At 45.2% G+C, this 121,896-nt stretch overlaps 4 protein-coding genes across 4 annotated transcripts; 1 reads left to right on the plus strand and 3 right to left on the minus strand.

Annotated features, from left to right (window-relative positions):
* The first annotated feature begins 4,041 nt into the window (after positions 1-4,041).
* DYNLT3 (dynein light chain Tctex-type 3) lies at positions 4,042-11,697 on the plus strand. The gene is made up of 5 exons (XM_084270743.1): positions 4,042-4,073; positions 5,074-5,115; positions 6,995-7,118; positions 8,101-8,178; positions 9,422-11,697. Exons 1-5 carry the CDS (start codon positions 4,044-4,046, stop codon positions 9,496-9,498), a joined length of 351 nt encoding a protein of 116 aa, XP_084126869.1. The 5' UTR covers positions 4,042-4,043; the 3' UTR covers positions 9,499-11,697.
* A 12,051-nt stretch (positions 11,698-23,748) lies between these two features.
* CYBB (cytochrome b-245 beta chain) lies at positions 23,749-44,613 on the minus strand. The gene is made up of 13 exons (XM_084270446.1): positions 44,540-44,613; positions 41,351-41,446; positions 40,048-40,158; positions 36,377-36,461; positions 35,221-35,366; positions 34,249-34,439; positions 30,674-30,803; positions 29,797-29,889; positions 28,092-28,345; positions 27,642-27,804; positions 26,740-26,886; positions 25,440-25,564; positions 23,749-24,850 (listed from the first exon to the last, which is right to left on the minus strand). The coding sequence occupies exons 1-13, from the start codon at positions 44,582-44,584 to the stop codon at positions 24,724-24,726; spliced, it is 1,713 nt and encodes a 570-aa protein (XP_084126572.1). The 5' UTR covers positions 44,585-44,613; the 3' UTR covers positions 23,749-24,723.
* A 16,844-nt stretch (positions 44,614-61,457) lies between these two features.
* Positions 61,458-76,296, minus strand: XK (X-linked Kx blood group antigen, Kell and VPS13A binding protein; the record flags this gene model as incomplete). The annotated part of the gene is made up of 3 exons (XM_084271122.1): positions 61,458-62,278; positions 67,044-67,306; positions 76,052-76,296. The coding sequence occupies 3 exons, from the start codon at positions 76,294-76,296 to the stop codon at positions 61,458-61,460; spliced, it is 1,329 nt and encodes a 442-aa protein (XP_084127248.1).
* Positions 76,297-84,951: 8,655 nt separating this feature from the next.
* Positions 84,952-117,196, minus strand: LANCL3 (LanC like family member 3; the record flags this gene model as incomplete). Its single annotated transcript, XM_084265408.1, has 5 exons — positions 84,952-85,762; positions 86,917-87,124; positions 89,477-89,674; positions 90,693-90,816; positions 116,651-117,196. 5 exons carry the CDS (start codon positions 117,194-117,196, stop codon positions 85,603-85,605), a joined length of 1,236 nt encoding a protein of 411 aa, XP_084121534.1. The 3' UTR covers positions 84,952-85,602.
* Between the last annotated feature and the right edge of the window lie 4,700 nt (positions 117,197-121,896).

Genomic DNA, 121,896 nt, shown 5'->3' on the forward strand with positions numbered 1-121,896 from the left:
CCTGCACGGGCTCGGTGCTGTGCTGCTCCTGCTGTCACTCGCGACCGCCCTGTGATTTAACAGCACCGAGAGGATTCCAAAAATACAGACTCCGCTTTGGCAGACCATTTGCAGCCATGGAAATGGCGATGTCTGACAGTTCCCTGAGAACTTTTTAAACAATTGCTGAGTGGGCATTCAGCTCTTCAGGGGAGTTGTAGCAAGTCGCTGCAGCTAACGTTACAACACCGCTCCGAAGGAAAAAAGTAATGCAGAAAAGCAAATCATGAAAACCCCTGCTAGAGCCAAGCGTCCCTCACCTGGCCAACACAAAAGCTGCCATACTGGATAGTCCCAGCGTCCACCGAATCCACCGCTCCCTTCCCTGCAGTACTGAGGTGCTCAGTGCATAGGAAGAGAGCAAGAACAAGAGCAGCACAGGCCAATCCTTCCTCCAGCATCCAGCCACACGTAGCTTAGGAACTAAGAGCATGAGCAAGAGCAGCACACGCTGCTCCTTCCTCCAGCATCCAGCCACATGCAGCGTAGGAACTAAGAGCATGAGCAAGAGCAGCACCCACCGATCCTTCCTCCAGCATCCGGCCACATGTAGCTTAGGAACTAAGTCAGAACAATCAAATACATTAAATCTACGAATTTTGTATTCAACAGTTCAAGGCAGATGTGGAGGTTTAAGATGTCTTCAACTTAATGGAAAAATTTAGATAGGAGGCGTACTAGGCTTAGTCACATTTTTCATTGCCTGTGCTCAATCAGCAGAGGTTCTGCACAGCCTGCATAGCCTACCACCTCTCCAGTATGGCAAATCCTTTTCAAATATTTGCTTTTTAATCAACAAGTGATTTGAGCTGCCCTGTTTATTCTTTGTCTTTTTACGAGCTCCTGTTGTGTGTTTGAAAGATGAAAGCCCACAGCTCTTTCAAATTTAGGGTTGTATTTCTGAGCCACCCCTCTCAGCACTCTGCGCATTTCCTATTACAGTTTGCAGAACTAATTATGCTGCCAACTCACTTGCATTTTCCAGCTGTCAATTTGCGGTAGTGTAATAAAGAATTAAGCAATGTTATCAGGTAACTCCCCTTGAAAAGAAGTGTACTGGCTTTTATCCAGTACTAGCATTGTTTTTGTGAAACCAGTAATAGCATTAGTCATTCTCAGGAAAAAAAAAAAGGGAAAATATTGGTGATTTTGGTTATTGAAATTAGGTTAAAAGTGCATCTTTTAGGAAAGAAAGGAAAAACAGCCACTCAGTAGTTGCAAAAGTTGAACACAAATAAGTCTAAACGTATGTCAAAAGGCGATTTGATACCTCCTCCTCTCTAAAGGAGAATCCAGGCTAGCTGGATGCCTGGTAGATATTATCTAATGTGTTATTGATCCAGCAAAGCGGATTCCAAACCCAGGTCTGCTTCCGTGCTTTATTACTCTTATACCTGGGGTTTACTTTTTTTCTCCTAATATTTAACATAAATCTCCCTGAATTCAAATTAAAGCCCCTATTTCTTCTTTTCATCAGAAACTGGCCCATTATTCGTTATACAGTCAAAGACATCTACAAAGAAGATTGGGCAGGGGACATAAAACAAATGCAGCTCCTCTGCAAATTCCATTTTCTAAGCTTCTTTTCGGTCTTGCTGCCTTCAGGGAGAATTACTTTCCTGTCTCTGTCCCACCATCCCACTGGGCTGAGAGTTACATTCGATGCCTGATCAATACCAAGCAGAACAATATATTTGCCTTCTGTGCCCTTCCTGGTATTCTTTGATGTACTTGGTTATTTAGAACATTAGACTTGGGATCCTATTTATTGTAATTCTGGTTTGGTTTTTTCCACAGCACAGCCCCCGTTTTGTATTTGGGCATTTGATGGCCTGGTTTTACAGCTCATGCTTTATATTTTTTATGAAATTTCCTCTTGTTGATTTATCCAACCTATTCAGTGTTTATCATTTTGATCCTGTCAGTCAATGTGCTTGTACCTTCTTTCAACATACTCTCATTAAGGAGCTTTTATAAGCACCATTTTTATTCCATGATTCCAGTTATTGTGACTAATACAGATTAGCTCTTGGGGGAGAAAATAACACAACCCATCTTTTTGCATTCAATACCACTACTCTGATAGCCCTTTATTAGGACTGATTGGTTACTTTTCCCTTAGACAATATATTCTTATGTGGGAGAGCACAGAAAGGCAAATTTACTACAAAATAACCCACCTACTATTTATTTTCTCTTCATCCATTAAATCAGCTGTCCTACCAAATAATAAAATTAGATTGACAGGGCTGTGTTGGCTGTTCACTGCTGATGCTGGGTGTTTATTTGTAAACACTTCTTGGATGAATATCGCTTTTTCATTTTGTTATTTTTCTAATGGCTTTCTGGGTGTTGAATTTCCTCAGACCTCCTGCTCTCCTATCTGCACAAGTTAGTGGGAGAGGAAGGATAGGTAATTTTTTGCATTAGGGCCTCCACAGGTCATTCAGGAATCATATCTGTTTTTCCATGGAATTCACTGAGAATATTGCTGCTAGTATTTTTTTTAATGTGTTTCTTTGAATATTTCCAAACAGAAATGAAAAACAGTCTAGAAGCTACTTACGTTTGTTTACATACTGCGTCCAAAGGTTTAAAGATGTATTGTCTCTGAAAACAGAGAGAAGGAAAAACTCATAGGACCTCAGGGTAAGTCATTATAGCACTGGGAGCTTTGTCTTCAGGATGTCAGTGCATGTACAACACATGCTTCCGCTACATTTTATTTCTTTAAAAATAAACATGCAATTTGATCCCTAGGGTAGCACACAAAAATACTGCCGAGGTCACAACACAAAAACTTTGCATTGAAGGAGATTCTGTTTCATGTGCTTTCCTGTGACTACATCCACCTGCACTTGCTCATAAAGACCTGCTCTTACAGAGATTTAGTCTTCACATTGTCTTCTCCTCCTACTCCAGCCATTAGCAAGCATCAAACCTGAAAGCTATTTTGGAACAAGGCAGTAGAAAAATGTTTAGCTCCGCTTCCCCCTGTGCTTGCGTGTTTTTCAGAGTTTTTCTGATGAGTGTACAATTAACAAGAGTCACTCTCGTAAGGTAAGGGCGTCTGTCCAGCCATGCCACCAAAACTGAAGCCAGAACCGGGGCAGCCTTGGGCCTCTCTCATGTTCAGTCTGGTTTAGAAAGACCAAGTATCACAGGGGGTTAATTTACACCAGGCCTTCCTCTGAAGTAGTAGCGGCAACAATAATGACAACGATAACAACCACCATCACCATCACCACCCCTCAGCAACTGAAAATCCTGCGTTGCTGTGTACCAGGTGTCTTTCTTGTTTCCCAGGCAACTTCAGAAGGCAAAGATCTGATGTATTATATATATATATTTATATGTATGTATGTACTGAGTCAAAACACAGGATCAATTCTTTACATTTAAGGGGAATTAAAAGATCCTGAAGTTGCCATGTGCCGCTACTAAAATCTAATGGCAGCTTTGTGCCGGAGAACTGACAGATTCATCCAGAAATGGGGGGAAAGGGAGGACAGACGAGGGGAGAGGAGCCAAGGGTGTCGCTGCTCCTCTGGAGGAACTTCCCCTTTATGAATCCCATGCCCAGCAAAGAGCACATATTAACCATAACGCTACAGAGAAACCCTTCTCCACCTTGAAGCGGGGCCGCCCCGGCGCTGCGGAGCGCTGGCCGGCCCAAGGCCGCAACGCGCCGGGCGGCCCCGCTCACCCGCAGCAGCGGGCGGCGGAGGAGCGGCCGCCTCGCCTGCCCGGAGCTGGTTGCTGCCAGCCTGGCTGGGACTTAGAGGGTAGGCAGTCGCTCCCTCCGTGCATTTTCGGCTCGGCACGGCGACACCCAGCGCCCACCCCACCAGCCCGGAGCGTAAGACCGTAGAGCCGCCCGGGCGCCCTCCGCTGCCCGCCGGCCGCTGCCGCAGGAGGCCCCGCCCGCCCGGCCGGACCGGCGGAGGCGGAGCCGCGCAGGTCTCGCAGCTGTCGCCGGAACAGCCGCCACCCGCGCTGGGGCCATGGAGGAGTTTCACCCCCACAACGACGAGGTAGGGGTTGTCGCCCTCCGACGGGGTGGGGGATTTGTGCCCGGGCGGGGCGCGGGGCTCTCCGCCAGCCAGCCCCCGGGCTCCGCCCTGCCTCCGCCGCGCCGGAGAGACCCGCCGAGGGGCCGGCAGCGCTGCCGGGGCCCCTGCCCTGGCCGGTCCTGTAGAAGGTCTCAGTAGTTTAGGTGGGCTGTGTTTGGGACGTCCCGTTCCCCGGCGCTTCGGGCACCGCCGGGGCCGGTGCAACACGCGGCGGCCCGCCTCCGGGCGGAAGGGGGTTTCCTGGTGCGGGCCGGGGGCTTGGCCCTGCTCTCGCCCCGCCTGGGTCTTTGCCGGCCTGCTTCAGTTCTGGGAGCTGGAAGTTCCTGCGGGGCAAGGTGGACGTGGTGCTGGGGGCTGCAGCCGCCCGCGGTGGTGCTGCCAGTCCGCGGCCATTTTTCTTGTGTCACCCCTGAACGGAACCCACCGCAGGCGCCGAGCCTGGGCCGGCCTTTCCCTCCCCAGGGCGCCTTGCGTCGGGTCTCTAGCCGTTACTTTTCATTTAAAGCAAAAAACGACCACCTCGTTGCAGTGTTACTGTCCTTGAGGTTTCTGTTTGTGTCCAAGCGTTTGATGGAGGTGGAGAGGCAGATGGCACGGTGGCAGGTGTGGTGTTTTCTTTGGAAGCCGAGCTACGTGCTGATGGGTAGGAATGAGCAGAAAACAGGAGGCATTAAACCTTGAAAGCTTTTTCTGCACTTGAGAAAGTTCCTTGGGTGACCCAATGACTTTGGAAACCACTGATTTTGATACCAGGGGTGCAAAACATCACGTTACTGTGGGTTATTAAGTCCGTGACTCCAATAGAAACCAGGATTAAGACCCAGAGGAAAAGATTTGCCATTTAACTTTTTGTCTTGGAGAATACTCCCATGACAAGCATAGACAGGGGTTGAATTTAATCTTTACAGCATCATTTGTTTACTTTTCTATCAGAAATAATAATAATTCGTTCTTATTACAGATGATCTTCAACGCTGATGAGGCCCACAACATAGTTAAGGAGGTAGGTTTGGGGAAACAGCTGTATCTGAAAGAAATTCTTTACCTTACCTTGCACTATAGTGAAAGCAGTTCTTTTCATTTACCCATCCCAGATAAATTTAATCTTATGTGAAAGTAGTATTTATATCAAATAGAGCTTCATTTGGAGCTTCATCTAACTGCTGTCTTCAACTACCTGAAGAGAAGAAGGTAGGTGAGAGGAGAGCTGTAATTCTTATTACATTTTGAAAGTCAAGGGGTAGGAATCACAGGTTGCAAGGGAAATGCACTCTGATGGTCCTCCTGGGTTTTTTTTTTGTTGGTTTTTTTTCCCCTTTGTCCAGCTAGAGAGTAGTTAATTACTGATGAGGTCACAAGGAGAGCTTGTGGAGTCTCCATCTATTGAGGTTTTTAAAACTTGACTGGATGAGGCCATGAGTGACATGATAAAACTTGGAAGTTATCCTTGGCTTTAGCAGAAGCTGCGCTACGTGAGCTCATTGTTCTAGCAGTGCTTTTTGAAAAACAACTTTTACATAAAAAGAGCAGGCTGAAAGTGAGTAGCCTGATCATCTAAATGAAATACCTAGTAACTGGGAAGTGGTTAATGAAGAGCCTGCAGCATGCAGATACAGTCAGGTTTTGCAGGGAAATAAAATTTTGAGAAAAAAATTCCTAGAGGGTCTCTGCAGGTCCTCTCCCACCTGCCCTGGAAGGGAAAGGGCTGCACTTCTAGAACTGCACCAGTACACAACAGAAGGCTCTTGGGTGTCAGATAAGAGACAATTCAACCCTTTATGTAACTGTCCCTGTCTGGAAAAGCCAAGCACAGTATGGCAGAGTCTCCAGGCACGGGGAGTAAAGCCAAGTGTTTCTGCCTGTGATTGACAGCTTAACCAGGGCTGAGGAGTTCTAGCACTGGGGTATGTTTCTGGAAGGGCCAAAATCCCCGAGGGATCTTGTTGACCCTCTGATGTCTGTTTTGTTTTGTGAGTGTTTGTTTCTGTTGAGTCTATTATCCAGCTTTATACACTGTGATCAGAACTAATTGGGCTTTTTAATATCTGGGGCACGAGTCTCTTGCACACCCTGTGAGTGAGTGGTTAGTTAGTGTGCGGGATTCATCTTAATGAATCGGAGGAGAACGTAGTTTTGTTTTAGTTACCTTTTCCAGGTGTGCATTTCTTAAGTAAATTTCTCAACTTTTAGACATATCCATCAGCACATAATTCTGAATTTCTCAGGAGTAGAGAATGCAGTTTTAGAGTTACAGTTAGAGAGGAGATTTTTTGGTTCAGATTTCCAGCTTCAGCAAGGGTTGGCCAGTCTGTACCTGTGGCAGTTCAGATATTTCTTGTGCTGTAAGATGTGACCCTTGAGTATCTCTCCCTCCCTCATTTTTTAAGCTGGGGTATGCACTTCGCTATTGTTGCTCTAGCTCTGTAGATTTTGGCATATTGCTTGCAGTTTCTAAAAGGTTGGCTAGCCCAAGCTGATGTTATTGGTTTGAATGGTGCCATTTCTGTTACAGTAGCTTCTGAAAGCCAAGCTGGGGTAGGCAGCTGTTAGGAACAGCGGGGCGTGCTAGTATCTTCGCTGGCGCATAGATCCATTCGATTAACTTGGTACTTTAAGCATATGGCTAAGGTCTCTCCTACAAGGAATTTACAGCCAGAGCCTAAATTTTTCTCCATGTAATAATGTGGCAAATCTGTACTGAGACAAATATGTCTGAGAAGGCTCATTTTACTTCCCATTCAGCAACTGGTACCTGCTGAGCTGAAGTGATTTAAAATAATCCAGTTGCCAGAGAAAATGCCAGTGATCATGTGAGACATTTTAAACCTCTAAATTTTGAAGGATGTTTACTGTAACTGATTTTTTTTTCTTCTCTATTTTAGTGCATAGAAAATGTTTTAGGCAAGGCAGATTACAATCACAACAAAGTCAACCAGTGGACTGCTGCTATAGTAGAACAGTCGTTGACACACCTGGTAAAACTCGGAAAAACATACAAGTACATTGGTAAGTACACACAGCCATACTCTTACCATATACAGTCACAATAAGTAATTGCTGAAAGCTTCATTTGAATGCAGGGGTAGATTCAGTGGGGAGTTCAGAACAGTAAAGAAAACAGAGCAGACACCTGAACTCTTAGGTTATACACATTGTTAGTGCTACCTGTGGTAAACCCGTGGCAGTTTCACCTGAGCTAAGCATGGCATGGTAGCACCTTCGTTCAGAAGATGATGTGACACAGCTTTTGCTGACTGTTAAGCAGCCCCAAAACGATGCCAACGTTCTGGTATCAGTTCAGGAAATAATTGCTTATCTTAAATAAAAGGTTCAGTGGGGTTAAGCTTCTTATAAATACAGGCATTGGAAGGCTAGTCCTTTATACCAAGTCATTTCCCATTATATTTGTATGGATACCTGTGGAAGGGAAATGTAAATAAGTAGAAGTTTAGCTCACTTTTTTCCTTTTGTGGAGTGTTGACATAGTAACTAGTATTTGCACTCTGTTCTGTTTTGAAAGCCTTGGATTCAGATTGCCACTGGTTTTATGACCATTGCAGGTCGGTCTAGAAACGCTGCATGTTACTAGAGTGTGGTTTCAGAGAGCAGCAACCAGTGCTTTTGTGCAACAGCCGTCGTTGAGCGTGACTTCTGCTGTACCTGCGAGGACAGCACCTGCAGTCCCCTGCTGAGGTGCACGTGACACAAGCCCTATCTAAGTAGTTTAAAAGATAAAAGCCATAATCTTATTAGGGAGTGTTTTCTTAAAGCTGTTGTCTTTATGTGAGTAAAAATAATCGTGAAATGAATACCAGCTTCTGGAGGAATACTGAGGGCCAGGGGGTCGTCAAAAGTGGATGTTGACTTGGCTGAGCGCTGCCTGCCAGCCGTCTGAAAACGCAATGCAGGCTTGAGTTCACGAGTACTGAATGATTCACCTCTTCTGCTTTCATAATGAGCTCCTTGGATTTATGACTGTGTCTTGCAGTAACCTGTGCAGTGATGCAGAGGAGTGGAGCTGGTCTTCACACAGCAAGCTCGTGCTTCTGGGATACTACAACTGATGGTAAGTTTCCTCACGCAAATTAAGCACTTGTAATAAAAGATATGATGATACTTATTCCTCAGTTATAATAGTCAAGTTGAACATTTTGGAAGAGTGATTCTAGAAGCAGTAGCTTCCAAGGTTAGATAGATGCTTGTTTACAGTCCCAGCAGGAATATCCTGTTAACAGTCAGTGCCTACATTAGGAGTGACTGCTTTGTAAATTATGAGGAGCCAGAGTAAAACTGCCTTCATTCTGAAACAAGTCAAAACATGTAATCCTCATCACTAATCATAGTTCATCTGAAGAGGGAGCAAATACAAGTGGGTAGTCCTAAACATATCTGCCTGTCTGCTTTAAGAGGACAGCGCTGTTTTGGAGGAGGACAGAACTTGGTAAAAAATAGAAATACTTTGATTAACAGTGTGTGTTTCAGTCGCCTGTCAGCCAGGCTTTGGATGCTTTCTATTGCTTCTAAATTAGTTCTAAATGCATTTTTTCCCCAGGGTTACAGTATCATGGGGAAGCAAGATGACTTTAATCTTATGTCTGTCATAGAATAAGAAAGGCCTTTTTAGAAGAGGGCACCAAGATTTAATTTTAAAATAGAGATGATATTAGAAAGTCAACCAAAGTTAAAAAAAAAATAAAAATAATAACAACAGTTTAATCACAGAATCGTAGGTGTTGGAAGGGACCTCGAGAGATCATCGGGTCCAATCCCCCTGCCAAAGCAGCTCCCCAGCTCGTATTGCACAGGGAGGCGTCCAGATGGGTCTTGAATATCTCCAGAGATGGAGACTCCACAACCCCCCTGGGCAGCCTGTCCCAGTGCTCTGTCACCCTTTGTGTTTCTTTGGCTTGCAAGGCATGGATACATTGATACAGTAGAAGAGGAAAAATTACAGAAAGTAAATACAGTAGAATGTATCTGGTCCAGTATTTTTTTTTATTATTTTTTTATTTTTATTTCTTGCCAATTTCCATGTGAGATTTTCCAAGGAATTTTGCAAGCTGAGCTTTTAAAGAGAGATGCTGAAATTGTTTTCCTGGAAACACAAGGCTCGTGTTAGGTAGCAAACAACATACGAGATAATGAAAATGTTTTTGAGGAGTATAGTCTATTAATAGACCAGATGACATAATAGTACTTACTTTAAACCACAGCTGTATTATTCATACTAATCTGACATTCACTTTATTGCAGTATAAATTGGTAAAGACACTGGAATTCTATTTTTCTTTTGTAACAATCTCTTCTAGGAACCTGTACAGTGAGATGGGAAAACCGAACAATGAACTGCATTGTCAATGTGTTTGCTGTTGCCATTATCCTGTAGCCGACTGGAAGAGAAATAGAAGCAACACCGAAGCCTTTAAACAAAAAATAATCATCATCCAAACACATGGCTAAATATTTCAAACCATTATTTGTTTTTGTATGAGGAGCATACAGAAGTTCTCTACAGAGAGGATACAGTCTAAGTCAGTTCTCATAGATCAATTATCTGAAAGCAAAAAAAAATGTAAACTATATATACATATATGTTTCTATCTAAAGAGAAAGTTTTAGTAATTTAAATACTCAGAAGCATGTTAATGAGAAGATTCCACAAAGATCAATACCATTTGTATCAAAGCTAATATCAAAGATACTTTATTCAAGAGGAACAAATCAGATGGAAGGGAAGGTCAGAGGGCAAGCAAGACCTCTCAGGATCATGGTGCATTTGGGAACAAATTCTGAACACAGTTCAGAGTGGATGTACTGTAAACAATACTCATGCTTCGTGTTTGAGTAAACAGAGCTAACTGTCACCTTGAATGCTGGTGCTTGTGAAATTGCCTGAGCATCACATTTCAGTCAAGCATGAGCATATATGTGGAAATTAAATCCAGGTAAGCTTTTCCCCTGGAGGCAGAGGATGACTTCACTGCGACAAAGGTGAAATACACCTAATCCTAGCAGAGTTCTAATTTATCTTCAGAATGAAGAACATAGTGTTTGTTGATTGATTCAGGGAAACCTGCTGGGGATCCGACAACAGCCCTTAATTCATAGCTTACAAATCTGAAAACGTTCTGAAGGTACTTAAATTTTATTTCATTCCACCCTGCATAACTTGTGGCAAGCACTTTATTGATTCCTCATGCAGTAGCCAGGAGTTGGGGCAATAAGACTGGACCCACATTACTCCAAGTAGTACTAAAGTGTTCGGAGAGAAGGCGCATGCAATTCTAGAGGCTCTTGTTAGCTTTGGTAACTTTTATCTGAGAGCAACATACCTGTTCTTTAAAGGAGTGTTTCCTGTGTGTTCCCCAGGTCTAGAATTGGATCCTAGTCTTGTGAAATAATACAGTTAAGCATTAAGCACTAAGAAATTCCCCTCCTGTAAAGATTTATGCAAGTTCCTAACTTTGCTCATCTGATGAGTCTTAACTTGAAATATTCCACGTGGAAGAAAAGCATTTGCACACGCGCAAGGATTTGCTGGATTGGGGCCTACATTTTTATTGATTAATGCACAAATTATATGATAAAGAGATGTATTGATACCAAAAATGCCTAAATGAATGCTGCCACTAAGTGGCAGCTACATTAAGTTGTTTCCTCAGATGCTGCTTAAGTATTGATTTTTATTTTTTTTTTCCTTTATTACCGCATGTCTTTGAAGGAGATTGGTAACTACCCAACAGCTACCATAAGGCTGGTCTGGATTTTGACAAATGAATATTAAAGCTCTATTACAGTTTTTTTTGGGTTTTTTTTTTTTTTTGGTTGGTTTTCTTTTTGAGATAACTGACTTAAGTAGGGCATGTAGCAAGTGTCCTGTACAAAGAGCGAGCTAAAAATCATTTCATTGCTTAAATGGTGTATACATATAGCTAATATGAGATAGAGAAGGAATGCCTGGACGTGTATTTCACAATACCATAAAAATCTCTTGCTTTGCAGACAAATAGAGTTCCGCTTTTACCTAAGTGCAAGTAAAATTAATACTGTAATATTGCATTTGCCTAACAGGCAAGTGTAGTGTGAAGATGTATGTGTATGTTGTACTGACCTTCAGATATATAATAATTTAATGTTATTTGGGTTAGGACAGCAACTTCTCAACTAGTGCCAGGACCCAAGAGTTGAGTTTTGGAGCTGACAAAAATGCAGTAGTAGTTTCACTGATGTTTGGGGTTGTGCAAAGAGGAAAAAAATGTGTTTGGTAGCAACTGGAAAAAAAGATTTTGGTACGATTGATGCAGTTCTAGGAAGTGGGCAGGTAAAATGTCTTGGCTGTTATTCCCTTTCAGTGGACATTTGGGTGCCATAGTCAGAAGAATTATTCTAAATAGCCACTTGTAATCTGATTTAGTATTTTTGCTTTACTTGAAAATCAGGTGCACTAAGACTGTCAGTTTAATGCAGCTTGGTGAAGGTTCTGCTGCAGAAGAAACCTAGAAAACATTGCTTAATTATAAGACTGCTTCATTGTTTTGGTTGTTTCTACCAAAAAACCCACAAATAAAATTTTGCCTTAGTTGTATTTTTGTCTTATGTTGTTCATCAGTATAAATAGGAACTCTTATTTTCTTCACTTTTATGCAATATAATTGGAACTTGGGAAATCTATTGAAGTTGTGCTGAGCGCATTTTAGAGACAAGACTTGCCAAAAGCTACTTCCCAGACTTGGCCTGATTTCTTACACCGCTTGTCCACTTACAGCTCTTACTGCTTCTTCTCTTGGTGGTGGAAGTTAGTTCTGTTACTCCAGAATTTTTATTATGAAACTCTGGGATAAATATTTTCATTCTGCATCGCGTAGTAGTGACTTTAACTTGTTTCCTATCTTTCTTTTCCCCATGCTTTGAGAGTAGAAACAGCTACTTGTATTTAGCAGAACTCTTAGGGAAAAAAAAAGCCAAACACCATTAGGTGGTTTTCCAAGTAGTTTCTTTTCAAGGACAGAGCTATGAATGGCAGAACATGAACACCACCACCAACATTTCGATAGTATTTTCTATCAATTTAATATTTTCTTAGTTGTTGCAATCAGGGGGTGACATTGTTAACAACACGGGGACTTAAGAATGGGACAGAAGTGTTTGCATTAAGGTACAGCCCATGCTCTATATGGAGCTCTGTGTTTCTGCATATGATTTCATGGGAAAAGGCACCTGTTATTCTTCCCATACAGATTTTGTTTGTCTAAACCATGTGAAAGGAAAGAGAGCAGATTTATTGCTTTCCTTCTCAGTGCCTGCCAGCTGTCAGTTCCGGTGACTGTCTTCCCATCGCGCTCGGCTTGATCAATGACACAAGTACAAATCCCAGTGTGTCCAATTCAGATTCATGCAATCTAAAGCACACCGCAGAAGCCACTGAAACCCCAGGTTGTAGGCAGCCTATTTACAGTGTAAATAGAGTGTCAGATCCTGTAATGAACAATTCTTACCTGGTTATTGGGATGTGCCCTGCTGCCTCCTGCACAATCTGACCAGGTTGTTTTCTTCCCCTTAGATTCTGACAGGGATTTTTTAGCGCAGTCACACTGTCACATGAGCACGGAGCCAGACCACACACCTCATTAGACTATCCTGAGCCAGGAGGTTCTTTCAGGTCTGACCCAAAATGACTTGAAAAGGAGAATCAGGGTTACAGAAACACACCTCGCTCATAATTATGGTTTTTGTCAGGCTCTTATGGTTAGTTTCTCATGCGAAGAAGCTACTAAGGTAACATAGCACAAGTACATGAAGGAAAAGAGGCAAATCTTGTAGTGACACTGGCATTCCAAATAGGCAGTTTTACCGTATCTGTAAGTTAATTACAGTTTGGAATCTATACTTCTGTAGCTTCACAGCATAGAGACCACACAAGCTACTAAAATCCCTCGTCCACGGGTGAGGATGGTGAGATGGTTTGGCTGCAAATAAACTCACTTGGTTCTTGTCATTGGGTTTTCCTTTTCATAGGCCTGTATTGAATATAAGTAGAATAATTTCTTAAGAGCACCTCCTGAATCAGAAACATGCTCATACCTGCAACCCCCCTCCATTGTTATCACTTCAGGACAGAATTATTCTCTGCTACCTGTTCTTGTAGAGTGTACTGAAGTTTCTGAGGCAGCCTTTGTTCACAACCACCTGGGTAAAATTAGAGATACGGGGAAGGTGGCAAGAATGAAATTAAGTCCTTGACTGACAAACAGAAAGGTGATCTTTCTACATATAACCTGTCACATGTCCTAGTTTTGGTTAGGATAGTGTTAATTTTCTTTCTAGCAGCTGGTGGAATGCCAGGCAGGAACTCTGAGGGCTTGTTTTCGGTGTGCGCTTCTGTAGTGGCTGTTGAAATTCATCTGATCAAATCCCACAAGAATCCACTGCAGAGTTGTGAGTGATGTCATTTGTTAGTTTGAAATTACTTCAAAAATACATCAGGACCTTGCAGGTCGATGCTGTAGCAGCTATGTTGTCCATGTCATACACAGTGCTCATATCTAAATTGAACATTTTAGGAAATGTTAGGAAATCTCAGCCAAACTGTAACCCATGGTTGTAGCCAGATGATCCTGCTAATTTTCTGAACAAATTTGTTTCCTCTTTCATGGCACATAGGCGCCCTAAAGGATAATTGAAGTGATTGTTTGTAGGGGACGACTTTGCAAAAGCTGCCTTAGGAAGGGAAGAAACGGAGGAGTTTTAATTTTGGGTTTAGATCTGGAGCATCTGGGGCTCATAGACCAGTGCAGAGGTCTTCCAAGCCCACCTCCCTGTACCATTGCTTTGACATCTTAAGCATAAGTACACAGTTGCCGGGGAGGTGTGTGTGTAAAATTTTGGCTTCATTTGAGTAGCCACTGAGTAGCTTTCCCGTTCGGGCTTCATGAATTGCTCCACCTGAAGCGCACACAAACCTCCGGCCATGCAGCCCTGCTGCCGCTGGAGGGGGGTATAGCAAGCGCCGGTGCCGCTTCTCCCTTACCTCGGATGGGCGAAAGAGCCCTGTCAAACCGGGCCCGGGCTGGCCGTGCGGCCCGGGCCGTGGCTGCTTGCCCTAAGCTGCTGCCCCGTACCCGTTTCCCAGTTACGGCGGCGCGGTGGCGGTACGCGCCGAGCGCGCCGGCTGCCCGCACCTCCGGGTTTCCAGGCGGGCTCCGCCGTCCCGGCTGAGGGCATTAGGGGCTTCGAGAGTCCTTGCAAGGGAGACGGGGAGGCGCAGACCCCCTCATGCCTCCGGGCACCCCAGGGCCGGGCCGAAGGCCAAAGCCGTCGGCAGGTGGCGCGGCGGGAGGACGCGGCCGAGCTCCCCGCAGCGCCCCCGCGCCGCTCGGGCTCCTGTGGAAGGGCGCAGCGGCCGGGCCCGAGGAAGATGCCGTGTGTGCGGTGCCTGCAACGCTACGGCGGGTTGGCGGCGGGGCAAACCCACCGGCGGCCGGGGCGCCGCAAGGCGCGGAGGAGGGGGTCAGCCTGGCCCGGCGGTGCCCCAGGCAGGAGACCCGAGCGGGCCAAGACCCCCCTGGCCCTCCCGGTCGGCCGTGGTGGGGGCGAAAGGGCCCGTTGCGGCGGGCAGACACCGCTGCCGGGACGAGCGCGGCCCCGCTCGCCAGCGTTTTGCAGCGCCCGTTACAAAAGGCCGGTGCTTCCCTGCCTGGGGACTGGTCGGCAGCAGCTGCCCAGGGAGCTGGCCGGACGGGTGACCCTGGGGCCCGGGCTCAGCGGGAGCCGCGGGAAAGGGGAGAGGTGGCAGGAGAGCGGTTTTGCCCCTGGCTCGGGGAGCAGCCGAGGTGGCAACGCCCCCACTGCAGCCAGAAAGAAAAAGCGGCAGTCACGACACATAACAGTAACTTTCTTACAAAACAGCGTGGGGTAGTTACGGTTGTGCCGTTCCCCTTGAAACGTGCGCTTTCTGTGAAACGGCCGTAGCCTCCAGGAAACGTGAGGCAGCAACCGGCAGACACCCCGCAGGCCCTCCCCTTACTGCCCCTTACTGTGCAGCTGCCGATATTTTGGTGTTAGCTAATGGGCCTCCTGAAAGCAAGCTCGCTGTGCACATACGTAGCTGTACGTATGCAGCACTTCTAATTTCGGTGTTGCTGCTGCCAAGAATACTTTCTCTTGAGAAGAGACACGGGGCTGTTGTTCACATATTAGACCACAACTGTAGTGGTATCTATTGATACTGAACAGATGCGGGGGGGATTATAAATAGAATTGGTGGTATATATTGCCAACCGCCTTCATTCACCTACTCGAGCTGGTCAATGGGCTGCACAGTCTTCTAAAAATTTGCATGTTTTCTCTTCTGTGAGCCAAAGGTGAGAAACGTGAAGACGACAGGCAGTGTGAAGGGGCAGGGGAAACACCAGCAGCTGAAACAGAAACTTGAGAAATAATACAGATCTCCAGATGTGTTTATATTTTTTCCACATAGGTTGGTGATTTAAATGATAGGAAAACTCCAAATCATAGGACCAACCGTGAAATGCAGCTGAGTTTAAGAAATGTGTTTTCTGTCTCCCGTTTTTGTGCCTTCCTTCCTTCAGCTCCTATCTCATTGCTTTAGGAAAACACATTAAACAAATAAACGTAGCATGGAAAACTAGTTTTAAGAATTGATCAAACAGTAGCAGTGGAATTATGGTAATAGTAGCAATGGTGTTATTTTAATGGTGTTATCACTGGGTCCCATAGAAGCACTAAGTTGGGAACAGTGCCCCGCTATCCTCTATGTCATTCAAACATAAAACAAAAGCCCAGTTACTGCCTGAAAGCTGCTCAGTTTGACTGCAGAGAGGAGACTACAAATGGAAAGAGGCACTCCTAGGAACACAAAGAAGCAATATTAGGATATCTAGGACCACAACTAGTAGTCCTAGAGAGGTATTCCAGTCCAACAGATATCTCAAGATCAGGCTAGAAATTAAGATCTCCCAAGAAGAGTGTGGCTGGGCATGTCAATGCTGACTGATAGGTTAAAGACTGCAACAGCAGAGGATTAGGGATCTGCCTACTGAGAAACTTTTGTCACAGCACTTTGAGTGTTGCACTGAGTTAGAAGGCTTAAGATGAAAAAGGGAGCATCACCTATCATATAAAATACTTTCTCAGTAAGGGAGAAGAATAGCTAGTAGTTATGTTGGCAAGAAATTGTTTTGTTTTGTGTTTGTTTTTTTTTTAAGATGAGAGTATTCTTGAGTTGGGCAGAGAACAAGACAAGGTGAGAGGTTCCCTTTGCAGCTTGTGTGGCATTTAAAAGATACGCAAAGGCCAGTCCTGGGCAGCCCTTCCCACTGACACTCCCCTTGGCAGGAGTATGTACCTACTTGGCACGTAAGGCAGTGGTACACTAGCTCACTCCAGCAATATTTTCTCTGCTGATAGAGCTTCCTTGTGTGATTACAAAAAGCAAAAGCTGTCCCCTTAGCTGGCAATGGACAGTGGGTTTGTCCATTGGTAGGGGAAGAAGGGAAGGCGGGGCACCTTTAACAAGCTAAATGGCTGTGTATGTTAGCTAAATGAGGAGGGAACACCTGTTACTTCTAAAGGGGAAGTGGCCATCTTAATGGGTTACAGCTTAGTCTTTGCAAATGACTCGAAAGTAACGAGCACTTTCATCATCATGATTTGTCACCTCCTTTCTGTTGCATATATAAAAGTGGGTGTGTCTGTTAAATTTTCCTAATAGCAAATTGTCTCTATCTATCACCCTCTGATCAAATGCAGCATAACCCTTGGGGAGAATTCTGGTTTATCTATCCAGCCTCACAAGCCAAGATTCATACAGTGGCTCTCATCATCTCCCTACTGTTCCCTTTTGGTTTGCTTCAAGATTCCCTCCCCGAATGTTGCTACAGAGATCTGACTTTTAATCTACATCACTGATATCTGATATCTGGGGAGGAATAACTGTCAGTATCAGTACAGGCTGGGGGATGACCTGCTGGAGAAGAGCTCAGTGGAGAAGGACCTGGGGGTCCTGGTTGATGACAGGTTGGCCATGAGCCAGCAGTGTGCCCTGGTGGCTAAGAGAGCCAATGGGATCCTGGGGTGCATCAGGAGGAGTGTGGCCAGCAGGTCAAATGAGGTGATCCTCCCCTTCTACTCTGCCCTGGTCAGGCCCCACCTGGGGTACTGTGTCCAGTTCTGGGCTCCCTGGTATTAAAAAAGACAGGGATCTCCTGGAGAGAGTCCGGAGAAGGGCTACGAAGATGATTAAGGGCCTGGAGCATCTCCCCTATGAGGAAAGGCTGAGTTAGCTGGGGCTGTTCAGCCTAGAGAAAAGAAGACTGAGGGGGGACCTTATTAATGTTTATAAATATCATAAGTATGAGAGGCAGGGGGAATCAGCCAGCCCCTTTTCAGTGGTCTGTGGGGACAGGACAAGGGGCAATGGCTGCAAGTTGGAGCACAGGAAGTTCCGCACCAACATGCAAAAGAACTTTTTCACAGTGAGGGTGACAGAGCCCTGGGACAGGCTGCCCAGGGGGGTGTGGAGTCTCCTTCTCTGGAGATATTCAAGACCCATCTGGATGCCTCCCTGTGCAATATGTCCTAGGGAGTTGCTTTGGCAGAGGGGTTGGACCCGATGATCTCTCGAGGTCCCTTCCAACCCCTACGATTCTGTGATTCTGTGATTCTGTATCCTGATAATTTACAGCTAACCAGCCCCCCCCCTCCCCCCCCCCCCCCCCCCCCCGGAAGGATTTAGGGCATACAGGTTCCTTCAGAGAAGGAGTCAGTGCATAAATGGTTTGAATAGGATGTTCTTGCAGATTAGCAACAAGGAGCATGGGAAAATGCTCTAAATATACTGATGTGTCAGCCCTGCTATGCAATGCTCAGACCAGCACTCATAGTGCTGCAGTTACCCTGGAGGAGAGGTTGTTGGGAGAGGTTGGTTGGGGAGTAGCTGTTGGCATGCCCTGGGCAGCCATGTGAGAACACACAGGCATACGAACCTGCAGTCCCCAAGCAGTCACTTTGCTCATTACAATGGCTTTTATAGTGGTGCCAGCTGAACATCTGTCAGATTAATGTAAATAAAGGCATTGGGACATTAATTAAATTGCAAACAACAATGACTAACCCAAGGCAAAATTCCCCAGCTATGTTTGCAACATGGTTTTTGCTGCCTGCCTCAGAGAGTGTGAAATGGCAGGGAAGGGACTTGCTTCCAGCTGCAGCAATAACTGTGGCAGAGACTATCATCTTTAGAGGTTTCCTGTAAAATGAATGCGAAGTAATGTTGAGTAACTGAGCACCAGTTAGTCCTCTGTGAGCAGTACTTCATTGCAACCCATGCTGCTGTCCTTTACACATGGTCTTTATCAATTTTTGGGTTGGCTTGTACTGTTTAGTCTTTTCCTATTGAGTGCTTAATTTATGTGTGTGAAACAGACAATGGTGCTGGGCAATGATCCACATATTGACTTAACCATTTGCTGCCCTGTTACAGTGAGAACATTTCATGAACTGCTAACAGATGAGAGGTACTTTCATAATTTTGAGGCAGAAGATAGCTGCTAATGGTCTACAGGCTCTTCTTCTGCCTCCTCAGGGGAATTGGCTCTGGAAAGTGTTTCTTACAGTCAGTTTGTCAGTCTTTGCTGATCAGTTCCTTGCTGATGTCTGAGTGAGGTTCAGGTTTTGAGAGGGCTTCTGTGAATTTGCCACCTCAAAGTGGGCTTGAGGAAAGGGAAACATGAGAAAAAGGCAGAAGGTGCTAAAACCACAACAGCAACAGTCTTCATTAGCTGTTCTCAGGAGCTTGCCCAGCCTTAGCTTGCCCTGCAGAGAGATTAATCTATGTGCTGGCTGCATGGGATTGTGGGGTAGGCATCTCTTTTGGTCTAGAAGGGTGGAGAGTCCGTGATACGAAACTGGGCTCTTGCTGTGCCAAAACACCCTGCTGTTAACACTGGTATTGACAATGACATTTTGGCCTGTTAACTGCAAAGAGATACTGGCAGTTGCCTTCTCCCAAGACTTTCCCTATGCCATTTCTGCACCCAGGAAAATTCCACCTAAATTTTCTCAGTGCTGCCCATCCTTCACAGAGAAACCTTACGGAGCTGCAGTGCAGAGCCTGGGCTTTTGCATGGTCCGGTCTAAAAAAGACAGAACCAGTTTAAGAAGCATCTGCACTTCACATAAACAGTGACTTGACCAAAGATGTCTCCACAACACATTTGTCCTGAAGTCCATAAAATTCATGGTGAATGATATTTGCTTATTTTCTGGTCTTAACACCACTTGACCTACAAATACGAAACAGAATCAACCAAAGAGTTATTTGCAGGGCACTTTGCTTTGTAAACTGTAGCCAGAATTATAAAGCATCAGTTCCAAGGGAGAGAGATGATCTGACTTGCTCTTGGCTGGCCTTTCCCTCCTTCCCTCCCTCCCTCTCTCCCTCTATGATAATACTCAGCAAGGTGAGTGGGTGGTGGATTTTTTTTGGGAGGGTGGGAGAGCTTTTTGGCGATTTCTCTCATCTCTGATTAATGCAAATGAAACATAGGGTACTTTTTACACAATTAAAGTACATAAGTTGACCCACACATACTGAAATACTAGATCAGATCCACTCATGATTTTCCTTCATTGTAGAATTTAAAATAAAAATCATTAAGTGGAGAGAGAGAACATTACAGGGGGAGTCCAAAGAAGTCTGGGCAGTGCAGAGGTAGCTACAGCCTTGGTCTGTTTGTAGTGATAGGGAGGTGGCAGTTGAATCATGTTATGGGAGATGTGCTCTGCACTGGTTGGAGCTCAGAGTGAAGTCCTCTTGTCTTTCCCTGCCCTTGCAGAGAGCACAAGCACTTGCAAAACTGGCAAAGGGATGGTGGGAGTTGGAGGTTGTTAGGGAACTTGCAGAGCTGAGGTGCAGGAAGGAGTGGGTGAGTGAAGGGGCAAGAGCAGCGGTTGGTAGAAGAGGATGATCAGGGAGAAGTCCATCGTAGCTGAGTGGGCAGAGATACATGAGTTAGCCAGGCAGAAGAATCCCAGTGGAAAGGGACGGAATGGGGTTAGCAGAAAGCATTTGTAAGCTTTCAGCAAGTCTCTCAACACTTTTCCACTCTACTGAAATTAATTTTGCTGTTAGCCTGGGCTGGTTTGTGTGCAGTGAATGTAAATGAGGCCAGCAGGTTGCTAGGGTCTGGCTGAGATGCCAAAATGAACGTGTAGCTCGTGACAAATAACTATGCTGGCTGGTGGCTGTGAAACTGATCCTGGTGTAGGCAGTCAGGCGTGAGGATCTTCATCCTGCCAGTGCTTGTAACCATTAGTATCTTCACGTGTGCTCCTGGCTTCCTTTGAGCATGGACACCTTTGTGCCTGAGGTGTCAGCACCCACACTGGGCTGTGCATTTTACAAACAACTCATCAAAAGATGAAAAACCAAAACAAATCAGCATTATTTTGCTAAGAACACTGAAAAGTGGAGCAGGATCTTGAGGAAAATTGTCATCATGACATTCTAACATTAGTTCTTGCTTGTTCAAAATACTTTGTGTTTCACAGGCATCTTTTTTTTTTCCTGTTTCTAATTTGGTTTAATTTACCATTTGAGGACTGAGAATCAGAAAGTCCCCACCCAGCAGAGAAAGTCTTACAAGACCGAAAAGAGGAAGACCTATTTTGTAACCACGGTGGTTTCCCCGGCACATAAATAATGGTGAACAGGCAGAGTAGCATTTTTGTTGTAGGTTAAAACATATGAAAACTTATATTTCATTTGCCCACGTGCTCGCTTTGTAGGTGTGTGCTGGGGAAGGAAAGAGGAATAGATGAGATACATAATAAGGTCTTACTCGAATATCTCGTCTGGATATGAGCAGATGCCATTTCTCCTCCAGACCTTCCCCACCCCTTCCAGTTTCTGAAGCCAAGATGAGGCCAATGGAAACTGAAACTGCCCAACACCCCTGAGGATCAGAGTCCTGGAAATCAAGGCTGTTGATGAATTAATTAGCTGCTTAGTTCAGATGGCTACAGATGGGAAGGTAGAGAAAATATTATATAAGAAGGGAAGAAAATCATGCTAAGCTGATGCCATATGTGAGACCCAACTTATCTCTTCAGTGTCTTTAAACTGAACTACTAATCATTTCCATTAGTTGAAACAGTTGATTTTGTCATTGAACAAGTGGCTTTTTAATCATCAGCAGAGCATTTTTCATTTGAATAGGAAATTTGTGGATCTGGATGGAAGGACAGGTCAGACATCAGTCCAATTTGTAACCTCAGGTACAACATGAGTTGGGTAGTGCATGTCACACAGACTGGGCTCCTGTCACTACTGATGATGTCTTGAGTGTTAAGAGGTTCTTTTCTCTTTTAGAGTCATCTCTACAGATGAGGCAGAGCTAGGACCAAAGGTTACTGTTAAAGAACAGCCTTAGTGGGAGAGCTGCTTGTGGCGTTCAGATCCCACTGGAAGTGGGAAAGGCTTTGGAGGGTGCCTGGAGACTCCAGTGAGCGTGGGCAGTGGCTGAACACAATAGCTCATTTACTTTGGCACCCAGCAAATTGCAAGCTTAGTGAAGACAGGAGGAAGAGTTTTGTGGCAGTGAAACATGGGGCTCCCTCAAGCCCTGCCTTCAGCCATTCATTGACACCTTCCTCATGCTGCTTCCCCTGCTACCCGCAGAAGCAACCTTGAGACGTTCCTGCCTTTCAGAAAACCTCTCTGGTGTTACTGTGGCAGGGTCATGGTGCCAGATAGCATCCCCTAAGCTGCTGAATACCATGTGCAGTTCCTCAAAGTTGAGAAATCCCCCTTTGTTTCCAGGGCAGACAATTTGGAGACAGCAAATTGACAGCAAAAGAATGAGTTTATTGTGAAAGTGATCCCTTCCCTTGCCCCAAGAGAGAAAATCTCCAAACACATGGAAGGAAGGAGGGAATTTTCAGTGAGAGGCCCAGCTGATAGCAGTGGTCTGATTGCAAGCCGTGGCATCTGGCTGTGAAACAGGCACTGTCCTTTAAGCTCATCTGCCACCTGCTGCCCCAGCGTTCTCCTCTGGGTGAATGAGAAACACCACATGTCCTGCCAGAGGAGGTGTGGTGCTGTCACGGGCACCATTGGCTAACCATTTAACGCAGGCGTGGGGTTTAGAGCTCATGTCAGTGTTGTAGAAGATGTTTTGTTAAGAAAAGGTCTGTGTCTAAGGTGGCTTAATCCACTGACTGGAGGTACTTCTGTAGAACAGGCAAGCGTTTGGACGAAAGGCTTTACTCCCTTACCACCCAAAAGAAGACAGTGATGTTGACTTAAAACTATACCACTGATATCCCTCTGTGCTTTGCTGAAGAGTAGGGATGATTCAAAGTAGTTTGCTGCTTATGTTTGTATTTCAGGGCTGTCTGATTTCACTCATGAATGCTGGATTTTCAAAAAACCTTCATATTCAAGACCATGACTGGTAATGCACAGCTTGCTATTCTATCTGGATTTAAAACAACAAACCTTTGAAGGAAACTGAAAAGCTCTCACCTGCTTACTCTTTTACGTGCTTTAGGAAGATGGTGGTTTAGTAACAGGCACAGAATTCCTTTTTCTGTGTTCAAGGTGACAAACAACCCCTGGTACAAGCGTGCAGTGGGCCAGGGAGTGTCATTACAAATGGCTCAGTAAGGAAAGATCCCTACAGTTTTAAGAACAAACATGGCAACGTTTAGAAAAATAATGGGTGAGTTAAAATGAGCAGCCTCCAAGGCTCTTCACATGATAAATATGCTGTCTCCATTGGATCCCTTGCAGTTTCTCTCTGCCTGCCTTCTTACAGCATAGAAGTTTGATTGTCTGTCCATTAAAAGAATTTCAGCGCTCTCTGCACAGGATGAGAGCCTGGTTATATTTCAGTAACATTTTTTTTATCCCACAGAGAAAAAGTCCCTTTAGTTGTGCTTAAGCTCTATTCTAAGTTAATAGGCGTGTTTCCTACAGAATTATGTGGATTTAAAGGTGGCCCTTCTGAGGGAAAGAACTGAAAAATTCCCCACCGAGAGCTGATCTTTGCTAGCTTTTGCCAGCTCCCTCACCTTCAGATGTTGACATGAGCCATTGTGTCATTTAGCAGAAGCCAATACAAATCAGTATGAACTGGCAAGCTGTCCTCCTGAAGTTGCGTGGAGCCCTTAGATAACATTTAAAAATCACATAAAGGGAGCACACATCCTGTGTGGCAAGTTGAGGTGTAAAAATAGGCTACATGCAAGCAGATGGCTGCACAGACATGTAAGAAATTGCAGGAGGCGGCCACCACTTTCTTCTTGGCTACAAGAACCTGTCAACAAGGTCTCGTACAGTGTGGGAGCTCTCACAGGGCCTGTCTGCAGAGTTTAAAAGGCAGTTAGCTGGTTACTGGGCTGAACAGGAGACCCATGTTATAGTAGCCTGGCTTTTTCAAGCCTTTTTCAAATTGTGTTTTCTTCCTTTTTTGCTAAGCTGCTGGGTTTAATGATTTATTCATTTTTCCCCTCTGCTGTTGACATTACAAGTTTTGATTCCTTTTTAAAAATCTTTTAAAAGAACCTGTTACCTGTAATGTACATACAGAAGTACTGTGCTGTGTATTGGTGTCTTGCACACATCAGAAACTTTATTCACAGCTATTCCAGATGCTGCCCACATGATCTTTGCTTTCTCAAGCCTGTTTCACCACCAAAAGGGAAGAGCTGAACAATAGGACCAAAAGCACTGCATGCCTTTAAGAATGCCTCAGAAAATAACCATTAAACCATTTAGCAGCAAGGGGTTTCTTTTCAGCCTTGAAAATCAGAACTGGCAGTCTTGAAAACACAAACCCTCTTCTTGTCTGGGTCCCTGCACCGTGAATTTGAAGATGTGAAACCGAGAGAATTAGAGGCAGCGGAGCGATGGCTCCTGGGCCAGGTGCGGGATGTGGCTGGACTGTGTCCTCCTTGGCCCCCCCACAGCTGGGGTAGGGGTGGCGCTCAGAAATCCAGGTGGTTCCTTTCCAGTTCTCTGCTTTCCTAAAGACCAACGGCTGCCCCTGCTACCTCTTGCACAAGACGTTCATGCTTGTATTCGGAAGGCTGAAAGATGCTGGTGCTCAAAGGAGGTTCCCTCTTGTAAGGAACAGTCTTTCCCAGTCACCCTTGCCCAACCCCTCCTGGTTCTGGGGACTGGCTGTAGCCGGGATAAGCTGTCTCCTAATAGCCAGCATTATGCTAGAAGGCTTTATTGTTTAATAGCATTAAGCTTCATCAGTGTGAATTGGCTCCCAAAGGCTGCCTAGACCCTTTAGCAGTCATTACGAATATCAGGAGGATAAAAGCAGTTAATTCAGGGGAAATCCCCTCACACAGACAAAGAAGACAGATTTCTGCTATAGTGCCAGCATGCGATGGGCAGCGCCCGCTTCCCTAAGGTAAAACTCGACTCTTTACCACAGGGCCAAAATCATTCCCAAGAAGCAAAGGGATTTGCGTTAGTGTAGCTGGGATTAGGAGCTGGGCAGTCCTTCCCAGGCTCCAAATAGAAAAAAGAGACACAGTCTCGAGACTTTGTATGGAATGACTCCCACGTTTTGGGGAGTTAGAAATTTTCCTTGTTAAAAATGAAGTGTACTCCTCGTGGGTCAGCTTCTGAGTTGCTGATGCTCTGCTTGTTGAGTGTGTCAGCTAGGCCTTCAGGTCCACAGAGAAAAACACCTATTCTGGAGCTGTTAAGAAAAAGGAAAATAGGGTCAGAAATGAAGTATGGAGCAGCTGGATGTTCTTCATGTAAATCAGTTCTGTAGGTGCAAGGGTTTTCTCTCAGTTACAGGTACGAAAGTAAAGCTGGATATCAGTCCCTTAAAATTTACAGTCTCTTGAAATCTGCACTTGCTGCTGCTTCTAAAACAAATGGTGGGCTAAATCTCAGTTCAGAATAAATCACATTCAGGTTTTGGTTTTTGAGGTAGGAAGTATTTTGGGGGGCATTTAGATGCCGCCTGATATTCTTTTCTTCAGCTGGCATGATAGGATGTGTTTTTTCTAAAACTCCTGCTAGTAATTAGATACTCCATGAAGTACCTCACCAAAAAGGGATGGGTTTTTTGGGTTTGTTTTTCTTTTAATTGTAGATTAAAAGAATTTGGTCAAGACCAAACATCATGTCCGTGGCTGAAACAGGAATAGAAAATACCTGGAGATTGTTAGAGGGGAAAAAAAGTTCCTCAGATTTTATCAGGCAGTGGAACAAGGTTGTTTTGTTACAGCATTTAGATGGAGGAAGCCCATAGACAGTAGAAATTTGTATAAGTTTACCCAGGATGCCGCCCTGCAATAGTTTTGAACTCATTTTCCCAGTTGGGTCTTCCATACAGGGTTTTCTGTTTAAGGCCTGTAATCACATCTTTCTCTTCTTCATGATGCACTACAAAGTGAGTAGCCTGTAGGAAACAAAGCACAAAGCACAGCAGAAAGACAGAGTTAGATACAGGAGCATTACATCCTATTAAATAACGAGGATGTAATTGTAAACTGGCTTATTTCCAGACTGAGAACATGGAATTTATGGTGTTTGGCAACATTGGTAAAGCCCTGATTGCCAGTGTCTGTCCTCCCCTTTTCCCCAGACTGGGCGGTCTCAGAGCTAAAGCTGTGAAGCACTGGAAACAGCAATTAATTACCTTTCTTTTGCAAAGAACTGGTTTAGCCTAAGAACTGTAAAATAAAGCTGCGAATTAAAACACAACTTTCCCTTCAGGTACAATTATACAGCTCCCCTGACCTCAGTGAAGTCCTGCCAGTTTGATCTCTGGAAGGTCCAATCCATATGAAGAAGTCTTGCTCACCCTCTCTGTGCAACTTTCACCTGGACCAGCTAAGCTGAGTAAAGCCAGGAAGAGAAGATGTACAGAAGGGAGTAAGTTCAGGCCTTGCTGAGCTCTGCAGCACTTCTGTATACCAAAGAAGCTACTTTTTCCCTAGCAAAAATTGTCTGGCTTTTCTTCTTTCCTTCCTGTTTTTCTCCACTGCTTGTGTGATAACTTCCTACCCTGCCCCACCTCCTCCCTGTCTGTGTAGCTGAGCTACAGGAACAGGGAAATCTGCAATGGTGAGGTGCAAGAAAATAAAATGCCATTAGGAGTGAGCACCTTCCCTGGCTCAATCACGTGCTCCCAGGTGGCTCACAGAACTGGCCCTTCATATCCCCACAGCAACCTACATGCATGGGACCAGAGAGAGAACTCTTGAGAATCCTGGTACAAATACGTTGCTCAGTCCTTGTGCATTAGCTTCTCCAGTCCCAAATGCCGTTAATCACACGTTAAGCAGTATTAGCTGTCTTAGAGATCCTTGTGTGGTCAGCTGAGGCTGCTGCTGGGAGGAAATCCTGCTTCCCAGAGCGCATGGCCGGAGCACGCCAGGAAGGAACCCTGAGCGCACCTTAGCAGCTGATCCCGTGTGACTTCTGATGGACAGTTCCTGTCTGTATTTAAGGCCTCTGAGGGCTGGGAGGAGGCCCAGAATAAACACCATTTGAACGTTTATCAAAACATAGCATGCAGACATCAACCTCAGTGCATATGGGAACAGTGTTTTCAGACAGCGATGCTGTTACCTGAGATTCATCCCAGCCTGTGAGGTAGATGTTATAGCTGAGAAAATCTGCGTTATTCCTCTCCTGCATTTGAGCCTCCAGAGATTGCAAGAGGTCAGCAAACCATTCAAAGGCATGAGTGTCCCTGCAAAGCCAGTAAAAATAGATCTGGAAGAAAGAAGAGCGAGCTGTCAGGGGACATGGGCGCTTTTGTTCTCTGATTTTACACCTGCTGACAGAAATTGCCCTGACTGCCTTAGTAGGTGGGTAGGTTGGTATCAAAGCTTTTCAGGAGTCTTGACGTTGGGAACAAGGAAATAGCTTTCTATTTCTCTCCCACCAGCAGGTTACATTTTTAGTTCATGATGTTTCCCCACTTGCATCCTTGTAAAACCATTTGTAAGGACATAAATTAGTGACTGAGAGATAGATTTCATCTCCCTGTCTGCTGGCAAGCAAGGTAGGTTAAAGCAGGTAACAATACCAGTTCTGCTCTCTGCATATGACCGTTATTGTGACCCTGCACCTTGCACAGGGAGTTTCCAGGGGCAGGAGGCAAGAAAGAGGAGGTAGCAGTGTTCTTAGACCAGCTCTCTCTGTGCTTAGGGAAGAGCCACAATATTTGCATGGGCTGTATTGCTGCCTTGGACTTCGTGTTTCTCATGCAGACTGAACAGCATCTCCACTACTGGTGGAAATCCCCAGGGCCACAGTCAGGATTCACTGTGTCATTCTGCTCGTGGGCTGTTTCTCCTTTCATTATGTTCTTGCTTTTGATCCTTCTGTTTCCCTGCCTGCTTGTCTTGTGAGGCAACTGGGCTCTTAGGTCTCACGCAAGCCTGGAGCCTGACCACCTTTGCTGCTTTGATTTGGGCTGTTGGCCCTTGAACAATTATGTGGGTTCTGGGAAAGGGGACACGCACCTTTTTGAGCTTGAGGTTGGTTGCATCATGGCAGTATTTGTACCAAACAGACTTAAGGACAGATGCAAAGGGGGTGACCCCTATTCCAGCTCCAACGAGCATAACAGTTTCATAACTGAAGACGTCTTCACTGGCTGTTCCAAAGGGGCCATCCACAGCTATCCTGCAAGTGAAAGTACACTTTGTAAGTGAGTAGTGAGTATTTATTAGCACCATTTACAGTAACAATAAAAGCAACAGCAACAAAAATGCCCGCTGCAGTGCACATTTGGGTTGAATACTAGTCAGCAAAAGAAGGAGTGTGGGGTTGATAGGAGGGAACTGTAAAGAGCCCACATCCACAATGGAGGCAGCGAGGGGTCATATCACAGGTGCCACCAAGCTGGTTGAGCAAAACTTAAACTGTCATAGGCTTTGGTTGACTTTACCGTGGAGACTCTGTGTACATACTTGGGCAACTTCCATGCCTCCTGGAATTCTTGCTTATCGCATCCGCAGGCATTGAACAAGCCCTCTGTCCAGTCCCCTACAATGCGGACGTGAATGCTGAAGTAATCCTCTTCTGGAGCAGAGGTTAAGGTGAATGGATGCCATTCCAGCTTAGACACTGCCGGGCATTTGACAAAAATGTATTGCCCGACCTCCATCTTGAAGCCCTTCTTCATCATCTGGAGCTCGATTGTCTTGAAGGGATGAATGACCACCTACAGTAAGAGGGACAAGGGGAAAAAAGTGAAAAGAAAAGGTCTGGCTTCACGGTTTGCTGGATGTATCTACACCCTTCATCACTGGCATCGGCCTTTTGCTACGTGAGAAGGAGAGCAGGTGACACTTTGCTCCCAGCAGGACTGGGAGTGAGAAATAGCCCCTGACAGCCAGATGAAAGACTGCAGAAGATGCTGAACTTTTGAAGTATTTTTTCACACCATGCTTGCAGTAACTCCAATTGGAGCAGGTCAGACTGGCACATCTTGTACCACATCACCAGATGTATGTGGGTACATTGTTAATTTCAAATGCACCTTACACAATGGCACAGAGCACAGGGTTAATGAACTTTGGGAAAACTGTAGGGCTGTCACACACATAAGGAATTGGAGAGACAGTACTACTGGAAACTGATGTTTTCATGTTGTAGCCGCATGGGACCTATAATGTGAGCATTTGAATTCTGCCTATCTTTAGCCAAGAATAAATAGCAGCAGTATTAGAGAAGCCATGCTAATATTTCCATCAGTATGTTTGGGGTCTTTTTAAATTCTGAAGTTGTCTGTCAAGGTCGTTTTCAATTTTCAGAAGAGGTTTGCAAGAGGGAGAATCAAGTCTCTCTAACTGTTAATGTAAGTATTAATAACACCTGGGATTGTGGAAAAAAATTCCTGCCATCAGGGATCTAAACAGATGCCACAGACTTAGCGTGTAGAAATGGCTCAGAGGTATTTTGGTAGAATTACCAAAAAGCACAGTAGTATACAGGAGCCTTCCAACATGTCAGTGGTGTGCCAGGGCACAGTGGAGACATCTAATCATAGAATCATAGGGGTTGGAAGGGACCTTGAGAGATCATCGGGTCCAACCCCCCTGCCAAAGCAGCCCCCTAGCTCATATTGCACAGATAGGCGTTAATGTCATTTTCCAAACCCTCCCACGATGTGGACAGGACACGTCCACAAGATGCAGCACAGTGCCATGTGAGGAAGTTGCACTGAGAAAGTTCAGTGTAGTTTTTGTACCTTTGACTTAGTGATTTTCTGAACCAGCATTAGTATCTCTGCAGCACACCGTGGGGAGTGGGAACTCAACATTAACTTTGGCTGCTGTTTTGAAAACAAAGATCTGATATTTTAAATACTCTTCAGGCTGTGGAATTTCTACATTGGGGAGTTTTTTCACTTGATACGAAGAGAATTAACTACACTTTCCTAAGATTTAGTGCTGTGCTTTAGCTATCTTCCTCCTCTCACTCTCTTTTAGACACAGGCTACATTTAGGTGTTCAAAGTTGGCATTATTTGTACACGGTAGCAGCCAGAACATTCCTGAGAGGCCTTGTGTGGATGTCTGTGCCTGGCAGGTAGGAGCCAATGCCTTTGCTGTACCATTTGGGGGAAAATGGCAGTGTTTTGCCCAGTGTTAAGCATAGCATCAACACCTACCTTTGTGATGACAACCTTCTGCTGTGACCTCCAGAACCGCACCAACCTCTCACACAGGTACAAAAACATGGGGCCTACTACCCACTTCCAGGTCTGCAAACAGAGTGAGGTGAGAAGTCAGATGGATGAAGATGGCAATTACATTGCATCAAGTCCTGGAAATGCTGTGAGCAGACATGAAATTTAAGTAACATAGGTTCTTAGTCAACCAGAGTAGGGAACCCTTAAGAGATATGACATTCAAAATTACTTCTGTTCAGAGAGGGCATTTATCTGGTGAGAGCTGCAGCTGGATTTTTAGTTGCTGCTAGAGTTGCAAGGTATTTTTCTATGAGTGATTTTGTCCCTGTTTAAAAATTAAGGTAAGTGAAATGTGGAGTAATGCTCTGAATGTATTACTGGCTCGGGTCTGTGCTACTGCAAGAAAGGATGTGGCTTCAGGCTGGTTAGTCAATAAAAGCTGAAGCTTCAGTGTCACCTTTCCAGCGGCATTAATTTTCCATTAATGACCGTTAGTCCATTAATAAGATGAAGCTATTTATTATGTGGATTAGTGCACTTTCTAGAAATCCCCACAAGCCACAAAATGCACTTTGGGTATACACTTCGCAGATAGGATGTGCTCTTTTCCTTTCCCTGTAGGTTGTGCTTATTTTTATGGCACATTGGAAATGGGTGGTCTGTCTGTCTGTAGTCTCCATTCCTACTTATGATTCACTGTGTCAGTGTCTGTTGCTTTATGCAAAGAAAGTTGCCCCTGCAGGGTGCTGGGGGATGCGTAGCTGCTTTTCTACAGCAAGTGCATACGTTATTTAACAAAAAAGGGTAAACTGCAAACATCCTACATTGGATTTACACTCAAGACAACTGTTCTTACCATAGGAGGATTCCCAGAAAACTGGGGAATTGGGCAAGCTCCCTTCTTTCCCCAGTCAGAGACGTTCTTGTAGCAAATCTCTGGGTTATGCTCAGCCAGGCTCTCAGCTGTCTGCCCCCGCACAATGCGCCTGGAGAAACGTAAAGATCATTCAGGTGGTGAAATGAAAATGAAGGCACCTGCCCATTGTTATTACTCTATTTACCTACTACTCTGTTTATGTGGAGTTGTGGTCTTCTGCAGGGCTACAGCTTTGATACAGCTTTACTACTCTAATAAACCCACAGGAGTGCTACTAAGGTGGTAAAAGTGGTGAGGAAATTTTGTAGGGGAAAATATGGTCTACAAGATTGGGGAGGAACTGAGAGGTGTCCATTGCCATCTCCAGGAGGTGATCACAGTAGGAAAGGGACATTCTTTTTCAGCATTATCCTATCTTTTTTATTCAATAAAAAACGTAACCTGATGTGGACAAGGTAATCAATTTCCTAGTGCCCAATGCAGAAATTATTTCTGTTCTTTATCTTAGCTATCTGGAGAGCTCTTTCCAACATACATTCTTCCTTTGACCTTTCCTCTCTCTTTGAAGCTGTGGAGTGGCTGTTCAGTTGGTGTGAAGGAACACAGATGCTTCTGACGCTATGACAGCTGTAACAATGTATGTTAGTTGGTGATCTGGCCTCTATATTCTTGCTTGGTTGGGGTTTTGTTGTTGTTTTTGTTGTTGTTGTTGCTGCTGCCACTGTTTGTTTTATTAAAGAGAGGTGTGACTGCTCCAGGTCACCTCTATTTCCAGCTGCAGAGACAGCGCTGAAATGTATTCTGGTCTCGTTCACTATTTCCTGCCTCCAACTGGAGTTCTGGCAACCCTGGGGCTATCCAAAAATGATGGTGGTTAAAAAGATGAGGGTCATAGTAGAGAAATTCAGATTAAGATCTGCCGATTTTCCTTAGAAATGATCTGATTCTAAGTCTGTTCAGTTCCATGCCACTGTGATTCTGTTGGCATCTTCTTCCCATGACTTCTCTTTCTGCTTTTCTAGCTTAGTTTCTGTGATTTCTATGTTTCTGATTTTTCAAAAAAACCCTGTGGTATCTAAATCATATGTGTACATATGATAAGTGACAGATTTACTGGAGGAACACTAGAAAGCCTGGCACAGTGTTGAAAGTTGAGATTGCACTGCTCATAAATATTACTAATAAACCTCTTCCTCATTAAAGGTTTGAAAAATAAAGGGAAGGAAGGACGCTATCCCGGGCCCCATCACGAGTTGCAGTTTGCAGGAACATCACCAGTTGCAGTTGACTTCCCACAAGGCGTTCAGCTGAGCCGCCCTCTGGGATGAGTTACGGGAACAGGAGGAGCCCATTTCCTGCCAGTCCTCACCCCATTGCTCAAGGGAAAGCACGCCTGAGGAGTTTTGCCTTGCCCACGCTCCACTCAAGGTTTAATAATGTCAGTACAACGTATGTACAAGAGAAAGAAAAGACTTTTTTTCCCATATTACTCAGTGTAGATGCATTTCCAGTACTGTGATTAAGCTCTCAGTAGTATAAGCGTTCCAACTGCTGCTTCTTCAGCTCACAGTTTTACTTTAGCTTCCAAAGCAGGGTGATCTATATCTCTGTACTCTCTCCTGTTTGTCTACTGCAATGGGAAGTTAGGGACATTTGTCTGCTCATGCACAAAACCCATCAGTGCTGCAAAAGCTTGTAAGGGGCAAGAATCTGCCCCTTTGATTCAATTAATTACCTTTGGTTCAATTTTCTCTGTATACAAATATGTAAGTATATGTACATATGTATGAGACACAGCCTTCTGTCTCCTGAGATGAACTGACATCTATGCCTCTCTTCAACATGTTACTTTGGAGCTGCCAGAAGACAGTTACTCCACAGCATCTATCTTTGCACACCTCAGATGCCTTCCTCCAATGTAAAAAGCCTTTGCAATATTTAGAGTATTGCCATATGATTCAAAATGTCATTCTTGCCTTAAAGGCCAAGTAAGTGAGGCCACTGAGTTCACAGCTAGAAAGCATCCTTCCTTCTACAGATGATATTTCTCTGTTTATCTCCTTCCAAAGGATAGCTGAACTTCTCTGACAACCACGTTCAACCCCGCTGCTGTCCAAACTCTTATCTTCTCAGTGGTAAGATGGTGGAGGCATACTGAGCATCCAAGTAATATGACAAGTCAACTTTTATGAGATGTATGCTCCTTGCTGACCTCCAGAAAGAGGAATGCTTGCTTTCTGGTAGCACTGTGTAGTAACTGCTAGCAAGTTTGGATGTTTTGTCATTAACTGTACAGTATTTGCTGCAGGAAACATGAAACACTTGCTCCTTTCCTTCAACAGGTTTTGCTCAAGCCTTCTTGTTTGGAAGTTGGAATGGACAAATAGCTGGTGGAGATTCTCATCTGCCTTCTATTTTTGTTCTTCCTGTTGTAGTCTCATTTCTGTCTTTCTCTGGCACTACTGGACTGAGAGGAAGTGGTTTTGAATAGTCATTTTTGATGGGCATTTTTGAAGCAAACTTTCTAGTGCACCTAGAATTTCCTTTAAAATGAACAATATTGTATAATTATGAACTATGAAATGTGGCTGGGACACTTTTGTCTTTATGCACTGGCTCCCTGGTTTTACAAAACGGAACTAAAGTTCATTTTTCTAAGTCCTAAAATCACACGTTGCGGAGTGCTAAAATGGTTTCATTAGTTTTATTCAGCTCTTTCAGAAGAAGGTATGGAATGAGCTGACAGTAGAAAAAGATGTATGGATTTTGGAAGTTACAAGAACTTACAGTTGCCTATATTTGAGCTGTAATAGCTAATACCCGTTCTGAATTACTGCTAATACTAGAAGTTCATTAAAGCCTGAAAGATAAATCTGTGTTATTACAGGTTTCATTTACAATACAAGATCCCGGGCTTTATATCTCTTTTATCTCCTGTGTGTGATGCAATTTCTTTATAGAAGAATTAGAAACAGGCACCCATTAAAATATCAGAAAAAGTTGAGTGAGGCTGAGTATGTCAGAGTTCCACAGAGGCTCATGTGAATACGTATAAATACTTGAAGGGTGGGTGTCAGGAGGATGGGGTCAGTCTTTTTTCAGTGGTGCCCAGACACAGGACAAGAGGCAATGGGCACAAACTCGAATATAGGAAGTTCCACCTAAACATGAGGAGGAACTCCTTTGCTGTGAGGGTGACAGAGCACTGGGACAGGCTGCCCAAAGAGGCTGTGGAGTCTCCATCTCTGGACACATTCAAAACCCACCTGGATGGTCTCCTGTGCCACCTGCTCTATGGGGGTCCTGCTCTGGCAGGGTGCTGGACTGGATGATCTCCAGAGTTCCCTCCCAACCCCTGCCCTTCTGTGATTATGTGAATAGCTTATTGCATGATCAGTAAGAGCCTCTTGGCTCTCTATGCCTCTACTGGCCCATCACGAGCATAAAATATAACTGCTGCTCAGTGACTTAAGTCCCTGTACTCATGTGTGTAGAGGGCTTTACTTTAAGATACAGTAGTTATTATGTGTTATGTGGTAAGTGTGAATACTCACCCAGCACCATGGATGACGAGGCCAATAAAGAAGATGACAAAGAGATGGTGGGTGTACCAAAATACCTCGAAATAGGACCTTCGGATGGTTTTGGTGGATGATGTGATGATTAATATGAGGGCCAGGGTGATGATAACGCCGGTGAGACCAGCCAAGTACGTGAAAGCCACATATAGGCCCCCCACGGGATTCTGTGGAATAATCACACACGCTGGTCTGAGGAGGGGGTTGCATCAAAGCCGAGCCAACCGATCTGTCAGTCTGTCCCACTCACCACATCCTTTACCTTGCTGTAAGCCTCTAAGTCACCATCTATGAATTTGCATGACAAGCCCCCCAAAATCCCACTCTGGTTTTGTTGGACTGTAGATTTACTTGTACTAAAGTAAGTGGACATAGAGCGAAAGGGGTTTCCACCGATTCACACACTGAACGTTGTTTCTTACTCTGCCGCTGCTCAGCTGCACGGGCCTGGGTAAGTGAACACTTCTGCCCAGCTCCCTTGTTACAGCCATATGTAGGGAGCTAAATAAAAATTCTCTTTTAAGGGGTGTTGTGCAGCTGTGGGCCTCATAACTCATACAGAGATCGGATGCTTGGTGCTTCCGAGGAATGGGGAAGTTTGTTGTTTTTTAAAAAACAGAATTAAGGAGCCCAAATTCAAAATTTGTGCCTTGATTTCTGAGTGCCTTTCTGTATGCTACATCGACCTTAGCCAGAAGACTTATTCACAGGGTATTTGGGTTTATGTAATGTTTGAAAAGAACTTTGAAATTCCAAGAAGAAAAAGTTCACGCTACCAAAATTCAGCAACAATATTATTGGCAAATGTAGAAGAAAGAACTGTGCAAAGTTCTGCTGCAAGATGGTCTAAACATTGTGCACAGCAGAAATAGGCACTCTGCTCACGTTGTCTTATATAGCCTTCCGAACAAATGTCATACCGATTCTTCACAGCTTGATGTCACTTACCCCCATAGTGTTTCTAAAAAAGTTGACATAGCTTTCATGTGGCTTATCACCAAGTTTAGAAAGCTCAGCTGCCAGTGTCCCTTTCTCTTCAACGCGGGCTTGCACACTCCACTCTACGTTGAATAAGTGTGCAACAGTGTGAATTGCTAGGAGTGACAGGAAAGAAATAATCAGGGTTAAGCACAAGAAAAGCCCTGGGTGGCTTTGGGTACCATTTTAAACTTTGTAATGCTTGTCAACTGCAGTTTGAGGCCTTCGCCACTCTCGTCCTCTTCATCACAACTTCAGATCACCGACATGTTCTGCTGTTAAAGCTTTCCCATCTGAAGTTTACGTCTTTTTTGGATTGGGGAAATAAAGAAGTGAAGAGAAGCACATCTTTGTTCAACAAAGGCTTTCAGTACCTCAGGTGAAAGAGCAGTACCCCAATTTTATACCAGGGAAACTGAAGCATGGGATGGCTTAAATTATTTGTCAGGATTATCTGGGAATTCTGTACAAGAGCCAAGAAAATCTGGATCTCTTTGGTGTCACATTTGCTAGCACTGTTTTGCTCTGCTGTATTGCTGATAATCACTAATAATGGTCCTGCTGAGCCAGGCATGTCCCATAAACCTACTACAGCTGAGGTGCTTCACACAGTTTCCACTAGACGTTATTGCAGGGGTAAGCTCTACAACACTCCTCAAAATTTTCCCCCTTTTGTATTGCCAGATACTTACTTATTTTCACAACAGGGGCTGATGGGTACAGAACTCACACCCCTGAACAAGGTAACCTCCGCTGCCGACCTCCTCTGTGGTCTTAGGTTAGCAGCATCACCCTGCTCCTTTTCTACAAAGTGGTGGTGAGATTTCAGCCACAGCTGGGGAAGAGATCCTGCTCAGCTCAAGTAATCTACACTCTTCTAGGATACGTGATTTGTAAGGTGTTCACATTGAGAAGGGAAAAATTTGATGGGAAAGAGGAAGACAGAAAATGGGAGTCAAAGTATGGAAACATTTCCATGGCCTGTCCAAGCTTTTTAGGCCCTGTTCTTTCATCATTTCTATTATTTGTTTCGGACATGCCAGCTAACAAATAAGCCTGTCTTGCACACTGAGGCCTTTAGGTTAATGAAATAAAGCAGTAAGTGAAGAAACATCTGAGTACCAACCAGTATGAAGGGCAATCATCCATGCCACCATTTTGTGAAAGGTGAGGTTCCTGTCCAGCTGTCGTCTGACACGGGTAGAGCAGCACTTTGGGTGTGAAGAAAAAAAGTGTTTAAAGTATATTTGTGATGTCTATGCATGCTCATTTAAATGCAGGGAAGAGAAACAGAGGCCCCGAGCACGACAATCAGTCATGTTGCTGGTAAAGATTTAGAATTGCTAAATATAGACAAAAATATTTCCCCACAAGGTTTAGAATATGGTAATGAGAAAAAAGCATAACGTACAGTATGGCAAAACCCTGTGTCTTATCTGTGACAGATTTAAATTGTATGTAATAAACAGGAGGGATCTCACTCTGCCATGGCAGGGTGACTCTTTTGATAGAGGCTTCAGTTGCCACCCAACATCAGGATCCTGTTGTGGTTCACACTCTAGAAATTGACTGTAAAGCTTGGGTTAAACAGCCTCAGGGAGCTTCTGCTCTGAACACCCCAGTCACTTATGATTGGTAATATGAAGTGATTCCTTCTCTTGCCTGGCATTCACCTACAAGTTGTTGCTGGAATAGCTCAAACAGAAATAAAAAATCTCTGCTGATACAAACTGCAGAACTTGGTTGTTAAGGAAAACAGAATTTCATTAAGAATTACGACAGGTGCCTAAGAGGACCCATATAAATTTTGCTCTGGTCAGTGGGAGTTTTCCTCTAACTTCAAGTTCCTCTAAAACCAGCATTTGCTGTCTCCACACAGTAGAAAGCATAAGTATCCTGTATTGTATCTATCACTTTTGCTGACCAGCAAAGGGAAGAAAACACTGTGCAAGCTGACACAAACATTTTGTCACACGAACCATGTAGAAGTTTCTCACACAAAATTAAGACAGACCAAAATATCCTCCCAAGTGTTTCCCAGACATTAGCTTTGCAGATGACAGAGCAAGGTAAAATATCTTACCCATGAGATACTTAGAAATGGACTGGTATAGAAGAGTAAGGGCACCAATGAATTCCTAAGTATCTCATTAGTATGACAATGACAGGTAAATAGATGAGCAGGAACCAGTTCTAACCTTCAGTTATTTCCCAGTTCTGACATTAATTAAACAGCAAACTCTAATGCGCTGGGGCTATCGCAGTGACTTCAACAGACTGCCAGGAGAAATTCACCCTTCTCTGTATCACGCATCTTCAGACATAATTAGATTGTAAAATAAACTGTATCACAGCGAGGAAGTGCCAACTCTGCTTGAACTGCCTTGATCCCTAGTTGAAGAAGCAGAAGAAGCCAAGCAATGGCAAAATGCTGTAGCTAGGATCAGTGGCGAGGTTTGTTAACAGCAGCAATGAATACAGCAACAAAGGGCACATAAAGACAATGCAGCTGTTCCTTCTGTTAATAACAGCTTGGTAGCATAGGGTTTCTGGGTGGCAGAACGTGGAGGGCAGGAGTACATTCCTATCAAACAGTGGGTTTGAACAGTTCTCCCCTCTCCTTAACCAGTGATGCCACTGCTCCTGGAAAGACCACCACCCTTTTGGTAAGTTATGTGACATTTTAAATTCCTGGTTTTTCATAAGAGGTCCTTGCAGGTGTTACTTGGAGAGCACAGCTGATCAGAGATGGCAGCAGCAGAAGCACGAGCAGCTGCCCCCCTGTGCTAAGGCCACTGCCTGCCTGACACCACCACCCCCCTCCACACTGGGCTGCCCACACTTTGCTTAGGATACAAAAACTACCCCCTTCCTAACGTATAGCTTCATTGCGAAAAGCAACTGAAGTCAAACAGACTCCAGCTGTGTAACGGTCCCTTTGAGCCCGCTGCCTCTCCTCAGCGCCCTTGGCTTCCTCATGCAGCCCAGCATGATCGGCACGATAAGGAGCTGCAGGCAGCAGAAACGGAGCTGCAGCTCCCCGCAGGGTTCCTGCTTGCAAAGCGGGTGCAGCCTGGGTGTGACCGAATCGCAGTGCCCAAGGCAGAAGGGTTTACCCCATCGCTTGAAAGCCAGGACAGGAGGCCAAGCTTTACTGGAATCCAGGTTAGAAGAGTCAAGCTCTAGCTGACAGGAGGTGAGCCAGTGCGCTGGAATACAGTTCTCTGATGCCCTGGAATCAGTGTTTAGCTTTCCAGTGCTGCCTCTGAAAGTGTCTTGGACTCTTGCACTGCTTCGACCTCGGAAGATTTCTGCCCAACCTGCTTCCAGCTCAACTCCCATGGAGTCTGTTTCAGACCTCATGGAAGCCTTGTGTGATCATCGATATTTTCTAGTTGCATTCATCCAATAGCAACATTAATTCTTACTAAATTTATATTTATTACTAACTCCTGCAGCTGGGGGAGTCAGCTCTGAATTTCAGCTGACACTAGTTGATCTTTCTCAGGGCAGGGGAAGATCAGCTGTAACCCTGCAGTTTTACTTACTATTCTTTTTCTTTTAGCATACATGGGGGTATGGCAGTCTGCTTTTGTAGCATCCCAGAATCTGCAGGGCTATAGTACAAGGCAGAAAGCCTGATCTGTGTAGTTCCAAATTTATATTCCTAAGCCAGGACAGTGGCCTTAACTCATAAATGTAATATAGGGGCTTAACATGGCAGGCACTTCTCATTTATTCAGCCACACTAATTGTGAGGATATATGTACTAGATGGAGGTACATGTAGGATTGTCTCTGATTATTTTCTTATTATTATTTCTTATTCTACACTCTTCTCCTGTGAAGGACCCTTGAAACACTGCATCTATTTTATTGCTTCCTCTTCTGCTCTGTTTTTTCAGACCCGTCAGCCTGTCTCATTTTTGTGAAAAGTTTTATAGTAGATTTGCAGATGAAAACCAACTTCTGTCACCTGTTTTAGTTCACTGCATATACTAAAGAGGCAGGAAGTAAAGGAGGAATCATTGTATACATAGAAGAACATTTAATGAGCTTGAGAAGAAATTTGCTGCACCACAGCATGCGGTGCCTGCATTATTTCTATTTGCAATAGCCAGGTATCTGGATTTCAGCAGTGTGATGCAGTCACTGCAATCACAGGATGGCTCTCCAGCTGTCATTTAGAATTGGTTGTCCTTTTCTTAGCGGTGGTTCCTCAGTGCTGTCAGTAACATTTGCATTTGGGGGCTAGAAATGGTCAAAAGGCCCACAAACTCTTTCATCTTGAGATGGAAACGCAGCTCAGGCAAGAAAGAATCTAATTTATGAACCAGTTAAAAAAAAGTCCCATTCTGAAAGTCAGTGAAAGACTAAGTTGACTTTAAGAACTGAACACGCAAAGGCAAAAGACGTGGGCTAGTATCTCCTGCTATAAATGGGTGCTGTCTTGGTGGCAAACAAGGCAAAAATGCGTAAGCACCACCAACACCTGCTGCCAGCTGGAAGAAGGTCCTTGCACCCTGGGCAGCACGATGCCCAGGAGGCAGGAAAAAGGGAAGACTTGAAGGAGGCTAATTCAAGGCTAAGCCTCTCAACAGAGCCCTAGATACACCACTGGCAGGCATATAGACCTCAGCTTTCCTCATAGCAAAACCCCAGGCTTATTTACTTCCTAAAAGTGGACATCCCCAAAGTACGGTATGTTTGGGGAACTTGGATGAAGTTGCTTGGTATATTTGCAAGGCTGCCTGGGCTATTATCTTTCATGATTTCTGAAATTCTTTCTTCATCTTACCGCACTTGATCCTCTGAGGAAGGAGAGCAAGTTTCGACATACTGGCAGCAGAATCAGCATGCAGTTGAAATTCAGACAAGCTGCAGGGGCCCTTGCCAGAGCCAGAGCACGCTGTAATTGGAGAGATACCGTTATTAAATGCACTACCTAAGACATTATCCAGGACATGGATAGACACAGATTTCACTTATGTATTATATTGTAACTTTCCCTAAGTCTGAGGTGTAGAGTTAATGAACAACGTTCACATTTCAGAGCAGTCATGCTTTGACCAAGTCAAAGACACAGGCAGAACACATTCCACCAGGGAGACACCTTCTATTCCCATTTTTGAAGTAAGACAGTTGTGTGAAAATCTCCCTGTCATGCCTGACAGTAAGTGCTCAGATGTGAGTCCAAGCCAGTGGTAGAGCTTTCTGTCCCAACGCTGTAAAGAAATTCTCACTGTTGTGGTTTCAGTTGGCTGGGGGGTTATGGTAGACAGGACAGCTTATGGGGGAAGTGGTTTTATGCTCTCTCTTGTTAGGAAAGGGAGGCTCGGAAAATTTGTTGCCTCATCGTTTGGGAATATGTTCACTTAATGTTGCTCTGCACACTCTGAATGATTTCAGATTTTTGAGCAAAGGCTGTTTGAAGGAGGGAATAATGACCATATTAATCCAAACACAATGAAGGGAAGGAGAAGATAATATTTTCTCTGCTTGCATTGATTGGGGCCCTTTCAGATAGCAAATCATGGTTACTTTCTTGGGTTTACACTGAGCTCTAGTTATCCAAGCACACGTCTCTGTGACTTCAAAGGCAGCTGCACCAAGACTGCAAAGGGCAGAATTTGATCCACAGATCTAAAGGCGAATGCAGAAGGCAATTTCATGCTTTGTTAAATTACACTGTGGCTTTGCAAACCTTTTACTAAACACTGTGCTCTGTGATTAGAAGCTTAGACTGATTTTTGTGTCTGTGATCAGGCTTTTAAAATCTATCAATGAATGTATTTTATCTGTCAATCAGTCATGACCCATGGTAGCTTCGGAAGCAGGTTTGTAGCGGGACACGTGATGGGGCATTAACCACTGGGCTGTATTGAATAGCCCAGGGTCCGGGATCGCTTGACAACTTGACTACTGTTCACACACTGGATGAATGTGTGAATGATAATTGCTTTTCAGAGCTAATAGCTTTGTAAACTATTCATGCTATGCAAAGTAATTGCATGGGGAAATGGTTGCACAATAGTCCAACAGAAATATTTTACTCATCTGTTGCTCAGTCTATGCCAAGATAATGCATGTGGTGTACTTACGCCGAGGAGTACTCTGGTGTAGAAGAATTTTGGTGGGACGTCGTATACAAGATAGTACCACCAAAAGAGGAAGACGTTTAAGCCCAGCCACACAAGCTGAAAGAGAAATGAACAGGAAACTTTACAGTTTGTTATTAGAGGTCAAACATTTGAAGTTACACAGTTCAGATAATAGTTAGTTCACTGTGCTCCTGTTTGCAGAGAGAGGTGGACTGCAGGGTATGAAGGGTTCAGCAAGGGCAATAGAAGTTCTGCTGGTGGAAGTGGGCTCTGATGTACGCACACAGGAGTACGGGAGTGGCTTGAAACCAAAACACAACGATGGATAACTGAAGTCTTTGCATAGCTCAAAGGGTTTAGACATGATTTTATAAGGACCATCATATTACAGGTCTTTAGCTGAGTCTAGGTCAATCTCTAAACATCATTAAAGGTTAGAGGCTCTTCCAAATGACAGTTCCTCAGACACATCAGCCTATGTAGAGGAAGAGTTAGGAGCCCAGCCAAAGGACAAAGAAGCTTGAGATCTAAATATGGCCTAAATTACACTTAAGGCCTTTTTTTCTTTTTTTTCCCTATTGATTAGGAGGCTATGAAGGTCTGAAACAGCCCTCAGGAAATATTCAGTGCAGGCATTTTGGTAGTGCTTAGGCTACCCTAAGCTTCTGGGGCTGTTCAGCCTTGAGAAAAGACTGAGAGGGGATCTTATTAATGTTTATAAATATCTCAAGTGTGGGGCACAGGGAAAATGGCCAGGCTCTTTTCAATGGTCTGTGGAGACAGGACAAGGGGCAAGTTGGAGCACAGGAAGTTCTGGACCAATGGAAGAACTTTTTCACAGTGAGGGTGACAGAGCCCTGGGACAGGCTGCCCAGAGGGGTTATGGAGTCTCCTTCTCTGGAGATATTCAAGACCCATCTGGATGCCTACTTGTGCGACCTGTCCTAGGGAACCTGCTTTGGCAGGGGAGATTGGACTCGATGATCTCAGGAGGTCCCTTCCCACCCCTACAGTTCTGTGATTTTGTGATAGACAAAATGGGGCTGCTAAGTAGTTGTACTGCAGTATTGTCTTGCACTTGCACATCCTACTCTACAGGTTTCTTTAGGAAAAGAAAAGCCCTTCTCAAAGCTATCTAAGGTGGCTACATGCCTGTGTGGCCACAGAGTTTGTAGCAAATAGGTCCGCTTGCCCTTCTCGAGATGGTTGGCTGATTTCACATCCCACAGTGAAACCAACCTGTATCAGTGCACCTTCAGTCTGAGCAGATGGACTCAGTGGTGCATGAAAACAGAGGAGACAAAGTCTGAGATGTTGGAGGAAAAAAGTCTCTGATTATAAGTTAAGAATGCCAGAAACTGCAACCTTACAGTTCCTCACCCCTCCTAACCCACACTCCTTGCTACTTTCCAGCTGACACTGTAAAAAAACTTGGGATTAGTTTAGATCTTCAAAAAGTTTTACCCTTGTGGCATAAATACAGGGAAATTAAGGGATTTCCATCAGGGTAAGGCAGTATATGGGAAATCCCCAAATCTTCATTAAAAAACAAAGCTCATCTCAAGATGAAATGCTCAGGATATGTGTATAAAGTGAGAGTGTGCCACTCCTGTGTGTGCTAGCCTGACAGCATGCCCAGAAGAACAAGATGTTTGGCGTGACTCTTGAAGGTCACTCATGGGTCTTCTTGGTGTTGACCCGTAGGGGACGTAGACTCACTGAAAAACACTGCGGCACCCTCTGGCAACCCGGGTTGAGCTGCAGAGTTAGAAGCCATCCGTGCTCCTTAGCGAGGGCCAGTGAAGGCAGCACTTGCCGGGGTTTGGGCTGCCACATTTCTCTTTTGTTGGGGTAAATCAGTCAAAATTCCATCTGTCCCGTTTCTATCAAGCACCAGACAAGCCTGCACCCAGTCAGCACGCAGTAAAGGTGCAGCAGACAATGCAGAACACTTTGATAAGGCTTCCTGGGAAATGACCTCTTAGCTGGTTTCTCTATGGGCAACTGCATTCATTTCCTTCCCTATTAGATGACCTTGTTATAGCTTTGAGACTCTAAAGCTAAATTCCTTATTTGAACAAAATAAGGGCCTTTTACTTAATTCTTTTAACATTTTGGTTCTGGTGGAAATAATATTCTGCCAGATTTCACCTCGTAGCAGTTTCAACTTCCTCGAATTACCGAAGGGGACAGCACACACAGTTACTCCTTTTCAGATCACTAAAGTGCCAGGGTTCCATTCCCAAACTAGAGCTACACACCTACAGCATAAAGAGAATCCATTATCAGTTGTTCATAGCAGCAGAAAATACCCTTTTGAATACAGATGTTCACATTCCATGCGCCACAAATATCAAAGTTGCATGTATTCTTTTTCTTCTTCTCTGCATTTGCATCTACTAACTGCACTTGGTAACAATACCTTAACTGGTATTACATTTTGGTGTTGTGTATGGTTTTTATATGCATATAAATATTTAAATATATACATATTGTATACCTATAGCTTTTGTAGCACACAGTGAAGTGAAAAAAAAAAAAGAAAACATTGAAATACTAACCTCTGCCTAAGTTTTCTCTACGAAGGACTGCCCTGCCCTACTCTGTAGCACTTTTAAACATGACTGGGATTTTCAGTACTTTTAAATCTTGCCCAGAATGAACTTCCACAGCTATTCAGTGCAAACTGGTGACAAACTTCGTTCAAATATTAGTTGTCTTAATGAAGGATCCATGAGTGTCTGCTCTGAATTCTGGAGTCTGACAGGAATTTTACACCACTGAGACACCGTGCTTTCAGTTGCAATCAGTTGTGTTTATCAAAGTGCAAGGGAGGTTGCTGTTGTGATTGCTTTCTCTGCTGAATCACACAAAGTTAAGCGAGATGAAACGTTATCTGTGTTCTCTAAGTCACTGTTGCATCCAAAACCCCAAGATACTCACAGACTTCTAACAAAGCAAACGGAAGTTAACATACGAGCATTTCTCAGTTGGCAGCGGAGCCTACAGCAACTGAGATACCAGACACAGCTCCTTAAAAATGATTCTCCTGAAGCATTTCACTGCACTTGCTGCCCTAGTTTCAGCATAATCAGAGGCACAGTCAGATCTCGCATGGTGAGCTCTGCTTGGTACAGCTTTCTGTAGAACTTTTTGTTAGACAGAAATGACAATTAAAATTGTACTTACAACGACGAAGATGGACAGTCCTTCATTCTCCACCCAGTTACCCATGATTGCTTGAGATGAGCCTGCACAACGGCCCCAGTCTTTCTGGGACAGTGTCTATGTCTTATCTCATAAGGAAGTGAGAGCAGAAGCTTGCAGCAACCTGTTTCCTTTCTCATTTACTTAGGAAATAAGTTAACCATTGAAACATGTCCATAGCTGTTTCAACCGTGTTTCTACCATCTTTACATGTAACATACATGCATATAACTTTACATATAACTCAACCCTATATAAACCATTGAAATAGACTATATTTTCCTTGCCATACTGAAGATTAAATAACAGAATTGACCTGGATTTCTGCTAAAAAAGGTATCACTGCTTTATACAGCTTTCAATACCAGAACCTAATACCGAACGCTCAGAAGAGTTTTCTCTTCCCAGCCTTGTATTTTTTTATCACCTCAGGCCTGTGTTGCTGTTTCTGCTGAAATTCTTCGGTAAGAAATCACTAGAATTGTTTCCCTCACGATAATTCAACATCCACAAAACCTACCAAACGTAACCCAGCACTCCTCTGCTACACACAGGCCTTGCCAGTCCCTCTCGACTTGTGCTGAAACTGAGGACACGTGTCGCCAGGTGGCTGTTCATTACATTTTGCTCTCTCACAGAGCCCCCAGCCCCAGAAACCATGTGGTTGGATAAGAGACAAAAAAAAATAAATCAGGCAATTTGTGAGGAAAACATAGAAAATAACCTAAATGTATTTTAGAGCTTACAAGCCACAGGATGTTTATCTTAAGGGTATTTGTTTAAAAACAAATAAATAATCCTGAATGTTCTGCCTCTGTGCTATCACAATTCCCAAGCCTGCTATAAAGAGTGCAAATGGATAGTTTGGAGGGAACTTTGGAATTCAGAGGGATCATCCTGGGGTGTATTAGGAGTATGGTTAGGAGATTGAGAGAGGGTCTCTTCCCCCTCTAGTCTGCCCTGGTGAGACAACACTTGGAATATTTTGTCCAGTTTTGGGCCCCTCAGTTCAAGAAGGACAGGGGACTACTTGAAAGAGTCCAGTGCAGGGCCACCAAGATAATTAAGGGAGTGGAACATCTTCTTTATGAGGAAAGGCTGAGGGAGCTGGGCCTCTTCAGCTTGGAGGAGACTGAGCGGTGACCTCATCAATGTCTATAAATACATAAAGGGCGAGAGTCAGGAGGACAGAGCCAGGCTCTTCTCAGTGATGGCCAGTGATAAGACGAGGGTACAAGCTGGAGCATAGGAAGTTCCATGTGAACATAAGGAGGAACTTTTTCACACTGAGGGTGAGGGAGCACTGGAACAGGCTGCCCAGAGAGGCTGTGGAGTCTCCTTCTCTGAGGACATTCAAAACCCACCTAGACATGTTCTTGTGTGAACTAATCTAGGTGATCCTGCTCTGGCAAGGATGGACTAGATGCCCTTTCAAGGTCCCTTCCAACCTCTAATGTTCTGTGATTCTGTGATCCTTCAGCAAGGTCCATGTCCTAGGTAGGAGCAAGGTGTCCGGACATGCCTCTTGCTGGCTCATTCTCCTGTGTATTCCACCCACTGTGCCACAGAAATTAAGATCTCCTCCCAAAGTGTACCAACACAAGCCTGTCTCCTTCCCAAAGAGGTGAAGTGTATGTACATATGGTGCTCTTTAAGATCTTTTTAGGCTTTAGAGAGTAGCAGAAGGGCAGTTTGAGGGGTGCTGTCTCTTTAAACAGAGCTGTGACTCCCTGTTGGACCTTGCAGGATTTCATGACTCTGAAGTGGCTGGCCCAACACGGCCTACAGCGGGCTAACAGCGGTAGAGCACAGGGACACTTTGACAGGCCTGATCCTGCCCCTACTGGAACCAACAGTGAGCTCCTTAGTGCTTTTGCACGACTGAAGTTTGCTCTCCAGAGTAAGTGTTGACTTGATCCACAACTGAAAGCAAGGCCTTGAACAGGGCAAGAGCTGGAGAGGTGTGATAAAACCTGTGGCCATCCAAGGAGAGACTCAGCACGGCCTACCTTCCCTTGAAAGTGGTTTTCGTAGGGCTTGATTCCGGCAATGATGAGACCTTTGGTCACAGTGTAAAAATGAGAAATGATGAACAAAGATCCATTGCAGAAACAAACTTACACATTTCTACATTTTTCTGAAAAGAAACAGACCAACTCAGCTATCTGAGTGATACAGGTGACTTCTGCATTATTATTCCTTCTAGAGACGTACAGAAGTAACAGCTGAAATGTAGCCCAGGGATGAACAGTTCTTCAGCTCCTCACGCAGGCAGGACTGGCAGTTTTTGAACCATCTTCCTCCACAGAAGCCTCCCAAGCTTCAGCAAGTGAGAACCTAAGTGAAGTCTTCAAAACCTGTTGATGGGGGCTTCTGCAACCTCCTTTGGCAGGCTCTGTGATGGGCCAGGCTCTCATGTGGTACCCCAGTGGCTTTGATGGCGATCCCAAATGAATCACAGAATCACAAGGTTGGAAAAGACCTTTAAGATCATTGAGTCCAACCATTCCTGTCCTATGCTAAACCACATCAAATGTCAGCAGAGGGTCTGGTTCCCCATATTTTTGTTTACGGAGCTATTCTTTGGCAGCTAAACAGCCAGAGTGGCTGGGGAAGGAAAGGAGGGGGCCAGTTCTGCTTTATGGATGTCCTTTCCTGATGAGAAGACTAGCCCATTCTCCCTGCCCAGAAATGGCTGTATTCTTTCTGCCTTTTTCTTCCTCTTAGTTCAGGTTGAGTTAATTATGGCTTCTCTGGAGTAAGCAAGTGCCAGGATCCGGGATACTCTGAGTTTTGGAAGCCCTGCCTTGTCTGGCAGCTCCTCAGGGATCAGAGCCACTAAAACATGGATTTAGGAAATTTAAGGAATGAATGCAGGGCAGGGCTAATCATAGATCAGTCACAGCAGTTGCAAAACTTGAGGTCCTTTTAGCAGCTTCAATACAGACCATGACACAGAATATGTTTCCAGCTGCTCCCAGCCTAGTGGGAGCACACAATGGGAGTTACCAAATGCACATAGCTAATCCCAGAAGCACAGAATTACAGAAGGGCAGGAGTTGGAGGTGACCTCTGGAGATCATCCAGTCCAGCCAGCTGCCAAAGCAGGATCACCTGTGACAACACACAGCAAACCTGGCCTGGTTGCTGCAAACGACAGGCATGAGTACAGCTGGTATCAAGACCACCCACACATCACCCCTGATTTAGTTCTGGTGCTTGCACCTTAGTGAAACGTTTTTGCCAAAATACTGCAACAACTGTTTTGTACTTTAATCTGAAAAACACATCCTGTACAAGGAAAGGCAACACCACCAGCTCTGTATAATTAGCCCAGAGTGTGTAAAACTGGAATATGGGGAAAAAAATAATGCAATCTCATTCAGTTTCTAAATATCTTTCAAGCTAGCTGGTTATGCATCTGTTACTCTTCTTTGCACTGAACAGTTCAGAGAACAGTGATCCTTCTGCAGCACGACAGCTCTGCAAAAGTATGCAGGTCTCAGGGCTTTTCATTTCCTTGCAGAAATTGTTCCCCCTTGCTCAGGAATTAGTTTAGTTCCTCCCAGGCTCTGGGAAATAGTGTTCTGTGTGCTCCTGCCCATATTTAACACCAGGCAGCTGCAGTAGGCCTCCTTGGTGTTTCACACCTGCCTCCCAAAAGGGCCAGTGTAAATGTAGGAAAGGGCAACTGTGCTTGTGGGAACCCCCAAAGAGAAAGGGACATGACGAACAGAGTGGAAGTGACCCAGCTCCTGCAGTGCTGAGGATGTTGGTGACCTGAAGCTGCTGAGCTCTTCCCATGCAGCAGGAGCTAAGACAAGGACAGACCTCGATTAGCCTCTTTTGTTTTGTAAGATGAAATCTCTATTTTGAATGTCGTGCGATCCTTGTTTACCAACCCTCCCAAAGAGGAAGAAACGGATGAGAGACTTGTAAGGCTGTCTTTCCTGAAGGGAGTGCCTTCACACACAGCCTGAAGCTGTCACTGTATGCAGTTGCCTTCACTCAAGGGAATGACATAGTCTGAAACATCTGCTCCTTTGGTTTTGTCTACAAAATAAAGGATTCCATGACAAGACAAGGGCAGAAGAGCAGACAGATGTGAGACAAGGAAAAAAAATGTCAGTGAGACTCCAGTGTCTCTCCAATGACTGTCAGATCATTCTATGTCATTGCTTTACACTGTAACAGTGTAGTTCTCTTCTCTACTAGTTCCTCATACTGCCTTTTGCAATGATCACAAGAGACCCATGTGCTGTAACCAGAAATCCCAAGTCCGATCCAGATCCTGTTTGCCATTTGCCTTGTCCCAAGGTCAAACAGCATGATCACAAACCAGGCCGGAGCGGCTGTGCTGCTGCGTGGATGGAAGAGCCACCAGCAGCAATGTACCCTGCCTAAGCGTGCATAGAAATGTTACTACAGGAAGCTGGATGTAGCTTCCAAGTAGAGCTGGGGTAAAGTTAGAATAGCGTAAACTCCCGTGAATAGAGGCAGAGGCCCAAATAAGCTGGCTCCATGTCGGACCAGGGGAGAGACAGCCCAGCTTGCAGCCTTTCGGCAGGGTACGACCTGCAGGTCTGGCTCTGGGACTGGAACACAACTACCATCTATTTACTTCTCCCCATGTAGCTAAACTTCTTGTCCCATGGCTTCAGATCCAGTACCTGCCACACGCCCGTGATAACCGAGGGGATGGGGGGGGGAACAACTCTTCTCCGCCCGGAGAGAGGGACTTCACCAGAGGCTGCTGTTAACCAGCAATTTCCCACTCAAGAAATCGCCTCGGAAGGTAGGAGCGGGCAGGCACTTTTCTCCTGTGCTCTGTCCGTCCGCTGGGAAGAAGACTCCCGGCCCAGACCCAGCCAGCTGGACTGCCCTGGGGCGAGCTGCAGGCGGGCAGCCGGCGGTACCCGGGGCGGCGCGGCTCGGCAGTGCCGCCCGCTGGGCAGCGCGGCCCGGAGCCGGGCGCACCCCGGCACCAGGCCGCTGGAGGAGACGTGCCCGCTCCGGCCCAGACCTTCCCGCAGCCTGCGCCTGCCACTCGCGTCCCCTTTCCCTCTACCCCCCCCCTCCTACTTCTCCCCCCGCCTGTGGTGTCTCTTTCAGTGCTGGGATGTCAGATCCTGCTTCTAATGAGTATCTCGTGATCACCGTCTGGTGAAGGGCCTCCCGAGATCAATTATCCCACCTCTGTGCTTCCATTGGAACGGCATCAGGGGTCTGGAGCACCTCTCCTATGAAGACAGGCTGAGAGAGTTGGGCTTGTTCAGCCTGGAGAAGAGAAGGCTCCAGGGAGATCTTATATCAGCTTTCCAGTACCTAATGTGAGGGCTACAGGAAAGCTGGAGAGGGGCTGTTTGCAAGGGTAGGGAGTGATAGGTCAAGGCATAAAGAACTTACGCTGAAGGAGGGGAGATTTAGATTAGATATAAGGAAGAAATCCTTCGCTTTGGGAGCAGTGAGGCCCTGGCACAGACTGCCCAGAGAAGCTGTGGCTGCCCCCTCCCTGGCAGTGTCCAAGGCCAGGCTGGATGGGGCTTTGGGCAACCTGGTGTAGCGGAGTTTGGAACTAGATGGGCTTTGAGGTCCCCTCCAACCCAAACCAGTCTGTGGTTCTGTGATCTGTGTGGGACTGTGTGTATTGCCTTTTGGTACAGTCCCTGGACTGATCCTGGCAATAAATCTTTTGTTTGGTAAGACACCTAGTTGTTCTGTTCCCCAAAGGATCCTCCCATAGTGTGAAGAGGTAAGGTTTTCCTTAGGGGTCTGTTGGGACACATTTTCATTCTTTAGGCTATATGCAGTACTTCTAAAGACTCTGGGGAATCTGTGAAATTTTTCTAGAAGACCTGTAAAAACTGAGGAAGAAAAGAATCCCACTGACAATAATGTAAGTTTACATTTTTTATTAAATGTTCAGGTGCCATTCAGGTATCAGAACTTCCACTGGGAAATATTTTAGGTGATAGTAAGTCAGAAACAGGAATGAAAGTAATTGGTATATAATATCAGCACAGCATCTATTCACTGGCCACCATGACCAACAATCTCCCAACAACAGCTTTTTTTTTTTTTAATCTTTTAACTAGAAATTTCACTTCCTCACTCAGGATCCCAGCTCCCACTTCCATGCCCCACTGCTGACTTTGCAGCTCTGTGCCCTCAGATGGATCTGAAAACGTAGCAGACTTGTCTCACCATGAGCCTTCTGGTGCTAGAAAGAGGCAGGCTGCTTTGTGCTGCGATTTCCTCATTGTGCCACATCTTTGACATGGTTTCTCACAGCATTCTGCTTAAGAAACTGGCTGCTACTGGCCTGGACAGGCACACCCTCAGCTGGGTTAAAAACTGTCTGGATGGACAGGTGGTGGTGAATGGAACCAAATCCAGCTGGAGGCGGGTCACAAGTGGTGTCCCTCAGGGCTCAGTCCTGGGTCCAGTTTTGTTCAACATCTTTATCAATGGCTTAAATGAAAGGATTGAATGTTCCCTCAGTAAGTTTGCAGGTTGACACTAAGCTGGGAGGAAGTGTTGATCTGCCTGAGGGTAGGGAGGCTCTTCAGAGGGATCTGAACAGACTGGACCGATGGGCTGAGGCCAATGGGATGAAGTTCAACAAGGCCAAGTGCAGAGACCTGCACATGGGACATAACAACCCCATGCAGCGCTACAGGCTTGGGGGAGACTGGCTGGAGAGCTGTCTGGAACCTGGGGGTGTTGGTTGACTGCAGGCTGAATATGAGCCAGCAGTGTACCCAGGTGGCCAAGAAGGCTAATGACATCTTGGCTTGTATCAGAAACAGTGTGGCCAGCAGGCCCAGGGAAGTGGTTGTCCCCTGTACTCCGCATTGGTGAGGCCGCACCTCAAGTGCTGCTTTCAGTTTTGGGCCCCTCACTACAAGAAAGACACTGAGGTCCTGGGGTGTGTACAGAGAAGGACAGTGAAGCTGGTGAAGGGGCTGGAGAGCAAGCCTTATGAGGAGCATCTGAGGGAACTGGGGTTGTTTACCTGGAGAAGAGGAGGCTGGGGGGAGATGTTATCACCGCTTACAATCACCTGAAAGGAGGTTGTAGAGAGGTAGGTGTTGATCTCTCCACCCAAGTGACAGGTGATAGGATGAGGGGGAATGGCCTCAAACAGCACCCGGGCAGGTTCAGATTAGACACTAGGAAAAAATTCTTCACCAAAAGGGTTGTCAGGCATTGGAACAGGCTGCCCAGGGAGGTGGTGAATCTCCGCCCCTGGATGTGTTTAAAAGATGTGTAGATGAGGTGCTCAGAGATATGATTCAGTAGACAGGTATGGTTGGACTTGATGATCTCAAAGGTCTCTTCCAACCTTGTGATTCTGTGCTTCTGCTTCTCAACTTCAGAAAAGAGCTTTTGAAAATGAGGCTGTCTTTGTACTGCACTTGCACAGTGGCCAGAGCTGGATGTGTGACTTGACTGCCTGCATGCTATGACACTATGCAGGGAGGCAGCCTGGGACCGCACACATGCACACAAAAGCCGTCACTGGGTCTGTACTCCCAGGTCTAAGCTAAACCTGCACTGTGCCCTGATACAGCTTTACCCGCTGGCTGGCTGGGTGTGAGCCCACAGTGTTAAAGCAGAGGAGGAAATGGGACTGGCGTAAGGACACAGCCATAGAAGCATTCCAGTACCCTCCTTCATGCTCAGGAACAGCTCCTACCCCCTAACTACACAGGTCTGTATTGCTTCACTTTGCTGTAGTTTGTCTTACAAAATACAAATGAGCGGTGTGACAGCTTTATGCTGATTCTTCTCTCTCCCAGACCTCAGCATGGGGGTGAGAGGGTGCCCAGTTCAGTTAGCAGATGCTTGGTCATGACCAGACACCTGATAGATACAGGTTCTGGCTCAGTCCTGCTTGTACCAAGGATTTTTAGTTAACATCAGTAGAGGAAACATGGATGAGTGATGTCATGATAACTTGGACACTTGTCTGAGAGTGGCTTGCAAAGCCCTACCTGGCTTAAGTTGCACTCAGCAGCTTGGAGGCATCTGTCCATCTGTCTGTCATCTATCTGTCCATCTGTCTGTCCATCCATCTATCCATCCATCCATCCATCCATCCATCCATCCATCTCTTTAGAAGACTGCATGAAGACACAAATGACACATGGCCTGGTCTTTGAATTGGGATGGATTTCTTCCAGCCTGAATTGCCATTTGAATTGAGAGCTACCTGTTGCAAACTGTTCAGAGCACTTTATACATACATACATACCTTCCTCCTGTATTACACTTTTAGCACTTCCAGAGAAAACACTAATAAATATGAAATTATAATGAGTGGATTAGATTGGGGAATACAATTTCCACAGTATTATTTATTCATCCTCTTTCTTGCTTTGATGTTCTTTTAGTATAAGGTTTGATGGTTCAATGATATTCTGCTTTATTCATTGCTGAGGCTTTCCTAGGGGTAGCAATAGTCTGGGGATACCTCTGTTCTTTCTCATCTGGGTGTAGAGATCGTTCTCCAAGATAGTTTTCTGCCAAAGCTAAGGGATCTCTGTCTACCTTGAATCAATATCAGAGCTTTTGGCTGCTAATTTCACTAACCTGTGACACTTTCTTTTATGTGCTGGGATACAACCCCACCTTACTGAGACTTCTGCTACCTGGCAGAGAGGACTGCTAAATTGTACTCCAGTCCTTTCCAAGTACTTTTTCCATGCAGATACTCTCTTATACATGCTAAAACTGCACTGAAGCTTTCTAGTGCACCTTGAGCATGAGGGATATGCTTAAGACCATAGTTTCTGCTTCTTAGTGGTACATCTCTCATCAGTAAATCTTGCCCTTTTTCCCTCCTATTCTTTTCTTGCTTGAAGAGGCACCTGCTCATTTGCTGTTATACCCTGGGAAGAACAGTGATGCATGGTTTATTAAGATAGCAGCTCAAACACATAAGCCCTTGATTGTTTTAAGATGAATGATTTATAGGGGTTCACTAATGGGTTCCTGCTTGGGGCCCTTGGGGGCTCCCATTTCATTTTGGTACCAATGGCAAATTATGCTGAAGAGTCAGGGGTAATTGGCAGTTGAGTCGTTCGATAAGTTAATGGCACTGTGCTCTTTAGCCTGCCTTGAATTCACCTTCCCATCAATCTTCAGAGCACAACATCAACGTCGTTACCAAGGTTCATATTTCACGGTGAGGCAGAAGTAATTTTTCACTTATTACATTCCTTGCCTGTTCCCACCTGATAACCTGTCTCCTCTGCAATGTGTTCTCTTTCCTCTCACTCTGAAGTAGTTTGCTTCATTTCTGATGTACGCAGCCAAATCACCATGACTTAGCACGTGCAATGCCTTTGGCTTCTCCAGTCGATTATGTTTTATCTCTCTGTAAAGAACAGACACTGATTTTTCAGGGCATCACATCTTGTCAGCTGATGAAGGAAAACGTGACCAACGCAGGAACCATCCAGCTACCACACAGCATTACCACCTCTCAGGTATATGGCACAGGTCGTTGTTTTTCTTTACATGCCTAAGGAAGGTAGAACCAGCTAAACAAACTGCATGTATGACATCAGTGGTAATATTTCTGTTCTGGCCATTAGTGTGGAAGTTACCTATTAGTGCTGAGATGCAGGATCAAAACTGATGTGTGCACTGCAGCCCAACATGTATAACTAAGACTATGCTGATATTAGAACAGGAAAAAAAACAAAGGAAAAATTAGGCTGTGTGTAGATCAGGGAAACCCTCCTGTTTCTGAGGTGGGGTACGCTGACTGGCTCTATGTGGACTCCTTGCTGGGGCTTGCACCATGCACCCAAGAAAACACTGGGGATAAATTTCGGTGCACATGTTTCTGACTTGCCCTGTTTCTGTAGGTTTGCACAAACATTTCATTATTTTCAGAGTGTTTCTTTTTCTCAGGTTTACTCTTTTTTCTCCTTGTTGATTAAAAAATCAGAAGATGGGGGTGGGGGTGAGAAGCCCCCCAATAATCCACAAGTAAAAATTGTTTTAAGAAACACCAAATTACTCCGTGGTCCTAAGGCTCCTTGTAGGTCTGAAGTTGATGCTACCCCGTATGGAAAATCTCCTTTCCATTATATTCTTTTTTTTTTTTTAAATGACACCTGCATGCTGTCAAGTTACTGTGCTGCCTGCTACTACTGAAAAGTGCAACGTTGGAATGAAGAGCTGATGCACTCCTGGAGTTCTGCCCTTTCCAGGGCCATGCAACTTTCCCTTTACAGAGCAGCCCTGCTGGCAAATGCAGCCAAGTGCATCACTGTGCCTCCTTTCTCTGTTCCTACGTGGAAAGACTGCCACGAAGTAGCAGAGAGGAAGGGAGGAGTAGCTAGGACACATATTCTGCTTGTAACTCGTGTCAGGAGGGCCGCCAACTGCCCAACTGAAGCAGTGCCAAGCGCCTCTCTCCTGCCAGCTGCTGTGCTCAGCGCACACCTTACCACAACGCAGGCCTACAGGAACCGCAAGGCCGCACGCACGGTACGATGTGACAGCGGCACCTCATCTGTAAGGTGCGGCGCTGCCATTTAGGTATTTGGTTCCCTCTCCACGAGTCAAATGTGAATTGATGTTCACCTTGACTACTCCTGGCATTGCTTTCCATCTGAATCCATCCCTGATCACTTTCCTGCCAGTACCCATGGCTGATTAAAGCCCTGTACTGACAGGGCCCAGCGGCCGGGTGGAAAGAGTACCTGATGGAGGAACGTTCAGAAGTTAGTATCTGTAATGCTTATTCCCTGTCACTTTGTTTACTCTGTTGAAATACAAAGTTAAACGCTTATGAACATGATGGCACGGATCATGTGTTTGCGAGGCTGTTTCTCATTCATCAAAAAGGTTACAGTTGAGTTTATTTCAGACTAATTTCGGTAAGCGACATCTGACTAATCAGCATCTGTCCCCTGCTTAGATGTGTTGGTCCATTAACACCAGTCTCTGTGGTTCGATGCCCTTCCACACAGCAGCCTTCACATTGGAATTTCACATCAGACAGGTGAAATTTCCACACCTGAATACGAACATTTATTTCTGCAAAACCTAATTTCAGTGCAAGAGATTTTTCCTTATGACTGTAAGAAACCCAGAAAAGGATAAAAACTGTTCTTCCTTTCCAGGATACAAAGTTGTTTGTTCAAGACAGAGATTCAGAAAACTTGCACATTGCAATTTTGAAGCACTTGCTTTCATTTTATACTTTAGTTTTGGGGTGAAACTGAGAGACTGAACAGGTTTATTACAATCACTGTCTTACTGGGTCAGTAAGAATTACACAATCCTTAACATCTTTTATTTTTCAAGTCTTCTGTCTCCAGCGACTCAAATTTACAATCTCTGCCAGATTACTATATATTCGTGTTTCTGTGATGATTCCTGAGTGAGCAGAGGCAGTCACCTCAACCACATTTTAAAATACAGGATTAAAAATATCCACTGTGATCTTTGGCTCGCAAATAGCTGAGTTCAAAGTATACAAGCCCTTCGACTAGGTGGGAAGTAACAGAAAACACTTCACTGTTGCACACTAGATACTGTCAGCTGCTATTGGAAAAAATATAGGAACTACTGGGCAATTAAAAAAATCCCCCAGTCTTGGGGCTTTGTTTAAATTAGATTACAGTTTACCAACCCCACGTGTTCACCAGTTCTGAGCCAGACTGCAAATGTCACTGGACTGGCTTGCAAACAATCTATTTTAAAAAGCATTCATTTTAGTTGCCACGCTTTTTTCAAGCCTAACAGAACCTTTTTTTACAATGGTTGGAAACTTACTTTAAATAATCTGTTCTGCAATCAGTGAGACAATATAGAAAGCATAAAGGCCTGTAGAGTCAATGCTGCAGCCTTGAAACTGAAGTGACTTCCATTACCTCCCGTGACAGTATGATGTCCTCCTGCTCTTTCCCTCTGTATCTCTTCATGCCCACAACTCGTAGTCCTTTCACGTAAAGGGCAAGAGGCAAGTGGACCACTGAGTGTTTGTAACACCTAAAGTGTGCTGATCACTTGGCTTGCTGAGCAGTCAGCAAGAAGGTCAAAGTAGATAGCCCTTGCTGAATCCCTTCGTATCTTTTTATCCATTCCCATTTTTTTCCTCCTGGAAGCTGAGAGTATCCACAAAGCTTGTATAAACCCGTTTAGTTTTAATGTGCCCAATGAGTTTGATATATACTGGGGAGAACAAGACTGAGAGTATGGTCACACAGACTTCAGAAGGAGGAGAAATTATCAATAGCCTGCCTAAATCTGAGATTTTTCATTGAGGTTTTAATCCACATTTAATAGGAAAAAACATACTGGATATTCATTTAAAAACCATCCATTCAGACTAAAAATAATGTCTGTAAGAAAGGATTAATTTAGGGAGCACAGCTCTTACTAGCAGATAGTAAGATAGTCCATCACCACCACCAGGCCTTCTAAAATCTCTTTTCACTGCTCCTCATTTAAGTGACGTGCATACACTGCAAGTTATTACAATGTATCTATTTGCACCTGTATTTACAAAATACACGTATATTATATAAATATATTTTTAAAAATTACAAACACTTAAGCATTACACAGTTTTTATGCATTCATGTGCCTCCACAGTAGTCCTCAGCATGGATTTGGCTGCTTGCTCCAAGATCAGAGAATACTGGCACATGGTAAATCCAGATGAGCATGAAACAAGTGTGCAGAAAAAAGACCCTTTATTAGGTGGTGGTTTCTTTCTGATTCCTGATGTAAACCAACTAAATAGTCTCATTGTGATGGTTTGACCTGGAGCCCAGACACCTACCAAAGCTGGTCTATTACTCCCCTTTTCAGCTGCACAGAGGCTCAGGAGTCAAGATAAGGACAGGGAGAGATCTTTCCGCAATCAGCATCATGGGCAAAACAGACTCAGCACAGAATAAAGGAAAGATTATTACCCCACACTACACACCCAGTGAAAGCAGAGTTGGATAATAAGGAGTGCCACCAGATCTTAAAGCACCTACCCCTACCCTTCCCTTCTTAGCAGACTTCACTTTAATCATGAATTTTCTCCCTTCTTCCCCCCACTGTGGCACACAGGGGGGCAGGGACTGGAGAAATGGGGGTTTCAGTCAGTTCCTCACAAGTTGGTTTCCTTCTTAGCTGGGGGGGGGGGGGCATTCCTCACACCCTTCTCCTGCTCCAGCGTGGGGTCTCACCCACAGGAGACAGTCCTCCACAAACTTCTCCAACATGAGTCCTTTCCCACGGGGCTTCAGCTCTTCACCAGCTGCCCCAGCGTGGGTCACTGCTGTGGGGCGCAGTCATAAACCACAGAATGTGTCTCAGTCTCTCAGGCCCAGACTGGTCCAGCCTGGTCCCCCACGGAGTCACCAGTCTCGCCCCACCCCAGCAAGCCTGCCCCAGTGTGGGCCTTGCTCTCTCCACAGGCTGCAGGTCCTGCCAGGAGCTTGCTCCAATGTGAGTCACAGCATCTTCCATATGTCTCCATAAACAACCTATACTGATTTTGTTCCATATAACACTGGTCTCTAACTGCTTGCCTCCTACAAAATGTCCTGCCTACACCCAAACCAGCTAAACAGCACTGGAGGCACCACTGGATGGAGGTAAGGTGCTCCCAAATCAATCGCAGGTTCTTCTTCTGTCAGGTCTGCTAGAAAATTTCCTCTTCTGTGTGGTAACTGATGACAGTGTCCTATATAAACTTTACCTTGGATTTCTGAAAGCAGGGCAATAAGAACTGACACCAACACAAGTTAAAGGAGTGTTTCAACATTTTAATTTGTGTTTTTTTTACAAGTATAAAAGACAACCTATGTATCACATCTCCCACAGTCTCATACACATGATTAATGCTTACAGAACAGTCCCTTTGTGTGACTCAGGACCACTCAAGCAAGAACAGCTTTTAACAGTAGCCCAGTACCCCACCATCCAATGCAAACCCCTCACATTCAGAGGAGAGAGAGTAAAACTACAGCAAACATGTGGCAAGAGAGCAGCCATTCATACACATACATCCTTTGTAGTGATTACTATCCTCTGAGTGCAGCCACTGGGTGTAGTGATAGCAAGACATTACCCTGAGAAAAAACACCTCTTCTAGCATTGTAACACACCTTCAGAGAGACAAACCTGTCCTTGTAAACACTGGTCTCAACAGAATGAATCTCTTTGTGACTTCCTGTCGTACCTTCTTGCTACCGGCAGTGGCAGCACAGCTGGACTGAAACATTCACAGAGCAGCAGTACTGCTTGTGGTTAATCTGTGCTCTGTGCTGTGGCGACCAGCACAAAAAGCTATAGCAAAAACTACAGGACAGTAACAAAACCCCCACAAAGGTATCTTTTTCCTGTCTTCTTCCTTTCACCCCTTGTTTTTTGTTTGTTTGGGTTTTTAACCTCTCTAACAGTGATTTAAGTGTTCAGTTCCCTGTGCAGGCGCTTCGAGAGATGGGTATAAACCCAGGCAGTAACACAGCACGCTCTCTAAAGAGATGCATATACAGTAGTCCTCATCACTGGCATGTGAAGTTAAAAGGTGCTCGCTATGTATAGGTACTGGAGTCCTTGTGGTGCGACTCTCACTGCAGCACGAGCATTTCTCTGGCTGAGGTTTGTGAAGCTTTCACTGTTCCCGAATGGCAACATCACAGCTGCACCATTGCTCAGAGTGTACAAAGTCACTTTAAGGATTTGGGAGCTCTCTCTTTACGTATGAAGTACTTCTACGTATGAAACCACCTTCTCTCTTCCCCCTTCCCCCACTCACATTGCAGACTTAGGTACATCTGTAGATAGGCAGCAACCGTAATTCCCTGATTAGTGATGAGTATCTAACTGTGAAGTCAGACCCTTGGTTTGAGCTAAGAACACCTGAAGATTGGGCCCTGTGTGCTCAACTGCAGGTTTGGAAGCAAAGGTTACAATCTCACTTGTTCCTTTAACACATTCCTGAAAAAACATAAGCCTGAAATACTCCTCTACATCTAGAGAAGTGCAGAGAAGTACTATACTGTATTTCTACATCATAAAGAATAAATACTGCAGTGTCTTCAAGGAGTCACTTCACTGTTCTATGCTCCTCAGAGACAGAAATTAAAACTGAAGACATTTGGTGTCCTCTCCAGATATGTGAGGTACAGTCCTACAGCAAGTTCAGGCCAAAGATTCCAATTACCACCCACCAAAAATGTAATGAGATCTCTGTACATATGCTGCACACTGGCACATATAAAACCCCAGTAACTCAGTTAGGAAACTGAAGTATGAGGACATTCATTTACAGCGCAGGAAAGAAAAAAGAATGACAAGAGCTTAGCTCTTTGCAGCATTGCATGTGACATATTTCACTATAAATTACCTCAGATCCCAGCTTGAGGCACTTCTAATGCAGTGATGCTGATACCATCCCTCCTGAAGAACTTCACATGCTCCATGACCATAGGGTGGAGGTTAAGCTGAGGGCACTAGCGGGTGCTCAGGGCCATGAATTTTTTGTTCCCACTAGTGGCCATAACGTGTAACACTCAAATGAAATGCAAGGTGCTAAGCAAACAAAGTGCAAAAAGCTTTCACTTAATTTTTGAAATTATAGCTGGTTTTGTGTATTTCCACCAAGTTCCTGGGTGATCATCTCCTAAAGCTTTCTCAGTGACTTGCAAAGTGCAGAAATACTTTTATTTGTGGTGATTCAGTGCATAGAAGAAAGAGACCAGATTTCCGTTTCCTCTTTCAGACTTCAAGCCTGTGGTACTTCTGAGGTCAAGTTAGAGAATTTCAAACTCCTGATATTAAAGTAGCCATAACGTATCACAGCCTCAAAAAGGACTCAGTGTGTTCTATCCCCACACAAGTCCCTGAGTTGCCTGCTTGGTGTACTACCAAGTCCCTGACAAACGTGGTAGTGCTCATGTCTCAACCTCAGCCCTGTAAAAGGGAGGCAGGGAGTCAAAACTAGCTGTCCAGGCATCTGGTTAACAGACTTAGGTCTCCAGGAATGATTCATACCACCTGCCTCAGAGGAAATTTTAAGATGGGTTGAATTACTCCCTGGAGATATGCTCTGGAGAGCACCTATGTGACCAGTTCATGCTATCTGCCCAACTTTTAGATATTTAAAGTTATATAAAGTGAATACCACCTTAACACCAGAACATGACAAAGTACTTGATAATGCCAGAAAAGTGAGCTGTTCTAGAACACTGCAATTAACATACAGAATGTAATTCTCTTACTAACAAGCAGCAAATAGAAAGTGTAAAACAGTGCAAAGCCAATAACCCCTCTGTCTTTCTCAGTAACAGTCACATTTCAGTATCAGTGGCGGCTAATTGGCTGTTTCTTGGCAACCTAGGCTACAGTGCATTGCAGATGTCCAACTCTTATACCACAGAGGGAAGTATTATCTTAGCACACTGATTAGAGTGTAAAAACATCTGCAATTTGGTCAAAGCAGACCACAGCTACAGGCAGTATATAGTCAAGGGCTATGCTCTGTTTCCATGCTAGGGTGGCATGCCATAACGACATCCTATCCAACGCGCTTCCTTCCATCCTCAGGTTTCCTGAGTGACGGGAGCATCAGGCCAGTTTCTGAAGGATGTTGCCTACAGTGATGTCCAAGTAACATGTGATAATAAAACCATGTGCAAAGCCCTCTGAAACAGAAGTCTACACACGACGACTGCTCCCTGTACACAGACACAGACAGACACACAGACTCGCACACCAAGTATTCCACAAAGACAGGCTCGCCAGCTGCCATGCAGTGCTACACCTGCAAGAAGGGAATCCCGCCCGCAAGACACGACGCCCAAGATGACAGACAACGTACCCAGCGGGTGACCTGCCACCTTCCAAAGGCACCTACTTGCTCCCAGTTGTTCTAGGCATTGGAAGACACACTTTGATAGGAATTCCCCTTTTGAGAATCTATAGTCTTGCTACTGCTCCGCGCTTCATCGGTATTTTCAGGAGCTTTCACCTTGTCTGTCAGCATGGAGGATTTGGGAGGCTTGCAAACAAAGCAGAGGAACTTGAAACAGGACAGCAAACCTTCAGAAATGCTGGAGGAGAACAGCTTTTTGCACGGGTGGCAGAACTGGTAGAACACCAACATGAAGAGCACAGCCATGCAGTAGCCTATCAGGAGCTGGAGGACCAAGAGCGGGGCGCAGACATAGAGGTAGATGTCGGTTTTATAGACGTACCACATGAGCAGGAGGAAGGCGTTCTCGATGAAGCGCAGCATGTAGTACACAGTCAGCCGGTACCAGTTCTGGGACTTGTTGATGAGGTCGGGGTCGTTGAGCTTCACCTGCACCGCCGACCAGCAGAACATGTTAATGCCAGCGTACAGGAAGGTGAGAAGGCACAAGACGATGGTGGTGCCCACCCTGCTCAAGGCCTTCTCTATGTTCTCGGGGAACGGGGACTTGCTTTGCCAGAAGAGGATCCAGGGGTAGAAGAAAAACCCGAAGAAGTTCACGAGGACAACGGGGAGAACCCAGATTTGAAGGACTGAGCTGAACAGGACCAACACCGTAACTCGCGTCGCGATCTCAAAGCTCCTCCACAGGAATATGCAGAGGTAGGCAGCCGGTTTCACGCTGACATCGTAATCATCATACTTAATCTTAATGGCCAGGATGTTGCAGCGTAGGGCGCCATATACAATCGACAGGAGAGAGAGGACCATAAAAATACCTAACAAAGAGAGGACACAAATCAGGACCTTCAGCATGACATTGCATCACAACAGGGCAGATGTAGTTGCCTTCATGGCACTTCTGGGGATTCCCAGCAGGGTGTGATGCCAAAGAAGCCATTCCTTGCACACACTTCCGGGTTTTTACTCTGACCCTGATTCCTATTTTGATCTCCATTTGTTACTTTTCCAAGTAGCTAGAAAGAAAGGGGAAAAAAAAGGCACTTAACAGTCTCTCCCTCCTTCCTCCCCCCACCCAGGGCTGTTTCATACAGGTACTGTGCTTGGTAATGATACAGCTCAGCCATAAAGGGATCTGAGCTGCTCTCAGGCTCTCTCAGCATTGCACAAGGCGCCGGGGTGCTGCTACTCCTCTGCATGGATGAAGAACTGAGAAGCTGAAGCTGAAGCACTGAAGTTACCTGGGCATGCTGCCACCTTGGTGCTTGTGAAGTTCTCTGTCGAAGCAAACAGTCTAGGCTCACAGAAGAGCTCTGCTGTGGAGCTCAAAATGGAAAGCCAAGGCAATTCAGACACAGAACCACCTGTGTTTTTATCTGCCTGTGCAGACAGAGGTCCGCCCACCTGCCTGCACTGTTTTCCTTAAACATATAGTTCCTTAAACATATCTGTTTTCCTTAAACACATATTTATATCATGCATTTAAAAACAACATGCCTTTAAAAACAAGTCTTTAAATTCAAACCAACTTTCTGTATCTCTCATCTGCCCAGAATCCCTCAGGTGAAGGCTTTGCAGCGATTACATTCTGCAGAAGGCAGAGGCCAGCCGTTACCTGGCCTCCCCTCCAGGGAGCACAGGTTTTGGGCACTGCAGGGGGAACTCTTGCTCTATTAAGCAGGTACAGACGTATAAGAGCCCTGGATGCACAGAACAAGCATTCACAAAGAAGTTCCCTGATGTTCAGAAGTGCTAAATGCACAGAGTTTTGCTAGTATTTGCATCCTTTCCTCAAGGTCTTTACCAACACACCCAATAGCTGATTTAAGGAGCTGATTTTAGGCACCCTAAATCGATACTTCACTTCAAATGCAAATGAGTTATGCACAGCAAAAGTGATTTAGTTGTTTCTTTCAGAACTTCAGTGGAACTAGCCAAGCTAACTGGTCATGCTACAGGACATTACACTGCATCAGCCAAAATAAAATAACCAGATCTGGGAATTCTTGATTATGCCAATTAGTTTTGCAATGCTTAGCAACCAGTGCTTTCTGCAGCCTTCAATTAGTTTATGACTCAATATCCTACAAATGAACTGGATCCTCTGCTTTGCTACAGCTATTTAGCTGTGACTGCAAGGTGAGTTGTTTGGGGGTGTTTTAATGTTATTAATTTGTTATTCATTTCTGAGCATGATTTTGAAAGAAACAGGTTTATTTTAGGATCTCTACAAACTTTCTAACAGGATCTTGTCTATCATTTTAACTAACCTCTCTCCCATCCCAATCCTCAAACACCTCTGAATTACTCTGGAGAAGAACTAATTAATCCTTTACGTCTAAATTTCCAGTAGCACTCAGCTAAAAAACATTTGCCACCTTTTGTACATGTTGCTGTATGTCAGTTTGGTGGTGCACATATTCTCTGAAAATGGCTACATATTTTCTTGTTTGCACCTAAATTTTTAATGTGTGTTTTTAAACACATTTCTGAAGGCACTGTACTTGATCTGAGCCTTCTTAAACATTGTGTCTTAAAAAAACGTTGCCAGAAAGCAGAAGAGCAAGTGCAGTCAAGAGTATCACTTGATATCCTGCAGACCTTTACAAAATCTCTCTATATCTGTAAGAGAATGATGTCTGCTAATGAAAGAAAATAATATTCTCAGAGTTAAAGAAACAAAAACCCAACCCACTGGGAACAGGGTGCTGTCATTCTGGAACTCTGCTTGCTTTCTGCTTGTTTTTTTCCAGACAAATTAATGAATGCCACAAGAAAGATGCAGCATGGCTCTGGTTGACTAAGGGCTAGGCAAGGATGCACAGTCTTTTCAGAACCACTCAACTCAATACTGGAAACAGTAATGAGTTTCAAACAGATCTGAAAGGAACAAGCCATGCTACGTGGTAAACAGCTGTGTCAGAGGCAAGTTGAAGACATCTCAAGTATGGAAGAAGAGCTGGACTGGCTGTTAAATGACTTTGAGGATGCTGCAAGATCAAAAGGTTGAAGTCATATTCCTATACAATGTTCTTAAATCACTTAAAGAGTTTTGGGTTTGTTTTTTTTTTTTTTCATTTCTGTATTTTAGAATTGTAGAAGAATTTAGAATGTGGCTTCTGGGAGACACAAGATAACTACTGCAGTTGCTGGTGGGTTCGCTGAGCTCCCTGATGAGCCAGCTTATCTCTGGTTGTTTAACTTCACCCACAGAAAGCCACTTACCAGTCTGTGATTCAGAATTATCGCAGCGGTAACTGATAAAAGTCAGAAGCAAGAGAGGAGTCACAAATCATTGTTAAATATGCAATCTCCTAATCACCTGGAGCACAGTGCTTCTCCTTGGCAATCATCACCAGTATGGACAACACCAGTAATAAAAGAACTCCAATAAAAAGGTGACCTTTCTCAAGCAAATGCCATCTGCAGCAAAGCAACTGGAAACTTTGCCAACTGTACCACTCAGCAAAGGACTGACTCAGCTGCTTGGTTTGCATCCCATGTCACAGCAGCCATGGTCATTTGAAGACCTTACCTTAGCTGTGAAGTACTCTGTCAGGAGCAACATATTTCAGATAACTACTGCTATGACCTTAACTTTAGCAGGCTAAACGTCTTCCCTGAGTTGAGGGGAGCACATTGACATTATAGAAAACCCCTCCAAAATTCTTGGTTCTCTACCTTGGTACACTGCCAACCAAGGCACCAGGACTAAAGAAACCATTCAGATTTTTAACATGTCACACTAGCCTCAGCCTCCCTAGCTGTAAGCTGGTAGAGATCCTGGGCTTCTCAGGGTCTCAGAGATAGAAAAAGAGCTATTTTGTATTTTGGTGGAAACGCACTTCCAGGTCACACAGGTGCCACGGTCCTTTCTTACATCAAAAAGCTGGCTGTCCTATGACCAGCTGGAGTAGGTTCTTTTTTTAGCAGCCAGAAAAAACAGGCTTTTTTTCTATTCTTTTTTTTTCCCCCACAATGAGCTGGAGCAGATCACCAAGCAAGATGCAAAATCCCATGCTAAGAGATGTGTCCTTCTAAGTTCATCTGATGCATCACTACTTGGTGAAGCCTTAGCAATTTGGGTCCATAGATGAGATGGCCACATTTGCACACCAGCTTATTGAGTCCTGCCTTCCAATTCCAAATTCAGAGTCTGGCAAAGCCAGAACCGTAAAGACGTTTCACATCCTCAGTCCTTACTCGAAACCCCATTCCTGGAACATCTCCCCTATGAGGAGAGGCTGAGTGAGCTGGGACTGTTCAGTCTTGAAAAGAGAAGACTGAGGGGGGAACTAATTAATGTTTATAAATATCTTAAGCATTGGATGCGGGGGAATTGGCCATCCCCTTTTCAGTGGTCTGTGGGGACAAGACAAGGGGCAATGGCTGCAAGTTGGAGCACAGGAAGTTCTGCACCAACACGCGGAAGAACTTTTTCCCAGTGAGGGTGTCAGAGCCCTGGGACAGGCTGCCCAGGGGGTGTGGAGTCTCCTTCTCTGGAAATATTCAAGACCCGTCTGGATGCCTCCCTGTGCAATATGAGCTGGGGAGCTGCTTGGGCAGGGGGGTTGGACCCAATGATCTCTGGAGGTCCCTTCCAACCCCTGTGATTCCATGATTCTGTGATTCTATGAAAGTACACCTTCCTTACGGCAGCATGGCTGTCCTGGTTTCAGCAGGGACAGACTTAATTCTCTTCCTAACAGCTGGCATAGTGCTGTGCTTTGGATTTGGGATGAGAATAATGCTGATAACACACTGATGTTTTAGTTGTTGCCAAGCAGTCAGGGACTTTTCAGCTTCTCGTGCCAGCCTGCTAATGATAAGATGGGGGGCGCCCCAGAAATGGGACGGGGACACAGCCAGGACAGCTGACCCAAAATGGCCAAAGGGATATTCCATTCAATATGATGCCATGCTCTGTATGTAACTGGGAAATGGGTTGGGAGGCAAGCCAGCTCAGGAAATAGCTGAGCATTGGTGAGCACCTGTGCTGTGCATCAGTTTTTTTGTGTATTCTCTTACTGTTATTACCATAATCTTATTTTTCTGACCAATTAAACTGTCCTTATCTCAACCCATGGGTCTGTCACTTGGTTTGGTTATTTATTCTTTTTTCCCTTTTCTGTTCTTTTCCCCCAGCCCACTGTGGGGGGCACACTGAGCAAGTGGCTGTGTGGTTGTTTTAGCTACTGTCCAGGTTAAACCATGACAATGGCAACACATCCTCTGCACTGTTCCCCCCAGGAATTTTCCAGTAAATTTGCCCAAAACCCAAAATGGAAAAGAGGTAATTATTTTTTTCCTCTTCATGAGGACAGCTCAGCCCCTTCCTCTCATGCCATAATGGCCACTTATCAAATTAATGTTTTTATAGCAACTCAAGTATGCTACAGAAAGCATCAGAGTCTCAACCATGATGGTACAGATAAACTTGAGAGCAGCATAACCACCAAAAACTGTCAGGGAGATGAAACCCACTGCAGCATGTTTGGTTCTTGCCCAGGGGAGTTACACCACACTGCTGACCCTCCCCCCCCCTCCCCAACAAAAGATGGAGGTGACAACAACTCTACCTACTTCTGGCAGCCGTGATCTCCTGCTGCAGGACACAGATGTAGAGCTGGAGCGTGAGCTGGGGCGCGGAGCCGAGGAAGGCCTGGATCACTGACGCCCGGCTGAAGGCAGACCTGTGCGTGCACAGCTTGCCTTCGGCCTGGCCCACTTCCTTCTCAACCTCTTCCGAGTACCCGTCCTTGGGCATCTGTCTCTTCTTCGTGATGCTGACATAGGGCTCCTCAACTCTGCCAGCGTGGAAGTAAATGTAAAAGACTTCCACACACCTACAAGCAAATCGGCAAATAGAGTAACAGGGGGGAAAAAAGAGAAAGAAAAGCATGGGTTGTCCCACTCCTTAGCATTTTAAGCCTTCACACACCAAGTCATCTGCTGAGAGAGCAAGGCCTGTAAATTTTATCCCCTTGGTAACTTTGGAATAGGACAGATTTCACTCTTTAAAACATGAACTACACGCCAGGGCAAGAATCTGGCAGTGCCCTCTGGGCTGCTTGTAGTACTCAGACACAGGATGTGGTGTAGTTGTTTCTGATGAGCTGCCCTTGCTCTCTGCTGTTCAAGTCCTTGAATTACTCATCGACTACAACGTTCGTAGGCTCCCAACCCAGGGCCCAAGGTGGGGTCCTGGAGTTTCTGAAGTTTTTCTTCAGATTCTCATGTCTTTCTCTTCATGTTGCCTGTACATCTGTGACATGGAAATAAACCCACTTTTCCTACCTTCTCCACCTTAAAAACAATCTGAAGACATTTAGTAGAGGACTCAATGATCTCAGAGGTCTTTTCCAACCTAGTGATTATGTGACACTGGGGAGAAACTCAGGGTACAAGTGGGTGCACACACTTCCAACAGCTGGACTCCAGTCCTTGCTTTACTAAGCCATGGCTCCACAGCACAAGTAAGAAGCCATAGCAGCAATAATGAGCACAAGCAGTTTAACACTGGATATTAACATTTTTTTGTAAAATCACAGAAATAAGAGCTTTGCTCCTTACATTTGCTTACATTTATTGCACTGTTTAAGGAATATTAGGTGCAATCTTGCAAAACTATTCTAAGAAAGGAGATGCAGTGCTCCCAGTTACTGTAGCCCTTCGTACGTTAAACACAGATGAACCACATCTTCTTGTTTATGGAGGTCTGACTTGTCAGTCTAACTTCCAAAGAAAAAAGCGGTGCCAGCACATAGGTTTCCATCCATGAATTACATACAGACACTGCTTCTACCCATGCACGGAGAATAACCCATACATTGGGGAGGGAACAGAAGAGGAATGAAGCAAATGCTGTCGCAACAAGGACAGTCTGGCTCCTTGAATACTGAAGAAGATAACACAGCCTCAGACTGATTTCCAAATTAAAGTTTCTGAAAATTCCTTCCAATGAGTATTTTTAGATTGAAAAACATTAGAAAAACATTTATGAAAGAGTTGCTTGGGTAGGAAGGTGTCAAGGGTGGGCTTGGACATCAGGCAGGACCCAAAACACACAAGGGAATGTCAGCCTTGCATCTGGGATGGAGTAACAAGTAAAGATCTACTGAGGGCCTCTCACAATTACAAAACATGGAGCTGTGCTTGTCTGAGACTCTGAACTCCCGTTTCCTTCTCAGCTTGACTCTTTTCAACAATGGCCAAGTCAGAGCCTAGCACAGGCTTTAGGGGAAAGCTTATAGGCCAAACTGTAAAGCAGCACTGATAAAAATTAAAATGAAAGCATACTGATTTTTACTTTAATAGACTTGATGCCATTCTTTTCCATAACTGGACCACTAGCAAGTTCCAACTGCTCTCGATGGAGAGCAGTTTTAGGATCCTGTAGTACTAGGCTTGATTCACGAGGCTTCAGCTGCCATTATCACTAAAGCTATTTGAAGCACCTGGTGTGCTGGAGGCTCCATTCACACTGGTGACTTTCTATTTTCCCCTTATTAATCTTTCCAGTCCCTGCCAGTCTTGTTCCGTGTGAAAGAATCCCCATGGCCAAAAACAAAGCATGAAAAATTAATAAAGCATAACAGCTTATGAAGCCAACAGAGATCCTGAAACCAACAAATTGATTTTATTCCAAGAGAAGGATCCCAGAACATTTTTGTCTCGCTTAGTATTCACAGCCATCTATTCACCCTGAGCTGAGGGCAAGTCTGAAGCTGTTACGGCAAATGAGGTCTCAGCATCAGCCTCTGGACTCTTGCTGTGCGTGATCAGAAGCAGGTAGAGCCTAGGGACCCATCTAACTAACATGCAGTGATCCCATAAAGGAGATGGTAAGGTTCCTAAGGCTACTGACTACAGCAAATACTATAATTAGTAGTATAATCAACAAAATGTGGGGGTTGGTTCGATTTGCCGTTATCATCAGCTAGGTGTTACGTGGCAGTACGCTGTTCGTGACCCACAATCTCATGTCCGTATAGAAAAGCAAGCAGAGTGTGAAATGAATGCTCCCATCAGCAAGCCTTATGGCCAAAGGGGACTTGTACCAGTACAACTGAGTAATAAAAGTGATCCATGCAAGGACTCAGACAACATCTGTAATGATGCCCATCTTCTCCCAAGCCCTGCCTACCCCCTGCAACAGCACCTCTGGAGGTCGTGCCTTCTGGGGCCAACAGCAGAGGTACTTAAGCCTCTGGCTGGTGCCACTGCCCGAACAACTGCTTCAAACAGGAGCAGACTGGCAGCTGATAAACTAGAAAGAGTCTAACTGTTCAAGTAACAAAGTCTGAGAGGGACACAGGCATTTGAAGAGAAGGGTTCAGAACTGTGGTGAAGAACCAATTCAGACCACGTACCCATGCCATATTATGACTTAGTCTATGAACCACATTCAGAAAGGTTGTCTTGAAACCCACTAGATTGTTCTTTTTTTAATATGAAACACAACTTAAAGAAAGCAAGAAGGCAATTAGTCCAAGCCAGTTTTCCTCTGGAAACTCCAGGACAGAACAGGGAATTCCCCAGAAGCCTCATTTGCCCACTGCTCATTGCTGCTCTGCTCTGGAGGAACAGGAGTGGGAGATCCTGACTTCTGCCCAATCCCTTTCCTGCAGTGCAGTGATGTTTAGGGCCTCACATGGCATCACCAGCTGAAGGCATGCAGCTGGCCGGTCTCACTGCATGTGAAGTGGTGACAGTCACAGTATGGGCTCTGAAGGCACTAAAACTACTCTGAAGGAAAAAACTGTCAGCTCAACTCTCTACAGGGAAAGTTAAAAGGTAAAAAAAAAAAAAAAAGGTGCTGCTTTCTCCCCTGCTGCCAAATCTTTGCAGGGAGAAGAGCTGTACTTTTCAAGGATCCTGATGGTGCCTACAAAGAGTGATTCAGCAGCGACACACACTTGTCTTCTCCACGGTCAGGAGGAGGAATAATCCCATCCTTACATGCCTGCTGAGAGCAAGCACCTCATTCCCTCTTTTAATCATAGATGTGTGGGATTTCAATGCAGGCAAAATACCGGTGGTGTGAAGAGGGAGCAGGCAATGAAAACAGGGAAATTCCCACTGCCAACAAGCGCTCCAAGAGCAAATGTCTATTCAAGAGACCTATCCACACAGGCTCACTGCCAGTGTACAAGCAGATTTCTCTACTGACTCTATTTTTAGTCATTCCTTTTCTTTAGAGAAGTGTGCACAAGACTTATCAGTCCTGCAGATTTACTTACCCATGCCAGAAAGATTGTTCTTCACTCATTGTTCTACCTTCCATCTGCACTGACTTTCTGTTCATTGCACCTTGAACACCTAACACAGCTGCTCAAGGATAAAGGGGAAAAAAAAGCAAAAAAGAAAAAAAAAAAAGCCTGCAGAGGACCTAGGCATATTCTTCCTGTCTGGGAAAGAGGGAGATTCATCAACACTTGTGAAGTTTACAGCTAGCAGAATCACCCACGGTAAGGTCTGCCAGTGGAAGCCATACCAGCAGGAAAGGGTTTGAGACCTGTGCTATTCTGAACTGTAAAGCAGGTCATTAGGAACGAGGGACTCCCCATGAGAGACAAGGCTTCTGCACAACGTAACTGAAGCATTGTCAGCTTATTAGATTTCAAACTGCAGAATTAGGTGCCCAAAACATTAATGACTCTGATAATTTTAGCCTACAGACATTTCATTTGGGTTGTTTTGGGGTTTTGCCTTGTTGCTGTTTCAGTGGTTTGTTTTGTTCAGTTTTTTACTTCCTGCAGCTCGCAGGTTCCAACTTTGACCGTGACAACAGCTCCTTGGGCAGTTTGATGAAAACTTCCTACTGTATCTGTTTTGCTGCTGTACACCATGCACAGACACATGTAATTGTTTCTCCTTATGCCTTGAGAAACAAAGACTGTTAAAAAAAAAAAACCAACAGCCTATTGTTTATATCTTTATCCCACTGAAAATCTGAGGAAAACAGTCATTAGTGTTCTATAAAGCTGACTGTTATATTGGCTTTCAAGGGTTTTTTTGCAACAAAGTTCATCATCCTGCAGACTGAGCCACCTCAGTCACCAGAGCTGAGTGGGAGAAGTGGGCTCAGGTAAACCTCATGAGGTTCAACAAAGCCAACTGCCAGGTCTTGCACCTCGGTCAGGACAGTCCCCATTATCCACATTGGGTCAGGAAATGATGTGCTGGAGAGCAGTCCTGAGGACAAGGACTTGGGAGTACTCATGGATGAGAAGCTGGACATGAGTCACCAATGTGCATCTGCAGCCCAGAAGGCCAACCACATCCTGGGCTGCATCAAAAGAAGTGTGGCCAGCAGATCGAGAGAGGTGATTCTGTCCCTCTGCTCTGCTCTGATGAGACCTCACCAGGAGTACTGTGTCCAGCTTTGGAGCCCTCAACACAAAAAGGACAAAGATCTGTTGGATTGCATCCAGAGACAGGGCTTTGAGCATCATAACCTACTGAAGCTGTCCCTGCTTACTGCAGGGGACTAGATGGCTGTAACCATGTGAGTTGTTTTGTGACAGCAGCTACAAAATTTAATCATAACAGCAGAGCAGCCTTGCAGATGAAGTTAAGATAGGGAAGTCATAAATAATGAGACCAACAACAATTAAGAGACAGAGTATATCTTACTTTCAGCTAGAAAGGGTTACTAACTAGTTTGTGCAGGAATGTGTTTTAGAAATTATGGAGAAAACCACAAAAAGCATGTGCTGGGAGGAAGACGTCCAGCCTTCATCCCTGAAGACCACCAGAAGACCCCCTGAATGTCACGGAGCATGCTCTATCTGGGAGGAGTTAATGTAAATGACTTAGTGGAAATAATTTGCATAACCCTGCTTTTTCTTACAAATGGTAATGAATATGTATAGTTAATCTGTGTCAATATGAGAAATTTGGCTTTAATGGGGTCACCCATTTGGAGGAGCGATCCCCTGTGTGCCCAGCGCTGCGATAAAGGATACCTGCTTAACAGTCACCAAGGCTGTGGAGTTGTGATTCCAGCTTTTTGAGGCTTCAGTACCACCCTCAGTGAATGAGATAGTAAGGAACCACCACATCCAGCAGACGTAAGGCATGATACCACCAACACCACCTGCTTGTGAGTGAAAGCCCCAGTCAGTTTGCTGGAAATCTGGGCTCCTCGGTTCAGCTCCTGGGCTACTTATTGCTTGCGGAGTAGAGAAGGGCAACAGTGGCACCCTCCACAAGGAGCTATTTGCATTTTGAACAAGCCCCTGAGTGCTGAGCAGTACACAGGCAAAAATACATCTGGTTATTATTTATTGGAATTGTAGCAGCAACTAAAACCTCAAGACATGGTTGGTGATACAGGTACTATCCAAATGAACAGGGAACAAAGAGACAGCCCTTGGCTAAGAAGCAGTCGATAATGAACCAAAAAGCTTATCATGGTCTTCTCTAAAGGGAAGAAAAATGTATTAAATCCTCCCAAGGACATTGGCTATTGCTCAAAGTAATTTTTTTATGTAATAATTTACTGCATGTGGTAAAAGAATCTTCTTTCACACAAAAAAATTGTCTATTTTCTTAGCATCCAGGCAAATTAGCGGGCTCACAATGAGTGACACTGACCTGAAACACTGCAGGAATCCCCCAAAACCTGCAGTTGCTTTGCTCCAGCCAAGACTCTGCAGAGTCTTCTCCAAGAGAGGGATGCTTCCTAATTTTAGCGCTTGCAGTGGCAGCAGCAGGACAGCAAGTGCCTCCCGAACAGGTGGAGCGTGGGTGTTTGGGGAAGGTGGTGGTATGCAAGAAGGTTTTATAAGACAGTGTACTTCTTTTCCCCCTCGTCACACAGAAGATTCAAAATAGGCTGAATCATGTGGTCTGTAAAGCTAAACACCCGCCTTCCTTGCCAAGATATTTCCATACCATTCCCCAAAAATCAAAATTAACTTTTTTTAGGGAAAAAGGAAAGGGAGAAAAACCTCTGGCCTTTAAGATGATGAAGAAAACTCACACAACATACATCATCTGTCTGCAAACCAGTACTGTGGCTCTCTGAATGTCTCCCTGAGTGGCTATTTGAGTATCTCAGTGATCAAACACTAACTAGGCAAACACCAACTATTCTGTATCATGTCACAAACCAAACAGAGATGGTTAAAAAGCTGATGCTAGCTTCGTGACAGCAGGCCTCCCTCTGATGAGGCATGCCATCTCACATGGCCCAAAGGCTCTTCAACACTTCCTTCTGATGCCGCAAGCGGCCAGAGCCTGGAGTGGCTCTACTGTCTGTGTGTCCTAACTGATCTAAATTGAGCCAGCACTCCCCAAAGGGCCCTCAGCAGTGCTGGTGAGATACAAGAGAGACCGAACGCAGGAGAAGGAGTGAGGCTTCATACTGGGGAAGCAGGTGATAACAGCAGCAGGACTCTCCGGTGCAAAGGAGCAGAGGTTTCCCTAAAAGGATGGGACAAAATGGCTCCAGGGTGAGAGTACAGCTGAAAAATGTTTTGCCATCTAGCTATCCCCTTAGACTTGTGTGTATTCCAGTCCACAGAAGACAGGAAGCTTCCTGTCCCAAGCAGGGAAAAGTAAGGCATTCCTGTGCTGAAAACACTTCAACTTTTATAGTGCCAATCTCTGCCTGATGAAAAGCCACCAGTTTCCTCCTCTGACATGTACAACCATGTTTAGTGGCAGTGGATAGGGAGGCAAGGAAGAGGGGGGAAGAAAATAGATCTTTAATGTCTGTCTCAGATCAATCACTTCCCACACTTTGTACTGTATGCTACAGACAGACACATATTTCCCTGCATCTGAAGGGAGGTTGTTTTCGACAAAACTTTCCCTCTTAATTTGCAGACTTTTTCCAACCTTTAGCAGGAAATCAGTTTTTCAGGTGGTACTACCTTCTTTTTATTAGTAAGTGTAATTCCAGGTACCCGGGTCAATGCGCGTGACTTCGCACTGCCTGCATGGTGCCACGGGGGCTGTGGCACAGGCAGAGTGCAGTGGATCCAAAGCAGAACTACGCCTGTAAATCTCTGAGAAAGGCAGAAGCGCAGAGCTGGAGACGCAGTGTCAAGGAGAGGGCCTCCGTGTGCCCACCAGCTGTACAGCAGCTGGGAGCCCATCAGCACAGCAGAAGGTTTGTTCTGCAGAAGATAAGGCTCCTGTTGCAAACAGATAAACTTGACGTTGAGAAAGAAAGAGAAAGTAAAATCACGCTTGATGGTTAAGCTCAAAGCGGAAGTCTATGTCTCTTCCAGCTAATTAGAAAGAAAAGCCTCTAATTAGCTGTTATCACTTACATTCCTGGTTTGCTTCTTTCCATCCTGGAGCTTGACATGACATTCTTTCCCTACCTAACCTCAAGAAATTGATTTAGAATGACAAAAGTCATTAACACAATTTTAATTTGACAGCTGCTTTCTCTTTGGTTCTTATTTTCCAAAGAATGTGGGAGGTGTTCAAGGCCAGGTTGGATGGGCCCTGGGCAACCTTGTGTAGATCCAGGCCTGGAGGTTGGTGGCCCTGCCAGTGGCAGGGGGGTTGGAGCTCTATAATCTTAGGGGTCCCTTCCAACCCAGACCATTCTGTGATTCTATATTTTGTTCCTAGCTCTCAGAAAATCAGACTTCTTAAAGAACTTAACTATTAAACCATAACTTAAATCTCTTTAAAATAATAGCGGGCAAGCAAGCTGAGCTGCACCTCATGGTTACAGAGGAATTCAGTGGGTTTTAAATGAGAAGTTTTGCAACATCCAAACTGTTCATCCTTATTAATGTGAACAAATCTTCCTTTTCCACACTGTCCAGGAATTTTTAAAAGTTGGGGATACCCTGTTAGAGATACTGTATTTCACACACACCCCTCCCCTTTTTTTCTTTTCTTTAAAGAAAAGATTTGAACATGAATTTAAAACAGCAGTCCCTGGCAAACATTTGGTCGTGGGGCCGCGCCGCCTCGGTGCCTTTTCATCGCCCTGGGCTTTTCCCAAGGCCGCCGGCAGTCAGAAACTGAACTCAAGGTGAAAAGAAAATCTCCAAAGCGACTCTGGGCACGAAGCTCTCTTTCGGGAGGCCGGGGCAGGTTTTAAGTCGCTCCTGGGCTCTCCCGGGATGGGTGGGTGGGTGGGTGCTACCGCCGCTCCAAACCCGCGACCTACTCAAGCCTTTCCCCGTCTCTCTTGCAAGCGCCCTCCGAGTACCCGGCGCTACGGGTAACCCGGCAGCGAGCGGGCTCTGCCCTTCGCAAACAGCCAGGGAGCGGAGAGAGGGAGCGGGGCTCTGCCAGCCGCCCCGCCGGCCCGACACCTGCCTCTCCGGAGGGGCTGAGCCCACGACTGGCTGCGGGCCTGACCAAGGGCGCTTAAAGATGAAAAAAAGGGGAAGTATTCCCCCCACCCCCCCACCCCTCCAGAAATAAGAAGGGAAATAAGGCTTCAGAAATAAGAGCGGGGAGGCTCCGACCGCGGCTAACACCGGTGCGGGGCGGCAGAAGCCGCCCGGCAGCGGGCACGCCCGCACGGCACAAAGGCCGGGGCGGCTGCGGACGAGACCCCGCTGCCAGGGGAATGGGTGGCGGGGCGGAGCGGAGCGGGACTCACCGACCTGACGAGGGGCCCCAGCTGCAGGAGGTGCAGCAGCAGCACCAGCGGGCGGTCGCGGCTGACGTCGCGGTGGATGAAGACCAGGCTGAGCTGCACCAGCGCGCAGGGCAGGAGGGCGAAGAGCAGCGTCAGCCACTGCCACATGCGGTCCCCCGCCGCGCGGTACGCCCCGCTCAGGCACAGCGCGGCCGCCGTCTCGGCCACGAAGAGGACGAGGGAGACCAGGACGGAGCCCGGGAATTTCATCGCAGCCCACCCGGCACCGCCACCACCTGCCCCCCCCCTCCCCCCGGCTGCGTTTTCGCTTCGCCGCAGCCGCCCCACGCCCCGGCCCGGCCCGGTCCGCCCAACGGCCGCTGAGGTGAGGTGCGGCGCGGTGAGGCGCGGCGCCCGCCAGGGGGAGCCGCAGGCGCAGCCGCTGCCACCGCCGCGCTCACCGGCGCCCCGCGGCCTCCGCCCAAGAGTAGCCGGGGAAGGTGCGGGGGGCGGCGGTGCTCTTCCAGCGGCGGGGCTCCGAGCTGCTGGGGCTTGGGCCTGGCAGCAGCGGACCTGGGGCGCACGGGGAGGAGCGCCGCTCGGTGGGGCGCAGGGAGCGCCCGCGCATCGCGTCCCCTTTGGCTGTGAGGGGCATGGCTGGATCAGGGGGGGGATCGGAGGGGGGAAAGGTGGGGCTGCGCTTCAGGGAGACCGCGGCAGGCCGGAGAAGTGCCCTGAAAGAAGCAGGCAAGGGCAGAGTCCCGCACCGGGGAGAAAGCGGCCCCGTGCTAATTAAAGCCGCAGGAAAGGAGCCCTGAGTGCTGCTGACGGCCCCCTTGTTGCACCTCGTTCAGAGAGCTCCTCACCACACCGGTCAGCCCGCTGGCAGAGGAGTTCCCTTGATACTGTGTCAGGTGGATCTTCTCCTTGCTCGTCGGGCCTTTTCCCCCCGAGGTTTGTAGGCTCACAGATGCCAAAGCCCGGCTACACCTACAGCTGCTGGCCGGCTCCGTTTGCCAGCTGTCCCCGAGCCTTTACCCTTAGCCAGCAGGAGCCAGGCCAGCACCCCATGCCTTTCTCCCTTGCCACCAGAGCTCGGGAGTCACTCTGGATATCACAGAATCACAGAATCATAGGGGTTGGAAGGGACCTCAAGAGATCATCAGGTCCAACCCCCTGCCAAAGCAGCTCCCCAGCTCATATTGCACAGATGGGCATCCAGATGGGTCTTGAATATCTCCAGAGAAGGAGACTCCACACCCCCCTGGGCAGCCTGTCCCAGGGCTCTGTCACCCTCACTGTGAAAAAGTTCTTCCGCATGTTGGTGCGGAACTTCCTGTGCTCCAACTTGAGGCCATTGCCCCTTGTCCTGTCTCCACAGACCACTGAAAAGGAACTGGCCATTTCCCCCTGCCTCCCATACTTAAGATATTTACAAACATTAATCCCCTCTTAGTCTTCTTTTCTCCAGGCTGAACAGCCCCAGATCACTCAGCCTTTCCTCATAGGGGAGATGCTCCAGGCCGTTAATCATCTTTGTAGCCCTCCTCTAGACTCTCTCCAGGAGATCCTTGCCTTTTTTTTATCCCAGGGAGCCCAGAACTGGACAAAATACCCCAGGTGGTGCCTGACCAGGGCAGAGTAGAAGAGGAAGATCACCGGGCATAAGGTCACCCTGGCAGTAGAAAGGTAATAGCCTGAGGGCAAAACAAGCTTTTACAGCCTCTCCACATCCTGAAGTCTGATCACTTGGCAAGAAAGAAAATTCCTCAGGTACCAGGTCAGGTTGGCAGATGGTGCCTTTATCCTGCAGGTAAGGGGAGGTGGGATGAAAGTCTCTAATCACTGCTCCTCTCCTCCTGTTCCAATAACTTGGTTCCTGCTCACCTGGCCCTCCTGCCTCCCCCTGGTATATCTTTGTTTTTGCCTGTTCCCAGGTAATTGCAGATCTGCTTGTGGAGATTAGCTACAGACCTGAGACCTCCCAGGAGCACCACAGGAAAGCAAGTTTTGAGTTTGAGATGCTACTAGCCCGTTAACAGGGTAACACTAATGGCTGCTTCTGCATGTCTGCTACTGTTTTTTAATGCAACTTAAGCTGTCATCATGTTTATGCCAGAAATGCTGGTAATGCTACTTTGGGCCATTTCTTGGACTGTTGCACAGGAAAATCTGGAGTCCCATTGGTCACCTGGAGCTGAGCTCAGCTCATGATGGCAAAGATGGAAACCTTGCTATGAGCAGGCCTAGCTGAACTTCATGCTCTTCACAGGGAATGGAGAGGTCTTTCCAGAGAGAGGAGGCCACGTGTACTGAGATTTAAACAGGCTGAAAATAAACACCTGAGCAGGTAACTTTAACCTACAGGCCAAAAGCAACTTGTCTTTTGTGTCATGGGAAACTACTGTGAGGTAGTGTTACCTCACCGCTATGTGAGGCCTGGATGCTCTGTGTAATTCTCAGCTGAGTAACTTTACCTGTGGTGGCATGGTACCACTGAAAAGCTTTTGGAGCCCCGAGTCAGGAGTGTTGCAGAAGGAAAAGTTGCCAGCACCATGACAGGTACACACAGACAGAAGCAATCCAATGCAAAATCATACTGCTCAGGGTTGGGCTTTTATTTAAGGCAAAATATAATCACAGCTTTAATATTCATACTACAGATATACACGGAGTTTGTTCTGCCACTATGAAGCTCAGTATTTTCACTGCTTTTAAAAAGCTATAAAATCTAGTTTCTATTGTAATCTACAATACAAAACTAATACAATAAACACGCTCTGAAAGATCACAGTGTTTAAAACATTAGAAGAGCAGGGGTCCTGCTTTTAAACGATAAGGTGCATTTCTAAAGAATCAAATCAGTCTTGATTCTATAGGGCCTGTACCATATTATGGCTGTAAATGGCTATTAACACTGAGAAACCAGTCTAGGGTGAGGCGTCATGTACTCAAGAAACAAACACCATATGTTGGAATATACTGAATGAGTGTCACCAGCACACACTAGACATGGGATAATGCCACTGAGGTTCCCTGTACTTTTGATTGGTATTGGCGGTTGTGTATCCTGCAGCTGTACTGTGGGAAAATGGGAACAAACACTGCTATCAAAAAAGGTCCCTGTGCTTTCCTCTCGCTATCCAAACAAGCCTTACTAGTTCCATGTAGAGGGAAGTTTGCAGGCTTGGGGCCCAGAATGATGCAGTTTTACCCCCATTTTACACCTGTGGAAGGACCTAACCTCACATGCCCGACATCAAGTGGAGATTTGCCACAGACATCAGCGGGTGGCATATCAGGCCCAGAAAATGAGCACAGGAGGCCAATTTGGTGGCAAAATCAGACCACTGTTAAGAGGAAGTCTTTCCTCTCTCGTGTGTGGTCATGGTAAAGAAGACAGAAGCAGTGTTCATTTCTGGTGAGAAAGCCTCTCCTATATCAAGCAGAAATAAATGTTTAATTAGGATTCGTTTTCCATTCATTATGGGATACAATTGACTTCAGGACTTCCACATAAAAAATTCTGGGGAGTGTGCATGTATAATCATGCAGTGCTGTTGCTGAATACCACTGCATTATAAAGTAGCTTTTATTCAAATATCATTATACTACTAGGCAAAATGAGCTTTTAATTAATTTTCTGCCATTCTAGTTGGTATTCCTATAACTTGACCTAAATGCCTCCGCCCTCTCTATGAGTCACGCAATAAGCAAAGTCAAGGGGCTCCCTCATAAGTATTAAAAATAAATATAGCCTTATGCATTTTCAAGCAGATTTGCTACTTACAAACTGACTTTTTTTCAGAGCGTGAAGTAAAACTTTAAATATACAGGGTACAGGATCAACAGTGACGTCAGTGTCAGTACAGATTAGTCAGGAGGTTTAGTAACTCAAAGGCAGCGAAAAGTTGGGGCATGTTGCCTTCTTGGATCTATGTTTCTGAACCTCCTAAGCATCGACAGCTTACATCCCTTCTGTTCCATTAAATGACAGGAGTAGGCAGGGGGTTCAGCTGCAGGCAACTCCTTCACAGGCAGACTTTTTTCAGCACATGATGACTTTGCTAAGAGGGCGACGAGGCGCCCTTCAGGGCGGCTAAACCCGTGCAGTGCACGCAGTACTGTTACCTGTGCAATGATGCAAACTGTGCTGTTCTCTTGGAAAATGCCTATCCACATCCCTAAATTGCTGTATTGTTTTGTTGGCCCTGAGCACTTCTGGCTTATGGCTTTAAAGTATGTTGTTCCCTCAGTAATGTATTTTTTTGGTAATTAGTTGTCTTCAATTTAGCTTTCTGCTGCTTACTGCTTAGTCTGGGACGTATTTATATAAACTCAGATGCCTTCTCTGAGCAATCTAGACTGTGCTGATAGCCAGTGATTGTTGATCAGTGTAGCAATTCACAGGGAGATTACTCTCCAAAACCTACAGGGCAGTTCTTACTCCTGCTACACTCATCTTCCCACAGGTAATAATAGGCACTCACACCAGTGAATATACAGCCCATGCAGGAGATCACCACACCTGAGATTTACCTGTCAAACCTCTCCATGGATCTTGCAGGTGCAGGTAATGAGTGTATAGTCTCAACATGCCATGCATATGCTAAACCAGGTCACTGTTTGCATAAAACGTGCAATATGCTGGCAGGAGCTGTAACTGTATATGCAGGGAACGATGCAAGTACAAAACGTTGCTTGCTTATGACAATTTCCATTTGCACATATTGCACCTGTATGTTTCTGAGTGCATCTGATAGCTGCAGTTCAGTTTTTCCATGGTATTTAAAAAACTAATCAGTAGCCTTACCATATTCTCTGCAAGTCCCTATAATTATTGTGAGAACATCAAAGTGGCATTACTTAACTTTACAGGGTAGCAGAAAGGGTGACTGCTTTACTTGCATTCATTTGTGCATATTTCCCAGAACTCCTTAAATGTGTATTTTGGGATGCTTAGCCATTTCGCTCAGTTTTGATTGTCTTAACAGCACTGAGATACTAGAGAAGTGAACATGCTCCCCAGAAAGTCTCTCTTTGTTTTACTGAATGATGTAAAACATCAGTGACAGTCGTTACACAGTTTAATGCTATTTCCTTAGCAGGTGGGACATGGCAGAGCCAGTGACAAGAGACCAACTGGGAGCGTACAATAACAGTGCAAGTAAGTGGAACATCCCTCTTTAACCAAAATTAATCCACCTTAATTTCAGGAATGAAAGACCTGGGTTGCTTTTTGAAGTTATGTGCAAGTTGGGAGACAAAGGCAGGGAAATCGAAGGGAACAGATTTGCAGACAGCAGATACTGAAAGCAGTGGCACAAGACAAGCATGCTGGGAAGCTGGGAGTAGCAGAAAAAAAATGAAGATATACTAGTTTGAACTGTACTGTTGATGGTATGTATTGCATCTGGCTCTGTGAATCCTGAGATCACTAAATCTGGGCATTGCAGATGTAGTTTCCCTCAAAATATTCTGTGACAGTAATCTATGGATGACCAACCAAAAGACATGAGTAGTTATATAGCTCCTTAAATTGATTTGTCGTCTACAGCTTAACTCACAAACAGCACCACACAAACACGGGTACATCACAAATAAGCACCAATACCCACACAATGCATCCTCTTTGCTTTAACAGCATAACCAGAAATACTATTATATCACTTAAAATTCCTACTGCCTACACTTTAAGAAACTAAACACAGTCAAGAAACGAATGTGCAAACGTGACGTAGTAACTTGTGTTTTACACTTCGAAAGAGGCTTCTCAGGTTTCTGGTAGCAGAGTCTTTTGTCACAGCAGGGTGGCAGGATCTGTTTAGGAACAGACCTTTTGCAGTCTGTTAGGGCCCGATTCGGGGGCAGGAGGAGACAGCATCCAGCTGACAAAGCCTAGCAAAGGTTGTGTGATCGATTTCTTGAAGCAGTGAGGAAGGAGCACGAAGGACCTTACTTTTCTACTACACTGAGAAGTGCTGACAGCTCTGCCCAGGTTGCTTTACTGTCACTGTCCTAGAAGCAACAAACCAAGGTTGCAACAGGACGTGTGTAACAGCATATACAGAAAGAAAAGTGGGGAGACGGAAGCGGAGAGACAGTTAAGAGGAGGGAAAAGATGGAAAAAATGCCCCCCTCACTTAATGACTGGCATTTTCAGAAAAGCCCTGGGGTGTATTTACACTGTGTTCAGAAGCTGTGACTGTGGCACACCTTGTAGCCGCCTCAACCCAGCTAGGTCAGGTAAGAAAAGCCACAAAGCTCCAAGAGTAAGCTCAGACTGCTGCATCTGTCGGAGCAGATGAGTAATTATGTTGCCAGATTTTACAAGGTGTATCCCATGAGGCTGGGTGTTGATGTTACCGCTTCTGATCTTAAGTGTCGGTAAACAAAGCCCGATTGCTGCCCTTGCCCTAGTCAGTGCTGAGCTCACCTAACTTGCAAAGATGTTCAGGGCCTAGACTTTGAAAACTGTGTGGTTGCATGGGTTTTCCCATCATCTAATGGACTCTTACTCAGGGAGCTGTTTTCTTCCTCATGGGATCAGTATCCCATGAAGCCAAACAGATGGCTTCGTATATGGAGGGTGGTTGCAGAGACTGAGGATCTGTTTTGCGGGTGCTGACAAACATGACACGGAGCAGATCCGAGTCTCCCCTGAGTGTAAATCAGAAGGAATTCATTCTACAAAGAGACACAGAGTGGAAGCAACTAGAACACTGATTGACAGAGTTCTTAATTATATTTCCTGCCAGTTATGAAAAATTACATTAAAAGAGAAATGCAAACATGACCGTTGGAAGTTAAGCATGATAAAATGGGGTGATTTTATCTACTGCTATGACATTAAATTTTAACATATATATATATATGTATGTGGTATATGTTCCAATATCAGCATTCAGGACTTGGCCAAGGTTTATTGTGCTCTAGATCTATTGAGGTTTGGCAAAAGTTTTCTTCTTCAAGCATCTCCTGAGAAATAACTAATTGAAAACAATTAAATGTTGTGGCTCACTGATAATTAAAAAGTAGGCACTGGGGACAAAGTCAAAAGGTCGTCTTTATTATTCTGATACACGTGGATTCTGTTAAGGCTGAAGTTTGGAGTTGTTGGGGGTTTTATTGAAGGTGCAGTTATCAAAACACGAAGTGTTTTTATGTTTGCACCTCTAAATAAAAGGATAAAATTTAGCATAGGATGGGAATGGTTGGACTTGACGATCTTCAAAGGTCTCTTCCAACCTTGTGATTCTGTGATTGGCAATAAATGCAGGATTGCAACTGCTCGAGTCCAGATGATGACACAGAGTATTTGGTTGTGTTACACTAGGACAGAATGCTGCTACAGTAGCTACCTAAAGGGTAGGCACAAATGTTGTTACATGTTTTAGCTGAGTGACATTCCCCTACACTGAAAATTGAGACTGAAAAGCTGTTGACCAGAGGGAAAAGCAGATAGGCCAAGTTTTACCTTCCTTAAGCATTTGTTTAACAAGGTTCCAGTTATGAACATGCACTACAAGGAAGGAAATGGATAAAGATCCTAACAGACTCAGGATCTTCTTCACTGCTGACAACTGACTTTGCTGTGATCTAACAGGAGCATTTCCACGTGTCTGGGCAAAGCACACTCACATCTCCATTGACTCTGTGATGTAACTTCACATGTATCCCCCACCCCATTACCCAACAGCTCCTCCTGTGTGTACACATCTAACTGCTCACAGTAACATCCTAAGTGACGTCAATGGCTTTCTTAACAGACCACTTATCCCACAGGTAATAAATATGTAACAGCCACATTTTAACATTTCCATTCAATAAAAATAATAATAATAATCCCTAAATTCTTGACAAACTGATACTGAGCTGCATTGCTTTATTCACCAATGAAATAGGGTTACTTCCTTGATTAAGTAATTAATTAGAGCTGCACAGTGCAAGCCAAAATCGCAGAAGCCCTAATCTGTGGCTCTTAATAGTGCAAGCCATCTCATTAAAATAACAGTGGCAAGAGTAAGAATGGGATTACCACATGAAAATGCAGAAGGATTGCAAGAGGGCTCCAACCTATCGCCTGATCAAGGCCCATGGAAATTAAATGGGAACTTTAATCCATTAGGCATCAAAAATAAAGAAACTGTAATCTCTCCCAGCTGAGAATGCAGGAAGAGAGGCTGCATTGTTTGGCAGTGCATGTAGGTCAGCTTCTTCACCCCCAACTGCAATTTTTGACATACTGGCCTTCCCAATCTGTCTTTAAAGGTAATTGCATTATATTACTCTCACATAAATAAAAATAAATATATTTTAAATACATATGTTGATTTTATAGGTTTTTAGTACAAATCTATGTTAGCATTTTCTTTAGCTTTCAAGTACTATGTCATATATATATATAACACATAGATTGCAACCTTAAGTGCTAGTGCAACTAGTGTTGAGCAACCCATTCATTCCTATAGCTACAAATCATTTGGGCACATACATTATTTTGTTAACCAGGAAAAGAAGCAGCTTCGAGTTTTGTTTCAGGTTTTCCTTGACATAAGTATGCCATCCAAGGTTTGCATTCAGTTTGCAGGGTTTGTAGTGAACGATTTGTCAACGAAAACAGATTTTTTCATCCTCTGAAATGTATATATCTCTGTTCAGAAATGCTGCTATAGGTAATCGATTTTTAAAGGAAGCTTTTGTATTGCTGAACAATACTCTTGTCTTGAAAAAAGCATCTGCCTGCTTTATCTTTGATTTTTTGATCCAAGTCTTCTCCATGGCTCCACTCATCTTCCCTGTGACAGGAAAAGTATTGACAAGAAGTGGTCCGGTTACAGTAAATGAGTGAGGAGACCAGCTCCTTGCCACAGAGTGAGCTCTGAAAGGAAGGGTCAAATTCACTTCTCCTTTATACACGTGAAACCCCACCAGCTGAAATGAACCTGTGAAACTGCAGGCTGAATATACAGCTATCTACACAACTATCATTATACACATATGAAGATGAAAGAGCTCCAAGATATGGGTATTTCTAACACGTGTTACTACAACTAGTGGTTTAGATAAAAAAGTCCCAGATTTTACCTTTGTGCAGTGTAGTGACATGTCTACAACACCCTCCCCAATTAAGTGCATCGCTGTGTGAGGACTTGTTTTTGCAGGTCTCTCTTTAAAGCCTACTGGATGCATCACTGTTTCATTTTTCCATGTCCCTGTAATTCTACCTTGCTTTTTTTTTTCACTTCCCCTGTGTAACCACCAGATTAAAATTTTTGTTAATTCTCCTTTCTCACACACTTGAATAGTTTTTACTTCTTATTACAGCTAAATATCTTCTACCCCCTCAGATTCAATCACTTCCCCCCTTTTATTTTTTTTCATTGACCCATTTTTTTTTTTTTTGACCACAGAGTTCCCTCCCAAAGCCCCAGTATATTTTCTTTTTCACCTGGCTCCCAGCTACTTTAAGGCTAGCGATAGTGGTACCACTGGCTTGTTTTGTAAATAGCCTCTTGACAAATAATTGAAACTGCAGATGCCCTCTCCCGTCGTGGCCCCGGGGGATGTTACTTTCTAGACAAAGACGCTGAAGAGAGGAAACTCAGCTTGGTTGGGTTGCAGCAAGTCAGTCAGGAAACACACAGTCCCCGAGAAGCCTTCATACAGACTATATACACTTTCTAATGCCCGGGAACCAGCCTTAAATTCTTCTGTAAACAAGAACTCTGCGAACCTAAGAAACAACAAAAGAAGAAAGGAAAAAAAGAGAGAGTTTGTTGTTATTTGGTGTCCCTGTATGTCTGTTCATTTGTTGTCTGAAAGCACCATTTTAATAACAGTCAAAGGTTCAAAACAAGTAGAATGTTCATTATTTAACTTCATGTGGAAATTCTACAGTCTCTGATTTCCACGATAAACTGAGGTCCGTAAGATCCAGAAAAGCCAAACCTTTGCCCACTGTAAATCTGCTATGCTTCTCCAGAGCTATTAACTTTTCCTGATTTCTGAGAGACATATTACTGAACAAATACTTTCTAATAACTTTTATCTTGGCTGTTATTTCAGCAGGATACAAGCAATGTTTTGCATCGAAGCGATAAATTCTGTAATGCCGAAACAACTGAACAAATAAAATGTTCTCATTTTGAAGCAAATGGCTGAAAATAAGTCACCCTAATTACTGCACAACTTCATTATTCTGTGCTGTATGAAAACCAGTAACAAACACTGAATACTATCTTTTCAAACACCTATAGTAAATTACAGAAATAAAATGAACCATAATTGTGGCACTCTGACAGAATTTTCAGAGGGATATGCTTGCATCAGGACAAAGTGGAATTAATCCCACTAGCTAAGCTGAACAGCACAATGTCAAACTGGCTAAAGCTGGGAACGATAAATTAAAACCCAGTAAAAGTACAGCAAAGCAGGCCATACACTTGTTCTCCATTTTTAGTGGGGAGGGACAGCATTAAGTGCTCTGAAAATCAGAACAAATCGCTATAACGAGCAGCATCACATTTTACTCTGCTCCTGGACTTGGGTCTGCAACTTGACTGCTCTGACCTCATGTCAGGATGAGACCTGGACCTCTGCCATTCCTCTCCATCCACCCCAGTTCCCAGCCAAGGCAAGCAGGCTGGTGGCCAGGGAGGGAGGAACACCAGGAGAACTTGATGCTTAGCCCACCGCAGGCAGCCTGGGAGCAGGACTGCAGGGCTTGCAGGGATCCCCACAGAGCACATCTGCCCCACAGCACAGAGATAGAACCACACCCAAGGCTTACACCCTCTGATGGTGGTGACCACAGGCTCTGAGCAGCTCTGTAACTGTTCCTGAAACTTTCCAGTGTTACCCTCAATCCAGAATCTTAGGAATGCTAACCTTTGTGCCCTGTATATGTATTTTGAGTTCCCAGTGAGCCTGTACAGCAGCAGGAACACATATGCGCTACCAGCCACTCCATGACATATTCCAGGTCCCTTCTTCAACAGGCCTTTCTGCCAGGTTAGCTCTCCACAGCGGATACAAGTGTCCAGATACTGAGGCTTCTTGGAAACCAGGTAAGCTTTGGCAAACAGGTACGCAATGCCTAGGGGAACAGCAGAGAGATTGTCTCTTGTAACAAGGAGGCTGAGGTTTTCGTTGGACACGTAAGAAAATAAAGATTAACACACCAGAAAAACACAGGCTTGTGCTCTACACATGCCACTGTTACCTATCTGTATCCTGCAAATGGAGGGGAGAGTATCTGGTATGCTAAAACGCACACTGTATGATGTACTTAGCCAGTCCCTGGGACAACACCATTTTCAATCTTTTCAAGGCATTACTTCAGGGTTTACTCTAACATTCACAGTCATTTATCAAATCTTAGGTACATTTTTGCCTTTAAACCAGCAAACTCTTAGCACTGTCTTCTATTGCTTTCCAATCCTCACTCACCTCATCTATTTACACTGACAGAAACAAAGGGCTGGGCAAGATAGATTCTCACATTGTCAATGGATACATTTTTTTTTACTGAATGAGAGGAAACCACCTTCTTTTTCTTTCATTTTCTGTGGGGCCCATGCTGTTTTATCCGGGTTCTAAAGAGTGATGCACACTAACGTCTGTTAAAAGCAAGCAAACAAAAAACCAACCAACCAACCAATATTTGGCTTATTTTTAGAGGGGATTCAAATAGATTAACCATAGTCTTCAACAGAGCACTGCACAGCTCAGTTCATGGTGACCTTAAAAGAATGACACATAACCAAATCAAGTGCCTGGGGAAATGTTTCGAACAGCTCACTTGTGGTCTGAATATAATAGTCACTGAAGTAGCTGAAGAGTGTTCTGGTAAACTACATGTGTATTTTTACCCAAGGACAGTGATGGGATACAGGATTTTCTGGGGAAAACCAATAGCAATTAATGAATATACATGTCTCTAATCCTAAAGTAAACCCGAGTCAAAGGCCACTCCCCTCCCTGGGTACTGAAACAAAGAGGGCACCTTCCCTGCAGGTCTCATCACTGGGCCAGCCACGCTGTAGAAGGAATTTTTGCTTTCCTTTGAAAAATAAAAGGGTTGGTAAGAAAAAGCTGTTTTCACTTCATTAGAGTGCAAGAGCAAGAAGCTTGTTCCTTAATCATACCAACCCAAAGATAAAGCATCAGCAGAAAGCACACTTAAGGGATGTTAATTGTAATGTACTTTTTGTAATTGAAACAGGACACCTCTAAAAGTAATGCATGGATGCTCATGGACACTCCTGCTGGCCACACTGTTCCTGATGCAGGCCAGGATGCCATTGGCCTTCTTGGCCACCTGGGTACATTCAGCTGGCTGTTGATCAGCACCCCTAGGTCTCTCCAGGCAGCTCTTGAGCCACTCCTCTCCAAAGCTGTAACTTTGCATGGGGTGGTGGTGACCCAAGTGCAGGACATGGCACTTGGCCTTGTTGAACCTCATACAACTGGCCTCAGTCTATCGATCCAGGTCTCCCCAGAGCCTTCTCTTCTCCTGGCTGAACAAGCCCAACTCTCTCAGCCTGTCTTCATAGGAGAGGTGATCCAGACCCCTGACCATCTTCACAGCTCTCCTCTGGACTCACTCCAACAGCTCCATGTCTTTCCTGTATGGGGGACCTGAGAGCTGGACACAGTACTCCAGGTGGGGGTCTCACGATTAGATTCTGAACTGACTGACACCAGCCTTACCTCATGAACCCAAACTAAGAATTTATTATCTTTTTCTCCAAAAAACAGTTTTACATGGGTGACTTTCAGAAAACATGCCTTTTGCTAGTACAAACTCCTCTTCATGGGAAAATACTTTGGTCAAATTGAACAACTTTCAAGGTTGGGTAGGATGTGGGGCCTTGAGCAGCCTGGTCTAGTGAGAGGTGTCCCTGCCCATGGCAGGGGGTTTGGAATTTGATGATCTTTAAGGTCCCTTCCAGCCATAATCATTCTGTGGTTCTATGATTCTTTGCATTACCATGTAATAAGGGCAGCTTAAACTTTTGATTGTGATGAGGGCGGGTGAGGGGGAAGTTATTCTGAAGGCCTTCCCAGAACTCACAGTTGTGTTTCTATCTGTGTTCTTTCACATACTGTTTCTCTGTCCAGCCATATGCTGCCTTTTGACTCAGCTATACCATCCGTTGAGGTGTTGTCACGAAAGGGAGAAAGAGTGGGAACCATACAGATCACCAAACTTCTCTCAGCTCTTATCACCTACGCTTTTAAGGCAGAAAATATGCCTATCCTTCCAGCTGCTTCAGCAACAAAAAAAAACACTTAACTGGAAGAAAAATTTTAAATAATTTGCCTGGATCTCATATAATGTCAAAATCAGTCAAATTTAAGCTATTATCTTCTCCATGGTATCACCTAACATGGAAAAGCAATGTGACTGGCATCAGGCTATTCGTAGCATCAACGGGAAAAGAACCTGGAGCTCCATGACACCAGTGCACAAGCTCGTTCTCCCGCTCAATTGTCTCTCCCAGCTCAGGAGGCCAGTTGCTGTTCTGTTCTTGGTCCATAAGGAAATCAACGCTCTGCCACACAAGCTCCTGATCTGCTGGCTGCAGGTACTCGTAATAGGAAAGCAACATCTGAAGGATGGATGAAAGCCCATGTGCTGCACCTGCAGAGAACAGCAACAGCCAAAAGGAGAAGGCAGGTTTAGGTCCTATCTCCATCTCACAGCAACTTCCTCTTGGCACTGATTTCCTTGTCAAATCTGTGATTCTTTCATCTTCTTTAAGCACATTACAATAGTGCTTGGAATAAAAGCTTTTTAGGTGTATGACATTGTGATTTGTCACTACTGTCTTTTTGAGTTCCCCAAGCTATGCAAAAAATACATATGAATTTTGTCTGCTCTCACTCTCGTGTGACTGAAACTTGGTGTGTGAAGTTACACTGAACCTGAACTGAATATTGTTTCAAGATGTCATTCTTCTTGACATACTAATAAATCAGGACCGTTATTCTGTAGTCTCTGTTGAACCTAAATTGAAACTGGACCACAAATGATATTTCCAGCTACTGACTGACAGCATCAGTCAGCTAAAACGTGAAGTTTGGTGCAAAAACTTTCTGTACCTATCAGGGTCACTCTGTCTTGTCCCTCTGCTCCCCTGCCAGAGAACTCACTGACCAACCTCACGCTCTCTGCAGTGTGATACTGTGCCTTAAGGACCCCACCAAGGTCCTGGTCAATGACCCTTCATCACAGCTTCAGATGAGCCCCATTTAAGCTGCTCACAGTGGGTAGGAGCTGACTGTGTGCTTGTGTGGTACTGCTACGGCCATAAATGCGCTGCGAGTCCCTGTGTGGCAACAGCAGCTTACAAATAAAATCCCCTGGCATATCTCTTCTCCACACAGCCATGGGCACCACACCTCTCTGTGCCTCCACCTGACAAGGGCAGATTCACCAGGGTGGAAAGAAGAGGGAATGAAGCTGCTGCCTGCTGCTCCCCTGGTGCAGCACGAACACCTCTTATGTTCTTCAGCACTAGGCAGCATCAGTCCTTCCCTCCAGGTCCCCAGTCCCACTTAGCCAGGAGAAACCCCACGCTGTAGGTTTCATGTGTTTCTTTTCTAAAGTGCATCTACACACAGCGTCACTCTGAAGGTAGCTGGTGTGTTTTACTTACCAAGATACTCTGTTCCATAGTAGGAATACATAAGTGGGAATGGTTTCCTCTTCTTCACTGCATACTGCTTTCCTGATTCTAGTATGGCCAGGCAAATGGATTTTATTTGTGCTGGGGTCAGCACCTAAACAGAAACATCAAAACAAACATCAAGTCCATTATAATACTTATTTATTTATAAGACATTTTGCAGGACAATGCTTTTTGTTTTTTGCTGGTGCACAAAACAAAGTTTTGCATTTAATCTTAGGAGCACACCATAATGTATTACATCATTGCTGAGAGCTCCTTGTGCAAAATAGTACATTTATATAATGTTTCTCAAAAAGAGAGTTTTATCCAGTCTCAGGAAAGTGAACGTCAAATCTTGAGCTGCACAGATGAGGTGAAAAGAGGCCCCCTAAGAGCTCCTGCCTTTTCTTCCCAGAGATCCATCAGCCTGATGGAAGCTGATGACAAGCACCAGGCAGGATGGGGAACAACAGACTGGAGGCACAGCCATTTCGAGAAGACAAAGGAAAACCCAGCTAAGAAGTAAATCTTACAGGCCCTATTGGGACCTGCTGAGCTAGGCATATTTTTCTCAGACAACATAAAAAGAAGCAGCAGGGAAGAAGGTACATTTTATGAAAATCAACACTACATGCATGAGTTCAGAAAGACCTTGGTAACCGAATCTGGCCTTCTTACACCAAAAAAACAGGACTTTATCATTGTGAACAGGCCAACGCTGCCTTCAACGCAGCCTTCAGAAACAACCTATGCCTCCCTCCTAGCAGTGTCAAAAGCAAATAAAACTGACAAATCATCTATTTCCCCAGAGGAAAACTTTCCCAAGTTCCTGGCCTAAAGCCCTCAGGGAGGAATTGGCTTCACAGGTTTTAGCTGCAGCTCCAGTGATAGGCAATTCCGTGATACACCACCTCCCCTCTGCGACAGCCACGTCTGTACTGTGCAGACCAACAGCCAGGCCATTAACCTTCTGCAGTCAAAACCGTGCTTTGGCTTGAGGGGAAAGCCTGTATCCCAGCTGTGCTTTGCCAAAATGTATTTCAAATTGTGCAAGGAGAAGTGAGAAAGAAAAATAAAAAGACAAAATGAGGCAGAAAGAAGAAAAAGGGCCGTATAAATACCCTTGACAAGACAAACAGCAATGCTGACACTCACTGGAACATCAAGATAATGTCTTTAAAATGTTCCTGAACATATTTGATTTTGATATAATTTGTATCATCACAGGATTTACAGTGCTTCAAGCTCAAAAAATGCTGCTAGCATGAAGTATGGAGGCAGCATCTGTTATAGACTCTATTCTCTCATTTGGCATGTAAAGGATGCTACGGATAATTAATGTCACTTAGAACTTGACTGAAAGCTAATGGCTGCAAAATCCTGTTTGTCTATCTTACCTTTCTCCCTGATAACCAAGCGTTGTATCACAGCTGCTCCGAATGACTATGATATTTGTACAACCTGGAGAACAACCTACTTCTGATCTTGATTAGTGTTCTTTAATGTTATTGCAGTAGAAGTAAACAAGCCATTAACATCTGGAGACTTCACTCATTTCCAGTCATTTTTAAATGAATTGTTTTAGCTCCACTGAATTTAAAGAAAAGGTTTAAATCCTAAGGAAATAAGGAGATCAGGGGCTCGGTGAGACACTGCATTCTCCCTGGAACTCTGATTTTGCCATCTTGCAGTTTAGGACCTAGTTCTCCAAATCCTGGATTTCATAAAAGGAATAGTAAGGTAACCCTTTAAAAATAAATGTGGAGGATAAGATGTCCCCGTTGTAGTTGTGGAAGGCAAAGGCACGCTGATTAGAAAAATCATAATCAGTTCATTTTCTGTACGCAGAGGTTCCTGTACTTCATAAAACAACTGGTTTTCAATACAAACCATGTTTTGCTAAGCTTATTTTTTATGTTCAGTGCATTCCATATCCAAAAGGAAGTAATAACAATTTCAAATTGATGAATTTTCAGTCAGTTTAAACTTCCACCCAAAACCAGCCTTGCATAATGCTGCATAAAGAAGTACCAGCTATCGAAAAATGCCTTGTCCACCATTTTTTCACCTAAAGCAAGTATAGAAAGTCAAACACTTAAGCACTATGATTACTTAAATGTATAGGTAGTATACCCTTATGGCTGGCATAATGAAATATTCCAATGAACATCACCCCTTTTTAGGAATGCAAGAACAAAACCAAAAGAAAAGTCCACATGGAAAGCCAGATAAAAAACAATATTTAAAATCAGTATTAGAATGGATGATAGAAGTCAACCTACCCTGACCCACTTCCACATTACCACAGAAAATGGAAAAGAAAATGGGCTGTGTGTCTTGAAACCTATCCCCTCTCTGGCCACTTGGACTGACCTGTAGGCTTGAGGCAGGCAGAAGATGTGACCTAAGAAAGTGAGCTAACTAAATAAGAAAACTTTTGTGCTCACTCCAGATACCTCTTACCAAGTGCCTCAACCCACAGGTCCTGTAGGGCTGCTGCCTGGTTCCAAAAACACTTAAATACAAAGGATTAATATTTGCTTCTTATTGCAGGAAGGGGTTGGCTGGAACAGAGACCTTTGCTCACCATCATTACCAGTGGCCTATCCAAAGACTGAATGATCAGAGATCACATTTAAGATCTCCATTGGCTTGTTACATTTTATTTCAATGAAATCTAGGTGTGTGAAAATCTCCTCACATTTCTTTTACCTTGCCAAGACTGTGGCTGGTCTCTATATGCTCCCTCACAAATCCTTAATAAAACACATAAAATCTTATGAGCAAAACAACAATCATAGAATACATTAATCATAAACACAGACACTGTAGCCATGGTTCTACAAAGTTAATTTTCATTTCAGTGTAGTCACAATGCTTCCTTGCCCCTGGGAATTACTGAAGCAATATGTTTAATTAGGGACAGCAAAGAAATAGATTGATCATCCCAAAGGCTTTGAAAGGATAAATTGCATATTGATATCACGTCCTCTGGTGAAAGCTGTCAGATGCTTTGATGAAGAATAAAGCCAAGATGACAATATGCTACCCAGAAAAATGTTTCATGCTTGAGAGCGGCACAGTTTTGAGAAACTTCTTGAATGTCATTTCATAGGAGCTGGCTACACAGTAGGTAAAATTATTCTTTATCATATCAGCACTTAGTCAAAACACTACTGACACTTCAGCTAACTCTTTCTGTATTTTTAAAGTTACCACAACCTATCACATTAGAAGAGTTTGTTTTAGTCTCCTCACTAGGTCAAATTTCGGAATACATACATTCCATATTTCCCCTGCGATGTCCCTGCCAATTGGTCAGTGGACTTCTTTCTTTTCTGTTTTACATCATTGCCCAGTGATACTGTGTGCTCTTAAATAACCATTCCACTCACATAGGTGACAGCTGCATTCCCATATACCTTTTACTTTAAGCACAACACTTAAGCAGCACCATAATACTTTGGATTTGTACCACTGCCTGTGCCTCAGAGCCCAGCTTATGGTTAAAAAGCCTTGTGATTGTTTCTAACACGTCTCCATTTTTCTCCAGTGCCACTGCAGACAACGTGCCTTCTCCCACTGAGGCAGTCCACAGGCTTGGGAATTATTTAGGGCAGGTACTTTACTCAGTAAACCCCTGTTAGAAGTCAGCAAGGAAGGGCTACGCACACAGCAATGACAGAACACCGACCTCGGCTGCTGTCAGTAGTCTCTCTCAACCTAAGAATGTTCAGCTGGAAGTAAATAATTTTGCAACTTTTAAGCTGCTAAGAGAGGTTTTGTGCTGTATTGGTTATGATGGTGCTGGGCCTAAGACACGTATTTCAAAAACCACAGACAGACATCTCGACCTTGAGGATCAGGCAGAAAGGAGCAGGAAGCTCTTCTTTGCCTCTGAGGACAATAACGTTTTCAGCACTCCATCATTCCTCTGAAGGCTTGCTACAAGCCCCTTGGCTCCTGATGTGCCTTTTGAAAACCACTCCTACGTAACACTGCAGGCTGTAAGCCTTCACACTTTTCAGATCTGACTGTACTTCCTTAGAGCTCTCTCCCCTCTGAGCAGCAGAAGGCGTTGCTGCATGCCAAGTAGCATTACGGTGTTACAGATGCATCAGTGCTCCTAGGAGGCAACCCCTGCACTGAGGTGACTGTGGGCAAAGCCTTCCTCTGTGCATATAAACAAATTAATATGCATCTAACGCACCAGACCTCTCCCTGACACACTTCTAAAAAGCCATATACATTAATTTGGTCATATGCTTTTCCTGATGCTGTAGAAAGTGGCAAAAATAAGATGAAAAAAAAAATGGGTCAGTCCACAAATGAGCCAAGAGGAGCTTTGCCACTACTCTCCTATGCGGGGAGCCCAGCAGAGGGAGCCTGTCAACTGGTTATTATACCCAGAAATGCTGTAAGGAGAAATAGATGCCTGTGGTCAGCAAGGCAGCTGAATCAAGCAGAAAGGCACTGGAGCCAAACTGGTATCTTAATAATCCCTGACATCAGTGTGTGATGCTAAATTCAGTCCTTAAGCTTGATCTTTTCCTGCCAAAGGCAGGGGCTGGGGTTGTTCAGGCACCTCTCCGTGCAATGTCATGGCCTGTTGTTTTTTCTTTCAGATGAGGCCAACACCTGAAGCCACAGAAGAGTAGCAGGTACAGAGACAGAGGGGCCTGCCTCCTCCTAGTGTTATTCCAGTTTGACTGATGCATCTCTGGCAGCACAGCGGGATACCCAGCCCCAAGAGCGCAGCTGCCTGCCTTCCTTACGAGCAGTGCCAAGTACACCCTTCTTTAAAAAAAAACAATTTTTTTAATCTCCTGGAAACTCTATTCAAGGACTGGGATTAGCCCCTGAGGTCCTGCTGCTGCTGCTAATGCAGTATGTGTCATGCTGTAAGAGGACCACGGACAGAACTTTATCTGCAGTGCATGCTTTCCCAAATTTCTCGTATCAGCACACCCACACCACGGTGTGTGCAGAGTCAGCACAACTACCAATGTGAGTGTGTCAGTTCACTGGAAAATGGTATTTGGCTGCAGTCTGGAGTAAAACAGACTTCCCTAGAGATCCCATTGGTATTGCTGGGGTTTAAGATGTAAATTTGGGGGGGCGGGGTTGTGGCTTTCCCCTTGTTTCCGCATGTCAGTCCTATCCTGTTTCATGGGTCACTGATCAGGAGTCCAATCAGAAACTGAAGGCTGCATTTATTGCTGATGAATCCTACTATTGGTAAAGAATACAGTGTTTTTGGTATTACTAACAGAGTACAAAACTTCCACTGGCCTCACTCGCCAGGACTGCACAGCACTAACCCCATCAAACTCTGCTGCTAACGCTGTCCTTCAGAAGGGGAAAAACTCAGACACGGCTGCAAATGAAGCGTTGCAGAAAAGGATGGAGCACAACCATTACTGCAGCTAGGAGGCTGGCTGAGAGCAGCTGGTGATGCTACACAGTAGGTCAAATGCAATGAGCATCTCTACTCACTGTGTCTCAACTTAAACATCGGACAGTTTCAAGTCAAAAACAGCGATGGGCCTTTCTTCAAGCTCCCACTATCCTGGGTTAATGAAGAGAGAGGGAAAATACACACATTTCTCCGGTTACACTCTGCTATATATCAGCCCCCCCATTAATGACAACCCCAACATCTCTCATTCAGCTGCAGTAGGGTATGGCTGGATCTAGCTCTGACATAGTAACTCTCCTAGGTCTTAGAATCATAGAATGTGTAAGGTTGGAAGGGACCTTTAGAGATCATCTAGTGCCACACCCCTGCAGTAAGCAGGGACAACTTCACCAGGTCAGGTTGCTCAGAGCCCCATCAAGCCCATCCCCATCCAGAGATGGGGCCTTCACTACACCTCTAGGCAAGCTATTTCAATGATCTACCACCCTCATATTGAAGAACTTTTTCACAATATCCAACCTAAATCTCCTCTTTTTGAGTTTAAAATTATTGCTCCTTGTCCTACTGCTACATGCCCTCATGAACAGTTCTTCCCCAGCTTTCTTACAGGCACCTTTCAGGTACTGGCAGGCTGCTTATAAAGTCCCACCCCAGAGCCTTCTCTTCTCCAAGCTGCAGTCTTGGGAGGAAACAAGAGGTCATTGTCACCCTCTTTACTTGAAAAACTCAGGGAACACAAGCACACACACATACACTCTGCTGCTGGGAAACTGAAGCAGGAACAAATCAGAGCAGTTCAAGTAACCAAGAAAGAGAATGCGGAAGTGCTCAGGAGGAAATATCCCATCATGGAAAAGGTGAGGTACCCTGGGATGCACTCCTGTGCTACAGCTTTCAAGTGGCAGCTGTCTGCACCCCAGCTGCATGTTCTCTTCTGTCTAGTAGAGGGTAGGAGTCACTACAGAGCAGAGAGAGCCAACAATTTAATTTCAAGCATCTCTCCCTAGAATTGCATGCAAATTCAAGAGCATGAATTGGAAAGCATGTTTAAAAACAGTAAAAATATAAGATTTGCAAATTAACTGAGAGACAAAGCCAATGTTTCTTGGAGAGGCTTGCTTCTACATCACAGAAGGCTACTCCAATTTTTTTCAGAAAAAAAAAAGTAAAATTCTTCTTTTTTATTTTTTATTTATTAATTGCCATCCTCATAATGCATTGCTGAGCCACTCTGGGGGCAAAGACCCTGGGAACTGGCCAAAACAGATGTATCAGTGATGACCTTCCTGCGATCCAAATCCTTGTTTGGAGCCCCTGTCTGTCTACCATCCCTCCAACCAGACTCCAGAGCAGTTTCTGACAGCTGCAGACCAGTCAGAGATCAGTGCTGCACAGACACTGCTTTCTTTCCATCTATGCTCCCTGCACAGGTAGGAGGAAGATTATTTATGTAAAAACCTCTTCATCAGTGGGAAATCCTTTGACTCTGTGTAGTCTCAGTCAGAAAGTTTATCAGTACACGTGTCCTGTCGTTAGCTTATGCCAAAAACTGCAGCATGGAGCCATCACACCCTGATGGGAGATCTCTCTCCTCCTGCACTGGAGACATGTGTCCCTGACAATTCTGTATTACGATGATAAACACCTTCCACTTTGCACTCTGCTTTGAGTAACAGGCAGCCCAGTGTGCTGTAGCTGTGCTGCCCCAAGATCCCATCCCATTTTTTACACCAGCAAGCAGGGAACATCTGCTCTGCCCGTGTATTTTGGAACAGCTTACTTCCCCTTAACAGCGGGTCTGCTGGTTGCTTGGAAGTAAATCCATCCCTTCATCTGTTCTGCTGACTTTTCTTGCAGCAAAGCTGCCCCGGTGCCTGAACTGGCTGATGCATGCAACCTATGCAGAGGCATAAGAAGGATACTCCATCCTTCCAGATCCTGAGTAGCAGCAAAAGGATTCAAGAAAGAGCCTCTGTGAAAGATAAAAACTCTGTAACATGGACAAGAGATCATCTCCAAACACTGCAGTAACCACTCACCACCTTTAGTCTGAACTCAAAAATGACACAAGTCCAGTTTAATTGGACACCACTGTTTCTACTGGGAACTGGGCCAGGCTGCTCCTTAGAAAAATGTATTTATTAGTGTTTGTGCACATCTGCAGGTCAACCTGATACAAGCATAAATTGATCTCCAGTCAGTCAGTAAAGGTTAGTATTTTTCACAGGGAAGCCACCTGAAGCTTCAGAGTTCTACAAATGAAAATGGAAACCAAAGGAAGCTGCTGAGCTGTATTTCGAGATGTCCTGGAGGTCTCCAGAAAGAACTGGACACTTCCATTCCTTCATTCCTTTACTTCATCTGGAAAGGGGAGCACTCAGCATCTGACAGGGCACTGATCTAATAGTATTTAATGCGTTTACTTCTGAGAAGAGAGATGTTCATGCTAGGACCTCTTAAGATTATGAATTGTAGTGCTGCCAAGTTCATGGAGACACAGCTAATTTTGAAGGTGCCACTAAATATAGACGTGGAGTCAGGCACTGGAAAGCACTGTTGCAGGGGGTAAGAGGGAACGAGGACATCTCTGGTTCATCTCCAAAATTTACAATCTGAGAAACTTAGTCAGGTTTTCTATGGGAGACTGATAAAGTTCCTTCAAACTACTGTTTGGTTAAGAAGGACAAAGGGACCAGAGCACTGTTTATCACTTCTGTCCTGGTTTTGGCTAGGATGGAGTTAATTTCTTTTCTAGTAGTGGATGGAATGGGAGTCAGGATGAGAGCAGTGCTGATAACACACAGATGTTTCTAGTTGTTGCCAAGCAATCAAGGACTTTTCAGTTGTTCATACTGCCCTGCTAATGAGAAGGGAGGGGACACAGCCAGGACAGGCTGCCCAGGGAGGGGGCTGAGTCACCATCCCTGGATGTGTTTAAAAAACGGGTAGATGAGGTACCTAGGGATATGGTTTAGCACAGGACAGGCATGGTTGGACTTGATGATCTTAAAGGTCTTTTCCAACCTTGTGATTCTGTGAAAAGAGTCAGCAGTTTGCATATAGCATATTTAGATGATGAAATGTTTTTCTACTGCACCCTTTACTAAAGCCTCTCTCTGACCAAATTACTGCACAGAACCTGTGTGGTCACACAATGTTTTATCCATTTCCAGCTGTGACTGTATATAAAATTAAAGTTTCACTTGTTTCAACAACAGTAATTATGTTGTTCACGTGAGATCACAAAACAAAAGATTAAGAAAATTAAAAGATTACACTGATAGCAACTATGCAATATAATAAAAAAAATTATATGAAGGGGACAGGGGAAGATTGATTGCTAGTTCCTTGACAATATTTCTAAGGATGTTCATACTTCAACTCATCTTAAGTAATGCCATCATCTTAATCACTCCACAGTGATGGAAAAGAGCTTTTCAATCTCATGCAGTATTTAGTTTTTTCCATTTGTCAAAGTAATTTCATGTATTTAGACCACTCATGCTGCTTTTGACCTGAATGGGTTTGACTTGGGTGGTGTTGCTCCTGGAAGTATTCTATAAACAATGCTGGAAGTTTTAACAGTTGGCCTAATACCTAACGTGGGTGCAAAAAGGGACCCCCAGAAATAGAGTCCAATAATTTGCTTAGTAATCAGATCAATAAGCTAAGATTTTTATGCCATGTAATTATTTTTTGTAAATTCTTGTTATTCCCTGTCTTACCAGTAACACCATGGGGCTGGCTCATAGTCTATTGAGACCATTAAAATTTTTGTCTGAGGTAGACTTACATTAGGACCACAGGACTGTGGCTTGTTTGGCAGAGTGAAACGCTGACCCATCTGCAGAAGTGGAGCAGAGAAACCAAACAGATGCAGCTCTTCAAGGACTGATCCTACTCTCATTTTAGCTGGTGAGGAGGGAAGTGACTAGCAGATGCATTCACATTCATTGCTCTGAACCAATGTGGGATGCACGACTTCTGCACAACAAAAATATTTGGGGTTTTCATTGCTTTTTCTTCAATTCAAGGCTGTGTACACCCTACGCCTCTACTGACCAAAGCTGTGCCTGTAAGCAGCAGCTCTCCCTGGAACTCCTGTCAACAAAGATTCTCAAAGAGATTGTTTCCTGTGAGGAGCTGGGCAATACACCGCCTTCCATATCTAAATGAAAGAGGATTAGAAATTTTTAGCTGGGATATGAGTCACTGCTCCCCTGCAGCTAGAACTCCAAATAACGATTTATGTTTTGTGTTGAGGCAGAGCCTTACACTCTGGCTGTAAAGCTTCTTTGCTGCTGCAAATACATTGTTTGAGGAACTAAAAACCTAGCAAGAAAATGAAAGGCTGACGTTTATACACCCAGCAGCAAAATGTACTGGACAGAACTATCTGATCTTGCCCGATACTCAGTGTAACAGGATTTTGTTTGCCTTTCAAGCAGCTATGCTAGGTCATGGTTCACAGATGCAGCTGCGACTGCAGGACACAGGTCAAATTTCCACTGTTTTCCAGGGGAAAGTTTTTTTGTGTCAGGACTGCAGGATTGGGCCTGGAGTACACCCATCAAAACCATTTTACCACTTCTCAGCTAACCAAATATTACAATGCAAGCAACCGTGCATCCATTTACTTATCCATATGAAGGGGGTTGCTGGGTATCATCACTTGCTTGTTCCTCCTGCTTCTGGCTTCCTCGGTGTTTTATTCAGCATTGTTTACATGGCTGCAACTCACAAAATAGTCTGGGTACATTTGAAACACAGAAAGACAGAGGCTTCATTATATACATTACTAAGCAGCCCTATGTTTTCTTCCTCGTTATGCTAATGATATTGAATTCCTCATCTTTCATCACCATCCAATCCTCTTATCTTCTCCCTGCAACAATTCCCAGTCTACTTCCAATGCCTTTATTAAAGCATCCATTTCGTGCTCTTCTATCCAAACCCTAAATATTTTGCTCTCCACTCAGAACCAGTAGTACCAAATGCTATTTAATTCTGCTGCAGAAAGTAGCATTAGAAAAACTGTCCATGTAAGACGTTATAGCTGGTCACTGTGCTAAACCTGCAGAGATGAACTACAGAAGCACAGAAAAGCAAAATATTATTCTTCTCTTCATCTGTTTCAATTTAAGGTTCAGGAAGAACACGGTTGCTGTCAGTTTTAGAGGCTCCCAACCACAATGCTTCCAATGTTGTAGGTTTTTTTCCTCATTTAAAATCCATACATCTGGGTTTATATATTAAGATGATACAAGGGGATGCATGGAATGCCTTGAGAGTGACCGTATAATACAGGCACAGTTGTAACGGTTCGGTACCTCAGAGGAGTCCTTGACCTTTTCAAAATCTTACACTCACGGCAGAGAAGGACCTAAACTATATGTGACAATCTGCATAGTGCTGTGAACAGCTCAGTGAAAATCTCTGCTTGGTGTATTGCAGCACTGTGCAAAGCAAACAAAAAGTGTTGGGATGCATGGGAGTAATATGGAAATGGTCATTAAAAAGCTTCTTTAGCAGTCACTGCTTTGTTCCTTCTTCTGGTATTTCTCCAGGTCTGTTCTCCATAAAATAAAAAATAGATTAAAATAAAAATCATGCAGTAACAGGCATTTTAGTGACCAGTAAAAATATCTCCTCAGACGTAAAGCTAAAAAGACTGCAACGTTAATGGGATAAAGAACACGAAGTTACTTTAAATTGTAATGTAAGAGCAAAATGATAGCTTATGAAAAGCAGCAGGTTTAAAGACAAAGTATCTCTGCTCACCCAAGACTCAAGTAAACTAGGGAATTTATGTCTGCAGAATTTAACAGAGTCCACTTGCACTGTGGAATTTTAACAAACCGACCGAACCTCTCTACAGTCAAGGTGACAATTTTTTAAGAAAGATATGTGGGTTAACTGCCAGGAGTGCCCCACTATTCCAACTGAATTAAATCACAATTCTTCAGAATCTACCTTGTTTAAGAAAATATTTTATCACCTTTCAACTCATCAAATACTACAATGTCAGAACATTTATTCCTGGCAGGTGGTGCAAGTCATCTCCCAGAAGAGTAAAGCCTTGTGCTTCAGAGCACGAAGCCGGTCCTTAAAAATGGAGGTTAGGCATGCTACAGACAACGTGTTTCCTAATTCCCTTCCACAGACACCCGTGCAGCTACTCTGAGTCATCTAGTACTGGTACAAGATAATAAACCAGATGGAGCATTGGAAACACATCCCAAAGAAGAAACGTTTGTTTGGACACTACTGTGCTCCTGGTGGCAAGCAAGTGGAAGCATTCATCTGTTTGAACATCACTCCTGTTGTGCTGTATGTAACACAGTTTGAAAATGTTACTTACAGCTGTTCTGCAATTAGTGTGTTTTGGCCATGCAGGAACAGTTTCTCTCCATGTTTACGCTCTGGGTGACGAAGAAACAGACTGACCTTGGAGACTGGAGCCTGGGGCACTTCTCTGCAGGCCTGGCTCTGAAGAACATTCGACTATTTTACAGAAGCAATTTCAATCAAATCTGCAATAAAGGAGGCTTGCTCTAGCCATCAGCACACTCGGCTTTAGAGGCATCAGCCCAAATTCTTGCACTGTGTCAGAAAAAGAAGGGATGTGGATTTGAATTATCAGGTTAGTGATGAAATCTCAAGGTTACTGCATATAAAAAGGAAAAGATTCTGACCTCCATTTGGACTGTAATTTGCTCAGAGCCCAGTTTGGTCTTAAAACCTGTAAGGGTGATGAGAGGTGGACACACGCCATCCTTGCTGATGGGAAAGGACATGATGCTTAGTTCGCTTTTCCTCCACAGCAAGCCAGACCCTGCCTGGGTCCCTGTGAGAAGAGCAGCTCCAGCAAACCATGAGAGACTGCAACAGGGAGAGAGGAGCCGGGTGGGATGTGCTCCCCAGTTGCAGCTCCTCCGCTGCCTTGGAGGAGGTAGACATGAGTTACAGTGGGTGAGATGGAGTGCAAACTGCTACTTCTGAGGGAAGGCAACTGGAAGGAGTTGCACAAGGCCTTGGACATTCAGGCGTATCCTGTGTAGGCAGTTCAAAATTTCATTGGCATTCTGGATGTCATGTTGTGCTAACCTCTATCAGGACTGGCTATGACTTTTCATTCATACCAGCTGCTCATTCCCACACAGAATAAATGCAAAGGAACGTAACATTAATTTACATTAAAGGAAGCGTAGAACTCCAATGTGCTATCATGTTACACCCAGATGTACAAACGATGATGCAGCACACGTGCAGGCAGTATGCCAGCACTCACAGGAACTGAGTGCACCAGTAACTCAGGCCCTGTCATGTTCAGCTTACTTAAATCTCAGTTTCTTCCTAGCATAGAGGATAAGCCTTATAGATAATTCTCCCCATTTACATGCGCTTGTACTGCTAAAAATAAACCTTGTTTTCGCTCATTTTTTAATCACTCTTGAGCTGTTTTCATACTTTCCCTCTGCCCATGTATCATATTTGGCACTTGTCTCAGTTTAAAAGCCCAAGTAATTCTTATCCAGTGAGCTGCCTCTTCTGGATCATTAGTGAAGATAATAAATAAGGCTGGTTCCTACATCAGCCCCTTATTAGTAGTTACGATTAGCTTTGCTTGTGGTCTTTCAGCCAATTCCAAATCCACAATGTCCCCATCCAAGCCAGCACGAATTAAGTTTTCAAGGAAGATTATCTTTGACACTGCATCAAAAGCCCTATTCAAATGTAAACAGGGTATTGGCTACTGCTCTTTCATCAGACGCTAATTTTATAATTCTGTTATTTACATCTTGTTTGTCTCACAAGACTTCTTTATTCCTCTAAGTCATGCTGCTTTGTATGTGCTGCTCTGTTACACAGATATTTATGAGGCATGTGACATCTAGAAGAATGTCTAAATATTTGCCGCTAAGGAACAATGTGGCTACCTGTGAAATTAGTTAAATGAGGTAAACGACAAAACAGCAGCATTTGGAGGCTATTCCAAGCATAAATTAGTCACTTTAGAGTGGCACCAGCATTGCTTTCAAGCACAGGTAATTCTAGAGAATTCCGTGCTGGCGTCGGGCCACTTTTACTTTGCGTGACGATGGGCTGTTTGTGCCGTGCCAGTAAGCTGCTGAATGAAACATCAACTTAAGCTACAACAACAACAACGCTGACAACCTAATGCAGGAAAATCAGATGAAGGTGATCGAGTCCTCTGAGTCATCTGAATTTTACCCTGCTCTTAGACTGTGGTAGCAGTCTGATGTTGTAAAAATCCTGATGATCTGTATGTGGCTCTTAGATCCCGCTGGGCACATCAACCAAGACAGTTCTGAAGCAAAAGACAGTAACAAAAGAGCTTCCAGTGGCATACAGTGCCATTAGCACTGCCTGGAAATACGCCCACAACTCCTCATACAATTCAAGTCATACTTCAGATACGGAGAGTCACTTATAATTCAATACTGCCACATTTCAAGGGCAGAGTAAGAGTCATGGGATTCATCTGAGGAAGCGTGGGATACTGTGCTCTTTAAAAGACAGCTTACTTGCTAAGTAATCAGATCAGCATCTGTACTTTTCTCCTGGTGAAAAGATTGCCATTTGGTGCCATAATAAAATTAGGTAAGTGTTACCAATCTTCCCTCTGCGCAACTTAGTCTCAGTTGTGACTCTGTATAAACCAAGCATGCTTTGGGAAAGAGACTGATGTGCCAAAAGGCACAGTTCAGACTACTCTCAGAGTCAAACCCCACATGGAAAGGAGGAAGAGGACTAAAAGCAACAAGACAAACCCTTCCACCACGTCCACCAGTAAACAAACATTCCCTGAGCTTAGCCATTACCTTGAATTCAAAGGTCTCAGAGTGCTGTACAATTAACTAATGGGCATTACCATTACCTCATGCTGCAGACTACCTCGTGTTGTTGCTGCCGAGGGAGCACTCAGTGCCCTGCTTCTCTCCTGCTGCACTTGTCACTTGTCATTTTGCAGGACTGCTCCCTGCAGGCCTGCAGGACGAACTGTACGAAGTGAGGCAGGAAGGCCTCGCCAGGTATTTCTGGACCTAGGGATGACAAAATATGTTTTGCAAGCCCAGCCTGTTAAGCCAAACTTCACGTATTTAAAATGCTTTGCCAGATACCTTTCCTACCTGCTATGGAACAAAATCCAGCTGGAGGCCGGTCATGAGTGGCATCCCCCAGGGCTCAGTCCTGGGTCCAGTCTTATTCAACATCTGTATCAATGACCTCGATGAAGGGATTGAATGTTCCCTCAGTAAGTTTGCAGATGACACTAAGCTGGGAGGAAGTGTTGATCTGCCTGAGGGTAGGGAGGCTCTTCAGAGGGATCTGAACAGACTGGACCAATGGGCTGAGACCAATGGGATGAAGCTCAACAAGGCCAAGTGTAGAGACCTGCACTTGGGGCATAACAACCCCATGCAGCGCTACAGGCTTGGGGGAGACTGGCTGGAGAGCTGTCAGGCAGAGAAGGACCGACCTGGGGGTGTTGTTTGACTGCAGGCTGAATATGAGCCAGCAGTGTGCCCAGGAGGCCAGGAAAGCCAATGGCATCCTGGCTTGTATCAGAAACAGTGTGGCCAGTAGGTCTGGGGAGGTGATTGTGCCCCTGTACTCGGCATTGGTGAGGCCACACCTTGAGTACGGTGTCCAGTTCTGGGGTCCCCACCATAAGAAGGTCATTGAGGTCCTTGAGCAAGTGCAGAGAAGGGCAACCAGGCTGGTGAAGGGGCTGGAGGGCAAATCGTATGAGGAATGGCTGAAGGAGCTGGAGCTGTTTAGCCTGGAGAAGAGGAGGCTGAGGGGAGACCTTATCACCACCTACAACTACCTGAAGGGAGGTTGTGGAGAGGTGGGCGATGGTCTCTTCAGCCAGGTGACAGGAGACAGGACAAGGGGAAATGGCACAAAGCTGCACCAGGGCAGGTTCAGATTAGATAATAGAAAAAAAAAAAAAAATTACTGAAAGAGTTGTTGGGGCCTGGAACAGGCTGCCCAGGGAGGTGGTTGAGTCACCATCCCTGGATGTGTTTAAAAAAAGTGTGGATGAGGGATATGGTTTAGCTTCGGACGGGAATGGTTGGACTTGATGATCTTAAAGGTCTTTTCCAACCTTGTGATTCTGTGATTCTGTGTTCTTAATATTCTGGTACCCTTGGAGCCAAGCTCTTCTTAGCAGTGCTCAGGGACAGAAAATTATACTTCAAGATAAAGAGAACGTGTCTGTACTGTGGGGGTGGCCCAAGATGGGAACGGGTTGCCGAGGGAAGTCGTGGAGTGGAGATGTTCAAAACCGAGCAGACACAGCTCTTGCCAGCCCTGCTCTGAGCAGGGGTCTGGACCAGAAGATCTCCAGAGCTGCCTGCCAGCTTTGGCCATTTGGTGACTATGCAGCTGTGCCAAATCCAAATGTATGTCGATACACTATAAGGACATATGGTATGGATTTTAGTGCTCTGAAGATCTTTAGATTCAGCCCCCAGTTTAACTCATCTTACCTGTGTGTTTTGTGGGTTTTTTTAATTACCTCACAATATTTAACTAAAATAACAGTGCTTAGAGAACAAAATCAAAATATGACAAATGCATTCCTACTATAACTGTCTGCATTTTGTCTTCTGGATATGTAGCAGTTGGATAAGTAGTATTCCCATATATTTTTGCCATAATAAAAATTTTGGCATAATAAAAAAAAAGTGTATGTATGAAAACAACAGCCTGGAATAAGAAATCTCATGATTGATTCAGCTCTGCAAGGCCAAGAACAAACAAATCAATATTTATTTAAAGATCCTGAAGAAGTTTGTTTTGCTGTTCTACAACAAAGAATCTTCCCTGAGTTCATATTTGACCAACTTACATCTGATCAAATTTTAACAGCTACATGTGGAATGTGTATCTACATTGCTATTATAACTGTAATTCTGACTAATTAATGACGGTATTAGCCTTTAAAAACTAAAATAATTAAATATAACATTAGCCATTTCACAGATGGCAAGTAGAAATATCCAGGGAACAGAGGTTTATTTTTACAAAGGGATGAAGAACCTTAGTGAAAATGACATGCTCAGAGTCCTATGAATATGTATGGACATGTTCCAACTCCTGCCTGTAGTATTACTTTACTACAAGACAATCTTTGCTTTTGTTAGGATAGGCCCGGGGAGCAAAAAGAACCCCACAAAAAACAAACAATATCTGATGATATTCGATTAAGCTATTAAGAAATTTCTATAAAAATAAAAGGCAACACTTCCATTGACTTGTGCTGCTGGTGAATTGAAGAATATATAGAAAGGCCCTCACCCAAGATGACAGAACTATGGAGGGAGACAATACTGAGCTTTATCTTTACATGAGTAACAAAAGTAAGTCACAAGAACAGATTAAGTTTAACCTCCAGGCACTTCAGATTTCACTTATTCCTTGATTTCCAGTGGACAAATAATTGACTTAGTATGGTCCTCTCAAAAATGTTCTTCAACTATACCTCCAGAAAGGAACCCTATCACTTCACAGATGTCCCCTGAATACAAAATAGCAAATCTGGCATTACAACGCAGAATAACATATTCCCAGTTTTATTCAGGGAACAAAGGAAAACCAATGCCAACAAAGTTGGAGTTAACCAAACACAGCTCATCCAGTTGAAGAAGCTTCTCATTTTGTTAATCACATCACAGCTTCTGCAGTTCAATGACTCCCTGGCTTTACATGACCCCTACCTACTTCGCTTGTTCAGAAGCCCTTCCTAATGAATACCTGCCCATGTAGTAGCAGCCCATCGAAAGACTACTGGAGAATTGCAGACCATGAGCTGGATATGAGTCAGTATCATGCTGGTACGAGATACAAACACCTTACTGAGCTGTATAAATAGAAACAAGACCAGGAAGAAACACAAAGTTATCTCTCTGCTGAGTTAGAAAGGCAGAACCATGTGCCCAACTTCTGGCACTCTCCAGGAAAGGCTGAAGGGAGTCTGGCAGAGTGCAATGGGAGCAACTGGAGGTACAGAAAACATGACACACATGGCAAGATTGGAAGGATTAGGAGTGCTTGTTTAGAGAAGATTAAGGATAGAAATCATAATAGTCTTGAAATATGAAGAGTTTCTGTAAAGAGGAACAGAATTTCTCACTGTTTCTCAATGGACAGGACAAGTATTATCAGGCTTAAATTACAGCAAGATTCAGATTAGTCATTAGGCTAGACTTTCTAATAGGGAAGCTAATGAACCCATGTCTCAGACAGCCAAGGCAGAATGAAGACCCTCAGTCACTGAAGGGGGTATGAAGATAGGGTTAGAGGGGATGATACAGGCACAGGGACACCTGTCCAGGGAATAGATAGCAGCCTGAACTACCTCTCATGGTTCTTTGCTTCTGGCAGGGATACCATTTGGTTGTCAGGACTGAGCAGACAGACTGCAGGATGCTGCCAGTATGGGTTAGGCAGTACCCACCGTTTTCCACATCTGCACTGACCCAGTGGCAAGGAGCAGCACTGTCCTGCGTGGCTTCTAGCCCCAGGCCCACACACTTCTAAAAGCAGCTTCCATTTCCTTGACACTGAAACCTGAATTTGACCAGCACACCCCCAGTTTACAATCCTCAATTGCACCAACATTGTACCAATGAGGGAACAGCACTCTGTGAAGAGAAAGACTGGCCACACAAAATAACTAAATGCCTTGGACAGCTAGAAGGTGTATCTACCTGCCATGGTTTTTTCCCTGGGTCATTCAGTGCTACCTGACTCCATCCTCCTCATGATCCACCGCTCTTTGACAAGGGATATTAAGCCATTAAAATGAGGAAATCGTGAATTCTGATCTGCTGCAACAGTAGATTTACGTTTCTGCTCTCAGACATCAAAATACACCAAGCTGAGAAACACCAAATGACTCAACAACAGTTTCAACTGCTATTAAGATACTTCTTGATCACATTTGCCTGAAATGAAATAGCCATTTCAATTCTTTTGTCTTGCTACTCCTAGAAAGAATCGGAGCCCCAACTACCTCTTGAAAATAACTCTACAACATAGATAAGAAATAATTGTTTTTGACGAGGGTTTTCACTGAGCTTTGCTGTAATGGAGTGGACAGAAGGTTACACAACATCACTCGGTGCTTAATCTCCTGCTTGTCCGTGGTCAAAGAACAAACTGCATGACAGACACAGACGAGGAGGCATTTTGACAGACCAGCTTATGAAAAATGGTGACCCAATTGCATACACTGAATTCTGATGTGGTTTTCTTTAAAGGGGCTGGAATAGAGAAGTTGGCTGCCAAACAAACCCCCCCATATAATTATGGCAAATGCCTTACACCACGCTGTGCTGGGATGCTCCAGCAGCAGAGTGGGGCCACGGGACTTGGGCAGGTTAGTTGCCTCTCAGATCTCTAGAGAGCAACTCTGCTGCTTGGAGAAAAGGCTGAAGGCAGAGGTTACGGGCTGAGCAAACTGCTCTGCAGTCTTTACACAACCAGACAACAGGGTGGTAGTTTATTTTAAGACAGTCTGGCTGAATTCACATAGAGAGTAGAGTCCATTGATTGAATGGAGGAGAGAGGAAAGAAGGTGGTTTCTGGAATTATAAAACAAGGAGTAATGGCTGGAAGCTGAAGCAAGGTAGATCTAGATTAGAAATTAGGAAATTCTTCCCTGTGAGGGCAGTGAGGCCCTGGCACAGGCTGCCCAGAGGAGCTGTGGCTGCCCCCTCCCTGGCAGTGTTCAAGGCCAGGCTGGATGGGGCTTTGGGCAACCCTGGCTAGTGGAGGGTGTCCCTGCCTGTGGCAGGTATGTAAAAGACATGTAGATGTGGCATTTAGGGACATGTTTTAGCGGTGGCCTTGGCAGTGCTAAGTTAACAGTTGGACTTGGTGACCTTAAAGGTCTTTTCCAACTTAAGCAATTTTATGATTCTATCTCAGTTATTCCTTAGAGAAAAAAAATGGAATATATTACATAATGTGCTCTGAATTTGCAAGCACTGAATGTGATGACAGCTATTTCTGTGTGTGTATCAGCCTATGCAAAGAGATTACGATGACAGAAAAATGGCAAACAAAAAACATGCAGACAAAAATAGTAATTTTCCTCAATAAAATACAGTTTACTCCTCTGCCTGCTCCCTAACTCATTTTCTTCCTGTTTCTACTTTTCTGTTGAACTTAGTTATCTTTTTCTAAATTAAGTACATTAGCTATTTGATCCACATCAGAGCCTATGTTATTTCTTGCCCTTTTCCCTTCATCTTTGAATTCTGCTACCCCTCTGCAGGCTTCCATTTTTATATTTTTGCTTGTAACTTATTCTTTTTGGGGTTTTCTATAAATTTTAATTGGCTTATTTCCCCCCTCTTCTCTGTTCAACTTCTGTCAAACATCCTTGCCTGTTTCTCTGCCTTCACATGCTCCACCATACACACACATGCACTTTCTGCTATGCCATCCAGTGTTAACTGTGAGTTAACACAGTGAACTGTGGCTTTTGGTCCTTTGTGAGAACCATGAAAAAAAAAAAACAAAACAAAGACTGTTAACCTTTGTCATGAAGGAGAACATATCTATCAAATATAGCTATGTGTATAAACACAGTGTTGTAACAGATTTCTTTACATATGTATAAAATGCAACATACACAAATCTGAACAGCTAATGCAATAGATTTAAGAAACTTCCTGCACTGTGCCACCAAACTGATCACAAGTAATTACTGCTGTGAAGTACAGTAGGTTCCACCCAGGCCCTGCACCTCTCTGCTGGAGAGATCTCCTGCTTCTCTGCTTCAAACGCTCCAATGGCTCTGGATGCTTCCAGAGATGCAGTCACCAGGTAGACTCCACAGGTCCAAAGAACTGCTCAGCACCCTTCCCACAAAAAGACCCACGTCCGGATTCCTGCTGTTTGTTCTGTACATCTCATCTTCAAGCCAGGAAGGGCACAGAGGCATCACGCTCTACTCTGCAGAGGCCAAAGACAATTTGTGTTCAACATCTCTGCAGGTGAAGGAGTGGTACAAACTCCAAAGGATGACCTAAAATTCTCCATGGTGATGATGAGGAAGATGATTGAACTGACAATGTTTAAGAGTTAACTTCCAGTATGTGAAATTTAAAAGATATAGAAGAAGGATGGGAAAGTAGAGAACTATTCTGGATACAAGAGACACTTCTGGATAAATAAATTTCTTCTTTTTTTTTGTTAAAAACTGACATTACAATATCATTATTACTGCTTGGGCTGCTTTTTTAGCAAAATATGCTGCTGCATAGGCAAACAGCACAAAGCAGTGCAGAGATATCACACTGCTTTTGTGCAAAACTGTTTTATTAGAAGGCGATGGCAGATTAATACCACTCTTCAGCTATAAGCTGTTGAAATCTGTATTTCTGCAGCAGAATACATAATGTGCATAGCTAAACTTGTGTCAATCAAACCTCCAGTCCTGGCAGGATCCACACCAAAACCTCTGTACTACAGTGCTTTTTTACTGGCAGTTAAGCAACACGCTTGAAAGTCAACATTTTCAACCCCAAATTTTCTACTTTATCTCTACAACTGGATATTCAGTGCCCACTGTGTGATAGAGGCCACTATCAAGGTGTCACCATTTCAGAATGTGAGGGCTGTTTAGAAAAGGCTTGTGTTGCCCTGCTGAAGAGAAACAGAGAAATTCTGAAAGGTAAACTCAAACTATTTCAGATGTAAATAATTTTGTTTCCCTGTTTACTTTAGAAAACTCCCATTTTCAACTCCCAGTTTAAATTCATCAATTTAAACACATAACTGCAAAATCTATCCCCTGTGTGTGGTTTGAGAAACCCTGGCTGGGAAAATGTACATTTAAAAGAGGCAGGCTAGATCAAAACCTTTTTATCCTTGCTGTTCTCTCATGTAAATTCTCTGTGGCAAAAACCAACATCCTGACTGTGGAGTGAGCAGCCTGTGTAAAATATAATCATGAAATCAGCTCCAGCTACCACCAAGCTATGTGACATTTCAAATACCAGAAAGTTTCAGATAAACTGGGAAATTTTTCCACAGAGAGAAAGGACTATGGGCACAGAGAAGGAATGAAATCCAACCTCAAAGGACAGCCTTCCCTTTCAGGCTTAAGTGAGATTAAAATCCTGACATGGAGATCCTACACTGCATCGCTCAAAGGGGCATCTATTCTGTGGGCATTTTGCAGATCTGCCTTTCCAAGATCAGTCCATTGAGTGTCATTCATAAACAAGGTGTTCAGCACGAGTAAATTTACCTCCCAATTTACAGAGTAGCAAATGAATGTGTTCTAGGCAGGATTCAGGAAACTCCTTCCTCTCAAACTTTCTCATTTTTTTCTGAGATTGAAAAAAAAACCAAAAAGAAAACCTCACCCAGACAAAACCATGAAGTAACATGCAAGAGCCATTAAACAATAGGTGGAGGGAAGACTCTGAGGAACAAGTAATATCATCTAAAGGTGTCTGAAGAGTTGAAAGAAAAACATTTCATTTACATCTTCTATCCCAGAACATTATGAAATACACTGGCTGGACCTGAGAGGTCCCATGCACCATGCAACAGTCTGTTCCACTGCCTTTTAAAGCCAGCCCTGCCTCACACCCCTTGCTCTGGCACTCAGATCCCAGGCATGGCACAACAATGTGATTTCTGTTTCCACAGACTGGGTGAAGTTTGATTTTCAGTCTTATGAAGTCCCAGAGAAAAGAGACTCTGGTTACAGACAGCAGACAGGGTAAACACGGTTTTTAGCAGTGCCCTACACTCAACAAAATCCTGTAAGAAAGAACCATTGCCCTTTGTGGGCATCCCGTAACAAGGCAGCATCAGAATTCCACTCTCCTGGTGACAGTACAACCACCTCAGAAACACACACCAAATCATGACATGGCACTTGGTGGAGAAGGAAAGTGAGATGCTGCTCTGCCATAGAGACAGAAACTTTAACCACATAATGGCATGAAAGAGCCCAGGGTCCCTGCAGGCTCTCAAGGCTCAGCCCCCAAGGGAATTGGCTGGGCTGTGGTGCTGGCAGAGTGCGCTTGGTTCAGCTCCTCACCACTGCAACTGCAGGGCAGGGTCTTGTACGGTGTACCCAGCGTCTTTCAAAACTGCAGTCTTTAATGAAGCCATAGCATCAGGCAGTCACGCAGGATGCTGTCCTGCCTCCCACACGGCACACCACTGTCGCAGTTTTGCGTGGCTGGGTTCTGGTGGAGGAGTGGGGGCTGCAGTTATGGCTCCAGCAAGAGGCAGCCAGAAGCTCTCTGCAGGCCCCACAGAGCAAACACCAGCCAGCTCAAGGCCGGAGTCGTTGCTGACCAAGGCCAAGCCCATCAGCGATAGTCATAGTACCTCTGGGAATCACATTTAGGAGATGTGTCCAGCTGAAAAGGAGAGTGACAGACTGACTTTGGCGGGCACCTGGCCTCCAGCCAGGCCTAAACCACCACAACCACTATCCAGCGTGGTCTTTGCTGCTGCCACCCAGGGCTAGCGGCCGTCGGTCAAGCCCACCGGTTCAGCCGGTTATTAACAGAACATCGGAGCTGCGCTGAGAGGCTGTAACACCTCAGCAGACAGTGATGCAAGCAGCCACTCAAACTTCTGTACCTTTTCCTACCCCATCTGACAGTTACATTGCCAGAAGGAAGTGCAACTACCGAGACACACCATGCTCCCTCACCCACGAAATGGGACTGAAACACCACTGAGAAAAAACTGAGGGGATAAAATACCATCCAAACGTGGGGGTGTGACCACCATTTTAATGGTGCCTTAGTACTCTTTCCACAAGCAAGCAGAGACTGTGCAAAGAGAATTAACAGCAGGACTGACAGATTTCCCCAAGAACACACAGTGAACCAACCATCGGGAAGAGAGGTACCCAAAGAAGAGAGAACAGAAAAAAAATGTCCCTTGAGCAATGAAGATACAGCAGTTAAGGACAGCTGAAGTACACACACCTCACACAAATGACATGGTGTTTCTGCCAAAATAGTATTTTACCCATTTTTGCCTGGGAAGAAGGGGCTACAGTTTAATGGGAATTAAAGGAAGGACAAACCCAAACATCCTTCCTAAAGCACAGCGCATCATCAAAGACAGATCCTGTTAAGCCTTGACTGTTAAAATAATCCTTACTCATGCAAAAGCTCCCAATTAATTCATCAGGGGAAAATGCTGTATTAGCCTAAAACTCAGAAAACCAGCTGAATGTAAATGCCTTCTTCACCTGAGGTTAATGTTATTCAACAGACCGGATCCTTCAGGACAGTCCATTAACTTTCTGAAGAACATGTGAAGCTTAAAAACACCACCACCCTTTAGCAAGAAACTGAAACATCAGGGCACAGCAGCTGAGCTAAGCTGGCATTTACTAAAATAAAACAGCCTCCTTCCTTCCTTGCCCGGAAAAAAAAATCCCAAAACCCACAATATAAATCGTAAAATTTGCCCAAAAAGCCTTTCTTCAAGGGCAAGCAATTTCTTCTATATAGGTCACTATTTGACTTCTTCTGAGGGAAAAAGCCCAACCATATGGGCAGCAGCAGCTGTATTTCAGTGTAAGGAATGGATTTCACTTTGTGCTGGAAATGTTTGCACAGCGCCCTCAAAAAAAGAACATGGGAAACAAGAAAACATGCTGCAATGAGCCATGTGAGACTGTGCACAATCAAATTACAGGAGGTAGCATTTTCCAGTGGTTCGAATCACAAGACATTGCTTCTATTCTGGGATGTACCTGGCTTACCGTTTGACCTTGGGCAATAAACGACATGCACTCTCTCTGGGCATCCTTTTCTTCACTTGTAAAAAGATGCAGGGTCTGGTCTGGCAATGTCCTAATCAAAATAATTCTGTATTTAGATGGGAAGGACACAAATTTTGTTCAAGCCTGAGTACACACAGACTAGAAATCATTATTTTTCTCATTAAGGAGCAATATGAAATGAAGCAGCAGAGTCCAGGGTGCTGCCGCATTCAGCTGGTATGTCACGATGCCATCGTGAGCACTGACATGGGTATAGACAGACTCTCTCAATGCAAACTGAGCTAAGAGGGATGGTTCGTTCCCCTGTGAGGAACCATCCAACCCCTCAGGCTGGCACTGCTGCACACTGCACGTAGCACTGTGATGTGTCTGCAAAACTTTCCTCTCACGGAAAATGCTGCCAGAAAGAAAGGTTGGGTCATGTTATGGTTACAAAGAATGTAACCAATTTTATGGTTATATTTGTCAGACAGCCCTATACAAAAAACCCCAGTTAGCATGTATGGTATGGTATGCTACTTTAAATGCTTAGTGCTGTATGAATTTTTTTCCAAGGCAATTCAACTGACTTAACATCCTTCTTGCTTCCTCTGGATACCCTGGAGTCTCCCGAGTCCTCCATTAAATGAATTTCCGATTGCAATGACTGGTATTGGATGGGGCAGAGCCACTTGTTTTTACATCATTTATTTACTTGTAATAGTTGCTTCCTCTCCCAGGAGAAAAGCAAGCCAGAAGCACATCAACTTGCAAATCAGTGATTAACAGAGGAAACATAGATCGGACCTGACAAGAGGACAGGAACAAAAATCTAGCAAATGCCCGCTCAGATACTGCACTGGCCACTCAGGAACAAGCACCACAGCAAACAGAATGAGTTCCATTAATTATTATCCTGTAATCAGTGGAAGCTCTGAATTTCAGCAGTGACAATGACAATATCCTGGGGTAAAGCCCCGGCTACTGAAACCAACAGCACACACTGAACCAACAATCGCATGTCGCTCTTCCAGAAGAAAAGGAACCCAACGGCTCTCGTTCGTGAAAAGCACCAGAATACGTGCCCAGATTTCCACAAGGCTACCAGCTTCTCCATGCAAGACAAGGTGCCTCTTGAAAATCCGGATCCTTATTTGCAAATCACAGCACACCACCACTTAATAGGGTTTCTTCCTCTGTTGTACCCATCGCTATTCCTTTCTTTTACTCACGGTGTTTTCCAGAAACACTCTTGAAAAGCCCGGGGTGGCTCCTGCCAAATCCACCACCTGGCAACCGACAGCGGGTGCTCTCGGCGTGCCCGGGGAGCGTCCTGCAGCGGGGGTGTGTGCGAGAGGGAGCGCCCGGTTCCCGGGGCCCTGCCCCAGCAGCGGGACCGCATCCCGCCCCGGGCCCCCTCTCGCAAAAAGATCTTTTCTTCCCAGGGCTGCGGAAAAGCAGCCGCTAGAGAAACCACCCCCCACCCCCCTCCCCCGGGGCTCATCTTGAAGCGTGCCCGTAAAGTGCAAGCTGGAAAAGCCGCTTTTCCCCCGTCGAGAGCCCCGGCACAGGCACATCCCTCCCTACCGCGGACCAGAGGCGGGGGTACCGCCCTGCCGCGGCAAGCACGCCGGGGTGCCAGCCCGAAGGACCGCCGACAGCTCCCCGGAGGACTCCCCGACGGCGCGGCCGGTCCGGCCGGGGCGCTCCCGCTGCCGCCTCCCTTACCTCCATGCCCAGCCGCTGCTTCAGCACCAGGGCGGCGCACAGGTAGCCGGCGCGGCCGACGAAGAGCTCGTCGGAGCCGCACTCGAGGAAGGAGAGCGGGGCGCAGACCTCGCTCAGCTCTCGGAACTTGCCCAGCGGCCGGGCGAAGTCGGGCAGCCCCAGGGCGCGGTAGACCAGCGCCGCCACCGCGTACACCCCGGCGCCGCCCAGCAGGAAGGCGGCGCGGGTATCGGCGTCGGCCTCGCCGCCGCCCTCCTGGTAGCGCAGGCAGGCGTCCACGACGCGGCGGGCCGCCCGCAGGTAGGCCTCCCGCGACGGCGCGAAGAGGGGGCACTGCGCGACGTGGTAAAGCATGTAGGCCACGCCGGCCACGCCGCCGTACAGCCCGCCCTGGCAGCCGCGGGGGCCGCCCAGGGGCGGCAGCTCCCTCAGGATCCGCTCGATGGTAGCTGTCACCAGCGGCACCGCCGCCTCCCTGTCCGGTGCCGCCGCCGGGCTGCCCGGGTAGTCATCGAAGCGGTTGGCGAAGCAGCGCTGGCTCTCCATACCCCCGCCGGCGCGGCGCTCTGCGCAGCGGGGAGCGGCGGGAAGGAGCGAGCGGGGAGCTGCCGGGGAGGGGGGCGGGGGAGCGGGGAGGAGGGAGCGCGGGGGGAGGCGGGAGGGAGCCGGGGAGGCGGGAAGGGGGCGCCCCCGCCGACGGCCGTCGGCCGCTGGGGAGGGTGCGCGGCGGTGCCCGTGAGGGGCAGGCGTGCGAGGCGGCAGCTGCCCAATCGCCGAGGGCGGAGGTGGGGGGCGAGATCGGCCGGTCACCCCGGCGCGGGGTCTGCCGCGGGTCACCGCCGCCTCGCCCAAACCCGGGCGGCGTGGCCGCTGCTGCCGCCCCGGGTGCGGGGGCCCGAGGCTGCCGCCCCATCTGCGCTCAGCGGGCGCTTCTTGGGCTGCCGCTGAACCGTCCAAGGGGTGCCTGTGACTGACCCGGGTTTCCAGAGCGCTGAGGCGAGCCGAGCCGTGGGGCAGGCCGGCCCGGTTCTGGCGTCCGGCTCGCCCTGCCAGGCGCTTCGTCCTTCCCACATCGAAGACCCTGCTGTGCCTTTGCCCGACCCGCCGGCAGATCCCCGAGGAAAAGAAAGGGGTTTCATCGGGGTTTCCGTCCTCTCCCACCCCGCTGCTGCCGGGAGATTTGGCTCAGGGATGGGTGCCGGGCCTGCGGGAGAGATCTGGGGGGTAGGAAGGGTGGCCGGAGGGCTGCTGAGTTGTTCCCGGCAGCCGAACAGCCCCTCGGGGGCTGCTGCCGCCGGAGCTGAAGGATGCAGCCGAGTCCAAAGGAGGGCAGCCTGAGGCCGATCTGCGTGGAAAGCTAAGCGAGTCCCCAGCAGTCCAGCAATGGCACAAGGCCATCTTTGGCCCCTTTCCTTCATGCGTGAGCCAAGCTGAGCTTATGAGGAACACGAAATTTAGGCCACTGAACGGATTCCTAGTTAAAAGGAAGCAGAAGGAAAGAAAAAAAAGGAAAAATAGTGAAGCAGATACTGTGAGCAACTCTTACACGATACAAATGTACCGTCACATACTCCCCCGACGGTGGGAACTGGTGCAGCACAAGTGAATTTATCATCAAAGATCCATGACTTAGGGTCACCCGGTGCTCCCTGATACTTTCTATGGAGATGCAGTCTCTGCAATTGGGGTCCTCCCCAAAGGAAGGTGGAAAGAGCAGCTTACTGAAGGCTCCGGCCAGGAAGCAGCAGCTGGCACAGCAGTCGTGAAGCCAAAGCACTGTCCTTTGGACATCCAAAGACATTTCCAGAGTTGTGGCTGGCATCTCTCTGCTTTGTCCTGGCTGCTTGTTTCAGCCCTCTTCCTGCTCCCTCTCAAACTACCTTCAACTCTTCAGCTCCTTGCTTGCTTGCACTTTATCACACACACACACACACACACACACACACACACACACACACACACACACACACCTTTTTTTTTTTTTCCCAAATTACCTGTCCTTTTGCTTTTTGGGGGTTTACAATCTCCACAGACACATTTGCCTTCATCCTCTGACTTCAGTGCTTTCCTTCAGTGTCCTTTTGCCACGTTTATGATACCACTAGTCTGTGCTTGTGCTGTTCCTTGAAGCCCCATTTTTTTTGGCTATTCACAATAGTACTCTATGTAATATATTTTTACCACACAGATCTTGGCAATCTAGAGCACAAAAGATGTGAAAACGCCCTACCAATGTCTCATTCATGTTATTTTCTGTCATAATCTGGCTTCTCTTGGCCTGTTAGTGGGGTTCAGGGTGTAGCCAAGATTTTTCAGCATAATATCTGTTGGTTGTAGAGAAGTGTGTTCCCTATGTGCACTTGTAAGTGAAAATTTGGGAGCTTTATTTTTCATTTGAAATCATTTGACACCATTTATTCCAAGTTTTGGGGGTGCTTGCTGCATGTTTTATTTTTTTAAATTATTTTTTTTCCCCAAATTGCAAGAGCTGGTATTTTCCTGAAGTTTTCCCAGACATGGTCTTCCTGTGGTTGTGAAGGAATCCTTTCGCTGGAGGTGCTTGTCTCCCTGCATTGAAAGTAACTGGGAGAGTAACCTTGGCGCAGGCACCTCTTCTTGAGAACCTCAGCAAGGGGAAATGTATCTCTGCCAGTTTCAGCAGCAAAGGATTTAAGAAAAACACAGGCTTTATAAGAAAATCACTTGGGTTACCAACACTCTGCTATATGAGGGTCAAAGAGGACTGCTACAATGTTTTTCAAAAAGGAGCCAGTAATGACAGGCCGAAAAGTAACACCTTCCCTGTGCTGGGGAGTCTTCTGACAAAGTAAAGAGCGCTGAGCCACTGTAGGGTTAGTGGGAGTCACACAGCAATCAAGCAAGAAACCAGGCTGACAGTTTCGGCTGCGCTGCTTTTGTGTAAGAGTATTAAACCACCGAAGCCAAAAGGAGACCTGCATTGAAATTACACATATGAGTTCATAGCTGTAAAACAAAACAAAAGTTTCATGCCATTAGGCAGGGTGCATTCTGTATCTTTTTCACTCAACCAAGCATAGATGTGGTCCTGATAGGAATGGAAGAGGAGGAGGGAGGATTCTCAGATGTAGATCACGTGTCTCTCATCAGATTACAAAATCAATTGAATCAATTGTAGAGGTTGGAAGGGACCTCCAGAGATCACTGAGTCCAAACTCCCCGCCAAAGCAGGTTCCCTAGGACAGGTCACACAGAGAGGCAAGTCTTGAATACCTCCAGAGAAGGAGACTCCACACCCCCCTGGGCAGCCTGTCCTAGAGCTCTGTCACCCTCACTGGGAAAAAGTTGTTCCCCAGGTTGGTGCGGAACTTCCTGTGCTCCAACTTGAGGCCATTGCCCCTTGTCCTGTCTCCACAGACCACTGAAAAGAGGCTGGCCATTTCCCCCTGTGTCCCACACTTCAGCTATTTATAAACATTAATAAGATCCCCTCTCAGTCTTCTTTTCTCAAGGCTGAACAGCCCCAGCTCACTCAGCCTTTCCTCATAGGGGAGATGCTCCAGGCTCTTAATCATCTTTGTAGCCCTTCTCTGTACTCTTTTCAGATCATCCTTTGAGGTTTGCCCTCCTCTTGAGTCCCAGGATAAGTCTGGATCTCTAGTGTACACCTTCAGCTTGAGAAAAAAATAATTTCCCCCCTCTTGGTCCTCTGCACTGCAGCAGCTCCCTGGTTCGTGCTCCCTGGGCATGCCATGCCCTCTCTTTGGCTCTGTAAATAAGATGCAGCAAGGTAAGGAGAGGGAAACAAATTATGGATTGCACAAGGAAAAGATTTGATACTGGCCTGGTGGGTGCAGGTAACTGTGGAGAAACGTCTGAAAGCTGTTTCTTTGGTTTTAGTAAATCCATAATTATAAAATACATATTCTGGACATATGCTTGTTGCATATTGGTAAAATGTAGAGTCATGAAAGAATTCAGGTTGGGAGAGACCTTAGGAGGTCATCTAGTCTAATCCATACTCAAAGTAGGGCTCACTATTTATTGGTGTACTTGTTTGTCTATGCCTGATCACTTCTACTTGCTTATTATGTATTCCTTCAGGGAATCCACGCTGTCTGGTATTTCCAGCAGAGCACCGGACTCTGTCCTCAGCCATAGTGTTGGGACTAGAGGCATCTCCTAACAAGTGTCTTATGTGCTAGTCAGTCATTTGTCTTGTATACTTTTTGCTGGTGTAATGGTGTAGTGTGCCTCCAGGATTTTTGGATACCCACATCGTTGCCAGTTTCATCCCTACCCAGTATTCCACATCTCTCCTGAGCTGGAGGTGAAACACTGGGCTCCCATACACAGGCTGAGCTTCAGTAACAAAACTGTATTTAGTGGTGTGAACACATCAGCAGGGTTGTGTTAGAGGGTCTTCAGGCTGGTTTGAGAGCGCCAGCTGTCAAATTCAAAGCAAGTTCCCACCCAACCTATTAAAATCAGCCATCAGCACCCCTCACTGTCCAGTACAGCTCTTCCCTCCCTGGAGAGTTTTGCCACTGCATGTCAGCTTCACAGCTAACTCCTCTCTTTGCCTCTTTGAGCTTTTTCCTGGGAATTCACACTCCTAAATGAGAGTAATCTCTAGCCCTGCCCTGTAATCAGTTCATCTTTAGTAAGCAGCTCTTGGGCATTTGGCAAAAGAGAATGAATTAAGACAGAGCCGTTCTGTGTCTGCAATAGAAAAGCAGGACTCCTATTCCCGATATGCCCTTCTGCTACCTTCCCTGCCACAGGTTCCTGGAGAGGGAAATATCACTGTGCACTGCAGAGCCCATGCGAGCAGCCAGATCAGAGAGGAGCCTGACCAGGAGTCAGTCATACAGCAGAGGCAGCCCCCAGGATCTTGTAACATGTCATTCTACAGCCACACTGCCCCATCAGTCTCTGGTTGCTGAGTGTATTCTGCTTTCTTACCCTTTTTTTCATTTCCAGGATGAGGCTGTCCTCTTCTGTACGGACTCTGCTCACAAAGCTGCACAGAAGCTTGTGTGGTTTTTGTTCCATGACCGTCAACTGGCAGTGATATGAGGACCTGTTTTGAAAAGGAAGTGCTGCTTGGCATTGTACAGTGGGATCTCTTTTCCTAAGTCAACCTTTTGTTCTGCTGCCGTTGTGGTTTAACCCCAGCCAGCAGCTGAGCCCCACAGTCACTCACTCATTTCACCCAATGGGATGGAGGGGAGAATCAGAAGAGTAAAAGTGAGAAAACTTGCAGG

This window comes from Gallinula chloropus, assembly GCF_964237585.1.
Source record: "Gallinula chloropus genome assembly, chromosome: 1".
Classification (NCBI taxonomy): Eukaryota; Metazoa; Chordata; class Aves; order Gruiformes; family Rallidae; genus Gallinula; species Gallinula chloropus.

What these genes read in the sequence shown, in the direction of transcription:
- DYNLT3 (XM_084270743.1), top strand. Translation starts at nt 4,044, where the DNA reads ATGGAGGAGTTTCACCCCCACAACGACGAG. An exon ending in CCCACAACATAGTTAAGGAG is followed by an intron (nt 5,116 to 6,994) that starts GTAGGTTTGGGG and finishes TCTCTATTTTAG; the next exon opens with TGCATAGAAAATGTTTTAGG. An exon ending in AAAAACATACAAGTACATTG is followed by an intron (nt 7,119 to 8,100) that starts GTAAGTACACAC and finishes TGTGTCTTGCAG; the next exon opens with TAACCTGTGCAGTGATGCAG.
- CYBB (XM_084270446.1), bottom strand. Translation starts at nt 44,584, where the DNA reads ATGGGTAACTGGGTGGAGAATGAAGGACTGTCCATCTTCGTCGTT. An exon ending in GACTGTCCATCTTCGTCGTT is followed by an intron (nt 41,447 to 44,539) that starts GTAAGTACAATT and finishes TTTCTCTTTCAG; the next exon opens with CTTGTGTGGCTGGGCTTAAA. An exon ending in GATGATTGCCCTTCATACTG is followed by an intron (nt 35,367 to 36,376) that starts GTTGGTACTCAG and finishes TGTCACTCCTAG; the next exon opens with CAATTCACACTGTTGCACAC.